General features: G+C 39.5%; 2 protein-coding genes across 5 annotated transcripts; both read left to right on the forward strand.

The window, feature by feature from the left end:
* Nucleotides 1-4,958: 4,958 nt before the first annotated feature.
* Nucleotides 4,959-41,710, forward strand: TBC1D15 (TBC1 domain family member 15). 2 transcript variants are annotated; one of them, XM_066183257.1, is made up of 17 exons: nt 4,959-5,044; nt 15,892-15,990; nt 16,230-16,304; nt 17,036-17,174; nt 18,833-19,043; nt 24,360-24,459; nt 25,521-25,718; nt 27,174-27,302; nt 28,767-28,870; nt 29,140-29,234; nt 30,642-30,758; nt 33,533-33,633; nt 34,319-34,418; nt 34,756-34,853; nt 38,887-39,003; nt 39,613-39,699; nt 40,350-41,710. In XM_066183257.1, exons 1-17 carry the CDS (start codon nt 5,021-5,023, stop codon nt 40,554-40,556), a joined length of 2,001 nt encoding a protein of 666 aa, XP_066039354.1. In that variant the 5' UTR covers nt 4,959-5,020; the 3' UTR covers nt 40,557-41,710. The 2 variants fall into 2 exon arrangements, with proteins under 2 accessions (XP_066039354.1, XP_066039353.1); XM_066183256.1 differs by lacking the exon at nt 4,959-5,044 and adding an exon at nt 5,407-5,608.
* Nucleotides 41,711-47,013: 5,303 nt separating this feature from the next.
* TPH2 (tryptophan hydroxylase 2) lies at nt 47,014-102,157 on the forward strand. Of its 3 annotated transcripts, XM_066183258.1 has the most exons (13): nt 47,014-47,068; nt 51,192-51,359; nt 51,825-52,009; nt 54,883-55,035; nt 57,327-57,510; nt 57,619-57,719; nt 60,537-60,604; nt 66,670-66,866; nt 68,654-68,789; nt 73,722-73,848; nt 93,260-93,355; nt 101,492-101,625; nt 101,728-102,157. In XM_066183258.1, the coding sequence occupies exons 2-13, from the start codon at nt 51,281-51,283 to the stop codon at nt 101,900-101,902; spliced, it is 1,635 nt and encodes a 544-aa protein (XP_066039355.1). In that variant the 5' UTR covers nt 47,014-47,068; nt 51,192-51,280; the 3' UTR covers nt 101,903-102,157. The 3 variants fall into 3 exon arrangements, with proteins under 3 accessions (XP_066039355.1, XP_066039357.1, XP_066039358.1); XM_066183260.1 differs by lacking the exon at nt 57,619-57,719 and having other exon boundaries at nt 57,327-57,563; XM_066183261.1 differs by lacking the exons at nt 93,260-93,355; nt 101,492-101,625; nt 101,728-102,157 and adding an exon at nt 74,249-74,730.
* The last annotated feature ends 42,022 nt before the right edge of the window (nt 102,158-144,179 follow it).

A 144,179-nucleotide genomic window follows, 5' to 3' on the forward strand; every position in this document is an offset into this window, starting at 1 on the left:
TTAGTGCATTTTTTATGTTTTCTTTGAGAAATAGGTTAGGAAGGCTATCATATCTTCATCTCTCAGTTTCTGCTTTGAGGTAGAAACAACTGGTAAGTAGAGAAGATCCTAACCGGTCCCAGAGGCTACATTTTTACTAGCAAATAAATTAGGCCGGAGTGCATAAGGAGCTCTGGCCTTGAGAGCAGATGGCACAATGCAGTTTTAATCCAGGTGTTCTAGTTCTCTCCTGCCCTTTAAATCGTGTTTACATGCTGCCTGCTTGCAGTGGCTGTGCTGTTCCCAACCCTATCTCTACGTATTAAATGGTATGGTCCATAATTACATAAAAGAGCAAACTAGTGGTAAAATGCAAATGCTGACTGTACCTTGGGCTTTCTTGGTTGACATGTATGGATGTAGCCAGAGCCTGATCTCCCTCCTACTCTCCTAATTGTGGAATAGGACGGGAGGATTTTTTAAAAATCTTTTCCTCTTGCATGGGGAAAATAAGAGCATTTCACAGCTAAATCCTTGGATATTTCCTTTATTGTCTACAATACAATTTATGCTGAGGGCTGGTACCTCTTAAAATACAGGGAACTTGAAAAGCCTAGTCTGCAGTTATCTCCTGGGTGTCTTGCTGCACCCAGAGTCCAGGACAGCACCCCATTTACTATCTCACTGTGGTCTGTGACAAACTGGAATAGCCTGGAAAAATTGTGGGTTGCATCTATCCATGCAAGGCTTGGAATACATCCATTTCCTATGAGGAGAAATAAAGATCAAAGGGAAAGATATTTTTGGCACTGTTTTTCTTTGTTCCTCAGCTGTGGGGTTGTTTGTACAAATTAAGCCTGTGATGGAAGGACTTGACAGAATCTGCCCTTGTCTCGTCTGGGCCAGGTTTTCATGTGGTTGAGCATGTGGGCAGCTGACACTTCTGAATACAGGAAAGTATCTTGGAACTCTGCTGAAATAGCTGTGTGAAACACAATAGCAGCTGCTGCAGCTTTTGGCACAGCAGTAGGAGCTATGCTTGCAGCTGTGACAGCAACAGAAGCCATGGGAAAGCCAGGAACACTCTGGCTGCACACTCGGTGCAGGCTGGTGTGCTGTGACTACCTTTTATGTGACAGAAGTATTAAAGCAGATGGTTAATTAAAATCCGACAAAGAGTGAGCCCCCAGGCTAACGATACTCTCCTCCTTAGATACCCATCTGTGTAGTGTGAGAAAGGTTGGCCTTTAGCATAGAGCTACAGACTGTCCCATTGTTTTCTTCAGGGCCTTATGGAGAAGGGAGAGGGACCTGCTAGCACTGTGTCAGCCTATGGAACTTGCTGTTGTGTATCATTCAGGTTTGTAAAGTGCAATGGTGTAATGCACCAATCATATAGGCTGGGAGGCAGCTTTGCACAAAGGTATCTGAGTGTCAAAAACAGTGCACAAGTCAGTCATGAGCCAGAAAATAAAGCCATCCTGGGCTCCCTCAGGAAGAGCACTGCCAGCAGGCTGAGGGGTGATGATACTTCCTCAGCTCTGGTGAGAGAGTCCTGCAGTGCTGTGTCTAATGCTGGATTCGCTGGTAAAATAGATACACTGGCATCCTGGAGTGAGACCTGTGAAGGGCAATCAAAGGCAATTGGGAGACTGGACCATCTGTCATACAAAGAGATGCTGACAGATGTGAGACTGTTCAGTCTCAAGACGGCTCAGAGGATCTTTCAATGTCTCAAAATAGATCATGAGAGAGAGTAAAGAAGGCAGAGCTGGTCTCTTTAGTGGTGTTCAATGAAGGAACATGACAAAATGGACCCAAACTGGAAAACAACAAATTCCATTTAAGCATAAGAAAAACCCTTGGCATTCGAAAAGCAACCAAATACTGATGAAACAGCTTAACTGAGGAGGTTGTGGTTATTCTTGAAGAGTCTCAAACCTCAAACTTTATAAAGCCCTGAGCAATCATTTGTGATCTGCTCTGGGCAGGAGGGTTGGATTAGATGATCTCTAAAGATTCCTGCCAACTTTAACCTTTCAGCAGTCCTTTGAAAGAGCAACCTGATAACAAAGAGTAATTTTGCCCCTCATCCTCTGTAACAATACACACACTATCATGCAATGATAATTTGCTAAAGAACAAGGGAGAAGGCTCAAGATGGATGTCTAGAAGATTAAGTGGCTAGAAGATGGTCATATATATCTCATAGAGTGAACTGGTCTGTGGGACTGAGAGTTCTCTGAAATATACCAACCTTCTTGACACCAAGGTAAATGGTGACTGGCACACTGAGAGCAGCACAAATGGGATGCTTGATCTTTCAATTTTTTACTTAGTTGACAGCTCCACGAAGGTCAGCTTGAGGAAAAAGCCTTTCACACAACTTGTGTGCAAACTTTACAAATACTAGGCAAAGTCTAGCACTGAGCTGACTTGATAGAGGCAGGACCTTTGGAAGTGAGAGTGGGCAGTAACTGTCCTCAAAATGAGTAATGGCATTTTATCTTGGGCCGTGTAGAAGGGTGAGAGTGGGTAGATGAACAGGAGGAGTTAGATGAGAGGCTTAAAATAATATGGGCTGGATGAATGACAAAAACATTCCACAGAAGTCTGGACATATCAAAATGGAATTGGTTACTGTCAGCAAACAGAATGTTACAAGAAAAAATATTTAGCTTTATGGATAGATGGGGAAAGCTATGATTTAGTGCTGTTGTACTAGAAAATGTCAGCAAGGGAGTAAGGTAAAACATGAATGACAGAGTCCAGAGAATTCTCTAAGACTAAGGCATCAACCAAGCTGTCGGCCCTGGAGACATATGGCTATTGATATTGATATTGAAGAGAGAGAGATGAGTGCCAAGAGAATCTGGAGGAAAGTAAAACCATTTTGTCTGTTAGCTGCCTGCAGTGATAAAAAGAGATTTTAATTTGGATCAGAATTAATGGCTATAGCAGAAATATAGCAATGACTCATGAGATAAATGTGTATTTTTTGACACAATTTCCTACAAAGAAACAGAGGCTTTGATTCAATATGCTAATGATCAAGTCCAAGAGGCAGGAGAACTAGAAGTTGGCAATTATGCTAGAATAGAGAGCAAACCTCAAGGGGTCCATTGTAGATTGTGGCTTGGCTAACAAAGTTGAGATGTGACTCAATTTTGAGCTTCTCCTAGGAAAGAAATCTTGACAAAGCAGTTTTGTTGAAGGGCCAGAATGAGGGGATGCAATGGAACTAATCAAAGTCCCCAGTGTTCATTGCAAATTTCAGGGAGGTTAGAGATGAAAAGGAAGTGCAGAGGGAACAGGATTACAGATGGGTGTGAAACTAATGTATGGTTATATTGCAAGGAGTAAGAAACAAAGGAAAAGGATAGCTAAAGGAAAAGATGAAAATGAACACATGGGAGACCAAATGAGATGAAACCTATGTGGATGTGAAAGATGGCTAAAACAATAGCACCCCTCAAAGCAATTAATTTATGGTGATGCATTTTTAATGTGTCCCTTGTATCCACCATGACACTATGTTGTGTTCTTATTAAATTTAAATAAAAGAACCACCTAAGTCAAGGTGTCCATTTTTTGCAACACTAATACAGATTTCCAGACCTAGATATTGCTACAAGAACTTGGGGTCTGACTGTGTTTTTATTTAATTTTCTCATCTTTATGCATGTTTATATACAGAGAGTCACAACAGGCTTTTCCAACTTTGAAGCAGATCAGTATTTGTCTTGAAAATTGCAAATCTGGTTTTCCATGGTAAGCATGGTATGGGTATTAATCTAACTAAATGGCTTTTTAATTTGAAAAGTCAGAAGGGAATTATAATGCCACTTTATGACAGAAATAAAAACCCCCAAGCAACCCATTCTAAAACCCAACAAATTACCTTTGCTGCTTCAGTGAAGCAAATCACTTCCCTGCAAGCATCTCTTGTTCGTTTTAAATAAACAGTATTTGGTGATATACTGTTTGCTCAAAATATTTTATGGTATTGTTGGGATATAACCAATGACTTAAAAACCATCTTTATTATGTTTCAGACATTGGGCGAAAGCCAATTTTTTAAAATACCCCACATGATATACTTTTCCAGATAAAGAAGACCAATCAAAATCCATTGACTTTTGCAGAATTCTTTCAGACTTTATAAATCTATACACATCTGAATGCTGAATATGTACTAACATGGATGAGATTGTAATGAAGATTTACCTTTGTCCCTTGATGTGTTGAATGCATTATGTGTTGAAAGTGGTGTATTTTTCACTAACATTAAAGATCTGGTATATGAGTATTGGGGCAGCTTAGTAGTGCCTGTGGGTACTGTGATACAGAGATCTTATAGCGCCTTCCAGTACCTAAAGAGGGTCTGCAAGAGAGGTGGAGAGAGACTTTTTAGAAGGGCATGGAATGGTAAGACAAGGGGGAACGGCTTCTAACAAGCAGAGGACAGGTTTAGAACAGGTACTGGAGAGAAATTCTTTCCTGTGTGGGCAGTGAGGCACTGGGGCGGGTTGCAAAGACGAGTGCTGGATGTCCATCCCTGGCAGTGTCCAAGGCCAGGTTGGATGGCGCTTTGAGCAACCCGGTCCAGTGGAAGATGTCCCTGGCCGTGGCTGGGGGCTTGGAATTAGATGATTTTTAAGGTCCCTTCCAACGCAAACTATTCTATGCTTCTACGACAGGAGTATGATGTGCGTTTTATATCAACTACAGAACATTGCTCAAATTATAATTGCAATCTCAGGGAGCTCTGAAAAAGCTTAAAGGGTGAGAAAAAAAAATAAGAATAAGAAGAGCGATCTCCTCGCCGCCGTACTGGCACGCTGCCGTGGGGCGGTCACCGCCGCTCCGGCCAACAGTGGCCAAGCCCCCCGGCACAACCAGGCCGCAGCCGCTGCCCGGCCCGGGCCCCCGCCCGCCCCGCGCAGTGCGCGTGCGCCGCCCGCGGCGGTGACGCCGTTGTTGTGGCGCGGCGGGGAAGCACGTGAGGAGTGCGACGTCACCATAAACACTCGTGGGCAACATGGCGGCGCCGCCGAGCGGCAAGGTAACGGGGGCGGGCGGCGGCGGCGGCGGGGCCGGCCTCTCCCGCCTTTCTCGCCTCTCCCGTCGCGGGACGCGCCGTGTCCGGTGCTGGATCGCCCCGGCCGGTGGGAGTCGCGGGGAGGGTGGGTCGGGCCGCTGAGTGGCCGGGCGGGTGTCTCCTCGCGGGACCGCCCCTCCGGGCAGGGGCCGTCCTGCCTCGGGCGGGCCGGGCGCCGGCAGCGGCCGCGGACCCTCTGCGCTCTGCGCCGGGGGCGGTCGCGGCCGGCGGGCGGGACTCGGGCCCTTCCCGCAACTGCCGCCGGGCAGCGCCCCGCGCCGCCGCGGCAGCTCGGCCCCGGCCCCGGCCCCGGGGTGGCAGGAGGCCGCTCTCCGCCGCGGGCGAGCGGCCCCGCCGCCGCGCTGGCTCTCAGCCCGAGGCCGAGGAGCGCGGCTTGTCCCGTCTACGTGGCTGAATGTGCCGGAGGTGCTCATGGACGGTAGTGGCCTTTCCGCCGGCCTGCGCGGTGGTGGCGTGCGGGAGCCTGCCCTCGGCGTGGGTACAAAGCCTTGCCAGTCCTATAGTTCGGTAATTTAAACATTTTTGTACGCCGCGGATTCTTGCCGAGCGTTCCCGAACGAAACATTATTGCTTGACAGAGACTGAGCTCGCAGGAGGGGGAGGTACAGGCAACACCCACTGCTTCCCTCCGCCCCCGCCAACAGACACGAGTTGTGTCCGTATTGGTTTTTTTAGAAATAGTTTTATTTCGTGACTGTCTTCAGAAAGCGTTGCTTTGCAATGCGATGTTCTCGAGCACGTGGATCCTTTTTTTAGTATTTAAAATCTCAGTGTCGTGTCCGATTGTATGTGGTAGCCACGGCGAGCGTGTGATAGTCTGCGGTTTCACTATTCCAGCACAGGGCAGAAGATGATAGTTTCAGCTCCTGCTGATCTCGGCGCAAGAGAACACACGCAATTAGCCACGTCTGCGCTTCTCCGAGGGTGCTGAGGAGTGCCCTTAGCTATAGCACGAGAATTATGTCAAGATCTTGCTTTGTGCCCCCTTACCATATCCTTTTCAACCCGAATTGTTGGAGCAGGCGATTTGTGCAGCTCGGGTTTTTGCAATTTTATCTTTATGTGCTTTACTGCTGTTAGGTGTGTAAATATAAAGATAGCCATACTGTCCTCCTAGCTGTTTCTAGCATAGTTTATTGGATGAAGGGAAATATTTTAATTTTTAGATAAATACTTTAATATTTATTATTTTAAATTTTCAGGTTGTTTTTTGTTTTCCACTTAGGCTTTTATCAAGATCTTCAGGATGTTTCTCGTGAAAGCAGCGGCGTTATGATGGTTTATATGAGATTGTAGATTAGTTGTTTGTAAATTTGCTCTGTATTCATTGTTCCTTTCAGAGAAGCCTGTTTGCTTGAGATTAAATCTCTAAGATGTTACAAAACTGTTTCAGTTATGCCACGTCTGCAATATTAATGCAATTTGTTAACGAATATTGTCATTCAGTAACATTCTTTGCCATGTCTCTTTTAATACAGAGGAAAAAAAAAAGACAGTTGTGTTTTCTCAAACTTTTTGAAGCGGCTGGGCTGGTTTAACGTTTCACTACTCTCAGGAGCAGTTCCATCCTTCTCTGTATTCCCCCACCTGTGTGTTGCAGTATTGCTTTCTTGGATACTGTACTCATTTGGACTGTCACTGATTAGATCCAGCAAGCTGAAATAATACATACAACTCTGCTTTCTTTTGTCTGGATTAGTTTTCAGTTAGGAGAACACTGGACCACAAACTGTTCCTTTGAGTGGCAGCAGGATTTTGGAAGGGCTCACAAAGTAATGAAATTTCACTCCAGGTGGAATAAATGCAGTGTAGGTTGGTACAGACCCAGCATTCTCACTTCAGGTCTTTTGCACTTCAGTGTCTTTACAAGGTGTGGATGTCCTACGTTAACTGCAGTGTTCCTTCTGGCTGTGCAGTGTTGCAATGGGGTGTTTCAGGTGGTAGCTTTCCAAAAGAGCAGTAGGCATTAGTTTGTGGGGTGCTTTAGTCTCACATGGCAGATCTTATGGCGTGGAAGTAATATATTTTAAAGTTTGTGCTCTTTTCTGCAGAATATTACACAAAGGGGTTCTCATGGAAAACATGTGGCAGTATATTACGCATCTGGGATAACCTGCACTGTTTCAGCCTTCACAAAATCTTGTTTTTGCAAACCAGATAAGATTGTGGTTTCTATTACATTTTTGCCTTGTTTGCCTTTCTCTTCTTTATTGCGGGTGTTTTTGGGGGTGGATGGGCCTTATTTGGGTTTTTTTTTTGTTTGTTTTTCTTTTAAATTTTATTTCCCAGACATTATTACTGTCAGTAGATTCAGAATGCAGCTATTTCATGTAGTCTCTGGTTTCTGTTCTATACGTTAATGGGATATAAATTACAGATTTGGTTACCTCATGTACTACTTTATTTGAACTTTTGTCCTGTCTTTTTTTTTTTTTTTTTTTTTTTTTTTTCTTTCTGGAACTCTCATGAGGTTCTTATCAGTGTTTTTCTCTATATGGATGGTTAACTCGGTTCAGGAAAAGTTAATGCCGTTGAATTGTGGAGTCGTGACTCATTCTTTATTAATGACCATCTGCCCTAGAACAGTGTTAGCTTCAGTTTTTTGCCCTTCCTTAGAGTTGCCAGTTTTTTCTGGAAGTAACTTGGTAATAAGGTCTTTTGTTTTCTGAGCTTTTCACTTTATGCAAACAGGTATATTTATATATTATACATATATTATACTTTATGAAAAATGTTACATTTTCTCTCATTTTGTTGCTTAGCAAATGGCAATTTGTTTACTGTATTCAGAGAACTTACTCTGGATTCACCCTTAGAACAGAAAACCATGTTAGAAAATGAGCTAAAAGGTTATGTATGGGAAGAATTTCAGTGTGTAAGTATACAGGTGATTATTGCAGCTGATCTAAAGGCAGTAATGATACTTTTTTAGCGTTCTTGGAGTTCAGAGTGTCTTCAGCACATGGGCTGTTATATCTTTCTCAAGTTACCAATTGATACATGGGCTGTCAGATAAGTTATTTTTCACTTGCTTGTGCTCTTGCTCTTGGAGTTAGTTTCAGAGTGTTAACTGGCCAAACATCTGAGCTTTATCTCTAAGCTCAGATGTCTGGCCAGTTCAGCAACTAGCAGTGTTCAAGGAGCACTGTAGCTATTACTAAATAGTAGTGATGATAGTGCTGTATTGTTTGGGAAGGGCATTTGTGTTTGCAGTGGAAGGGTGTTTTTCTGTTTGTTTTTTTTTTTGTTTGTTTTGTTTTGGTTTTTTTTTTTTTTAGTTTTTTTTTTGTTGTTGTTGTTGTTGTGTTTTTTTGTTTGTTTTGTTTTTTTTTTTTTATCACTAGGAACTAGCCAAGAGATTTTAAATATGGTATGTTAAAATCAGCTTTGCATCCTTCAGGTAGTTTGTTGGCATTGATATAGTGAATTATTTTAGGTGTATATCTATTCTGTGGGATAGTCATTGTCTTGCTCCACCTTCTACTAGTTAAACTTGAGTGCACAGAGGCTCCTGTACTATGCATTTTTGTGCCATTTTATTAAGCATTTGATTTAAAATATTTGTTATATCTTTTTCAGCCTTTATCTTTTACTGTGAACACAATCATGATTCTTTTTGATTATATTGTACCTTGTGGCTTTTCTTTGTAAGTAGAAGACTATCTCTCTTGAATTTACTTAAGGTTTTATTATGCTTGAATGTAAAGTAGTTCAGTGATAATTCTGAAATTTCTGTATTTTCTTTCTATTTTCTATTCATTAAGGATTTCTCTTTTCAGAAGTGCTTAGAATAGGCCCAGTGAGTTACTCCCTGAAGCTCTTGCTCTCAGTACCCTGAACAGACTTATACTTTCACTGATACCCTGCTATAGTTGTATAAGTAGCAGAAGTACCCCGTGGTTCAAGAAATCTTCAGACCACATGAGGCAGAGCTTGAAATATGTACTGTTGTCAAGTAGGAAACTTTTCTTTTGATATGTAGTTCCTGGTGTTGAGGGCTTTCTCATATTTGTCACAACATGAGCAACATTTGTGGGATTCTGCCCCTCTCCACCCCTACTTAGAAATTGAGTGTTTTTGAGACTAGCAGGGTGTGAAATGTTACTTTCTTGGGAAAAAAGTTGAGCCATAGGCTCAGCAAACAACAGGTTCAACAAGGCCAAGTGCAAGGTCCATGGGGCAATCCCAAGCACAGGTACAGGCTGGGTGGAGAATGGATTGAGATGAGTTCAGAGGAGAAAAACTTGAGGGTGTTTGAGGGTGAAAAGCTCAATATGACTCAAATATCCACCTGCAGGTCAGAAAGCCAGCTGTGTTTTGGGCCACATCAAAAGCAGTGTGGTCAGCAGATCAGGGGAGATGATTTCCCCCCTCCTGTGCCCTCATAGAACACCATGTGGAGTACTGTGTCTGTCTCTGCATCCCCATAGGCACAGATCTAATGGAGCAAAGAGGGCTATGAAGATGGTCAGAGAGCTGGAGCACCTCTCTTATGAAGGAAGGCTGAGAGAGTTGGGGTTTTTCAGTCTGGAGAAGAGAAGGCTCCAGGGACACCCTGGAGCACCTTCTAGTACCTAAGGAGGCTTACAAGGGAGCTGGAGAGGGATTTGTCCCAGAGGGTTGTAGTGACAGGATGGGGGGCAATAGCCTTCAGCTGAAGGGGGAGCATAGGTTTAGATTGGATATCAGGAAGAAATACTTTGCTCTGAGTGTGCTGAGACAGTGAAACAGATTGCCCAGAGAGGTTGTCTGCTCCCTGTCCCTGTAGGGGTTCAAGACCAGGCTAGATAGGGCTGAGTAACCTGGTCTAGTGGAATGTTCCCTGCCCATGGCAGGACACTTGCAGCCATATGATCTTTAAGGTCCCTTCCAACCCAAACCATTCTGTGATTTGTATTTTATTACAATTCAAATGTCAGATATTGTAGCATATCTTCTATGGAGCAGAATATCATGTTGGTCAAGTAATGTTAGCTTGATGCTTTGTGGAGCACTCAAATGCACTGGCACCTAGTCGTTGGAAACAGACTCTTGATGCAGTGGTACTTCCACGTGCCCAGTGACACTTCAGCAGTGGATGTGTGAGTAAGCTTTGGACAAACATCAGCTATTCCAAAGAGGAAGATGGAAATTCAAGCAGTATAATGTAGACTTTTATATTGAGTTATATTTCTTTTTAGTTATATGCATTGTTCTAAACTAAGATGCTTGCTTTTGTGGGTGTACGGTCACTTAGTCCAGCCGTTGTCTAAATTGAATTAATTTTATTGGCCTGTAACTGTTTCCTTACAGTGCTGCACCTTTTGGTCTGTTTCCTTTCCATCAGAATCTGAAAACAAGGTGCTGCACAGCTGCTGTATCTGTTGTTGATGTTTGTGGACAGAGGCACTTTTCCTTAATTTGAAGTTTGCAGATCATTCAGACTTTTTTACTCAGTCACTTTCTTATGGACATGCCTGCTTGCTGTTTCAGCTGTTGAATCCTTAGTGAGGTCCTTTACCTGATTCTCTAACATGAGGCAAAAAATGAAGTAACTGCTATTGAAAAGTTGTTAGTATCAGTATTTACACAGTGCCATGCTTACTGACTCCAGAGCAGTGGCCGATTCACTGTGTAAGTGCTTCAGGCTGTGTCTGTTCTGAGACACTGGATGGCATCTTGGCACAGCAGTGCTGGCCTTGAGCTGTACTGTCTGGCAGAAAAGGAGTGAGTGGAACGCACTCTCCAAGAGCACAGGGTGAGAGTATGAAGTGTCTGAAATGTGGGACAAGCTGGGAGAGTTGCAGTGCTTCTCCTTTCTCTCAAGTATTCTGTGTTTGGCAGGTTGTTGGTATGTGACAGATCCAGGAACAGGATTTAGAAGATAGGAACAATCAGGACACATGGTGACAGCTAACACTTACGTGCTCAGCACAGGCAGGCTGGAAAATACATGGGTATATACAGGTGGCAGGACCATACTGTTCTGTGGTAGCCCCAGATCTTAGCTCTCCTTTTATTTGTTGTCTTTATTTGTAGTACTTCATTGTCTTCGGGTGCAATGTTTTCATCTTTCACTAGCTGGTAGTACAGGGTTGTAAATTGCTATCAAATGGCAAGCCTTAAATCACAAGACTTTCCTTGTATTCTGGCATATATTGCTGGTGATGGTGTGGCATCCCAAAGGCCTTCTGCTCATAATGTCTTTGGTAATGAAAATGCTACAAATATTGCCTGTTTGCTGCTCACTGAAAGCAGTACAGTAGGAACATGGAGATATGTGTTGTCCATGCTGTATCCTTATGGTATTAAGAATGATACAATTTATTTCTCGGAAAATGTTACTGGGGCAATGGTGGGAAATCAGTAACCTATTTTTTGCTGGACACAGACTATAAATACGCGAAGAGTTTTCCAGAACCTTAACTAGCATATGCCATGACATGTAAACTGAGCCTACATCGTGCTGCTTCCTGTTTTTTTATAGTAAGTGGGTAGACAGCTATTGCTTTGTGCAGCTTTCCTGAATTTTCTGCTGTGGCTCCCTGTTTTTACAGACCCTCAGTCAGGGTACAGGTTGAAATAGCTGTTGTCTCTGTGTGGTACAGCGCTTTCAATGACAGATCAGAATGAATTGTGAATTTGCCTTTGACCTCTGTAGCACCCAGGGAAAAAAGAAACAGGTCAGAGTGGGTTGCTAGTGTTTGGAAACTTGCATAAATGTTTAGGTTTTGATGGGGCTCAGGAACAGACAGGCACTGGGTCTAGTTTTCATTCAATAGAACTGGACAGATAAATATGCTGTGAATTGTGCTTGCAGGGTGCCAGCATGCATTTCTTGACAAGCAGGAAGGACTTATGAGCATAAGCTTCTTAGGTACATCTTATTTCAAACTTGAAACTTCAGGATTATTAAAAAGTAATACTTAAATCATACGAACTTTTTTTTCTATTGTGTCTATCATTTTCTTAGAGAAAAAAAGTTGCTAACTGAATGCTTTTACAGTCTTAAGTTGCCTTAAGTAATGCTTATGATTTGAAGTATTCTAGGAACTTAAGGATACCATGGATGGATAAATTTGTTCTGCACAGAACTAGTTTTAAGCTACTAAAATGTCTGAAAATCTTTCAGTAATTCCAGTGTACAGCCTCAAGGAAAATTTGACAAAAAGTCATTGTCAAAGTTGTTCAGCTCCTGTTACATCTTCATTTCCTTTGGTTGTGTTGGTGTGTGCTTTTGATAAACACTCTTCTATTTTAATTTGTGCTTTTGTTGTGGAACCAGCAGAGTCTGGCTTTTATGTAGGCAATTACATCTAAACCTGTGACATATGCATCTCCGTGGGCAGTTCAGTAGATGTTTGCAAACAGGTATAGAAGAAAACAGAACAGTTGCTGTTTAAATCTGCAGTGAGGCCTGTCATTGCTGGACAGCTGTTTTTGGCCTCGAGCATCTGAGCCACACAAACGGCTTTTATTCCCCGAGGTTCTGTTTCAGAGGCCAGTGGATTGACTGTGCAGAACACAGAATTCTTAGTAACTGGATGGGTGGAAGGGCTGTAGCACTGGGGGCTGAGGGGTACTCTTGGGATTTTATTAAAATCCTAGGGATGTGTCAACTTATCTAGTGACCTGTGGTGTGCACTTATTAACATTAACTTGTCTTTTTGTCATGATGGGCTTATTGATTTTATGTAGATTTAGGGGAAGAGTGATGGCTCTAATCAAATGAAAAGAAAATGAAAGGTTGAGCTTGGCTCTACCTACTTCTCACCTTTGTAAAGGGGCCCATGATGAATATGTAAAATAATGAATGGAACAGAACCAAGGTGAGACAGTAGTGTGTTTTCCTGTCTTGTAATACAAAAAGCATAATGGACTAAGTGAACAGATAATATTCTTTAAAATTCTCTCACACAGTGGGTAATAAGGCTTTCCTAGTTCACTGAAGGCTAAAGGTTATCAAGATTTAAAGGAGGTTAGGTTGCTTTCCTATGCTGAGGGTGTTGACGGGTAGTACAGAAGCAGATTTGGGTTGGGTTTGGAGAGATTGGAGTTATTTCAACAGCTAATGAGGGGGCACCAGACTCATTATCTTGCCCTGCCCTTATCCAGTTCCTTTTACTGTCTCCATACGTAGCAGGGTCTCACTATATAGATGTTGCATGCAGACTTTACACAAGTCCATGGTACTTTACTGATGCTTCAGGTCATCCTCCAACATCTGCTGCCTTTTTGCATGTTCTGCAGTAACCTCCTTCTTAGGCAAGAGGCACTGTATGATGCCATTCCTTAGTTTTGAAATCTGTTTTCTTGAATGCTTAAGATATCCTAGTGTGCTGACTGATCATGCATTTCCCTCAGTGTTGGGCTGTGGAGGCACTGAGCAAAAACCTTTGTGGGCCACGTGGTGTGTGAGATTGAGCTCCTAAGTGTAGTAGCTGTTGTTTACTGATGAATGGGGTTTTATTCAAATCTAACTGTTGGTACACTGTCTTTCAACCTGAATATCTTGCCAGTGTTGCAGTACCAAAAAACAAAAATCTGTGTAACAAGCTACATTTTACTGTAAGGTACTATAAGAACACCTAATAGCATTTTTGAATTTTCAGCTTGCTAAGAACACTGTGAAATAGCCACCCATTGGAGCTAGTTTTCAGGTGCTACCACTATAGAATTACATTTCCAGACTCAGTTTGTTCAAATGCATTTAGGGAGTCATCTTACAAAGTACTGCCGGGTAGAGTGGCTCAGTATTTTGAAGAATTCAAGATGGTAACTTCCAAAATGTTATGCAGAGAGATTAACTGTGGAAAAACATCTAGATATTCTTTGTATGATCAGTGTAATCTCCTTCTTCAAATTAGTTACAGTTTCAGTTAACTGTTGGAAAAAGTAAATAAATAGATCACCCTTGTGATTGGAAAAGAAAAATCACAGCAGCTTGGCTTTCTGGCCTTTCAAACTTGGAGAAGATTTTCTCTTAAATAACAGTATGAGGGGAATAAGGTGCTTTGTGACAAGTCCTCTGTTTTACAAACACCTTCTGAAGTTCTGAGCACGTGCTTTGGTTTTATCACTTGTTTTGGTGGAGCATGGCACAGGGAGCTGAAGCTGTTACAAAGAGTGGTGTAGGATTTTTCAGTTGCATGATGACTGTGGGATCAGAAACACTTTTTTTTCCCCCATGAAAGGAAATGTTTGTCCTTCTGAGATGGACAGAAAATAATAAAAACGTTAGATCTTCTAGACTGAGAAGGTATACTTTATGATACTTACTAACATTTTTGGCAGAAGTGGGCTTCTACCAGTGTAACTCTGATACAAAAAGATTTTTTTTTTTTCTGGAGCAGTTGTCCCGGTGGTTGATAACTGGTTCATATTTCTGACTAGTTTTCATGATAGATCAGGTCCACATAGCTAGAAGGTAAAATTTAAATAAATGTCAAGGTTCCCTTGTTTGAACAGAGACTGAATTTGAAAACAGATAATTGGTAGAAATAGAGGGAGGATCTTTTTGGATAGAAAAGAGAAAAAAACTGTAATAGAGGAAAGGAAAGAAGACTTCCAATATTTGAAAGGCAATAATGTTAATAATCCTTCAAGAGGGAGATGTGCTAAGTGACCTTTAGAGATTTCTTCCAAGTGATATTTCTGTTTAAACAGGACACTCCTGAAATTTCTTGCTTGTGTAACAGGTAGAGAAATTGAAGTAAAACTAAAACAGAAGGGATGAGTTAAGTGCATTTTATTGCTCTTTTTAAGCTATGTTTTCTCATCTAACCTTTTAGTTTACTGGCCTGACTGCAAGTGTAACTATTTTAAAAAGCTGACAAATGAGAAAAATAGCCCCTGATATTTTAGAACCAAAGAAATACAATATCTGTCTCTGATTAGTTAAGAATTTCTAGGCTTTATATGAAAAAAAAATGTTTCTTAAGGCTGTGTTTGCAGCTTGATGTGAAAATGAAAATGCTTCTGAAACAATTACTGTTATTATTTGATTTATTTAACTTCTACAAAATCTAGGGGACTTCTCACTCTTAGTGCTGTGTAAAATAGGACCCATTGACAGCATTAATAGAGCTTTTAAGAGTATGTGTATGCAGCTTTGAAAAGCCTGCTAAATTTTGACAGCTAAGGGTTCTCTGATTTTATTTTTTAAGAGCATGATCAGAATACTTTGAAGAGTTTTGCAAATGCTTAAATGCAAAAGTTATGTGGGCACTTGTAGGAATGTGCACTCCTACAAGCCTTCCTTATTGAACTGTTACATATTCTGCCTTTCAGACGGAATCTTTGCCACTGGCCCTGAATGTAGGATTAGGCATTTGATTTCAGGGTGTAGGTTTTTTTTTTTTCTCTGGAGTTCATCTTTTTACACTGTTTGGTCCATTTTTAATTTAAATAAGTTTTATAATTTAAACATGCTTAATGGCAGGTGTCAGAAAGGCAGACTATATAAGGAAGCCTTTTAATGTTTTAAAAGCTGTATAGGATTTTCACTAACCTGTGCCTGCTGATATAAAAGACCTAGGTATTGAATGCATCTTCTTGTGCTGTTCTGACAAAGTAGTAGTCAGTATGTTGCTTAGAGGATAAGCTTGACAAGTTCCATTTTCTATTGTTTCTTGATTTAAGTAAGTGAAAGACTTGGACCTTGGACTCTTTGTAACAAAATTGCTGACAAGACAGAGGTGTTTATTTCAACTTCGGTAGGCGAGTCAAAATAGTGATTATGATGGGGGATAAACAATTTTAATGATTTTAAAACATTGGTTTTTAAAATTTCATTACTTATTTTGTTATAGGTTGTATATGAGCAAGAAGGAGTTTTCATTCACTCCTCCTGTGGAAAAAATGATGACCAGGACAGCTTGATAGCAGGAATACTGCGTGTCATAGAAAAGGTATTTGCATAATACAGTTACAGAAATTTTGTGTATTTGTTGGTAAAGCACATAACAAGTGTGGCAAATCTTAAATGCCCTTTTAAAGTGTAGGAATTTGTAAATGAACAGACATCTCGTTGTGTTTGCCATTGTCATAATTTATATGTATATGCAAGTTTTAACATAATCACACCATGACTATATTTGGCAATAGGTCCTTTGCTGTGTGGTTGAATTTTTTGTCATTTGTGTTGTAGGAAAATGAAGTGGTAGTAGACTGGAGACCACTGGATGAGACTTTGGATACTTCTAATATCCTCTATGCTGGAAAGGTTTGTTAGTTATCAGTGTTCTTCATTATGTTTCTCTAGAGATTTTATTTTGTGTTAACTAATGCCTAGGTGATCCCATAACTGGAAGCATATTATTGCTTATTATTGGTATTAATAGCTATATATAGGAATCTTATTTGCAGGCTGCAGCCCAGTTCAGGTTATTAGAATACATGTGTAGGTTGACTGTATTTAGTTTTTACTTGGTTCAGAAATAAAATAGTAGGGGTCTAACTATGAATAGTAAAGACGAAATGAGTGCAAATATATCGCAGTCACTAGTCCCTCTGCATCCACTGTGTTGTAGTTTGGTGATTCACTCTTCATAGTTAGACACAGAAGTGAGAGGTGCTGTTCTAATGCAAAATAAAAATAGAAGTCTGTGGGGGTTCCAAGATGCAGTGATATGTGGTATTTAAGCAGTATTAAGAGGATCTGACTAAATAAAAAAGATCCAAGTTTTACACTTAAATGAACAGTTTGTTGTGTTCATAGAGTCTGCAAGAGAGGCAAGGATATTTTAGGATGTTGGAATTTACTAAATAAAACCACATAGTCTTAGTCATAAGTCCAAGTTTCCTGTATTGAACTGTATCACGTTTCTGAGGATTTCAATACCTTTTCTTTTAGTCTGTGAAATAAAGGTGCTGATTCTTCATGTTGAATCTGAGAAACCAGGTCAATTTTCATGCCTTGTGTTTTTTGATAGTTGCTTTTATTGTTTTTCTCAGGATTCCAGTTCTGTTGTGGAGTGGACTCAAACTCCAAAAGAAAAATGTTCCCGAGGAACAGACCGTCCAAGCAGTTACGAAGCAGAGTGGGACATGGTCACCACAGTCTCTTTTAAGAAGAAACCTCATTCAAATGGAGGTACTTGAAAAGAAAATGTGGAGAGCTTTTTTGTGTGTAGGGTGTTTTGGTTTTCTTCCGTGATGGTAAATTGTAACTGAAGAATTGCCTTTTAGATACAGTAAAATGGAATTTATTAGGGCCTGAAAGGCTGGGATTCGTTTGTGGTAAGTGGTGAATCTCTAGGTGTGGGAAAAAGTTCACAAATGGAATAACTGTCATCTGCCTCTATTTTTTTCTTTAAATTGGTGGAGGGTTGTGTTGAAAATTAACATGAAATCTAACTTCCTGCTTCATCATTAGATGTAGTAGGAGTTTTATCTGCACTGGGCTTGCATTCTTTTAAACAAATAGAATTCAAACTAGGTGTCCTGTTAGAAATGAAAATGGAAAAATAAGTGGTTAACTACTCAAATGCCTTTCCATACTGCAGGAGCAGGGGGGGTGGAATGTTGAGTTACGACATACATGAGTCTTTTATATGGTGTTTTTTACTTGGGCAAATTAGATCTGTAGCTACACCGTTTTTGTTATAGTGTCTCAGTAGAGATGTTGAAAAACGAGTTGTGGCAAAAGGACAGTGATTATCAAGTAATCTTTTTTTCTCTCATTCTCATGTAATGTTTTTCCTTTAATAATACTTGTTTCCTATGGGTTCCTGTTATTTCACAGCCTGTAACTGGGGACTATTGTGCTTGTTTTACCATCTTTGTAATGGTTTTAACTGTCATGTCTGGTATGTATGACTACAGGGTTTGGATGTCAGGTTATGAATGTTTTAGAGTAAAGCAGTCTCTGCCTTTTACACACACACAGCAGCTCTGTTGGGTAAATATGGTATATCACATCACTGGTTTGCATTGAATTTTCATCTCCAGTCAGCAGAACATGTCTTCATCCATAGTGAGTGTTACTGAGCGCTACTGACTTGGATTATGCTCTTTGCCACTTCTTGCTTTTTTCTAATTGCTGTAATTTGATGAGGGTGTCCCAGATTCCTTCTGGGCATGCTGGCAATTTTGTATCCTCTGGTGAAGTACACTTTAATCCCTTCTCCTTGAATATATACAGTCTTGCACAGCATGTATAGAAGCCTGTGTGCTAGGGGAGGAAGGGGTGAGGGGGAGATTTCCAATTCCTTTGCCCTTAATTTGGTAGCAGCCTTACACAGCACTTGGCTAATAAGTGGACAATATCTAGGTTACAGGATTGTAGTGCAAATCATGTTTAGTTTGAGTAAGTAGCACTACCTGGTGGAAGTGCAGGTTGGATTTAGCTTGCTGCTGAAACTTGATACAGCAGATGTACAGTTAACTGCTAGATCACTTCTGTTGTAGGATCACAGAGTATCTTGAGTTGCAGGTGACCCACAGGGATCTTCAAAGTCCAACTTTTGGCCCTGCACAGGACAACCCCAAGAATCACACCATGTACCTGAGAGTGTTGTCCAGATGCTTCTTGAACTTTGTTAAGCTTTATGCCATGACCACTTAGAAGACAAGGAGGCTCAAAGGGAAATCCAAAAATAGCAGTTAGAAGTGCATTTTATTTATTAGAACCAATGCTGGTGTTTATGTTTTGAGGTTGTTTTTTAGGAGCAGCGACAGCTATAATGTATTTATAATTGCTAACACTGAAGGTCAAACTGAAATCATGTGATAATTTTTTTTTTTTTTAAGATGCCACAACTCATGCAAACGGAGAAAGCAAGTGGTCGTTCCTGTTCAGTTTGACAGATCTGAAATCAATCAAACAAAACAAAGAAGGCATGGGATGGTCTTATTTGGTGTTCTGTCTGAAGGATGATGTGAAGCTTCCAGCTCTTCACTTTCATCGTGGAGATAGCAAACCTTTGATTAAATGTCTTGAAAAGCACGTTGCACTGAATGAGTAAGTATCAGACTACTCTTAGTTCTGTAAAATACAGATTATTGGTTTACTTAAATCACATAATGCATTTCAGATTAATACTTCCTGATTGTTATTCCCTTCCTTTTTTATTAGTTGAAATATTTTTCAAAGTGACTGAAACTGTGGTTTCACACATGCATTTGGAATCTAAGCTGAACTTTAAAAATTGTTGGATTGATTCATGAAGTATTTTAGAATCTGAAGTGTTATTAGCTCTGAATGCCTCAGTTGCTCCCTCTAGTGGGTGCAGAAGCTTCTTGTGAACGTGCAATGTAAATGTGAAATCCTTCATGAGCTACTTCTGTAAAATGGGATAATTTGTGTTACAATTTGAGGTTGTCTCCTTTGTGCAAAATATGCACGAGTATTTACATGAGCGTGCAAGATAACTTACAATACTATCAACTAAATCAATTGATATATAAATGTTTTCCCGCACAATTCTGTTCCCCTGTAATTTCTTGCCTGTCAGTGTTTCACTTTTGATCTTTACTGCACAAATCAACTTTCTGAGTGCAAATATAGTTAAGACCTTATCATTCTGTTAAATACTTTGGGGTTGTTATGTAGTTATATTGTGTTACCTCCTGGCTTTTTACAAGTAAAAAGATTAAAGTAAAATTTTCTGCTCTCACCATGCAGGCATAAATATAATTTAAGAAGCCAACAGGTAAATAAGGTTAGATAGAATATTAAGAAATAAATGCAATGCGACATGTATACCTATAATAACTATAGTATCAGTGTAACATGTAATCTGTTTTCAAAAGTGTTTTGCTGTTGTCACTTGTAACATAACAGTCTGATGACAGATTTGAAGGTGGATAGTGAAGTGGCTGTGGGAATCCTTACAGAGGGCTCTTCTTACATTGGTAGATCACTGAGGTCAGAGATGCCTTTAACAAGTAGGGCAGGCTGATGCTGAGTAATACTGAGGAAAATTTTGTGGAGAACAAGTCAGTAGGATATGGGTGGTGTATATTTATTGGACTGATTTGTGAAAGACTTTGACAGGTTCAAGACATGGCGTTGGGATTAGTGATAATCAGAAATTTTCAGGTGCTTGGAGAAGCTGGTCAGTGTGTCCAGTTGTCCCGTTTTAGGGCAAATTTGTGAGGAAACTTTTGAATGGGGTTCTTCTGGAGAGCAAACCTAAACGGCCCCTCCCCCCAGCCCAGGACTTTTTCGGAGAAAAGTGGAAAAAACTATTTATTTAACAAACAAAATGTTCACAAGCATAAAGAATGAATAATTGGAAACAATAAAACCTCTCATTGCTCTGAAGAGAGATGGCAAAACTGAGGAAGTCTTTGTTGTGGGTGTAGCTCAGCTCACTCAGTCTCTGACTAGTGTCAGTCAGTCCGGAGGTCCAGGCCCCTCTGGGCTGCAGGTGCGAGCCCTCGGTGCTCCTCTGGGTTTTCAGTCCAGAGCAGATTTAAACAGTCTCAAGAAAAAGGAAAAAAAAAACAGTCTAGGGATCTTCTCTGCTTCAGTTAGCTAAAACTAACTAAAAGCACAGGAGATCTTTGTCCTACCACTGTCTGTGCCTCAGATGATCAACACTTTCTTGAGGAAAAAAAAAAACGCAGAGGAATGAAGGCTGTTTTTCAAAACAAACTGCATGCTGCTTCTTTCCCTGCCTCACTCTCAGAACCAGTCTTAAAGGTACAGAACACAACATCCAGCACACTCTGAACAGATGATTGGGGATACAAGCATCATAAAGTCACTCTAGGATACCGGCTGGTGGAATGGTACTGGCTGCAGCATTGTATGTGAGTTTTGTAAGGGGAAAAGTCAGGAAGACCAAAGGAGAGGCTAATAGGGGGACAAGATGAACTTGTAAATAGGAATATTCTCTGTACAAGTGTGGTTTAGAAAATCGTGAATGACAACTTCATCATAAATCCTGAGGGTTTTTTTTTTTTTTCTCTAGGTTCCCCTCCTTAAGCGTCTTTTCATTTAGTTTGGTAATTTCCCAGCCTCTGCAGGCATAGGGAAACATTGTTGTCCTGCCATCCCCCTTCCTCCTCTGTTCCTTTTTCCTGAGGAAACTGTTCCTTTCTGAGCATCCTGCTGTGTTTACTTATTTGTGGATACCTTTTGACTAGCTGCTGGTAAGGTGGGGCAGGTTTTGGGAGCAAGTGATGTAGCAAACACTGGAAAAAGACCTGTGTTATATGGTGGGTCACAGAAATCTTTGTGTAATCTGTTGCCTGTGGACTGCAGTAACATATTTGAAATTTTCTAACTAATTTCTAGGATAAGACAGCAAAACTTGAGGTGATGTTCAAGCTTGCAGGATGTGTTGTGCTGCTTGGTATTGCCACCTTGAACAGTTGTAAACATTAATGAATGCAAGAGCAGATACTTCAAGATCTTTAAAGCAAAAAGCAGTGACAGCTACGGAAATTCAATCTGAATGGCCTTAAGCATTCACCTGAGCAGAAACTTCCAGTTTCAGTTTTCTTATTCAGTTAAGGTCTCTTCTGTCACCAAATTCTCTTCTGTTGTCTAGTCTTATTTTTTTCTGAGGAAAGAGAAAAGAAAAAATAAGCCATTCAAGTTATGGAAATGACAGAGTCCTGTATGTTTCTGTTGTTTCCTAATGGTTATTCGTTCTTTAGTACATAATGTGTCTCAGCTCACAACCTCATTTAAGAAAAGATGTTTGCTCAGCTGTTTGGATGCCTGTCTTGGTTTAGGAAGACAGGTATCTGCTAGGTAAAATTACAATCAGAGGCTCTTTGGCAAATATTTGGGAAATAGGAATAGCAGTTCTTTACTAGTATGTAATACAAAGCAAACAAACACAAAAAAACCTCCCCCCCCCACCAAACAACTACAGCATTAATGACAAACGACAACAGTACCAAGAACCTTGAGGGCTTTGTTTCACAAAACCCAGGGCAGTTTGGTTTCGGTGTCCCTGCAGGATCCTCAGAGCACCAAGCTGGAACAGTGGAAAAGTCCCGGGCTGGTAGCTGGGATGGCAGGGTGTCCCGGCAGGCAGGGGCAGGATGTCCCGGCAGCGCAGGGAGTGCAGGGTCACGCTGCAGCAAGAGGAGCAGCGCCGAAGAAGCTCGAAGGCGAGGCAGAAAAGCGGCCCAGCTTCTGCTCGGCGTGCTTTGCGGCGGCTGAGATCCTCGAGGAGCGGCAGACACGCGCCTCCCCGAACGCCGGAAGCAGAAAAGCACGCAGCTGCCTCAAGCTGTGTCTTTTACCTGCGTTATCTCCCCCTTCCACCTTTTGTCCACCTCTTTGTTTCAGCCAAGCACTCTCAAGTATCCAACACCCGGTCCCCTTGGCAACCCGTGGGGAAAAAATTCCCCAGAGAAAGAAGGAACAAACCCAACCCCCAACAATGCCACAAGCAAATATTTGTCAGTGTAATTACTCATTATTCCAACGTGTATTTTATAAAACATGCGATATTGATATTAAGGCAGAAATTCTAGCTTATCTATATGTCATCTTTATGTTATAGGTATTTTCCTATATTCCTATTACCTCAAAAGATTTTGTCCTTCTCTAACACCATTCTTTATAAAATATCATGTCATTGCTGAAATCAGCATGAAGCAGCTAAACTCATACAAAATAATTGTAAGTTGCTGCCCTAAGGATTATGTGCCTTCTAGTTTGATTGCATCAGTCTAATATTGAGAAAATACCATATGCACAGATGACACTTTCTAAGTTGCAGGACTATGAGAAAGTTTACGGAAGTGTATAGCTCACAAATTTTTGAATGTTACCTATAGGTGTTAATGCCTGCCTTCCTGTCCAGAAAGTGTGTGTAATTAAAAGGGAGATATGGTATAAAGTTTTAGTTCTTTTAGTTAAGGAAAACATAATACATGACTCAGCCTTTGCCCCTGTGCTGCTCTTTAGAAAAAGCCAGTTGAGTTTCATTAACTGTTGCTGCCTCAGAACTATGACTGTGATGTCTGGCTGTCTCAAAAGAAGATCTCTTGTTGCAGTTCATATCCGTCAGTGTTTACAGTGTCCTGTCCTGTTGGAATGGGAAAAAGATAAGGCTTATTAAAGTTCTTATCTTTGACTTCAATAACATGATAGATGATGCAAGTGCTCATAAAAAGGAAAGTAATTTTTCTTTCAGATACTAGAAATAGCAGATTTAAACTTTGTGAGAGAGCAGTAGAGAGGTATTTTAAAATGTAAGTCTGTGCAGTGGGTTAGGGTCAGATGGCAAAGTGCTTGGCTTTCTCCTGCCTTGATACAGACTCTGAGGCTTGAATGCCAGCCTGCTTTCTGGGCTGTTCTCTATTCTGTCACCTACTGAGCAGTAAATTGGTGATTCAGCAGCTGCTTGAGGAAGTCATGGGGTACCTGTGCTGAAGAAGGGGACAAAATGGGGTGTTGCAGGGGGAGTAGGTGTGAGAGCAAAAGAACAGATTCATTATTAGGAGCAGCACGGTTTCACTGTCTTTGTTGTCACTATTTTCATCTGCCTATGGAACCCTGTTGAGTGGCAAAATGTATTGAGCAGGAGTGTACAAATGCAGTGAGTTAGGCCAAAGCAGGTTTGTGTTCGTTAAGCTTTTGGAGTGTACACAGAAATATATTTGCAGGGCTGTACTGAGATGGTTCTGTTTCACTGTACACTGGCTCTGGTGTCTTTTAAGCTCTATCAGGATGAATCTTAGAATTATTTTGACAGGATCTGTTGTAGTACTATTGGTTAGAAATTCGCTGATGTGCTTTTATATGTTGAAAAGCAGTCTGTATTTCTTAATGTCATGTTTTACAGGGTGCCATGATGTAGGATTTGCTAATGGGTAGAAAGAATTAACTGTATGGGTGACATAGGCTCTTTTCACTTCCTCTATTATGTTAAGGGAGCTTCATCATATATTGTGTTGAGGCTGACTTTGTCTCACTGCGTTTCCTGTGTCACATTTTTTTGTCCATTGTCAAAACCAGAAAACTGTACTTGAAGATAATTTTGTCACCTACATGTAAATGAAGTTATCTTCCAGAGTAATTCCTCAAAAAAATTCTGAAGCTTCATTTTTGAGGGAATGAAATATTACAGTTCAGAATTAATATGAAAATTACTAATCTTTCTAAAAATGAAAGTCCTGTTTTATATAGCATTGGTTGGTTAACTTGTTAACCAACATTCTAAGGACTAAGAATGATCTTGCATCAAATCTTTTATTTTTTGCACAAAGCTTGAAATGTGACTACAAAAAAACAATAAATGTTCTGAAAACTTTACGGAAAAAAACCTCAGTTGCACCCAGACACCCTTTTTTAATGTTATTGTAGATCTCCAGATGATGAACGGGTTCTTCTTGTGAAGACTCAGAAGTCACTGTCTCAGTCTTTTGAAAATCTCTTTGATGAACCATCATATGGCTTACTACAAGTATGTATTGTCTTTGAATTTTTTATTCTGAAGACATGTATTAAAAAAATGCACCCCCCCCATGTCACAGGAATATTGACTGAGTAATGATTTAATGGCATTGTAGAAGCAATAATGCCGTTTATGATATTGTTGTTAAGTATTCCAAGAATAATGCCATTATAGAAGCATTGACTGTATCTTAAACCAAATGCTTACTGTAGAAAGTACATTTAATTGTAATTTGTTTTCTATGATGTAATAACTTCTGTACTTTCCTGTGGTATTATTTCAAACCTATTCAAGTTAATGTTCTCTGTGATTCATACATTTGGGTACAGAAAGTCTTAGGAGGAAAAGGAAAAATTTTAGGAGTTACCAAAAGATATCAATTCTAATTTTCTATGTTTTCCTTGGTTAAGTATTCTGTTCATTGATACTTTCTGAGACTTTTGAAGGGATAAGGGAAATACAGCAGCAAAGAAGACAGTATTGGCTAAAAATATGGGGGTTCTTTAATACTACAACTGCTTATCATTTGGTGGGGCTTATGGACTTGTGAAAGTCAGCAGCAAAACTTGAATGACTTAAATGAGGCCAGAGGGTTGACCCACTGATGTCTTTAATTAAAGAAAATCTTCATGAATTAATTACATTAGTTTCTGGATTTAGTTGTCAAATGAAGATTTGTGTGAAATTCCTAGCAGAGTACATGATGGTTCAGACTGTTTTCTCTGTGAGGGTAGGGAAGCTGGGTGCAAGATCTGTTTTGTGCCCGGAAACACTGATAGCAAACTGAAGCTGATCTGCTTTTATGTGTAGCTCAGGCTTACTGACAACACTGCTATCCAATCTTTCAAATCAATTAGCAGTATTATCTTCATACTTAAGATATGTTTTTCAATCATGGGATGATTGTTCTGTGTTACTGCCAGTACATGAAACTGAAGTAAATTTGAGATCTGCAGTACCTTTCCTGATGCTTTGCTTTGAGTACAAGAATTACAAATAGATAGATACATATTACCAATATATTACAAACACAAATGTTTATGTTTTGCTTGTTTTCCTTGTTATAACAGAAGTGGAAGAAAGATCCGTACATAGTAACAATGGGAAAATTTTCCAAAGTCACAAACTATATTGTTGGTAGTTTACGTTCAAGTGATCCATTAAATCAGAGGAGACCACCATCAGAAATGGCAGACTTTTTCAATGATACCATTCCAGGGTTGAAGATAAATCAGCAGGAAGAACCAGGATTTGAAGTCATTACACGAGTGAGTCTATAAATTAATGATCCAGATGCATTGGTTGTTTTTATTCACTCCTTTAAAAGAATGGCAGGACTTGAAGCCTGATGAGTTATACTGTTTATGCAATTGTGGCATTTTACCATTTATTCTCAAGAGTTAAGATCATAATCAGTTACTTTTGAATATGTCATTTTTAAGCATGCAAATGCGAGTTTTCTTTGAAAGGAAGTTTGTAATTAATGAAATAGGGACTATAGTTGCGTTAGAGGCGCTACCTTAAAGGGTGACTGATTTTGTGTTCAGTGTTTCCTCTGAGGTCAATTAGAGTTACATTAAGTAAAATTGCAGAATGCAGGCTAATAACCAACTTTCTTGGCTAATCGCTCCTAACATTTCAGTTTCTTTTAAGATTTAAAAGAAATACTTAATTGGATGATTAATATTAGGGTGTATAAATTACAGATTTATGTATGATTTGAACCAAAGTTAGAATGAACTTAAAATTGGATCATGAATCACTATGGACTCCTGTTCGAGTATTTTACAGATATGTGGAAAAGGTTTATTTTTAAATGCTTGTGATTATTATTTAAGCAGCTTACATATTTTTAAAACATTAAACTGTTTTATATGGGGGATTTTTTGAGTTCAAGCTAGTGTTAATATCTTAACAGTAGCTGCATGAACTGTGTAATTCTAAGTTGCTGCCTAGCACTTAGTTAATTTATCAATGAGGAAAAGTATAACAAATGCTATATATGTAAAATAGCATTGACCTATATGTCTTCATCTGACAAATGCCTTGGACTTCTAAAGAGTTAAAACACAGTTTTGTGGGTTGCTATCATAAAAATATTTTTAGGAAGTAAGAATTTACTTTCTGCTGAATTCTCCTGTGCTTAGCCATGCAATTTGGGAACTGAGAGACTAAGCACAAACTGAAACTTTTGATGGGTGTTTTAAATTCTGAAAGTGCATACATCCTTGGGTTTTTTAAGAGGCTGTGTACCAAAACAGATCTTTCCAGTTACGTTGTGCAGTCTGTGTAGGTGTAGCATCTCCAAACTCAAGCTGGTTTTCAGTTCTTTTGTAAGAGGCACTCGTTTTACCAGGAATGTGCTTTTGAAGTGAAGCTCCTGATTGTCCTTGTGTTGCATTAGTTTATGGGAAGCTAGCTCAGAGCCGTTTGTGGAGTTGTTATTTAAAACACACATACATCCTCCAGAACCTAAAATATTAACATGTATAGCCACATCCTTCAGCACCAAGTGTCTTACTCTAAAGATCTGCTTGTGTTGGCCCACACTACTTGCTCATGTGGGTGCAACCTTAGATCCTTAGAGTGGCTAACTGAGGTATGTGCATGTGGAAATTGCACTGCATATAAGAAACTGGCAAGCTTAGTACCATTTGTGCAGTTGTTTGCAGCTACTGAAGCACCTTCTTGGGACTCATGTAATGCCTTCATGTGTGTTTCAGATCGACCTAGGGCAACAGCCTGAAGTTAGTAGAAGAGAGCCTGTGTCAGCTGAAGAATGGGCTAAGAATATGGACTCTGAAGGAAGAATTTTGGATGTTGACTACATAAAGCGATTGATATTCAAAGGGGTAACTAGTTTTTCTAAATTCAGCAAGACCTATGGCTTGATTCTGGCTTTTACTTTCCTTCCCAAACCGTGGCTGTGCTGCTTTCATTTCACTTGTAACGTTTCATGCAGAACTTCAAGCATGACTCAGTCGTTATTGAGAGACTTCATAAAGCAGGGTTTCATGCCAATCAAATACTTCAGCAGTCTTGCAGCTATATAAAGTGCTCTGCAAGGAGAGAGATCTTGTTGTGGTTGGCTAAAGGAAATGAGTTGAAAATACCAAAGCTTAAGTGATAAAACAAATGGAAGTGGTTCTCAGGAAAAAAACAGTGTTTCAGTGTTAGGATATTTGGTTTATTCTTTTCTCTTAAAAGGTTTTTTCTTATCCTTCTCCAGAAAAAAGCTTCTGGTTTTGCCCAGCAGTTTGGTGGGATTTGACCCTCATCAGAGAAGTACTAAACACTTTTGCTGATATTTTTAATTGAACGGAAGAATTTTGCAGTATGAATGTGAATTTAATCTCAGTGATGAAAATTTTGAAAACTTAAATGTGTCTTGTAGCTTTTTCATCTAATGTTACTTGGTTTTTCTATGTTTTGGTGGGAATTCAGCTGCCCTAAGGCATTCATTGTGTGCCTGCTGATGCATATTTGCAAGCAGAAGTAGAGAATAACACTGTTCCTTAATATTCATGTGCCCGATGTGCCCAATTAAGGACCCTTCCACAATCATGAGAATTACTGCAAACCTTTCTTCCTGTAGCCCACTTTCCTGTCATCTCTGCCCATTGCCAGGAAGAGTGAGTGCTTTTATGTATGACTCAAGATCCCCAAATTGGGGATAGCAAAAGTTCCTTATTCTTACGATTGTACTGTAGGAGTTGCAAGAAGCTCTCTTAATGAGAGCAGGTTATTCAGCTCTATACATTTTTGTCATGTAAAAATGTTGAGCATTACTTGGAAAGACTTCTGACAAGTAGGCTTCTTGAGTAATTTTGGCTGAAAGGTTCATTGAAGGTGGGCCATGTCTTGTGAGATGAAAATATTTGTTTAAAAAACCAAACAGATGGAAGACTAGTCCTTAAGATCACCTTGTGGCAAGACCAGAAGTTTGGCAACTGTAACCAGAAGCACCATTATATTTATATAGACACATTTTAAAGGTAGGGGTTTTTTTGCTTCCTAAAGTCTGTGATGCCTGTAAGGTTTTTATTTTTAGCAGTGAAGCAAAAATATAGGAAGAAAATGATTTTCTGAAGTTCCTTTTTTTACCTAAGTGTGGATCCAGTGCTTCTACAGTTTTCTGGTTAATTATACTCTTTTTCTCCTGTTTCCTCCCAGTGTCATACCTAGTTAGCATGAGACTTGTCTACAATGTAAAAAGAAACCAACTTGAAGTTGCTACTTTGAGAAGTGTCAATCTAGGAATGTTTCCTCACATTATGGAAATACTTTTTTGATGCTTCATACCCATTTTTCCCTAGGGTCTCTGCCATACTTTGAGAAAAGAGGCGTGGAAATTTCTTTTGGGGTATTTTCCTTGGAATAGCACTAAGGAAGAGAGAGCAAATCTGCAAAAAAGGAAAACGTGAGTACAAATTTATTTTACAAAATAAATTTAAAAGCTGCATCTTTTTTTAAGACATAGTGATGTAGAAAGCCTTTTGAAACACAGCTGCTAAAATTGGTGAATGCAAGAACATGTGACATTTTCTTGAAATATTTTTTATGGAAGAGTTTACATAAAGAGGGTGTTGTTATTCTGTTGATCTCAAAGAATTGATGGAATGAATGAGTGCTGAAATTAAAAAAAAAGAACTGTGAACGTTTGGTTTCAAAATTTTCTTTCTTCTTCAGGGATGAATATTTCAGGATGAAACTGCAGTGGAAGTCTGTCAGTGAGGAACAGGAAAAGCGAAATTCAAGATTAAGAGATTACCGCAGTCTTATAGGTAAGTTCACATTTAGAAACATACCTAACTGCACGCATACTTTTAAAAGCTAATATGAAACTGAAGAAAGTACCCTTTCAAAGAGCCTGCATGAAGAGGCACTATAAACAAAATGTTGCTCTTTTCAGAGGTGTCTGAACTTGGTTTTATACTTAATATTAAAACTTTCTCAACTAGAGTAACCCAGAGCTTTACATATTAGTGTTACATACTGGCTGGATTTTTAAGCTTCCTTTGTTTAATAACAAAAGACTCTTCATTTTGTGTTATGTCGTAATGCGTTTTTACTGGACATGTTAAAATAATGACATACAGTAAGAATGTAAAAATGTATCTGTCCATAGTTTATAATTTCTTATAGGGATTTCTGTATGTGCATTCTGACTTCTGGGGTTTTACACCTACTTCTAAAAATTTCATCAAATTTGCTGAGTATTAGCAGTTTGTATCCTCAGTTCTCTTTGGTAGTGAGATTAGGGCATCAGTGTTTAAGATTACCAAATATTTTTTCAGGAGACAGGCCAAGATTTCTTTTTTATTCTGAGAGAATGACTAAACTTATTTCAGGCAGTTATTCAACAGGCAAGCTGAAAGGGTTGAAGTAATCTAGTCTTGGATGATGAATAAACTACAGTTTTGGAGAATGATAACAGAAAAAAAAATATTCTGAGTTAAAAAAGGCAAGGTGTTTGTTTCTGTTGAGACAATTATTTTAATTTTTAAGCATTTGAAATGTATGTGGCAATATTAGGGTTATGTAGTAAAATAGATCCAAAACTATAAAATACTCCCTTTATCAAACAGCATTAAAAATTTTGCAGAATTTCAAAATACACTGGTCTTGAATTTCATCTTATTAAAGACTATACTGTGTGCTTGGTATGTTTCAGGCATCAAAACTGCCTGATGAAAGAGGCAGTTTCGTCTGCTGTGAGTTACAGGAGATTGTTACACGGTATTTATAAAATGCTGTTATGAACTTTCACAGTATCTTTGAGCTGATCATGTGGGAACTTTCCAGCTATGGCTTATGCTGCCTTGCATCAGTATTCATAAATGGCATTGTAGAGTTAACTCACATAAAATTTTTTTTAATCCTCTTAAGTGTAAAACATTTTTGCTGAGTTATAATCAGGATTTTTCCATAAAATGCATTATCAAAGAAAAGGCAGAAAGCTTTAAAATATGTTTATGAGCAAATCCTTTCATTGCAGATAGGAGGGATTTTCTTTATTTTAAAATATTCTTTATTTTGAAATGACATTCTGTTATGCAGTCGTCTTTAACACTTCAAAGCTTTGCAGCAGTGTTTGAGGAAGAAATCAGCTTTGACATTCTGAATTAATTTGAAACTGGCTTTGTAGGACTGGTTTTGAAAGTGTTTTTAAATCTGGACTGTTTTCTTAGAAAAAGATGTTAACAGGACAGATCGAACAAATAAGTTCTATGAAGGCGAAGATAATCCAGGACTGATTTTACTTCACGATATTTTGATGACCTATTGCATGTATGATTTTGACTTAGGTAAGTTGTGTCCCTCTGAATGTAAAAGCCTTCTTGGCTTCTGATATGCAGCTTTGCTTATGCTAAGTCCTGTTAATAGAATTCAATTTATGTTGAATACTGTGTAAATATTTTAAAAAAGATTTACTATTTTGTAGTATTTAATGATGTAGATAACTTGGTTCAGTTTTTCTTCCTCTCTTCAATTTGTGCCTGTCTTAGGCATCTGAACTCATCAATTATGGTGGGATTGGGAATTAAGTGGTAGTTTGTCTTCACCACAGACCTACTGCTGTGGAGTTCTTTTGTTGTTTTGGGGATTTTTGTGTGGTTTTTGTTAAGTTTTTGTGGTCTAGTTTTATTTGTGTTAATTTTTTTAATAGAATTGAAGCAGGCTTGCTTTTCAGAGTTTTAAATGGGTTTTGGTCTTTGGAGCTTGAGTGTTATATATATTTTTAAGACTGATAATATCAATAAAAATGATAAGCCAGCTGCCACTGCTGTAATTAAAGCTCAGCCTGCTGAACCAGCTGTTTGTAACGTGGTGTTCTTGTGAATATTTTAAAAGCTGGTTCTTGAGAAGTGCACTTAGCAATCTGTCAAAAATTACATTTTAGTGCACGCATCTGCTGCAGAGGGAAGAGCACATAACATCTTGCTTTAATCTCAGTCTTAATGTGATGGCTAAGTCTTGGCTTCTTGTTAATTGTCTTGAGAGGGAGGGAAAGATACTTGTAGTTGGTTCCCCCTCCATCCCTGTCTTGACATTTGGCTGTTGTATACTTAGGAGATTTTTGGGGTATTCTGTATGAGAAATGTTTTCGGATTCTAAAAGTACACTTCATGCCAGATTTTGAAAACAAAAAGTAAGATTAAATCTTTAATTGCTAGTAAACATGCTGCAGAGCTGTAGTTCTTGTCAGCTTTTGTTCTCTCTGAAAGAGAGTCTTGATCTTTGGCTTGAAAAGGAAGAAAACTAAAACTGATGGTTTAAACGTAGCTCTGTTTCACCTCTTTCCACATTTCAACATTCATTAATGCACAGTGGCATTATAGGTGAAAGTAAAGCAGATTCACCGCCCACTCCATTAAAAACACTGTTGAGGTGGCTTAAATGTGCATACAGGATAAGTCTTTTGTTTTATAAACAAGCAGGAATATTGGAAGTACAGTAAATTCGACATAGTAACTGTCCAAGGCTTCTACACATTTGTGCAGTGCTGCATTTAATCTTTTGACAGCAGCTTTAGAGGGGTCTGAATAATGCCCCAAACTGTCGGATAGGGGAGGGGACAGAACAGCTGTTAATAGAATATTTTTCTGAATTAATTCCTTAAGTCTGCATTAATGAGATTTGTTTTATTATTAACCAGACTTTTAAACTGTCTTGGACAGAATTTTCTCTGCATTTATTTTTAGTTAGCTGTAGTATTAAATATGTGGGGAACAAAACTATTTTTTCTTTTGACCTTTTAATTATTTACCTGTTTGCTGTTAGTTTTTCTATTTTTCTTCTCACAGCTGCTCCATATTTTCAGTTATTGACTCTTAATTCTCTTTTCAGTTACACAGTTACAATTACATCCTTAAGAAATAAAGTCAGCCAACTGAGAAATGTTATGTTGAACCAATCACTGATGATAGATAAACACATTAATTGTTTTTTCTTATTTAGGGAGGTCAGCAACAATTGGGCAATAGATAAGCTGACACTAGCATCAGTGTTAATTGGAAGAGTTGGGAGAAAGAGGAAAAAATGACCTGTAAAAATCATTATGCTCTACTTAAACGGACTATTAATTGCAAACAAGAAAGCTGGAAGAAGCATTTAAAAACCAAAAATTTAAAAATCTTCTTTTATACAACTAAAATTTTATAGCTATTCATAAAAATTATATGCTTTAGTGAGTATTTCCTTCTCCAGTTAAATGAAATCTTTTCTTGAAAGCGTGTGAGTACTTTTTAGGTGGTTTGAACTTTATTCACCAGTTCTAGGCACAAAAACTTAAAGCATGTCCTTGAATCAGATCTAGATATGCATTGCTTTTGTGCTTCTTGGAAGCAATACTTAACTATTAATTCCCTTTCTCACTTTGATAGGTTGAATTCTTCGTTGTTGTCTGCTTGGTTCAAAAAGAGTACTGTCCAAGCAGAGCAGTCCCAACTTCCTTAAATAAAAGAATCTTTAAAGCATGTTCAGTGACAGAAAAAAAAGTGCAAAAAGCAAAGTTTTCTTCATAAGAACTGTTGCACTGTGATTTTCTGGAGTTGCAACTCAACATCTCTTTACATGAATTTGAGAAAAAAAATCTTTGGGGGTGGGTGGGGGAGTGCAAAGATATTCAAAATTTTTCAGTGTCTAGAAGAAAGTAACCAAGTACAAATAGAAAGGAGACTATATACAGGTTTATTTTTGTGATGGTGCAAGGTATAGACCTAATTTTAAAAAATATCAATATATGCTCCTGAGTTCTAAATAGGAACATTTTTACTAAAAATCTATTGTGTCCAAACTCAATTTGTAGATATTTTAACAGCTACTAGAGCAATGTGTTTGCTTTACATTCTCTTTAGATTGGCAGAAATGGCTGATTAATCTTATTAGATCTGCTGGATGTTGGTGCCTATTAATACAAATTTGTCTTTACTGGTAGTTGAATTGGAGAATTATAGTATCTGTATGTGCTAACACTTGTTTCACTCAGTCATTCATCACACTTGAAAAATTACTGTTTAACTGCTGAGTTTAAATTCCTTTTTGCTTTTCCCCCCCTTCTGCTTTTTTCTCCATCAAGGTTACGTTCAGGGGATGAGCGACTTGCTGTCACCTGTCTTGTATGTTATGGAGAACGAAGTAGATGCCTTTTGGTGCTTTGTGTCATACATGGATCAAATGGTAAAATGAGGCTTTTTTTAGCTCCCATAAACAGATAAGCTACAGATAGTATTTGGAGTTAATTTTACTTTATAAATTTCACTGAGTTTTTTGAATTCTTTTAAAGCAGTCATTTTATGTTTGGAGTCAATATGCTTTTGTTGATTGAGATTGTTGTGGAATTGCAACAGTATTGCTGTACAATACAGGCATATTTGGCTCTTCAAGAATTCCAAAGTAACCGTCACAGACAAATTTGTGTTTATCATGAGTCCTCAAGCAGGATTTTCTTCAGTATAATGGTTTCATTGTATACCTACCTTTTGGGTTTTGTTAAATGCAGTTTAGACTTCCCACAAAATGAAGCTTTTATGACTTGTGCATGTGGCAAAAGAACGTGTGACTGATATGAAAGAAAAAGAAAATTTGGGTTCTTTGTTTGAGTGCAGTCATGCTGCTTGGAAGTACAGAGCTTAGGCAGATTTAAACTATCATTTGTTACATACAAAAAATGTCAGCAAAGAAATAGAGTTCACTGCTTTAGTTAAACTTCTCAGTAAAAGGCAGACATTTCATTAAATATTCATATGTTAAATACCTAAAGGGTGAGGAACACTGTTGCAGTAACAAAACCTCTTTTAAAATTGCTGCAAATCTCAAAATTGAATTAATAAAAATGACAGTGCCAATGTTTTATTCCATACAGCATCAGAATTTTGAAGAACAGATGCAAGGTATGAAGACACAACTAATTCAGCTGAGTCATTTGCTTCGTTTATTAGACAGTGGATTTTGCAGTTATTTAGGTACGTGTATTATTCATGCACAGTAACTGAAACAGCTCCCCATATTTTGTTCCTTACCAGTCAAAATATAATTCCAGTAGTAAATGAGTACAAGACTTGTAACTTTATAATGCCTAAAATATTTCAATAATTGCTCCATGCTTATTGAAAAACAGGGTCATTCTTTTACCAATTTTAAAAATATGCTCTACTTTGACAATTATCTTTGATTCAAAAAGGGGCTGCCATTTTAAAAATTACTGGTGTGAGCATGTACCTGTAAAGTGTGGGGTTTATTTTTTTTTCGCCCGTTTGAACCAAATTTAATGCTTCTGAAATGTCACACTCTTATTCCTAGAATCTCAAGACTCAGGCTACCTTTATTTTTGCTTCCGGTGGCTTCTTATCAGATTTAAAAGGGAATTTAGTTTTCAAGATATTCTTCGACTCTGGGAGGTAAGGAAATACTTCATCACACAAATTCCCACAGTTTTTGGACTTTAGAACAAAAAGCATGGGTCATTTTGCAAAGTGTTTAATACTCTGATAAATTAAAAAAAAAAAAAAGGATTTAGTACAATGATCTGAGGACAAGTAAGTATTTCTTATGTCTTTTTAGCATAAAGAACAACTTGTGAAGTTAATGAAAAAATACTTACTAGAGCTGGTTTGGATAAACTGGCTTTTGCAAAAAGATTTGGACAGTTGCCTTCAACTGAGACTCTTAAGTGAAAATAGTAAGTTAACTGTTAATGGAAAACAGCTTATGATAAAAGAAAGAGCATTTGTTTGATTAATTCCTTGGTATTGGTGATTCTTTACAGATTGACTTGAAGCACTGTCAGTGTAGTTTGTGTTAGCTAAAACCATGAGGAGGATGATGTCAGAAGATTGTTAATCTTGATGATAAGGTCTTGTGATGCCAAATAACATGATGTAAAACATCAAAATGTTGAAGTTCTGATAATTCTGGGTAAATGAGATCTTTTTTTTGATTTAGGTGATCTCGGGATCAGATGGAATAATTAAGATGAACTAATATTTTGGTCTTTCATCTTCTGTTCTGAGAAAATTGAGAAGTGTGTCAACAGTACAGTTTTATTGTCTAAGATGCATTTAAGAGGGGCACAATATTCAGTGAAAACTCAGAAGAGAATAAGTGTTCAGATGAATGGAGGGAGTATTTTCTAGGACATAACATCGTGTGTTGGAGAGCAGAAGGGTAATGAAAAGAACAGGGCTGAGATGCACAAAGTTTGTACTATAATGAAAAATAATGTTGTTTCTGGTGTGATGAAAAATAATGTTGATGCTTTTATTTACTTTTTTTCACTAATAAAAAAGGAGTCACATAAAGAGGAGGACCAGTATTTAAAACTGTCTAAAGTAAATATTTTTTAGCTTTTTTTTCATCACATGGTGGAATTTACTATCACACGGTATTGAGGTGGTATTTCAACAAGAGGACAAAAAAGTTTATGGATAACATCGATAAATAAGGAAACCAATATGTACAAAACCAGAAGAGTTCTCTTATTCCAAGGTGTAAATGATAATGATTTGGGAGGGGAGATGCACTCATCTCTTCTCCCACATATGATGTTGTCTTCTCAATATTTTTTTAAAGACTAATTTTTCTTTTTAAGTTGATGACAACAGTATTTTTATTTATAGTTTATAGTCCCAGGCTAGCACGTTTTTATCACCTCTGCTTTAATGCATATATATGTGTACATACCGAAAAGAAACACTATATTTCTCTCCCAAGTTTTTTTTTTTTCCTCTCTTAGGGAGACGATGGAAACCTATTGATATATGATAGTCTTGTAGGTTTCTTATAGCACATCATATTGTATGTTTACTACAAGTATTCAATTTCTTTGCTAGGAGATATGGAGTGGAAAAGGGAGTATCTTGTTTTCCTTTTTCAAACAAAGTAATTAAGGCATTATGTTGATGTTTTTATGCGAAGGCCAGTGTCACCTTGATCAGTCCAGCTTACAGTGGGCTGTTTTTTTCTTCTCTGAATAGCCGTGCAGCTCCACTGGTATCAGTGAAGTAAGCGGGATTTACAAAGCCTTTTAAATTAACTACTTTTTTGGGTATTTGGCTGAGCAAACCTCATGTCCAGTTTTGTAACAGCACATGAATTGAGGGAATCCATTTGAAGGCTCTATTACACTGTGACATACTCACAGAGTGTAGAATGGCATGAAGGAGAGGTAGGTACCATCTGAGATTTCAGTCCCTGGTTCTAGGACTTCTGGGGCTTTTTCTGTCTAATGTGTTAATTTCAGGATTCTGGTGGATCTCTATTTCTGTCCTCTGACTTGTATGAACCACTAAGTTAGCATCAGATACTTTTTCCCTGAACCCACTGGCTTGATGACTTCCAGTGTTTTATCACAAAAAAAGGAATGAGAAAGATGCTTCCCTAGTCTGGTTTCTCCCATCTCCATTCACCTTGGGAGATACCAGTTCTCATCATCTGGAGTAGAGGCTAACTCCCAGCCTTTGCAGTTCCTGAGCAAGAGCCATGATCAGACTGTGGTAGAAAACGTTAGTGGTTGTTTCACTGCTCTGTGACAGAGTTGCATGTGATAGAGAAGTGACATTCCACCTTGTGTGGATGAGCTGAGACATGTTTATGTGAGTGCAGTTATTTGTGATGTTACATGCAATGCCTTTTGTGTGTGGGTTAAACTTCTCTGGCTGCGGAAGGGTTTACTTATAGCTCATTTTAGCAGTGTCTCTCAAACACAGTCCAGACACCCTACTGACTCACTTCTTGGCTGTCCCAAAATTGAGAGTAGTTCAGTCCCTCCTTGACCCTGGAGAGACAGGCAATATCATCTGGTAATTCCAACCACTTCTTAATCTTCTGTTTGCACAGTGGGCAGCTTAGAAGAAACCCAGAACAAAAATTCTGTGACAAAATTACAACTAACTCACGCCTAGCTCCAGTGTTATTCTAGGACCACTTGCATAATGAAAAGCCAGAATGACTTGGGAATCAGTTACTTTACATACACTGGTTACAGTATTCATGGCTGCTGAGGCAGCCCTAGAACAAAGGAGTTCTTACTTTTTATTGCTCCTTATTTTTGTATTACTTTCACAGTTATAATTTAAATGCTGCTTTTCCTTCCATCCTTCCAGCATGTTGTGATGCTGCTGTTATGCATTTACATACATAACCTTAAGTTCCTGCTCTACTCCAGACTTCAAAAGGTTTATCAAAAATGGTAGCAATGGGGGTTTTTTTTCAGCAACTTGATGTTGAACCAAATCAATGCAAGCTGTCAATATGTCCTTCTTATGAATTAGGAGTAGAAGAACACAATAGTGTGTAGACAGACTGTGTTTGGTAGATTATAGGCATTTTCATTAAATTGTTAATTGTTATCAGCCTACTTGCATTGCAGTCTTTCTCCTGGAGTGAGAGAATGCTTTAAGATAATATTGGTTGTCTGAAAAAGATGCAAAATTTAGTTTCTGAACTGCATCTTAATTGAAGCATTCAAGATGAATTGCACCTTATTTTGGGTGAACCTGGTTTGGATGTCTTTGGGATTTATGCAATTCTTTTTACAGGTTACATGTACTAGTGATGAAAGTTCAAGTACAAGCTCTTACTCAGCTATGAGACTTTATTCCATCAATAATGATGAAAAAAGTTTTTTGCTAATGAAGTAACTAAATTTCATCAGTCTGATTTCTTACCTGCCTTTTTTGAGAGTAAATCCATTGTCTTAAATCCCTTTACCTGTCAGAGCAATTTGTGCTTCTTTCTGGTTTTGTTGGCAAAATTGTTTTTCAGCTTTCTGCCCACCACACATGTTCTTTTCGAATACTTTTTTCTTTTTTTTAAGGTTTTTCTGAATGTACTGAAATAGGGTATTAGTACTGAGGTTGCACTTTTCTGTCCCAGTGAACTCAAGAGTGATTAATTGTGTCCTCCATGGGACCAAAAGCCAATGTGTCTTCAGTCAGAAAGGAATACCTACCAACCCCCAGTGCCTGCATGTACATGTCTTTGGGTTCTCATAGTGGCGGGATTGGGAACAACTTTTGCACCTTACTTATAAACCTTAGAGCCTTTTTGACTGTTGCTGGGCATGACACACTCCTGCCAATTCACACTTAATGCTGATACTCTAAGCCACACAAATAATTTGTTAGCTTCAGTTATTTCTGTTTCACATGAGCTGAGGCAGAGCCCACACTTACAAGACCACAAGCTCAAGCAGTTTAGTAGCATTACAGTGGACAATGTCTTAAGAAGCAGATAAGCGTTTGGTGACTCACACTTCCGGTTGTCTCTAAAGGGCTAAAAGTAAAATTCCAAATAATTTTACAAATACTTAGTTGCTTTCAAAACCAGCTTATTGTTAGTTAAGTGATTTGGCTGGAGGACTTATTTTCTAAGAACTACTTTTCAGAAGAAAAGTATAAACATTTCAAATGTGGGGTTTTTATATTTCAACAGGTCATGTGGACAGAACTGCCTTGTCAGAATTTTCATCTTCTCCTTTGTTGTGCTATCCTAGAATCTGAAAAACAGCAAATAATGGACAAGCACTATGGCTTTAATGAAATACTAAAGGTATCAAATTCTTATGCATTATTGTGCTTTTGTGTGTTTTGGCTGCAGTAGAGTCGTCTTTCTAGTGGCTAGGATGGGGCTAAATTAAAATACTAGTTAACTTTTTGGAGTTAATGCAATATGATTGTGGTTTATGTTGGGGGAGGGAAAGGTGCACACCTTCTTCTGAAGGGTTAGATGACAAATGTATGTCTATCCTGCAGGCTTTCAAAAGGATACTGGATGTCTGCGTTTAGTGATAAGATCATTAATAAATGAAAAATGGTTCTCCCCTCAGATGACTGCTTATTACATTTAATACTAACTTCTGCTTTATCTTCTATGATCCAGTTTATCACCTCTGAAAATGTGAGCTGCTGGGGGAAGTATGTAGGTGGGCCAGATAGTTTGTCATGTTTAGAGGTACTATGGATTCCTCTTGCGGACCTTGGATGCTGGTGAAAGGCAGCTGTTCCATACTGTATCTTTGAGTAGCCTTAAAGCTTATAGACTATGTCTAGCATTTCATAGCTTAAGGGGCAGGCTAGTAAGGTGCAGTTCAGTATTAGTGTATTTTGGGTAGAACATAGTTATTATTTATCTCACTATGCCGTGTGAATCTATTTTTAGCATATCAATGAACTGTCTATGAAAATCGATGTGGAATATATACTCTGCAAAGCAGAAGCAATTTCTATGCAGATGATGAATTGCAAGGTAAAGATATCTATCTACTGTGAATGTTTATGGACAGTAAAAGTATGTAGTTAGCTGTAGGTGTTCATGTATGACTTGTGAAATAACTGAATGCCTGGGTACAGTAAAGCATGTTGTGTAGCTATGCAATGCCTGTGTTCAAGAAGTCTATAAGCAAGAGTGATTTTATAGAGTAATACTGTTCACTGGGGGAAAGCTGAATTGTGCTTTTTGGTTGTGATTTCTCAACTCTAGGTAAGATCAAGAAATTTGATGTTTGGTGTGCTTGAGAAAAACTAGTTGAAAGGTGCATTGCATTGAAAGCACGCCTGACTTATTTGGCAAAAACTAGTGGGTCGCTCAAAAATAATTTTAATAACATGAAGTATAATTGTAATAATTGATTAGACTTTTGTAATGAAGATTATATTGTTAATCAGGAATTGATTCCTGAGTGTGTTCCCTTTGCTGTCTTTTTGAAAAGCAGCTACAGAACATGGTAACTGTGAGTATTGCTGAAAGAGATGCTTTCAGTACAGTTAAGTTCAGATGAATGATTGCTCAGATGAATGAGTACTGGGAATGCAGGATGGACAGAGGGGACTTAGTTGTTAACTTTTTGCATTTAATTACGGTGATTTTTAATATTTCCCCTGCTGCCTCTTTTCTAGGAATTGCCTCAAACAGTGAGTGAGATCCTGGGGATAGAGAACAGTTCAGTAACACCGGATTCAGATACTGGAGAGGATGAAGGTGGAGCTGAGTTGAATTGTCCAACGTCACTCTATCAGAGTATCTCTACCCCTGTGGTCGCTGCCAATGGGACAAGGGACAGCGCTCCACAGACAGCTGAGACCCCGAGCCTGACACCTGCATAATTACACTCGCTCACGGTGGAGAAAGACTTTTACTGAGCACGTTTTGTCCAAGCACTTGAGAGATGGATATTTAAATTTGGTGTTGATTAAGCTTTAAGGTTGTAAAGAAAATCTGTACTGTAATGCTTTTGCATTAAAGCTTTACAACATGACTCAACTATTTTTGTAGTTTCTTCTACCAAAATAGCCTTTTGTTTTCAATAACATTCCTTAATATTTTTGTAGCCAAGTGCATTTTCTTTTTGCTGGTAAACTGGAAATGGATGGTGATTAAGAATGAAAGAAATTTTTGCATTTTCTGAGCTTTCACACATATTGATCTAAGACAGTGTGAGCTCTTTGATTTGAGCAGATTCACAATATGCCAGCTGAAGCTGCTGTACAAAATTTTCAAGCTGAAGTGATGCTGATGTGCTAAAGGAGGATTCTTTTGTAAATGGATTTTCCCTATCTCAAATGTTTACAAAAATACTTCTAAGTATTTGTTGCTGGTTGAATGTAGATTTGAAATGGACATTCATACTTGCACAGTTTAATGTCCAAATACTGAATTTTGTGTAATTGGGAGTGGATGAACAGTATATTTTTACATTAACATATCTTCACTTTATATATACATATATATATTTACACACATACACACACTATATACACAAATGTTTGTGAATACTAAAAAGGATATTCATATTTTCAATATTGAATAAACTTGACTGTTCATTCATATGAATCAGTTTGACCAAATTAATGCACAGCTCCAACCTGGGCTCTTTTTCAAAACTTTTCTAACTGAAGGTACCTTTCATGTGAATACATTCAGTATGACACTTGATGTAATTTTGCAATTGATATCTTGCAACCTTTACAAATGTTCATATTTGCTAATATATTAACTAATCAATTAACTACTTACACTGTTTTTATGGCAACATTATTTGGAGAATTAATAAGCAGGTTATAAAAATCAACCAACAAACCACACACCAAAATAGTGATCACAATTAACATTAATGCATTTTTTGTATCTGCAAAAGGCAGTGAGTTTATTCCATGCCATGCTGATGTCCTTTGACGTTATGTGAAATTTAACATAACTGATTAAGTGTATTCATTATTTGGTAATTATTGTACATATATAAAATAAAAGTCAAAGCTGATTTAGTGTTTTTAATTAAATAATATTTAGAGAAAAAAATCTAGTTGTCTGGTTGTTAATGTAAGAACACGAGACAGAGGGGAGAGCTAGTGGTTAGTCAATGGATATGACATATTTTGTGGGCAATGAAGGGTTGTGGGAGTTTCTGTGTGTTACTACAGAGTTGAACATGCCTTTCCTCTCTAGGTAGTTGAAGTGTGGAATATGGCAGAGCTTTCTTTTCTTTTGGAGTAGTTTACTTTTGTAAATGTTATTTATGCCATCTTAAGCAAATACAAGTAATACAAAAGGCTTTAATAGATAAATCAAGTTACAATAATTTGGGAGTCAATTCAGCTTCTCTTACCAGTTGTGTGCAAACACTGGACAGTTGAATCAGTACAAATTTTGGTTTTAATATCGTCAATGTGCTATCTCTCATCAGTTAATAAGAACTTGAGTTCTATGCCATGAAAGTCAAGGATTCACAGCTCAGCGTTATCTGTAGCCTTTCATTTCCTGCCCAGGAAATTACTGTGAAGCGTCATGCCTTTGTTCCCTGGTGAACATTGTACTTCTTGGCAGTTAATTTAATGTGACAGAATACAGAAAGGCATTAGAACTTAGGTATTCAACACTTTGCTTCAAAGATGTTAAGCAAGTTAGTTTCAGTATTTTTTGGAGCACCTAGTTCACTTTGAAGTGAAAAATATTTTTCACTTGCAAACTATTTTTCATCAAAAATTATGTTCAATGAAACTAAGGAGGGAGGAGGGAAATGTCTGCAACAGAAATGCAGCAGGCAAGCTGTCAGTTAACTGTGCGTGGTTCTTAGTTATTCAGGATGTGCAGCCACAAAAACTCTATTTGAGATCTTAGTATCTTCAAGAAGGCCATAACTGACAACATGGATATTCAAATGTTTGGGAAAGGCATATTTAAGTGGAATTCTGTAATTTTTTAGAATTATAGCTGTGGCTGCTAAGAGTAAAATTTGCCTTTCCTTTTTGGGTATAATTGTTCATCTTTTCCCTTTGTATTCAGCACTTGGATGTCAAGGATGAGAAGGTTGCTTGTGAGCTAACAGTGAGGAGCCGCTGTGGAGGGTTCGGGGTAGGTAGGCTTGCTCAGCTCCCCAACAATAAGATGAAAGGCCCCTTGCAGCATTCATTATCTGTAGTTTCCTTCCTGCTGACAGGCAGCCTGGCAGAGTTGCAAGGGGAACCTCATCCTCCACCAAACTATTCCTGATTGTTAGGGATGGATTTAGTCTCAGTGGAGACTACAAAAACACTGTGAGAAGCCTTAATCAGGATCATGATGACTAAAATGCCTTGAAATGCATTGGGTTGACTGTTCAGGATGCTTAAATTTCTTTTGTATTTGAATGACTTCGATTGCTTAGAATTAATAAATGTGAACTAAACCAGAACACAGTTTGGTCATAGTTTTCAGGCCATAAAAGAGGCAATACTGATTTAATTCCTGCAAACCTGTTTTGGTTTCAAGATAATTATCTTGTGTGAATGAGGTTTAAAGCTTCATATTTTTCAGTCATAGCAGTTTTCCAGTATTAAGTGCTCCAAGGTAAAAATTACATTGATGTGGTTCCTTCAAAGACATTTTTTTCTCATTTTGCCTGTTTGGAAAAATTTGTTTTGAAATTACATTCTTGAAGTTATTTTCTTCTGTTTGTGAGCAAGATGATAGCTTACAAAACAGAGAAATGGAAATAGCTTACAAAATGGAGGTGGAACTTTCTTGGAAGTTTGGACTAATGTGAATGTTTATGAAATGGTTTTGATACTGGGAAGTTAAAAACTATAAAAACATGATCCTAAGTTACCCGTCACATAGAGCTTCAGTTGCATTGAGTAGTGCCTGCCCTATTCAGTTACAATGCCTGTGTTTGCACCCAGTGAATGTCGTAGCCAGTGGCCTTCAAACCTGTGTTGGGTTTGGAGGTTTTGTTTTGGCTGTTGCAGGTAATCTTCATAAGGGATTTAAGGTTATATATACATGTTACAACAGGTCCTGATTGCTTTGAGAATGAGATGTAGAAATAGTGTGATAACTGAACTGCAGATCAAAATAAAAGCATCACTAATATATATGTAGATGTATATGCTTATATATGTACATAGTATTAGCAATGTTTTTGTGTAGTTTAATTCAAAGTAAGGTGTTAATGTTCAACAGAGCCCGGTTTTGTTGCTAACAAGGTTTTTCTTAAAGCCTTTAAATTTTTCTAGTGGACAGTTTTAAAATGCTGATGGTGCCTCATGAATTATTCTGTTTTGTTTTTCCTCACACATTATTTGACAAAATCCCTTGGTCCCAATCAGCCAAACAGCAAGGAACTGGTTTCCTCATTACTTTAAAATATATTCCTGAGCACCAAATTAAAGCTCCATTGATGAAACTTTTCAGTAACTTGTAAGAAGTGTTCTTCTAGCTTCAACTTTTTGAGATAATATTTTAGTTCCAAATATGTGAGGCACTTATTCCTCACTTGTCTAAATCATTTTCTATTACAAGACAGTTGCCTAAATTGAAGGTTTTATTTCAAAAAATTTAGCTTTCAGAATTTGGACTATGAACTCGTTTTGGTATCGCTGGCGTGATTTGTGCATACTGCTGTGACGCAAATGAAGCCTGGGGTTGAATTTCTGTAGGTGGAAGCTATGTTTCCCTCAAACCGTTCCCTGTTGGACAACAGAGATGACAACGCTGAGGAGATTAGCGACATTTTAAAAGTGCATCTGTGAACTGATTCATGTTACAAATAGGATTGGGGAAAAGCAATTAAGTGGGCTGAGTGGAGGATTAATAATTTGCTCATGTGTTAATTGTTCCTTAGACTCAATTTTAGTCATTGCATTGATGCAACTTAAAACTGAAGTTCGGTCTGTTGGCTGCAGAAGAGTGACTGGTAAAAGTTTTACCTGTGGTTGGCTGAATATCTTAAAATATATTTTTCAAATCGGTTGCATGTTTTTTTCTGAGTATTTGGTCTGTGGCTGATGCCATCTCTGTGAAAGAACCATGGTGGGAGAAGTCAGTGCTTATTCTTACAAGAAAAATTTCATGAGCTGCTCTATGGTGGCTGGATTTAAAGCCAGAAATCCTAACCCTTAGTTCTGTCTTTGCAATTATGTCTAGCTCAGTAGTTGGCATGACCATGAGCTTTGTATCTGAGTATTGATAAGGTGATGAGACACAGATACTTAAATGAGCACTTGACAGACAGATTTCATACATATCTGATATTATATTTAATTTGAAGATTCTTTCAAATGGTTGGGGTTTTTTTTTTAATGGTGTTAAAAGATAAGTTGTGCTTCGCATTTAGTATGCTTCGCATTTAGCAAATGTGCTATTCAATTAAGTGATACTATTTCAGTGAAGGCCTTATATAAACTAAGCTTGAATTTAATTTTTTATTCAAATAAGGGTTTTATTCTTAAACATTTTTTAGAGAATGTGTGCTATTTTTTCACATTAAATCACAATATCTTTGGCACAAATTGAATTTTTCTGATAAATTGCAAACAAAACGATATATTTTAGGATATCAATTTTTACCTCATCCAAAATGAATTTCACAGTTGAATCAAATATCTATTTCAAACTTTCTATGTAATTCAAATAGATGAATTCTATTCATTTCATTCTTTTCTTCCTTTCTTCTAGATGGGGTTTGTTTTGTAAGAATTCAATTATAGTAGACATTTTGATTATACAGGCCTCATACTGTACCTTAACATTAGCTTTGTTTCTACAGGTCTATCTTGTTAACCAACCATTGCAGAGCCTGGTGTGCAGAGCTGAAACTGCTGCCCAGGCTACAGCAGTTCAGCAAAAGTTGGTCACTTGTGTCCTCCTGGAGTGTTGTAATTGACCCTGGCCAGCAGCCATGCATCCACCCAGCCCCTTGCCTATTCCCCTCTTCCGTGGAATGGGGAGAAAATAGAAGGAAGGCAGGAAGGCTCATGGACTGAGGCAATGACAGTTTAACAGGAAAAGCAAGTGCTGCTCCCACAAGGAAAGCACAAAGAGGATTCATGCATTACTGCCCATCAGCAGGCAGGTGTTGATGGACCTCCTGGAAAGCAAGATCTCCCCACAGGTTCCTTGGAAAGATAAATGCCATGATCATGAATGAAGTGCCGTGACCTGCTTCCTTCTTCTTTCCCTGAGGTTTTATTACAGAGCACAATGGCACGTGGTGTGGAATGTGCCTTTGGTCAGTTTGGGTGAGCTGTCCTGGCTGTGACTGCTCTCAGGCTTATGCCCACCCCCAGGAAGCAGCCAGAGAACCTCCATGCTGTGCAGTGTTCAGCAGCAGCTGAAACCCTGCTATGTTACTGACACTGACCCAGGCACAAGCCCAAACACATCACCATACAGGCTGCCATGAGGAAAGTGAGCTCCATCCCAGCCTGACCCCTTTGGTGCGATGATTCTTGATGATGAATGAGATCATGTTAAGAAAAAATCCTTGCTATATTGAAGAGGACACTTTTAAAGCAACCATCTAGATCTGGTGCGAAAAATGGTTGTATTACATACAACTGTTGTGCAGATGTTCTGTTTTGCGTGCCAAAACTCAATGAGATGCAACACCAGATTTTTTCCAACGCGCTCTTAGGTGTATGAATTGGTCCAGATGACCTTTAGGTTCTGTCAGTACCTGCCACCTTTTGGCATTGGTCTTGGAGAGCTTCCACACACTCCTCTGGTTTTACTGCTCCAGTAAGTGAGGCAGGAGGACAAGGAAGTCTTTAAAGTACAAACCTTTGGGTTCAGGGACTTGATAATTACTCAAGCAACAAACAGTGACCAAAACCAAACTGTGACCAAAAGTGGCAATCCCAGTTCTTTGTACTCTGCCCTGGGCTGCTACACCTGTTATGCTGTTATGATTAACTTGTGCAGCATACGGTGAACAACATAAAGGAGCTGATAAATTTCAGACCTAAATTATCTTAGCCAGATCAATCACATTTTTTCATCATGTGGTGAATGCCTGCATATATGCATACAACAAGTTTGTTAAAATTCCAGATTTGCAATATAGGAAGGCACTTCTAAAAACTTCTCAATAATTGATTAGCTACAGTAGCTCCTGTTGGAAGGCATGTCTTGTGCTAGATGCCTGTCTAGTCTATTTGCAGGATACTTTTGGAGATCCTGCACTGTATTATGCAATCAAGTTTCAGGTGTTTCTGGATTTCCAGGGTAGATGGAGTGATTGCATGCAGCTGAAGACTTTCTGTAACTTCTGACTTCCCTGGTGATTGTGCAGCTGATTATCTGTAAGCAGCCCTCTCTGCCCCAGCATCTGTTTAAATTTTGTAACCATTACAGCATTTTTGAGGTAGGTACAGTCTGGGAATTTACAGCTGGGCTCTAGGGGCTCATGTAAGGCTTCTACTAAATAGTATAGGTATGAGGGTAGGTACTTGAGGCTCTCCTGTTCTCTGCACCCTTCCATTTAACTGAGCCCATCCCTTTGTGCGATCTGTTACTTTCATCTGTACCTGTTTTCCGTATCTCTCTTGTGAGAATGTTATGAGAGACTATGCCAAATGCTGCACTACCATCAAGATGAATGATGTGCATTGTTTTGCTTTGGTCCACAGGACTGTCATAAGAGGAAATGAAATTTGCTTGACTCAATTTGTTCTCAGCAAATCTGTCTTGACTGTTTAATCATCTGTTATCTTCTGGATCCTGACAAATAATTTTGGTACTTCTCTTTTCTCAAACAAATGAAATTAGACTGGTCTGTAATTCTTCAGCCCTTCTTCCTCCCCATTATCTTCTTGGAGACTGACATGACTTTGGCATTTTCCCAGCCTTTTGTCACTTGTCCCTTCCCCATAGTTCTTAAAACAGTTATTGATGGCAAAGGTTTAATGAGCCTCCTCTGTAAGTAGTTTCTGTGCTCTCATTTGCTATGATCAGACTCATTACGAGTATTCTCCAACGTTGTTTCATCTCATTAAAAACAAAGAGCTTATCTCCCTGCCCTTGCTATTAGTTATGATAGACATCTGGTCACAGTTGATTCTTTAACAAATACTGATGTAAAAAAAGTGCATTAAATACCTAGCTAATTTTAAGGGATTTTTTTATTTTGTCCTTTCCTTGTGTTCAGTGCTTTGATAGTTCACTTCTATCTGCTGCTGTAGTAATTTTTGGACAAGTTGCTTTTGATGTCCTATAGTAATGACTTTGAATTTTGTACCACAGCCTTCATCTAGGTGCTATTCTGCCTGTATTTGCGTGGCCCTAGTTTGCGTCTCCTACAAGCTCCTCTTTTGAATTGAAGGTAACGATGAACTAATAACTTATGCTACTACTAGTAAAGGTGTAGTAGAAGACCACACTTCCTCTGTAATTAAATAGTTTCCCGATTAAACCATGTTTTCCCTGGAGCGGAGAAAGAACTGACTGCTCTAGGTTCCCTCTTCTTGGCTCTTGTAATGACTGAATTTATCAGTTTTCTTTTTTTTCTGAAATTGTCAATTTCTGCTTTTTTCTCAGAACCTTTCTTTTGCTGAAGATTTCAGTGAATTCGTTTTATGTTCATGATATCATCTGTGTTCCCAGATCTTCCTAGCCAGTCTATCTTTTGGTAGATATCCTTGCCCAAAGGCTGATAGTTGGTTAAAATCCCCTTAGGGTTATAAGAGCTTGGGATGGTTTTGCTGGTTGCTTGAACACCCATGCTTCCCATATCTTCATGACTTAAAAATTAAGTGTACGTTGTCAGCATAGATTTTTCAGCAGACCTACATTGCTCAGAGAATTGGTCTTAGGAATTTGTGTGTGTATCTCTGGTAAACAGGAACAGATTGTACATCTTTCTTTCTTTGTTGAAAAAGCTCCTTTGGTTAGTCCACCTGTCAATTGTTTCACAAAGTCATTGTTTTACCAAGAAAACTGGGATTTGAAAACATATTGGGAGTTCTATTTCCTGCTCATGTCAACATCTCTTACATGAATAATTAGCACATCTGTTCTCTGCCCTGCCTTTTTGACCTGACTTGAATAATGGTGGTGTTTACATTTTAGATCCTTGTGGAGGCCATCTTTCTTTATGCTGTTTTCAAACCTTTCCATAGCTTAATTTCTTTCTCTGTTCTGCCACGTGATGACTTGAGAGTTCTTCCTGCTGTGGCATGCCTTGAGACAAAGACATGGTGATCTGGGACAGCCAGGGGTAAATTGAGATAGGTTCTTGGTCAATACTAGCTGCTCTGCCCTGTGAATTTCATCCTCCAGTTAAATCAAGCTATGGTAAATGGTACAAATATTTTTAAGGAAAATATGCTGAAACTGGCAGTTGATATCTCTAGCCTCATAATATAATATAATATAATATAATATAATATAATATAATATAATATAATATAATATAATATAATATAATATAATATAATATAATATAATATAATATAATATAATATAATATAATATAATATAATATAATATAATATAATATAATATAATATAATGACTCAAACATTGAAAACATCTAACAGATTTGGTTTAGGTTTCAATTTTCACTTGAGAATTTTGCAAATTTTTAAGCTTAAAAAGTGCGTAACTGAGGATTTCAGGCAACAGTGACTCTGCTGTCACATGAGAGAAAAAAAAAGAGTGTATCAAGTAAAGAGGACCTTGACATTTCTGAATTCTGATTATAGGCAATGAGGTACCTTTTAGTAACAGGAGTAAGCTTATCCATTTCTTACTGTCAACATTAACTCTATTTCCCAAGATGAAATAGCATTATTGAGTGACACCCTGACATTCTCTAGATCAGGTACTTTTGAATAGTTGTTTTGATGAACTTCTAATTTTTTGATCAGTGATTTTAAGAATTTACTTGGTCTAAATATACAGCACTGTGAACTATAGAAAAATAAGTAGAGCTCTCAACAAAATTTCTAGTTTAGCAATATTCCCAGAGCCGTATACCTGCTCTGTTGTACAGTAGCTAGAACAAAGAAGAAATAAACATTTTTAGTCCAGAAGTGTCTTTTGATCTGGTGCTGGTATGGCAAAGTCAACCTACAAAAATACAAGTTGCAGAAGAAGAACTTCCTTTCTAGGGAGAAGCAATCGCTCTGTGGGACACATGGGCAGACAGCATGATTAAAACAGTTGAAGCACTTGAGTACACCTACCTGTTATTTATACCTGCTGACACAATGCACCTTCGTTTGTTTTGCATTCAGGAGTCATGCTGAAGAGGTTATGAGAGACAAAACTTTACTGTGCTCTGGTTACTGCACAGAAGGCAACAATAACAAGGCTCTGGAGCAGTAGGGTCATTGTTTTGTGCGATGTTCCAGCTGCAGAGCCAGGATCTGACAGTAGATAAAATCATGCTCTGTCACACCTGTAGGTGGACAGGCAGCTCAGTTGTGCTCAGTTTTGTCACTGGAGCATTCAGAAAGTGCTAAGCAACCTCACTCCTAAATTGTTCAACTGCAGGAACTGTGTCTATGTATCTCATGCACAGCAGATAGGAATATCAAAGTCCAAAGATGCCAGCTTGATTTCCTATCATCAAAAGTAATGAGAAAACAGGACACAGAACATCTCTGCATAACTGAGGATATGAGACTGAGCTAATAATATGTGTAGACATGCTTTTCTTTGACTGGGAAAATGAAGTAAAACTTCGTGGGCTAGCATAACAAAAATGATTGATTTGCATTAAAGGAGCAGGTAGAGGAACCAAATATTACAAACTTACTGCAGCAAGAAGAAAGGATCTTTATTACATGTTACTCCTGGGAAACTTTGGACAAGTGAGTCTAAAAGAGTTTAATTCTGGCCTCTCGTGTGTTCTGAGGCAGCTGTGAACCTGTTCTGATCCTGAACATCAAGCATGACCGTCCATTTCAAGAAGGGGAGCATCTGATTGACAGCAGCCAGTTTAGACTGGAAACTTTTGCTGGTTTTTCTTCAATGTGATAAAATATAATTCCATGATATTCAGTGTGAGAAAAAACCTCAAATCTTCTGTTGTGCTTCCATATTGCTCTTGTAGAAGAGCAAGATGATTTCCCTGGTGATGCTGATATGTAAATGATTTTATAAGCTGCAGAGTCTTTCAGGGGGTGAAGGCTTTGAGGCTGTGAAGGGAGGCAGTCTGCAGCTGAGGTAGATGTGACATGAGCTTAGTACTGTCAGAGATACTTTCTGCTACTTGCCTTGTGCAGCTTCTTGCTCAACGTCCCACCTTCAGTTGATCTGATGTCAAATTTTTTCTCAATCCATGTAATCTGTGTGTATACCAAGCTAAGGCCATGTGCAGCCAGCTGTTGCATTCAGCTAGTTTGCCGCTCCTTTGGGAAGCTCAGGGCAAGTCACCCATGGTGCTTTCCAGAGGGAAGTAGTAAGTTTCCGTGCCTGGCGTGTTGGAATAGAGAAAACTGAGTCTGTGTTTGAAGGAAACTGACTTAGTTCTCTCAATTCAGATGTGCTGTTCAGAGCTACATGCTGTAAGGGTGACCTATTCAAAGGATGTCGCAGAGAAGTTTTGGAAGATGAAAGAATTGAGGAGGAGATGGGATGGCAAGTGACGGTGGCAAGTCACAAAATGAATGTCACAATGAAAGAAAAGTTAGAAATCCTAAATTTCGCCGGTAAGTTTGGGAGACAGAGTTCCTTCAACCCTGCAGTCAACTGTTTCAACAGTTGCCTTCTGCTCACTTAACCTGAGCGAGATGAATTTCTACACCGAAGCATTTCTCGCTATCTCTGCACAACTGCCCTGTGCCGAAGCCCAGCTGCAGTTCTCTCCCGTGCCGTCCCCACGCTTCCGAGCCCGTTGCTCCCGGGGCTCCGAGGCCCGCCGTGCCGTGGCGCCGCGGGGGAGGCAGAGGCCGGGCGGGCGGGCGGGTGTGAGGGGAGGGCGAAGGAGCGGCCCCAGGGCGGCCGGGGGCAGCGGGACCTGCGCGGCTGCTGCCGGCGTGAGGCGGCGGGAGCGCTGCCCGTGCCGCGCTGTCCCGTCCCGCCCCGGCTGCTGAGGTGAGCGGGCACCGTGAGCGTCGCCCGCCCGCGGCTCTCGTCACCTGGAGACGGGTGTCCCCTAATCGTGTTTCCATCAGCCCCGGCGGGGGCGTATAAAGGCGGCGGGCGCGGCGAGGCGGGCAGAGAGCGGCGCTGCCCCCCGCCCGCCGCCGGCCCCATGCAGCCCGCCATGATGATGTTCTCCAGCAAGTACTGGGCGCGCCGGGGCTTCTCGCTGGACTCGGCCCTGCCGGAGGAGCGCCCCGCCGCCGGCAGCCTCACCGTAAGTGCCGGGGCCGGGGCGGGCAGGGCGAGACGCCGCGGGGTCGGGGTCCGCCGGGGCCCGGGGCCGGGCAGCCGTGCGTTCCTCTTGCTCCTCGCTTCGTGGTCAAGTCAGCAGTTTCTCAGCAGCTGCAGGGGCCGGTGAAGTTAACTTCGCTGTCGAAGCGGTCCCCGTTCAAAACGCTGCCTTAAAAGTGTCATAAATAACAGGAAAAGTTTCATTAGCATTACAAGCCTTGCTGCAGAAATGAACTGTATTGCTACTGGAATAATCGAAAAGCATGGGGTCTAGCTCAGATGGTTTTAAATGCTTGAATTTTGGGAGTCCTGGGTTAGTCCAGCGGGCTATATGCGTCAGCAGAGACTGCCTTTTCAGGGCAGTCGTAAGCCTCACAGCGCGATCTGTAAAGCATTCTTGGCAAGATACAAATGCCGTGCCCCCACTCTGTGCTGGTCCCGGTGAATTTGCTGCTGTGTTCCCGGCTTCTGCCGAGGGGCAGGGGTGGAAGGACACGTGGGAACACTGTGCTAGGGGACTGTTGGAAAACACTGTCAGGAGCTGGAAATGGCTCTCTGTAAGGTGATGATGTGGGTGCAACAGGTGCTCGGCTGGTTTTCAAGCAAGGGATAAACTTCTGTATGCTGACAGGTAAATTAATGTATGTGTGACTAAATAAGGCAACCTGCTCTGAATACATGAAGTATTTAGGATTATGAAGACTGTGAGTCCTATAAAATTTTGTAACAGATGAAGATTTTTATCAGTTGGGTAAAACCAACAGAATATACGTGCTTGTAGCAGTTTTGAATTGGCCTACTGTCTTCACAGTAAAATGTGGAATATCTCTGTTTCTACATGCTCAGCCTCTATTGAAAGCGTTGAATTAAATGGAATTAATTTGTTTTCCTCTCTTTATATTTGAGTTACTTTCTTCTCTGAGTTCTGCTGTAAATGACTTCTTTTCCTGAGGACTTGCACTTGCTCCAGATAATTAATTTTCATTAGGAAAGTTAGTCTGTTAGTCGTTGTTTAATTATGAAATGTACTAATGAACGTGGCTGATAAAATTCAAGTTCATCCTCTTCTCATAACAAATAGGTATTCATTGTAGTTTTCAAATGCTTGAGAGGGTCTTTCAGTCATCACTTTGGGTAATGCTCTCTTGAGAGTATTAAGGAACTTGTGACAGGCTTGGAAGGTGCCGAGTGCCCTCGTTTTCCTCTGTTTTTGACAGTATTGAGATTCTCAGACGCTCGGTTGACTCCACGATCATGTGTGTACAAAACTTCTAGAAAGCAGCACACACGGAAAAACCACAGATGCTCTAAAAGCAGCACCTTTGTCACTTCATGTGCAGGTTGTGCGCTTGATGTATCTGAAACAGACTTAGCCAAATCCCAGATATTGCAGAAGTTTAAACAAAAGTGACCTTCCCCATAACTCTCCCTGGGCAAACCTCCTACCATGTCAGGTAGGAGCGGAATCATGTAAGCTCAATTCCTTAAAAATAAATGTGTGAAGCTGTTCATATATATCATTCTGCAAACAAATTGCTTTTCCAGATTGTTTCCTTGTATTCTAGTAAATGATGAGAAAAGACCTCAGAGACTTCTTAGCATGTCCCATACCAGGTTTAAACGTGGCTGGTTTCACCTGTGCCATTTAAAGAGTGTTAAAAGATCTGTTTAAAAAGCTGAGTTTTCAGGTTATTTTCTGTAAGCTGCTTTAGAAATTACTGAAGGACAATTTAATGCATTTGAAACATTGAAATAGTGTATTTTTTAATGTCTACATATTTTTATGGATTATAACAAAGCAGTTTACATCTCACTGGAGACTGAATTTCTCCAGGAGTAACAGCCTCGGTATCAGAAAATGCAGGCTGCTTTTTGAAAATTGTGGTCAATGTTATAAAAATTGTCTATAAAGGCTTAAATCAGCAAGATTTAAGCTGATAAAATGACATTTTTGGAAAATGCTGGCTGAAATTTTGTCTTGGACTCACAAATAGCGAGAAGAATGTAAGAGTGGCAAGGATGGTGTAATTTTCTGTATTTTTTGAGTTCCTCAGCTGGCTCAGCTTCTGTGGGTATAAAGTTTTTCCACAGTGAGAACAATCAGCCATTGCAAAAATCTCCTGAGAATCAGTGGATTCCCCAACACTGGACAATTTTACAATTCGGCTGGACAGGCTGCTGGGTCATCTTGGCTAGACCATGCTTTTGCCAAGAAAAGTTGGACCAGATGATCCTTGAGGTCTCTTCCAACTTGATATTCTGTGTTGCAGTCTAAGTATTTCTGTTCTTGTCTGTATAATCAACAGAAGTTTTGTTTTCTCAGGAAGAATTGCATTACGTGATAACATTAATTGTACTACAACAGGGAATATAAAGTTTTTGCTTTAAATGTAAGAGTGGTTAATACAAAAATACAGACCAGTGCACATCTTCATAAATTGGCTGGTACAGGTTAGAATAGCATCCCTGTGATTTTGCAGCAACATTCAGGTTACAGTAGCTGACCTGCAGGCTTTACCGGTAATTCAGACTATCTCCATTTGCTTCACATTTGCTTCTAATGATAACTTTGCCCAAATAATGCCATCATATTCGTATCCCATATATGCTTTTCCTTACTTTGTGGTGGTTTTTTGTTTGTTTTGGTTCGTTTTATATGGACTGGTCTCTTACACATCACCTCTCGCAGCTGCCTTTAATCTGTGATTCTGATTTCAAGCAAACACATGACCTTTTCTTTCTAATTAAATCAGGATGAGTTCTGTTCAGCTATTTTAGGTATTTTCAAACAAACATTTCTCTTGTGGGAATTTCCCATTTTCATCTGAAATGATCATGTTTTTTGTCCGTTTGTAGCTAAACAGGTCGGGTTCTGGGAAAAATGAGGAGAAGAAAGGGAATAAGGGAAATGGGAAAAGTGAATCTGCTTCTGAAGGTGGAAAGACAGCTGTGGTGTTTTCCTTGAAGAATGAAGTTGGTGGATTGGTGAAAGCTCTCAGGCTCTTCCAGGTAACGCTTACAAATCATTTCTGCTGGCTGGACTGAGGACGGCTATGGAGGCCAGGCTCTTTGTTGATATCAATCTAATGGACCGTGACAGGAGGAGTAGAGTGCAGCTACACTTGCTCTGCAGAACTGAATAAAAGTAACTTAAAATTCCATGGACCATTGAACAAATAATTTTGGGCTTGTGAAGAGTTTTCTGGAATAAAGTTTGACAGTGATGCTGATGTTCACATGATTCACTTTAGGTTTCTGACGTGATTCTCAACCCTGTAAATTAGATTTGAAGTTGTCTGTGCAGGCCACAATGAAAGGAGGCACTTTCAGAGAGCAGTTTGGAATCTAAGTCACATACAATCAGGTGATGCTGGTGGCAGCCTTGCTTGGTTTTGAAATTAGAGACACCTTTAACTGTTTGCAGGGTCAGGGTTTTATGTGTCTAACTGGAATGTAAATTGTGAGGCGTTGGTTCCCACACAGATCCCCGTGTAATCAATGCTTGTTGGTCAGACTCCTGGTCAGAATGCTTGGAGGTGTGGCTGAGAATCATTAAAGCAGTATGATAAAAGTCTTAGGCTGTTCAGTCTGTGCAGTGAAGAGTAAGTTAGGAGGTGGCTTGGAGCCTGCCTCTCAGGCCAAACCATCAGAGGGATGTAAGTGTGGGATCACTGGGCTTTACCAGACCTCACTCAGTAGCTGGCTCTGGGAACAGATTCCCAAGGCTGATGTGGTTTAGACATGTAGGTTCTCCAGCCAAGTAAAAGAGGTGAGTTTGACCTACAGGAGTGAGTCTGCCAGGAAGCAGCGCGTTTGACGCAAAGAGGAGAAACCTAAGGGAGTGAACAGAAGTTGCAGTAGGAGCTGTGTTTTCAATGCAGCTCTTCTCCAAGGGTTAAGGGTCTAACTGCAGCTCTGGCTGAAATGCTGGTGTGGTTCATACCTGAAATTCTGGATTTAAACATTGGCTACCCCTTCTTGGGAGTAGGCAGAGTACTCACTCTGGTCTTGTAAAATGCGTCTGGAAGATGTGGCAGGGATATCCACCCCCATCCATGTAGTCATTGTACGATTTGAGTACTGCAGAGGAGAGTGCAGGGTTTTATTCTCAACCTAGGGAAGACAAAATTGAATTTGTTACGTGATTGCGTTGCTACACTGTATACACAGTTATGGAGCATGCCAGTGAAAGAACTGTATATCCCAACTGCTGGTTGGCTCTACCAGAGGAAACCTCCACCTAAAATTTATGTAAAATACAGTGGGCAAGTAGAAATACAGACACGAATTTCTTCCCATTAGGAAGTCAACAAATGTTTTATTGGCTACGCTGAGTAAGTGCAAGAATAGTTGTGAAAAGTAACAGATAGTTTCTGTCTAGCAAGAAAAAGGAAAAATCGGAGTCCGTAGGAGGTAAGTCATGTTGAGAACAGCCATCTAATCCAACCTTCTGTTTCGAAGCAAGGCTGTCACACTAGATCAGGTCAGCCATAGCATGTTATTGTTAGCTGTCTTTGTATGATAACCTTGGCACACCAGTAGTTGTGGTGGGAGAGAGACCCCATAGGAAAGTTTCAGGCTAGAAGTATTTACACTGTGATGTTTGTTGCATGATTTGTGATTGATGGGGACATTGCAAGAGAGAATGAATGGAGTTAGATTTAATTATAGTGTTGTATTATGTTATTGATAATTGCACAGTAGATAGGTGAGGATTGATGCACATTTATTCTCATAAAAATATTTTCTTTTCTAGTAAGGTACATCAACTAGTATGTTTACTAGTATAACATCTGTTTAAGAAACACACTCAAATATATTTAAATTATTATGCAAATTTCCAACTAAAATCGCATTAGAATTTAATATTTATAGCAAAGATAAATATAAAATTACATTAAATAAAAAAAATGTGTTGTACTGTCCTCTGTAAGAGAGTGTTTTGGTAAATAAAATGAAATCATTACATGGTTTTCTTCATTAAAAATAGAGAATAATTATAAAAACGGTAAGCTTTTTTATTATAATAATTATATAAATAGAATAATGTATAATTATGTAAAATAGAATAGAGAATAATTATATAAAAGTAATCATTTTATTTTTACTTTTCATGTAAGATTTTTTTTTTGTCATCAGTACTTAACTAATGCTACAAATAGAAAGAGGGAATACTTTCAATAAAAAGGCCTTTTAAAAACTGGAAAAACTTTCCTGAGGAATATGCCACCAATATTGCTCTTCTGGAATTGCTCTTCTAGGTTTGTTTGTATTTCATCTGTTATTTCATCTTTCCACAGGAAAAACACGTGAGTATGGTTCATATTGAATCACGAAAATCAAAGAGAAGGAATTCAGAGGTGGAAATTTTTGTGGACTGTGACTGCAGTAAGAAAGAATTTAATGAACTAATCCAATTGCTCAAGTTTCAAACTAATATAGTATCTCTCAATCCACCGGAAAACATCTGGACTGATGAAGAAGGCAAGGCTGGCTTTGTATCACTTGGGTTGGACATTGACAGATGTTTTGCACAGGTATCTCCATGATCTTACACTCCAGTACATTCAATTTGCATTCTGTCTTCTACAGACCTCGACTGTGTCCCTTGGTTCCCCAGGAAGATCTCTGAGTTAGACAAATGCTCTCAAAGAGTTTTGATGTATGGATCAGAGCTGGATGCTGATCACCCCGTAAGTGTAACACAGAATTGTCCGGTAGATGATTTGTCAGGTTATTTGCCAGGTTATTGTCTAATAAAAAGCCTGTTGACTGCTGATTGTTTTCAGAAGGTGAGGACTGGTTTCTCTTTGGTAGCTTCAATGAATTAATTTTCCTTTTCTGTAGAAAGATACACAGGATGCAAGTCCTCCACAAAACTTATTCATTGTTTAGCAAGCATATCCCCTTTTGTACTGCTTGCATTTCAAAAATAATTAATTGGTTGATAGAAAAGTTTCAAACTCTAGAATTTAGATCAATATGGTCTTCAGTTCAGCCAGAAGTAGCTCCTGGGTAAGTATTGCTATTGTCAATAGGTGCCAGAGAAGAAAGAATTATGAAGAATTATTTGGCGCTCAGGAGGAAATTACATGTTTGTGTTTTTGATGAATGCAGCAGATGGGAAGTTGTCTCTCACTGTTTCCTGACTTTGGTGGCAGGAGTCAAGCCTGCATGCACAAGTTATATCTGTAGTAGTGTCAAATGCTCAATGCAAAAGACAGAAACAAAGGGGTTTTTATTGTTTTATTTCTTTTGGCTAATGGTTATAAATGCGTAACCTCTGAGTCTTTAGATGGCAGATGATGGCAAGCATTTGTGTTAAAATATTATCCCTTTCTGTAAATCCAAGTTTCTATACCTCTGAATGACTTGACTGAAAGATACTGGTGGTAGATAGTTATATTAATTCTTAAAATAGGCTGGATTAAACTGGTATTGCCAGAAGTTTCCACCTGAAAGGAAGTAGGTAGTGAACTAAGATATCTGACCATAAGAATGTCTTGTAATAGAATCAGATTAAAGTCTAGCTGTAGATGGTAGTTCCTTTGATTTTTGTTGCACATATTTTGTGCTGTGTTGGAGCTCAGGCACAGAATTCTCACCCCTGTGCAGACAAGCCAAATGGACACCGTCACAAAGCTCCATGGCAGCCCCACTGTCTCTGGTGTTACCTGTCTCTGGTGTCACCCGCACTCATACCAGCCACAATCATCACCATCATCACCTTCCTTGGTTCTCAGCCTCCTATATCACGTGGAAGCCCTTCCCATACTGAGAGCCCATAGTCAGGGAGCACGTTTCTGAGTCCTGGTTTCTGCCTTGTACTTTTTGATGACAAACTAGGATTTAATTCACATTTTCTCCAAAAGGAAAAGCCTGTTGATTATCTTCAACAATATGGCATAATTTGGTTCAAACAGAAGTTGTAGAGACAGCTCATTCCAGCTTTGAGTTTATGACTGTGACAGGCCATTAGATGCTGTTTTATGTTCTGAGCTGGTACCTTCATTAAATACTTGAGCGCTCTGCTGAAGATTTGCCTTCAGTTTTACAGAAAACAAAAAAGGACATTTGCATTATATGAATATATATTTCACACTTGGGAAGACTCTTACAAAAACAATTTACACACCATTTGTTCGCCTATGCAGCATGCTAGATGTTAGAAATGGGGTAAGAATCCTGAAATCTGTGACTGGTCTTTGAAAGGCCACTGCAGGTACCTGCCCTGTTCCTTAGCAGTGGCATGTGTGTGCCAGAGGACCAAATTGAATTATCCTATTGCAGAACCTGTAAGGATAGCACCATTTCACCAGCTTAGCCTTAGCCCACTCCATAATGGCTAATGATTTCAGTCTCACTTCCATTAGACTTGACAGGCTTTTAAGTCCCCTATGCTGTCTTCCATCACTTTCCAGGTCTCCTGAATGGAGTTCTAACATACTTTAGCTGAGTAGTTCAACATTTACCCCAAAGGGTATTGAGGAGACAAGGAGGCTCCCCCAGATTACAGCCGCTTTTTGCCAGTCAAAGAAGCTTTGTGTAGGAGTGGATGTTTGAAAGCTTTCTGGAGTCCTGTGAAATCCTCCCATACTCTGCCCCACCAGCACAGCTTTGGTCATGGAGCAGTAAAATGTCTTCTGCGTTTTATGGAAGCTCATACAAGTGTTTCAAATCAAGCAATGCCGTTTTTTGTTTCAGTGTTTTGCATTTGTCTATGTGATCAGTAAGGAAAAAAGATATTTTAATTTTCAGCTTTGACTGGGGGAAACTTAAATGCACTTTCTGGGCTACTAACTGGGTAGCTTAGATAACTCTTTACCCTTTTATATATTCAAGAGGTTGGCAGTTCTACTTTGAAAATAGTTTACTCTTCTTGTAGTCCAAACCTGAAGTGTCTTTATATTTTATAGATATAGAAGAGATCTTGTTCTAATTTTGAATAGCTCGAAGAGCTGTAACTGGCCAGCATGTATGTATTATACAACTCTTTTGCTCTTAATATGGAAAAGGTGTGAGCCTACTGTAGCCCACGAGGTAGAGCCCTTCCTTTGTAACTCAAACTGGTACTGGAGGCTGATGGTTCAGTTCCCAGTGTGATGGCAACTGCTGAAATAAGAATCTTCAAAATGAGTTGCAAATGGTCTTAAGATGCTTGATTATAGTGAAAAAAGGTGTATTAAGAATAGATAGATTATGTGCTATGTACCTGTCTGTAGATCTCAGTTCAGACCAAGGAAAACATGAGCGAGATAAAATGACAGGAAAGAAGTTTCTCTTTTCAACTGGGCTGTACCTTTGCACAAAGCTCTCCTGAAAGAACTCCTGTGGAACTCTGGTGAAGAAAAAAAAGAAAAAAAATCCTTTTCTCTTGCTGTCCAGTAGACAGTGTTAATCAAAATACAATGCAACTAAGTACTAAATAAACACTTCAATGATTTATTTTGTAATTCTTACAGCTAATTTTATGTCCTTATTGTAAATTACTCTCTTCTTCCTTGCTTAAGGGATTTAAAGACAATGTCTATCGACAGAGAAGAAAGTACTTTGTGGATGTTGCCATGAGCTATAAATAGTAAGTACTGGCATAATTCTTCCCTGTGCTGCTGACGAGTTAGAATTCATGCTCTACTTAATTCTGTAGGATGAAGTTTAACAGTAGACAAAGTCATCCTTTAAACTTTGACTAGTTTAGTGTAGGCTATAAATTACGAACCTGATGCTTGGAGTCCCGTTACATTTTTGATATAGCTGCAGGCAAGTAAAGCATTTGAAAGGCAAGCACTCTTTCTTTTAGCATTTTATTCACAGCTGCTTAAACTTTGGAAAATATTTTACAGGTATTTGCATGTCTTACTGACAGACTGATGCACTGCTCAATCACACACAGTTGGAGGAGCTCACTAAACCGCAAAATTATTATTTTCTTTTGATGCATGTACTATACTGAGCTGAGGCCAATGGCATGAGGTTCAACAAACCAGGTGCCAGGTCCTGCATTTGGGTCTCAACAACCTGCAGTGCTGCAGGCTGGGAGAAACTCAGCTGGAAAGCTGCTCAGTGGAAAAGGATCTGGAAGTGCTGGTCGGCAGCATCTGACCATGAGCCAGCAGTGTGCCCAGGTGGCCAAGAAGGCAGTGGCATCCTGGCCTTTATCAGCAATGGTGTATCCAGCAGGACCAGAGCAGTGATTCTCCCCATGTACTCAGCACTGGTGAGGCCACACCTCGAGTCCTGTGTCCAGTTTTGGACCCCTCACTGTAAAAAGGACATTTGGACCCCTCACTGTAAAAAGGACATTGAGGTGCTGGAGCATGTCCAGAGAATGGCAATAGAAATGCTGAAGGGCCTGGAGCACAAATCTTATGAGGAGTGGCTGAGGAAGGTGGGGTTGTTTAGCCTGGAGAAAAGGAGGCTCAGGGAAGACCTTATCCCTCTCTACAACTGCCTGCAAAGAGGTTGTGTGAAGTGGGGGTTGGCCCCTTCTGCCAAATAACAAGTGATAGGATGAGAGGAAATGGCAACAAGCTGCACAAGGGTTTAGACTCTGTATTAGGAAACGTTTTATTGAAAGGGTGGTCGGGTGTTGGAGTAGGCTGCCCAGGGAAGTGGTGAGGTCACCACCCTGGAAGTGTTCAAAAGATGTTTGGATGTGGCACTTTGGGACAAGGTTTAGTGGTGAACATAGCAGTGCTGAGTTGACAGTTGGACTTGATAATCTTAGAGGTCTTTTCCAACGTTAACAATTGTACGATTCTATGATTCTGCTGGATGCTGCAAAATGGCATTTATCAGTTTTGCCAGTACAGCTCCAAATTTCTAGAATTTAATCAGTGCATTTCTGTGTAGTTAGATTAGCTGGTGGTTGCACACAAGTACACTGCAAGTGTTTTCTCATTCTGATTTTTTTTCCCCATTTCAAGTCAGTATTTTCAATTTACTACAGTCCCTGGAAGTTAGGAAACTTGCTGTTCTACCTACAAACACCTACTGTGTTGCAATTTTCTTGTCGCAGAAGCACTCAACTAGTTCTAATCCTACTCTCGGTTTTATTTGCAACAGGTTTAAGCCCTCATTCTCAAGGGAAAGAACATACTAATTTCATCTTCTTTTCCATTTTCTTCTCTACACTTCTTCAGGTTTTTCATTTTTTTCTCCTTTGAGATTTCTACCAATGTGGTTTGAGAATATGAAATGTGCAAATTTTTCTCCCCACTTATAGGAGGCACATCCTGTCAGGAATCAAGTCAAAACTGAATTTTTGGAGGTTTTTTTAGTGTAAGGGTATTACACAGGCTGCAGAAGGCTGGGGGCACAGAAGGTTTGACTCTGCTTTGTGACCATATATAATTCTGATTATATTTTTCCTTTACTTTTGTCTCATGCCAGTCATTAAGCTGTAACTGGTCTTACACATGTGTAGGTGCTAGTGTTCTTTTCCCCTTTCTGCCCACAGTGGTATTTGTTTAGCTGGATGCTCATGACATCCTTCCAGCACACCGAGCTGCTGCCTGCTGGGGCAGGTATTTATTAGTAGAGAATAGAGTAGGGAGGCTCTCTAGGCTGCCCAACTAAGCCCAGTGTTTAGTCAGCTTCCAAATGTAAATTGAGGTAGCTTTTTTGTTAGAATATTTGTTTAAAGCTGATTGATTTATTATCTTTCTCTGAGTCTAATGCTTGCAGTGAAGTTAGGCCTTCTTGCGTAGCATTTACTGCAGTGTGAAATGTCAAGTGGATACCTGTGGATGAGGGCAGGCTGTGTGTGCTCTTAGGCTCTTTCAGTAAGTGGGATAGTTCTCCATTTATCCATGATCGTAGCAGTAGTGCCATGCATTTCACAGCTCTAACTTGCTGGTAAAATCTTCCTTCCTTCTCCCTCTCAGATGCCTAAGTGCTAGAAAGGCAATGCAGCTGACTTACAAAGCGTAGTTGGTCTTTTTCTTCCAAGTGTGGCATTTTTTCCACCCTGAAACCAGAAGAGAAACACCTTTTTGCAAAATAACATAAAGTAATCCTGCATATTTCCAGAAAATAAAACAAATAAAGGAAAGGAAAACCTTTTCCTTCTTTAGATTTTGAAGGCTTAAGAGCATTTTTGGGGGGCGTATTACAAAAATTGCACAGTCCAAACTACAGGTTATTTGAGGACCAGATCTTGTACTTCAGCAAAACTGCTCAGATGTACTCCTGCATTCGAATCATCTTTTCAAACCATTAAAAGATTTCAAACTTGTCCTGCTATTACAAGCAGAATGAAAAGAAGGGGCTCCCAATACTCTTAGCCAGGGACTAGAAAAACTGGAAGACCAGTGCTTAGGGCAGTTGCCTAACTTGTGTCAAAAATCTCATTAATTCTTCAGGTCTCCTGCACTGGTTACCCTTACCCCCAGGGACTTGCTCTGTCTACCGGTCTGTACAGTCAGTCTGCCTCTGGGTATCATGGACAAACAGCCCAGGGAGGCAACCTTAGTATCCTGCTGCAGCACTGCCCAAGCCATGCTGAGGAAGGCAAATCAGCTCAGGGAAGACTGTGCTGCTGCAGCTGGGCTGTTTCTGCTACCCTTGTTGTGGAACTCAGAGTTACTGCAGGTGTCTTGACACTACATCACAGTCTCATCACACTCTCTCCTGTTGTCTAATGACTATTTACTTATTTCTACAATAAGAACAGCTCTTTTACAAGGGCTGCTCTCCTTGGGGATAAACATCTCTCAGTGTCTTCCAGGCAAGTGACCTTCCTAGTCACTTACTGAGGCTTGATGTGTTTCTAATTCTAATTTTCTATTGTGAAAAAACCCAACAACCCACATTTGTTTCCTTAAAAAAACCAAGAGATTTGCCTGCAAAGAATTGGCTCCATAAAAAGTTGAATTGAAAATCCCAGATCAGCATTTCCTTTAGGAATTGCTGCTGTTCTATGGTGGTAGGTGCTTTGCTTTGCTTGAACATAAAGTGGTGTCTATAATGAAGAGGGAGAGAGAAAAAACATTACTAAGTGAAGGTGGAGGAGCAGGTATTTGCTAGAGCTGGCAGTTAAAGGAAAAGGCATGTGAATAGCACACAGCAGTGAAGATAAGCTGTATGAAATAAATGGACCAGAAAAGCCATAAAAAACCATATTCCTCCCTTCCTTCACTTAGCTTCTATCCTAAAGATGGTGAAAATGCGTTAATCTTGTTAATTAGTCCTTTGAGACTGATTAGGGTTTGGAAAAGTGTTGCGAAAATTAAATCTGTAGGAAACATATGATGTTTAAGAGGGAATTAATAATATGAGTTGATAGCTCATGACCATGGCAAAATGGAAAGACCCTATTTTAGTAAGGAGAAATAAAAATTCAGATTAGGTTAGCTTGTAGAGTCATCTTAACCACAAGGAAACTGGCTATGCAGATTGGCCATTTCCATGATTTATTGAGATGTTTGAGTGCAAGGTGGGTCTTGCATGTTGAAATAAGAAGGTAAGAAATACGAGGTTTGCAGAGCTGAAGGAAAAAGGCATAGATCCTCCTGCAAGTCTGGCTGCTTTGAATCTCTCTATGAAGAAAGCAGTACCATTATCAGCTCTCTCTCTCTGGAAGGTCAGCGATCAGCTCTCCTAGGCATAGGGCCTGTTAAGGAATTAATAGTCAGTGAACCTTACTTCAGTACTAATGAATTAATTGAAACAATAACTAAGTTATAAACTTTTTAGTGAGCAGTGAACAAGCTTCAGATCCTTGACTGTGTTTATGCCTTTCTAGTGACAGGCTAAATAGAAATGTGAGCTTTTCCACTGGTAAAACATATCTTCCTCCCTGATGTGCCAGTGCTGATAGTATCCATAGTAGAGGTCAGGCCTAAGGAGAAGTGATGAGGCTGGGTATTCTGGCAAATGCAAGTGCATGGTGTAGCAACCTGTTTATATCTGTTGTGTATAGTACAGTTCAGAATAGCTGTGCTATGCTTTCCATGAGCTGGCAGGCAGCTTAAGGCTGATGAAATGTTAAGGGGGAGGACAGATGCCTGAAGGACTGTCTCCCACTGCAGGATGGCCGCAGACCCAGTGCAGCTTCTGTGGATGAGAAATACTCCACTAAATGTGTTGCGATTCTTGTCATGTCTGCAAAAGAGGCTGACAGGGAACTAGTGCATGTATTGGATATTCAGCAGTCCCTACCAAGTACGAGCACCTCATACAAAGTTGCCTTTGACTGACAGATAACTGCCATGGATCAAAATCCTTTGATATCATGAAAGGCAAGGGGATTAAATGGTAAGTTTTCAATAAAGATGAGGGGACAACCACAATGAATGTAGGGCAGATGATCCTCTCTTGTGCATGTAGGGACTGCATAGCAGCAATCAAATGTGACATGAGGGCTTATTCCTTGTTACCTCGTACAGTGGAGACAGGATTATGAATTGAGCAACGGCCCAGCACTGCGGTTTTCCTGCTGCAGTGGAGTTGCCTGTGCCTGATACGCCCGTTCAGCTGCTGTCTGTGGTACTGGGGAAGCTGCAGCACTGGGCTGGCTGTGCCCACGTTGCCAGCCCCGTGGCAGGAGAGTGAGGGGTAAGGACTGATGGAGTGGAGGTGGATGCTGTGAATCCCTTTGCCTATCTGTACATCATTACAGTGCTGCGGAAGAAGATGCCTGGGGAGAAGGCAGATTGCAGAGATTACATATTCTAGATTGTGAATATTAAATCCAGAGGAACATTATAACATTTCTAGGGGGAATTAATGACATGAAATGATGGCCCATGACCATGTAATGGGAAATTCCTTATAGCCAGATGCAAGGCAGTGCAAGTTGGAAGGACCTCTTTGCAATGTTCACACTGTCAGTCAGTTTTGAATTAACTGTAACTACTCAAGGCAAATCTTGGATGTCAGAAACAGATTTGCAGGTATCCTGGAAGGTTCCTTCTTTCCAATGTCTGTACATCCATGCAAGCAGGAGGGGGCAGAGGAATAGGACAATTAAAAACAAAAGGAGAAATGTGTTTAAAGGCTTAGTTTCCTCTAGGCTGAGCTGCTGGCTCTGAGATGACCTTCCTCATAATGTAGTCCTGCATGAATTCAGGGGTCCAAACGTATCTGCATATGTAAGCAACTGTTCAAGCAATAAATGCACATTTTTTAAAATTGGATCCATACATTTTTAAGCATCTATTTAATTGCCTAATCTTCACCCTGCATTTGATGCTGTGTGAATATTATGTATTTTAAAGAATGAATAGAGAATGCAGCCTACTGAAGGTCTTACTCAATCTACATGTTAGACTGAATCAGGATCTTCAGCCATCCACTTGCAAAGGTACCAGTGTCAGTAAGTGGGGAAATATTAGTCTGGTATAGGAACATGGTATATAAGAATTCCATCTTTCTACTATGATATGTACAAAGATTAAGAATTAATGAGATTGCTTAGTAAGAAACACAGTTCGTAAGGAAATGATAGAATATGTACATCATAACATCAAGAAACAATTCTAAGGAAGAAACATCAAGCTGTTAATTAAAAATAGTTAAAATAGTTTTAATAGTCTCATTTGCCTTTATTTAAATAATACTTTTTGTGGAAATGTTGCTGTCTACAATCTGTCTACAGTCTGGTTGTATTCAGATACATTTTGTACTTTTTTTTCCCAATAGTGGTCAACCCATTCCCAGAGTGGAGTACACAGCTGAAGAAGTTAAAACTTGGGGGGTGGTATTTAGGGAACTCAGTAAACTCTACCCCACCCATGCTTGTCGTGAATACTTAAAAAACTTTCCTCTGCTGAGCAAGTACTGCGGATACAGAGAAGATAACGTGCCTCAGTTGGAAGATGTTTCTATTTTTCTTAAAGGTAAGATTTGTATTTGGTTTATCAATAGATATGGGTTAATGAAAACACTCTTTTTTGTTAGTATGGAGTGCAAAGCACGGTGAATGAAAAGACTTGCAGAGCATTGTCAGTCGCCTTTGGTTTAGCCTGAAGTATCATTCTGGTTTTGGTGTTCTCTGTGGCAGAGAGTTTTTTGTGCCAAGACAGTTTTATGTAGGTATTTGCAAGTATGAAATGGAGAAAATGTATCAGCTGAACATATAAAGCATGATGTTATCTTGTACAGAGAGAAAATCCTTCAGTACGGTGAAAAGGAAGAGCTGAGGTAGCACTGCTCTCTCATTGCCACAGATGGGGACTTCTGGTAACCTCACTGGGCATCCCCCAAATATCCAGGCAGGAAAAAGAGGGAATCAAATGCCAAGATAACTGAATTAAAAGAGGAGAGCAGGTTTGGCACACTGTTGTGTGGCCTGATGAATATGAGTGCTTGAGTGAGTGGGTGCTGAAACTAGTCCTTACATTTGTATGTTGAAAGAGATGTGTTGGACACCATAGGTGATGCGGTGCTTCTCTTTCATTTTGTTTTTTAAACGATCAATGTGTTACACATTTAAGTTTGAAAATAAATTCTTACTTTTCATTTGTAATGTAAATATATCCCATGTGGACAGCATGGAAGACATGGAGCTGTAGTTTTTGGCTCTAGAAGAAACGCCACCAAAGAGTTAATTTAAGAGTTTAATTTCTCCTCAAATGTCCCTTCAGATACATATATTTGTTTCTTAAACCTCTTACTCAGGAACTAAAATGTTATAAAGGTGGGTTTTTGAAAAAGCCCAACATGTTCTGGTAAGAGAATAATTAGCAAAGCATATTATCCAAATATATATATGGACTAGCTAAAGGAAATACAGAATTTGTAATAACGAGCTTACTTTCTTCTGCCCATGCTTCATCCATAATTCTTGTTTGTGAAAACCTGCATTTGCTAGTAGCTAACTCATCATTCTTTGAATTTGATTGTGGCCTTCTGGGTCTCTCGTGTTGTGTTACGGTCTCTAAGGAATGATGCCAAATCATACAGATTTTTTCTCCCTAGACAGAAATTCAAAATCTCACACTTCTTTCAGAGATACGCTTTCAGACTACATAGAGCAGGTAGTAGTACCTGTTGCAGAAAAACTTGAAACACTGTCCTGTAAAAACTTTGAAAGAATAAAGAATTAATTTTTGAGAGAAACATGCTTTTCGAAGTCACTGAGTCTGAAACTGTTTCACTCTGGGACTAATCTGAAAAAGGAACACTACTAAGTATTTTAATATTAATATTTTTATACTATTAATATTTTAAATATTTAATAAATATTTTGCTCACCTATAAAAATCAGTATTTTATTGTCACAAGCAATATTTTATCTGTAAAAATAAGGACAGATTTGTTTTAATTCTATTCTGTTCTGTTAGTTTTTTAACATATTTTGCATTTTCCAGTGTGGAAACTTTGCTCCCATTTGGTACCAGAGATAAAAATTTTAAGAACATCACTTTTGGGACCTTAGTGGGTTTTTTTTTTTTTTTTGTGTCAAAGATATTAAGACCAACTTTGAAATACCTCAAGCTGTTTTCATCATACATATATTAGCAATGCAAAATACTTCTTGTGCGTAATAATTGAAAATGATGTGTGATGATCGTCAAGATTCTTTGTGTCGTGCTTCTGGTAGAATAATCAACAACAGATCTGTCACCAGAAAGTGGTACAGTCAAATATCTAATGTGGTGTTTTATTATCTCCTTCACTTCAGAAAGGTCTGGCTTCACAGTGAGACCAGTTGCTGGGTACCTGTCTCCCCGTGACTTCTTAGCTGGCTTAGCATACAGAGTCTTCCACTGCACTCAGTACATTCGGCACGGCTCAGATCCCCTCTACACACCCGAACCGTAAGTCGTTGCCTTTGCTTTAATACCGAAAAGATATGCTCACCAGTTCTTTAAAAGAAACAAGTGAATTTGGCCTGATTGGAAAGAGGAACCTTTCTACAAAATGTGAAATTCTTCCACGGTTGATGACAAAATCCTTCACATTGGTGTGCCAGAATTTAATTCAGAGTTTTTTGTTACTTTTTACAAGGGTCAGAAATGCTATTTAAATTATATTTCAGTGGAAAATGAATTTTCACCTAAAAATTTTGAAAAAGTGTCTACAATTTTATTTTCTGCTGGACAACTAGAAAGAAGTGGTGAAAAAAAAATCCCCCTGAATATCTTGAAAAAGCCCTGCGTTCAGAATTTTAATTTGGTCTTCTGTGTTGCCATTTTTATTTTTTTGGACCAGGTTCCATTGCTGAACTTCATTTCTCTTCTATAATACAACACAAGCAAGACATCGGGCACTATTCTCTTACCAAGAGAGAATATTAAATATGAAGCCTGTTACAGGGAAATCATGACAGAAATAAGAAGCACTTTAATTATGACTTTTATGGAACTGCATTGCAGCTTTTCCAAAACAGAATATTGTGACTTAGTATGAAATATTTTGACATATGGTCTTTTGATATAAAGAGGGGAAAAAGAAGATCAAAGAGATTGTAGTTCTTGTCCTGTGTTATATATGTTGCATTCTGTGCAGTAACAGCAGAACAGCACATGCCATTTAGATAATATGGAGGTAGTTTTACCAAAGGTATCTGCTGATCACAGGAATGACATTTTTGCAGTTAATCAGTCATCAGGCAGTTAGCATGAAATTTGTAGCTGTGGTTTAATCAGCTTGGACTACTTGAGTGTGTTTGATTTTTTTCCAAATTTACACAAAGGATTTGTACATATATATTCAGCTTCAGTCCTGTAAACATTTCGATTCATGCCTAAGTTTGATTTCATGAACTGACTGCCAAAACCGTGGAGTAATATTTTTGAGTATAAAAGGTTTAATGGTATGGCATACTAAGCTGTATCCGAAAATGAAGTAGCTTTATTCTGGCAGGAGTCACCAGGTGGTGCTGTTAGACACTTAGCTGCCTTTTCCTCAAGGTCTGGACTGGGGGAAGTACTTGGTGAAATGCTCTGAGGCTCGCTTTGTGTGTTTCTTTTGGAAAGGAGGTGGTGACCCCGAAGGAATTCAGTCACTTCTGTAACCTGTAGTTGGAACTTAAATCTATTACATTTGTAGGCATATTGATGGAATGGAAAATCTTGAAAGAAGAGCTTGGATGGAAGGAAGGAAGGACTGAACCTCTTCTGGTCTATTTAAAAATATCTGTAGATATTTCAAAAAAGTAAATTATATAAGGGAAGTATTAGGCTTTCCATCAATGATTTCCCCTCCTGTGGGAAGCCAGTGTTTCAGGCTGCAGCACGTACCAGTGTTCAGCAAAAGAATGATGACGTTTATTAACTTAGTACAAACTAGAAGAACATTTTCATCTACTGATAAGAGATATAGGTACATAACTCCAACAGAATAAAGGCAATAACATCTTTCAGGAAGCAATTAAGTGTGTCTGTGCATTTCCTGATGTTCTTTGGTTCATAGATTTGTGTATCTGAGATCCCTGCAATTTTCAGGGTGCTGCTTACATTCAGAATTATGCAGTGGATCACAGCTGATCCTTAGTAATAATGGCAGCTGCTTTCTTGGTAACATTTCTGGTCATGCTGGAAAGTAGCTGAGAGTAATAACAGTTGAGTTAGAATGAGGGCTTTTATTCCTTATTTGGGCTGAACTTAAAAATACAGGTTATAGTCTTAACACCTCTAAATATGACTAACAGAGGATTTAAGCTGTCATTTTCTAATGATGTTATACCCTCTTGCAGGCCTACTGGTTCACATTAGTTGAGTATTGTGTACTGACTATCAGGAACTCCATTGGAAAATTTTGAAACTCCCTTTTAAAATGTGTTTAGGTTTTTTTTTTTCCATAGTACAGAACACACAGTAAGTGTTACCCCAAGTGTGGAGTGAAAGCCTGGTGCTTTTTTTAAATCAGTGGCAAAACTAAATTGACTTGGGTTGGGGCAGCTCTTCATCTTCTGCAGTACCTGCAATGCCCTGAGATCTCCTGGTTGATATATGGGGCCATAATGAGGTTTGCTGCAGGTCCCTGGCTGGTGAATGTTGCATTTCAATGAAATAAACCTGGTAAAAAGGCTCTCTTTGACTTCAGTGGGCTTTCTGTCAGATTTAACACCCAGGCTACAGAGCTAGTTACAAATTAGAGAGTTCATTTGTTTTGATCTGTATCACTACCATATGCATTTTAAAAGATATTTCTTCCTGATTTTAATTATGTTTCCACTACATTCACAGAGCTATGTAGATTTCTTCTGCTTTACTAACTAATTTACTCCAAGAAAAATCTTTTGCTGTGAAAAGTGCATTACAAAAATCTTATTTTCTCTGAGCAATGTGTGTGAATAAATTAAAGAAACTTAATTATTTTCAGAATAAGACAAAACAAAAGAATCAAGCCTTGGTAGTTAAGCGAAGAATTATATTGTTTAGACTATCTATAAAGGGCCAGACTGGCAGGGAAGTCTAAAAGACTCCAATGACAATCCCAAATGCTGGTTCATGTTTCTGCCTGAAAGATTTTGTGGGTTTGGGGATTTTTTTTTGTTCATGTGCTTTTTGCTTTAAGCTTGCCTCTTTGTAACTGCACATTCAAAATACTTCTTTGCATAGCTTTAATGGAAGAATCTACAGGCTAAATGCATGAGAGAAATATCTTCTGCTTCCTCATTATTTTCCCCTTGCCAAGAGAGACAAGTTAATGGGATTAGGCTTTGTCTGTTCTGATTTTGTCTGCAAGAATGGACATAACAAAGACCATGTGACCCAGTGCCGAACTGGGAATAAATCATCTTTGCTTATTTGTTTCTGGGGGTTGTGGGTTCAGCACAGGAAAACAGAGATGTAGGCACTTGCTCAGGTGTCAGTAGAAGTGGTGCTGCTGTAGAAGCCTTCCTGCTGATCAGTGTACTTACCTGGAGCCAAGAACTTGGAGCCAGTTTCACCGTTTGCTTCTGCTTGAACTACTGATACAAAACTGAATATATCTGGTCTGATGGGATGTAGCACAGATGCTGAGCCATTAGTGTTGGTTTGCCTGGTGCAGGTAAGAATTGGTGTACTGGGCTTCCAGGGAATGGGCTTTGTGGCCCGTTTTTATGTTGGAACTTTATGGTTGGAGAAGTCAGGTTCTTCCAGTGAATTGCTTGGTACTTTGCTTGGGAAGTGGTGGTGTGTCTGTCAGACTGCAAACTCTATTTCCCAGCTGTCCTTTACATTGTTAGTGAGCTAAATCTTGAAGGAGATCATAGAAGAAATTGTTGTGATTGGAACTGAATTAATTAAAGAAGGGCCATTAGCTTTGATGATTATCCAGTCAAATGATGCAAACCACCTCCTGAACAAAGAAATAAAGGCATGCAGAACTAAGCAATTTTTCCAGTCTGAGTTCCAGTGAGAAAGGGACTCCCATCTAGACTGTGGGTCCTGTTGAATGAATTACTCACACGTGAAGTTGGCTTAAACTTGTCACACACAGCTTCAGAGAGGTGCTTGTCTCACTAAAAATTGTGACTGTAACACAAGCAAAAGTTGCTCTGCACCTGTCAGTGAGACCATTTGGTCTGGGAAGGAAGACTTGTATGAGTCCCTCCAGTATTGGAACTGTATTTGATACACTTTTGGCCAGGCAAACTAGGAATACCAAAAACTTTAATCTTCATTTGTATACTCAGAAACTTCTATTTACTACTGTCTACCTACACATTATTGGTTCAGACTCCTTGGTGAGGATACTGAGTAAGAAGACTTTAAATTACACAGAGGGTTGTTTTTCTGTTCATGATTTATCTGAAATGTCATGTTCTGTGACTTTTCAAACAAGAATAGTTTGTAAAAGACAAATTGGATGATTTTGGGTAGAAGGCAGAAAACTTGATGTTTTCTCCCTGCCTTTAAAACATTTGTTTACAGCTTAGGATGAAAAAGAAAAAAAAAAAAAGAGAAATGTCTTTGAAGAGACAAAAGCAAAGGAAATGTCAGATTGGATTTTTAAAGTGAACTTTACTACCAAGTCCATTATTTCCTGTGTACAAATGCAGCAAAACTTTCAGAATTGTTTGAAAGCTTTTGTAGATGATGCATGTGCACTTCTGTTAGCAGTTTTTTGTACACTTATGTCTGCACTTTGTCATGACTAACAATGCACTTACAGATGTGAACAGCTGTTCTTTTTGAAATGATTTGGATTCTCTGCTTTTTCTGAAATCTGCTTGCTGAAAAGTAGACTACATAACAAAAGTACCCAGTAATTGCAGTAGTATTTTGTGACTAAACGAGAAATTAGGCACACAGAAACCTCTGTAAATATTGCCCCATATTCCTGGGGGCAAGTAGCAAAATGTTTTGATGTGGAGTGCTACCCAGGTACAGAAAGAGAAATGGACAAGATGGAGAGGGAATGTCTTGGACTTTGATTTATGTCAAGAGAAAAGCTGAAGACTGTACTTGTGGGACATCTGGCTTTCCCCTGGGCACTTCAGTCTTCATGTCACCAAGTCTGAAAGACTCTAGTGATCAGGCTCTTCCACTCAATCTGGAGATGATGAGCAAATCACAGAACAGCTGGGGTTAAATGATGTATGACCTATTTAACAGAAGCTAATGTGTGTGTTTCTACATGCATGTAGAAACCATATACATAGGGAAGAACTACAGTTCATGGTAAAAACCATGTTCCATTGCAAGACTTCTAAGGTAGGGGTCAGACCCGTGTAAAATGGCTTATGTTAAATTAATTATGGAATTATTATGGTATTAATTTCTGTAATGACTCTCTTTTTGTTTCCATTCCCTTAGGGATACATGCCATGAACTCTTGGGACATGTGCCTCTACTTGCTGATCCCAAATTTGCACAGTTTTCACAAGAGATAGGACTTGCTTCACTGGGAGCATCTGATGAAGATGTTCAGAAATTAGCCACTGTGAGTCAAAATCTTTTTGTGGCATGCTCTCATCTCTCCTCCTTTTTAGCTGATGAACTGATGTGCTTTATCTTATTAGAGCTGGCTACATTTTCAGATTCCAGGTGACTATGATGTGACTACCGAACTTTAGGTGCTTTTCACTGTTTTTAGGAAGACCAAAGGTGGTCACACTAAATAATCAATTTTGATTTTATTTTCAATAATCACCAATTTCCAGGGCTAACTGAGATGAATTTTGTCTGCTTTAAGGTGCTGGAAATGAGTAAGAAAGGTAAATTTGGGAATAGAAAACAACCCATAAAACATTTTGATGTGTGCTCTCATCTCTAGACTGTTAGCTCCTCCACAGGTGGCCACTTTGGTTCTTAGCACTGATATTTCTGTACTCACTGTTCAGTTTTGCAGCTCTTAATTGTATTCCAGTGTGTGATGGAATATAAGATGACATTGCATCCTTGCCTGGTGCTCCCTTTGAAGAATATGTGGTTACTAAGCCAAGGCTGTGCAGCAGTAGATCTAGATCAACACCAAGTGCCTCAGTCAACAGCTGGGAGATGGATTCTCTGTTGCATCTAGTGAAGCAGAAGTCAGCATCAGTGTGAATTGTCTGTGTTTTAAAGCTGTTAGATGCTGCTGAGACTTCATGGCCTTTGTGTGAGGGACCCTGTCAAACTGTCATTAGCCTCTGCTCCTGAGCACCTGTCAGTCCTGCTCTGTTGCCATGTTCCAGTAACTGGGATGCAACCCTTTGCATCATGATGTAAATTAGTGACCACTGGTCTTTATCAGTTGTTTTGTTCAGTTGTTCTGACTTGCTGTACATTGCCTTTGGTGGATCCTGTTAAAATTAAAGTGGCAAGTGATTTAAGAAACTATATTGGATTAAAAAACTCCGTATTTATAAAGCTCCACATTTAAATATTTTATCTTTTGAAAAATTCTGTGGGATTGAGTGGGGGAATTGGTTACTTTAAAACTTTCACAGCATACTGCTGCTCTTCTACACAAAAAGTGCTGTGCGGATTTAAAGGCTTGGAAATGAGTGTTGGATGTGGAGTCAAATTAGGTTCAGTTAAGCTGCAGAAGTTTTGATGGGCTGGCGTAGCAGAGGCTTAGAGTCCTATCTTCCAAAAAAGCTGTTTTTACCCCTTTGTTTGATTTGAATCCTGTTTGATTTGAATCTTCTGGCTCCTTCCAGAAGAAGCCGTTAAATTTAATCAGTCTTCACTCCTTAGTTAGACAGGCTCGATGCCTTTCCTGTGGCCAACTCCTCTCACATGATTCCGGGTGCATTCCCTGTTTTTCTAATGGATGTCTGTGGAGAAGAAACCTTTGTATGCAGGAATCGTGACAGTTGAGTGGGTATTGCCACATTTGCTTGGGAGGGACTTAGTAGGAAACAGACCTACCTTGCCATAACATGCAGTCTCAGGAGAAACTACCTAACTGGCTGTCCCTGTAAGTACTTTGAGGAAAATGGTATGTCCAAATATTTCACCCCAAAATAACCTTGGATGACATGGGCCTGTTGCAGAGGATGAAGTTGGTACTGGGCTGTTCGGGTAGAGATATTAATATAAAATAATCTCTGAATATTATATAAATGCTTGTACTCATCCCCCTCACAGAAGTTCCCAGTTATGACTGACTGTGTCATCTGAACAATGAGCTGCTCCTGAATCATAAAGCAAAAAATAAAAGAAGACAGATGAATCACTTTCCCTTATCACACTGAGAATCTGATATCTGAGTCAAAGTTGATTTCTCCTCCCATCCTGGAAATAGCTCTTTCAGGTGGAAGAGACATTCAGAAAGAGTCAGCTGGTGTTATTTTTTGTTGGAGCACAATAAGGAGCTGTGCTCCCCTGGGGTAGATGCTTGACAAATACAGAGATGTTACTTGCCCTAAAATGTGCACTGTAAACAGCCAACTTGAGAGCAAGTAGAAAGAATACCTCGCAGTGGTGAGGGTGAGGAGGCCAAGAAATTCATTCAGCTGGGCACCAAATGTCACCTGAGGTGCCATTGACTAACATTTGCAGCATTCAGTCCCATTTCCATCCTAGATAAAAAACAGACGCAGCAAGCTGAGAAATGCCAGCCAAGAGTCTTAACACAGAAAAGAATTGCAGGTTCCAGCTAGGCAACTTCAAAGTAAATAGAGAAATAATGGAGAGAGAGTATGCATATTAATGAGCTTGAATCAATATGCCCAAAGCAAGCTTGCCATTAGCCTGACCTGTTTCAAAAGATAGTGACATTAAGTGCTGAGCCATTACAGGGAGGACAATGGCGTTAGGAAGAGAGGAAAACACCTCCTAGGAATGAATTCAGACCAGAAAGAGAAGACTTATTACAAGTGATTTCATAATCTTTTGCTGCATTCTGCTCTCGAGAAGACCCTGTGTATCAGCTTTGATAGATCTGCGCTTTGTGCCCTGCCCTGAGCTGCAAAGGAAATGTCTGATGTTTTTCTCCCTGCAGGGCTGACACATTGGATGTAGAGCAAGCTGGAGCCTGGTGCCTGGGCAGACTAGAAGTGTTTTGTAAATTGCAATTAGTCACGTTTATGCAGCCCCATCAAGAGCAGGAATTGAATGGGAGAGCATTGCGGGGGCCCTGTTGCTGGCCAGCTGGAGGGAGAAGAGTGGCTGCAGGGGAAGAGAGCTGAAAAGACAGTATGCAAGTTCCGTTCATTCTCTAGGGGTCTTGTAGTCGGATGGGGGAAAGAAGAAGGGAATTGCTTCTGCTTAGTCATGAGAGCGGAATACAGAAGGAGCCAAAAGACTGTCTTTGTAGTGGTTTGTTGAGAGATTCCATTTTCATGTACAATCTTTTATGAGAGTAAGAAAGAGGAAAGACACACAAAAAAAAGGTGACAGAGTCTGTGTTACTGAAACACAGCAAAATTTTACATCATCCACTTATTTTTGTGCAGTGTGGTGTAATGCAGTTACTGGTTGAGGAGATACAATATTGACCATGCATGTCTGGGTTCTAATTATTATCGTCATCATTACTCATGTCTTGTCCTGTTCTGATTGATTTTCTAAAACTGCTTTTGAGATGATTTTTCAGTATGTCTGGTTTTTCTATTTTCACATAGTACAGAAATAAAAAAGGCTGTATTTTCTGTTTACCTATCAAACCATAAACTGTAGAGAGAACTTGACACGAGGTGTTTCAACTAATTTATATAGTATATCATTTACAACATTTAACAGCACATAACATAAGGTTTTGTCAGAAAAATTGTACCAAAAAATACATCTCAATTTACATTTCAGTGTTAACTTGTAATTTGTGGACTTGGGAGCTGTCTTTGTAAGCTGCAAGTTGCTAAGCAGGAAGCTGCCTATCTTGCTAATGGCAGAAATGACTCCTGACTCCTGTTTCATCGTAGCTCAGGTTTCCCCCTCAGGATGCAGTATATCTATAGGATGTGTTTGTGTAGGTGAAATTCAGTGGGTGGCAGTTCAGAAAAGGCATCAGCAGAGTGTCCTTTTCATGCCATTCATCATCAGATCTTTCCTCCCAAAAATTTGGTCGTTAGGCCCTAATTAGTTTCACTAAGTTTTTTCCCTGTCATTACTCACTGCAAGTTATGTTTAAACATTAAGTTCTTTAGAGCTGTAAAACTTTCACCTTTTCATCTTTCTTGATAATATTTGTTCTTAAATTTTAACAGCACGAGAGAGTACAAATCAAGAAATTTCTTTAGTTCTGGCTGTCCTTTAAGTAGAAGACCACAAAAATTGCCTCTAAATTTGAAAGAATTGTGTGTGATGAGATCTTGTAAATGCATTACCACTTCTTATGAATCTACAAGTTTTACTGTGCCTGGATGGTGATTGAGGCCAATAGTTCATTTCTAAAGCTAGCTTCAATGTATCTGAGTATGTATCATAAACAAAATATTTTTGAATTATATACTGAGTTAAAAACACCATTCAGAACTGCCTGTCTCTGGGTTGTGGCAGTTCTTGTGACTTTACTTGCCTGCCTTACTTCAGAATCTGTATTTTCCGCTCTGAGGAGGTAACCAGAATGGAAGAAATGGGACCATTTTGGATAAGGACTGAGTAGCATTTGGTAACTTAGGGAGTACTCAGCGTTCATGGTCTCATGAGATAGGATAGCCTCTCACCTTCACAAATAACAGATTAGATTTCCCATAGGGGCTATTTAGTTACTGCTAGGCTGTAAGTGCAGTTTGTGAACTGGCTTACTGTCTTCCTCCATGTATGAGCAAATGGAGCTGAGAAGAAAATCTGAAATGTTGAACATTTCTACTGTATATCTAAAAAATCAAGACCACCTGTGTGTTTCTCATTTATAGTTGTGAAATGATTGATAGGGAGCTAACCATCATTACAAGTCTGTGACCAATTCCCCTGCTGAAGCTATTCTGACATATAAAAATAATTATGTATTGGCCAACTGAAACCCGGTATTACAGCCCAAGAGCTATGGCAGTCACAGAAGATATTGAAATTTGACATTCAAATCTCTGCTTAGTCTTTTTTCTGCATGCCATGTATGTGTGACAGATGCCAAGAGTGAGCACAGTGAGTACCTTAAATCCAGTGGTGACATAATGGAGTTTTGTGCAAAAGTGTTACTTCTGGGTACACCCGTAGTTAGTGAATAAAGGAGCAGCACCATGAAGAACTGAGAGTGAATATGACTTAAAACTGCTTGAGTAAAATTTGATGGGCTTACAGGAGACGTATGAAATTACTCTGATTTGGGCTATATGTCACTTCAGGGAGAGGAATCAATTCCCAGGGTAAAAGCTAGGACGATAAAGCTGAACTCAGGTATGATGGATCCCTATAGGCTGACACTGTCCTGCTGTACTGTGATTGTATTGTTGATGAGTGGATGGCCTGGGCAATGTTTCTGTTCCTGACTTTGACCAGGCAAAACCACCCATATGAAGATGTATTTGGAAATCGCCCAAGTATGAAAACTGAAACTTTAATGAGGAGCAGAAGTGGAAGCAGATGAAATTTTGTGGCTTTCTTGACCGTTACAAAGTCACAGAGGTATATTTGAATCGGGAGAAAAGGATTATTTACTAATGGATTACTTTGGTGAGGTGTTGCTGGGCTCAGTGACTGCTGCTCTAAAACCATTCTGTAATTTGTGGGCTTGCTCTGAAAAATGTTATAAAGGAATTAATAAAAAGTAAGGGTCTCCATTTTTAAGGGTTTGTTTCAGCAATACCTTTTGATAAAGTAGCTGAAGCACTGATGTGAAGTCCTTCCTACATTATGCATAATCAAAAAGGTGGGCAGAAAAGATAGTATATATGTCACAAAACAGGACTAAGGAGGAAAAAAACAACTGTAGGTTCCAGGGATCAATATTTAATATTTTAGAATACTGCAGTGGTCTCCTGAAGTCCATTTTTACAGTCATTCTGTCAGATATCTGTGGCAGAAGAAGAAAAATAGCAGAGATACTTAACCAGCTTCAAACTAGCCCTGCAGGATGAAGAGTTCCATTACTGGAATTGGAAGCTAATGCTCGGTATTTTCTGTGGGAGTTGTGGCAGTCTGCTGAGGCCTTTTTTTTGGGTATGGAGAGTCTGTTTCCAGGTTTGGATCTGTAAGAATTGCTGTGCTGGTCAGGGCTATGGCTGGTGACTTGTGCCCTTCCTAAATAGCTGCTTAAGGGAGATAAAAGAACAGGATGACCATATCTGATTATTTTCAAATATTTTCCAAGCTTCTCACCAATCAGGAACTTGGGGAACTCTTGTTCCCACAAATATAGCTTCTATGTATCTAATTATCCTGAAAGGATTTCTGTCCAGAGACAGAAGTTTATGTCTGAAGACACATAAATTTTTAGTACCTGCAGTAACTTTGTCAATGACCTCTAGGGCTCAACTGTTCACTGTCTGGTAAACTGTCTCATTTTGTTGCTTTCAACCTGCTTTTTTTTTCTCTACTAGGTTTTTTGTATGTGAAAAGAGAATGATGAAATCATCCCTGGAGGCTTTCTGTATGCCATCGTGACTACAGAACACATTTTCTTGCTTAGTTGTCTCTTTTCCTGGGTAGGAAACCAATCATTTGTTTAGTCACTCCTCATGCCATTGAGGATATTATTCCTCCCCTGAATCCTTTCTACCTTTCCAGCTAGAACTGGAAAAGAGAGAGGATATATTAGTCACCAGGCTATGGAACATAGTAAATCAGCAGCTTGAATGGTAACCTGAGTTTTGATTAAGAGTAGCACTGTGGAGTCAAGTCAGTTTTGGATGTACTTGCTATAGAATTAGAATCTTTTGTATGGTAGGAAGACTGGACCTGGTGTTGGAGAGCTGACACAAGTTGTTGCTTAAGAATGAAAGAAATAGGCTGGTTGCAGAAGGAAAGTAGGATTCAGTGGATCCATCTTGCATCAGCATACAAGGATGTGAGTCCCTCCAGTTTGTCATCAGAAAGGGGTAGGTCAACATAGGATGTGTTAATCTTGAAAAGAAACATCTTGTGCCTTATACTGGGTCCCTCAAAACTAAGAACGTGAAAGAGGGCTCACCTGTTGCTACAAGAGTGCCCAGCTGGTCATGTCAGTAACCTGCTTCTTGAAAGGATCTCACATTGCCCTAAAAGACAAAATTTTGTGCTCACAAGTAGCTAGAAGCAGTGTTGTTCTATAAGGTACTTATAAGTATGTATCCTTGTGCCCAGGCCTGTAATGAGGAAGCTAGATGAAAAAGAGAGCTAATTTGACTTAATTTGGAGCAGGGAAGAAATTAGAAACTTTACTGTAGAAATAATACAGTTCATTTTAGACAAGATGTGATTTGTGAAGGTCAAACCCAAAGCAGTTAGGAACACTAAAGAAAAAGGCTCTATTAAAATAACAAATTGCAGCCAGAGACTGAGTTTGCTTCTATTTCTTGTAGCATTTTGTTTCCAAAAGTGGTTAGATCATAATCTGTGAGGTTACTGAACTGCAAATGCAAATTTTCATGCACACAAGTAATACATTCTGACATTCAGGTTAACAAGAGAATGGTGCAAATTTCACACAGCACTGGCTTGCTAATTACATTTGTTTATTTTCAGAAGCAACTTCATTTTCATTAAGAAATTGCAGATTCTACAATAGTAATCTTTGCCAGTAGTTCAATAGCTCACACTCTGAACATTTGCTCTGCTGCAGTAGTAGTGAAAGTGAGCCTGAAAAATAGCTTAGAAAAAAAATTGTGGAATTTAGGAGTGCATGCAAGTGGCAAGCATCTTCCAATTCAGTGTTGGATGCAGTTCAGAAAGGCTGAGGAATGGGTGAAAGGAGTCTATGAATTTTGATAGGATTTTTTGCATATTTGTTTTCTTTTTTGACCTAGAGTTGATAATGTACTAGCAAAAAGACATAAGGTGTCTTTTATAGAACATATGTAACCAGGAAAAAATAAAGTATCCAGCATAAGCTTCCAGGGAGCAACAATAAGACAAACATTTTGGGTAACAACTACTAACAAATCACTCATAAGTTACTGGAATAAAGGTTTAAATATCAGGGGAGGAAAGAGCAATAAAGGAAAGGTTTGGAATAAATTGCTGCTGCTGTTCCCGACTGCTCCTGTGCTTTCACCAATATGTGAAGGAAAGCGAGAATTCTGGGCTCTGTGTGGGTATTGTTCACACTGTAACATATTATTTAGGTAATTTGTACAAGATGTGGCCATCCTCCAGCAGCAGCACACAGGTATATGGGGTAGTGAAGGAGTTTAGTGTGTGGCAGCTCATTTCAGCCATGTCTAGGTCTTGCTTAGGACTGAGGGAATGTCTGTGCTGTGGGTGCACAGGTGGAGGAGTTGGAGCCATGGAGCCAGAGCAGCTGAGGAGTGCTGTACAAAAATAGTTTTGGTGACTGCAGGGAGGGTTCTCTTTGGAGCAGCTCCCCAAATGCAGCTGTCTGGTGACCTGGCTGGGACCCACAGTGGTGTTGGGATGGGCCAGTTTCAGGCTCCCTTTGCTCAGTGATCTGAGCATCCTCCTGCATTGTGCTGTGCAACCATGGCTGCTACCTTGCATACCCAACCCTCTTTTCAGGGGTCAGTGACTCCATCAGGAGGAAGAAGCCAGGAGATTCTGCACTCAGGCAGAAACCAAAACTGTTATGTGTAATCACGGAGTCAAAGTATCACAGAATGGGTGAGGCTGGGAGGGACCACAATCTGGTCCAACCTCCCTGCTCAAGAAGGGTCATCCTGGATCACATTGCACAGAATTGTTCCAGATGGTTTTTGAATGTCTCCAGTGAGGGAGACTCCATGACCTCTCTGGGCAATGTGTTTCAGTGCACAGTTATCCCTACAGTAAAGTTCTTCCTCAAGTTCAGGGGGAACTTGCTGTGCATCAGTTTCTGCCTGTTGTCTTGTCCTATTTCTTGGCACTACTGAGAAGAGCCAGGCTCCCTCCTCTTGACACTGTGCCTTCAGATACTGATAGACATTGATGAAATACCCTCTCAGTCATCTCCTTTCAAGGCTGAGCAGGCCCAGCTATCTCAGTCTCTCCTCATAATGCTCGAGTCCCTTAGTCATCTTCATAACCTTTTGCTGAACTTGATCCAGGACTTCCATGTCTCTTATACTGGGGATCCCAAAACTGGACACAGCACTCCAGGTGTGGCCTCACTGATGTCCTCAAACTGTTCACTATTCTTTTTATTTTCTGGGATAGTTCAGTAAATAATTTTGCTTCCAAAAGGACATTCATTCATGTAGCTATTATGCATAACCCAAATAGTATCATTTGGAAAGAGTCTTAAAATACATACCTGTACAGAGGTGAACAGATGCCAACTCAATGTTCACAACCACAGGACTGGACATATCTCATGTGTTCAGTCTAATTATCTCACCCAGCATGTTTGAGTGCTTTCTTTGTATGTACAGATTAAAGTATGGAAGTAAGACAAAATACTTCTGGCATCCATAACTATGCTGAGGGCTTACTTCCTTAATGCTGCAACTTTGGAGGTGGTTCTTATGCCTGTTGTCTCTTTCTATCAAATGGCATCAAAGTGCTGGATGGAATATGGTCCCATAAATTTTTAATTGAGATTTTTTGGGAGACCCACCATAATAATTTTTCAAATATATCTTAATTATATGATGCTACAGAGGGCCAGGGGGCAGTTTGCCATTCTTCCAATAAGCTAGGTCTGTGGGCTAAATACTAATCTCATTTCCATGTGTACCATCTCCTAAAAGATGTAGAATTGTACACACGCAAATGAAAGTAAGATTGTTGCTGTAAAATTAATTTTATCATTTATTTTCCAAAACATCTTATTTGGAGATAATGGTTTCTGTGGGGATTGAATTGATTCTGGAGGACACGTGATTTTGCAGTTGTCTCTTCCTTTGTCCAAACTTGTGTGATAGAGCATGCAACATTAGCTATTAATGTTAGCTATTTCTTAGAGCTTGGAGGCCTTCTGAAGTTATTGCATAAAGGTTTTTGTTTTATTTTTTGATGATTTTAGAAAGTTAAAGCAGGTACTCTAAACCTGAAAGCATTGTTGAAGCCGAAGACATGGTTACAGAGAAGGGCCTTGTGGCTGTTTATTTTGATTGTTTTGGTTTGATTCCAGCTGTGGCTAAAATTGTTGCAGTTCAAGGTCAACAGATCTTCAACATGGTGGTGCCCTTTCAGGCATACTTTGAACAACCCCTCCACTCTCTTATTCTCTTAGTTTGCTTTTGCATCAGATGTAGCATTAGTTCAGACTGAAGAACCTGTTTTCAGTTATCAGCTGTAAGTTTTATATATTCTGTACCTTACAGAGAACTTTCTATAGACATTCACAAAGATGGCATCTACTAATAGTGCTAGATAAAGCAGTTTGAGCTCAGAGATTTTTCAAGACATGTTGGAAAGAGTGGGTACTCACAGATTATTATTATTTTTCCCTGTAAAGCATATTGCTCTTTTTTTTCCCTAGAGATTTTTGTTCCCTACCTTGAATCAGTAAGCTGTAATTGTGATAATTATATAGTTTGACTACATAAAAGTAGCTAAAATTATAGTTTAACAAGACATTTTACATGTCTCAAATGTAAACACCTTATAGGATTAATTTTTCATCTTTGAATTAGCATATTAGCTTATATACAGATCTATGCTATATATCTGCAATGAATTTAAGATCTATACAAGCAAAGAATTCTTGCATATCCATGGGACTCTGATCACTAGTGACAATTTTGGAGTGATCTTCACATTTGATAAGTCACTTGCAGACCACAGGCACTGTGAATTCCTTTGACTTTGTTACACTGAATAGCCATGATCTCTCTGATCACAGGTATTTGCTTGGTATATTTTTCCACCTTGCTGAATACATGTTCATGTGATTTGCTTTGTGTTTACACACTGCTGGCAAGTAAGTCAGTGGTGACTCAGTTCACTACTCTATGGTTATGATAGATTCATTTTACATGCCCCCACTGCTGAAAACCAGGGTGCTGCAAGAAGGTGCTCAACTATACTTGGAAAAGATTTTGTTTGGGGCTGTGAAAAACATCTTCAATTTGGGTATATTTTTAGTAGCAAAATTAATAGATATTTAAAATTCCCTGAGCTACTTTTCTTCTTTGATCTGTCTGCCAGCTTGACATGAATAGAACTTACACTTTTGTGCTTATGCCTACTATCTTTTTTACTTCTTTTTTTGCAAAGCAGGTTGAGTTAATGCATTAAGAGTCACTAAAGCTTTTGGGAGTCCCTTGGCATTTATGTGATTAAAAGAACGTTGGGTTTAAATACAGTGTTGCTGTTAGAAACTGTGATGTTTTGAAACAAGTCTTAGCTATTAAATCCCTTTTCAGTAAATAGATACAAGAACTTAGTTTTCTTTTTAAAATGTTTAGAAAATCAGTGTGGATGTTGGTAATTTTGGAATGAAGTCCTAACTCTTTTTTGCTCTTCAGAATTAAATTTGAAATGAATATGAGTGTAAAGAAATAGTGCATTTTTTTTTTCCTTGAGGTTACAATTTTAAAACTTCACTGACCAATTTCCTTGTCTCTTCTCTCAATGTGTTTTTGCCCCCACAGTTAGATATAGCCTCCCCTCATTAGTAGATACATTAGGAGTTTTGCAGCTGATCGTGTACACAAGAAGCTCATACCCTCCTTGGCTAAAATGACATGGGAGGCTCAGTGGCTCTCCTGCATCACTCCCTGCAGTACAACTGTCATAGGCAGTGACTGGCCTGGCAGTTAGTGGGGACACAGCCTGCTTCAGGGAATGGCATCAGGAGAAGCACCACACGAGCCTGGTGCCTTGCCCAGGGGAATGCCTGTTAGGGAGGACACTGGGGGTCCACTCTGGGCTGGCTGAGGGAAGTTTCTAAAATGGCCTCACAGCTCACAGTAATTAATTCTGACAGTGGACGAGCACAGGGCAGTGGTTCAGTAAACTCCCTGCTTATAAAAGTAAGGGTTGCCTGTACTGTGATTAGTTGCTTCACCTTTGTGACTGGATAATCTGTGGATTTACTTAGCCAGTCTGTCAAAAGCTTCTCCCAGGATAAGTGGAGGAGGATCCTGTGCCAGTTTTCCCCTTTTCCAGTTTCCTTGGAGCATTGCAGCATTTTAAAAAGGATGAACTCTGCCTCCCCAGCCTGAAGAGTATTTCATGGAGTGCTGCAAGTTTATGCTTTCACTTCTGACTCACCTTCTTAGCATGCTTGCCGTGGAGTGGAAGATGGCCTTTTTGGAAAACGACAAAAAATGTTGGACTGGTGCTGAGGTCTACAGGTAAATGTGTCCTGAGGACTGAGCTAGGCTTCTGTAGAGATTCTGGCTCTGGATGCTGGGGGAAGAAAAGTCTCTGAGGTCGTTCTTGTCTGTTGTCTAGATATTCTTCTAAACAAAGCAGTTCACAATTTGGGGTAACAGTCCTAGGGTCAAAGACCCATAAAATGAGTATGCTGTCAGGGAAAGGACAGAAAAATGATCTCTTTATGTGTGTGTTTGTTTCAAATTTTCCCTCACTTGTGTGATGCCTCCTGTCATTGTTGAAGTCCCTGACTCTTTGCTGGAGGAACCATACTCTCCAAGCTGTAGCACAAGGCTGAGGAGAACACTGTGGGGTGCTAGCCCTTGCCCCGTAGCCTAGCAAATCAGGACAAATTTGATAGATTGTGTTAATGCCAAGCCCTTATATGTAAGAGTAGCGGGACAAAGAGGTGTAAAATAGGAATGGAAAAGCCATAAAGACAGTCCTTGCTTGCAACCTGTGAATTTTGAAGGATCTTAACAAACCAAGTGTGTCATATGAGGCAGCATAGACTGAAGAGTGTGGTTGGACAGCAGTGATGTTTGCGCTGCTTTTTTTTTTTATTTGACTTTCCCTTATAGTCCCAGCTAACATGTCAAAAAACCTCACTGTCCCCTCACTGTCACTGTTGAAATTTGAACCATCAACTTGAAAAAGAAATGAGGTAATACTTGCTCCAGCTAAAATAGGGAGCACTGAACGTGAATTCGAGTTATATGTTGTAAAATAAAGTGGAAAGGGAACGGCTCATTATTGCACATCATTTTTTCTTAATAACTCCACATGAAATTAATAAACCTTAAACCCCCAGGTTTTTGAAGTTGTTCTAGATAAAAGTCAAATGACAGGGAAGGGGAAATAGGAAGGGCAAAGCATTAGGGCTTCAATGACTTATGTATAACAATTATCTAAGCAGCAGTTTCTAGTTTCAGCGATCTCATCTTTTTAGCTGTATATTAAGCTTCAGCACTGTTAGTTAATTATGTTGAAAAAGCTAGGAGTTCTTTTTCTGGCACTGTTGAGCAAGTGTGCTTTTTGGGGCATTGATTTTTTGCACCATCTCTGTGACCACTAGCTTTGGTGGAAGGGAATTTCTGCCTTGACAGGAAATACCAGACTTTCTGCATAAGTATTGAGGTTCCTGATTCTTCACCTCCAAGTTGCTCCAGGGTTTTCAACCGAGATAAGATGAGTGGGCTGGACAGACATCATCTTTGCACAGAGCAAACCTAAGTTCAGATTACTTTGAAGTAATTCAGACAGGGAGTGGGATATTATGTGACTTCAGCTATGTGGGAACTAACATTTTTTGCAACAGCAGAAAAATCCCAGAAGTGCTTCATCCTCCTCTCTCTCTGCTTGCTCTTTAGAGTAGCAAGAGGGCCTCCTTCATGTGAGAGTGAACAACAGAAATATTCTCTCAAGAGACACAAAATTGTTAGTAGGAGTGTTTTCCAGGTCTTATTCTGGAAGTCATATTGCACCTGCAAGGTTGGCAGCTGCAAAACACATTGTCTTGTCTTGGCTGGGACCCCCAAAGTTGGAGGTATAGTGTTACCTCTTTTCTTGTGCTGCTTGAGGTACATTTTCTGCTCCCTAAAAAATGTATGATGATAATTTTGTTTTGGTTACCATTATGAGTTTTTCTGCAGAAACTCCTGAAAAAAGCAGGCATAATTTCAAAATATGCACAAGAGGTTAAACCTCCCTGAGCTCACTGTAGTCCATGCTTTCTCTGAGTATGTCAAGCCTTGCATTAGAGGAATTTGCACGTAGTGGTACTGTGCGCTGTGCCTGTAAACAGAAATGTGAAGGCTGGTGTGTGTCTATCCCGGAGTGCTCTAATGAGCAGCACCACATCTACTCAAACTATTGTTTATAAAGAGAGAGTTCCAAGCATTCACCCTTAGTGAATGGTCTGAATGCAAAGAAGTGAGATGAGGGGGAAAAGGAGGCTATTGTTAAATATATTCACTTTGAAATCCGTGAAGGAAACCTCATTTCACTGAGCCTAAATGCTTTTCAAAGTGCCAGACTAAACAAAATTCTTCAAGAGGGTAAATCTGAAGAATTAAACTTTTTTTTTTTTTTTAATTTAGAAATGCTATTGGCTGTGAATAGGGTCACTGCCTTTGTTGGAGGTAGGTGAATCATCTGTAATGAGACTTGGCTATCGAATTTTACTCCTTCTCTGCTTTTGATCTATTTAGAAGCTCATCATAAGATTTATTTGTTGTTCAAAAATCTCCCTGCATTTCTACTCAATAATGTTCCCGCATGAATAGCTGTCAAATAGCTGGTATTGCTTGAGGTCTGGATTCCAACACTGGGCTGTGTTGGCTAGTTGCCTGGGTTACCTGTGTTAACGTCTATCTGTTTCTTGTAGTGGAGCATCCCTGATACTACTCAACAGACTGTGAATTTTGAATAATTCAGTCAAATGTGAAACGCCAGCTGGGTTTTGGGTTTTTTTGTGACTATTGATGTTTTTGACACAGGAAAAATAGGCAAGTATTCAAAAATTTATTTGCACCAGCTCTGAATGAAGAAAGAAAGCACAAATGAGAGTCACATACATTTCTGAGTTGAGAGTTGCTTGCAATTTGAGCACCTTTTACAGGGGGAGTGAAAACACTTTTATTTCATTATTTCTTAGGATTAATTTCTAACAATGGGATTTTTAAAAGTCTTTCAGTGGTATATAATTATTTATTTATGAGATAATTACAACTATATGAGAGATTTAATCTCTAGGTGAATATTTTTTGAGCTAAAATACCAAAGGACTCCTAAAGAAAAAGGAATTAATCTCTGCATATTGTGAACATATCACATGCATTTGAATTGAGTGGTCCATTCAAATATCCTTTGAAATCTGAAATCCAGTAGAAACAAGGTAAATATATTTTCTTAGCATATTTATTTGGCACTGATCTTTCAAGTACTTACATGTATTAATAGTTACATTGTCTTCATGGCAACTAATTTTATATGCATATAAAGTGATTGTTTGTGCTACTACACATCAGCTTGGGCCATGGAGGCCCATGACATTGGCAGTTCACGTAGTGGTGAGTCTTCTGCCCATGTACCAGGATTGCAGGCATGCGGTTACAGAGTCTCTCGTTCTTCCTCCCTTGTGGCAGGGAGCACAAGTGAATCAGCTCTTGATATGCTTCGTGTTCATGCTGACAACATTTTCATAAGGTGCTTTCAGAGAACAGATAAAATCTCATGCTATACATCGTGCTGAAAATTGCTAAGTGAACACAAGTATTGGACATAAGAAAATTAAGCAAAGTGGTATGGCTTGAAAGGCCTTTTGATGAACAAGTCAGGTTTTCTACTACTGACTCTGTGACACTAGGACTCAATACCATGCACAAGTTCTTTGCACAGGTCCCAGGAGGGAGATTCTCAAATGTAAAATGATGTGGTGTGAGAAGGGATTTTCAAAGGCTTAGAAACCAGACAGGTGAGGAGAATTGAGCCTATCAGACCTTTTTTCCTGCCTTTGAAAATATCTAAGCACCCTCAAATAACGATTTTTTCTGTTAGCTGTCATAGCTGTCACTGATTCTTTCTTTTTGCTATGGTAGTCCAGTTTATAATGCAGGGCAGTATCTGAATGCAAACAAGAAACACTGTATTTACCCTGGAGACCAGGTCTGGAGTTTGCCAGGGCTTGGTGTTCTCTCTATCTTTCCTATCAATAGCAGGACAACTGATCTGACTCCTAAAATCACACATACACTTGGCCAGACAAGCTACCCCAGTATCTTGTAACTGACACAGCAATTGCAGACATATGCAGGACAGTGTATGTCAAACACCATACAGTGGTATTTTCCTGATGTACTGCTTTACTTGCCAATTACTTCTGATTCAAGGGCTCTGAAAGAAGAAATCTGCTATATTAGTATTTTATAGCCTTTAATTGGATTTTCTTCCATGCGTCTGTTGAATAATTTTTGAACCCATTAGATAATGTTTCATGAGCATAACTGTAAAATATCTTTCATATTTTTGAATAAATAAGAGAAATAGAATAAAATGATACTGAAGACAGTCTTGTGGTCCTGGCACAGCCTTGACTGATGTCACTTGGCATAAAAATTATTTCTAATCCATCATTTGGCATTTTGATTCTTCATCTCATTTTGCAGATTTGACTAACAGAGCCGTGTTTTATTGTAAGGCTATTTGAGAACTTCAGAATTTATAGAACATGGAAAGCTGCCTTTCCTATTTCAACAGCCTGTCTATAGGTTGTAGCAAATACACACCTCACCCCAAAGATGAGGAAATGAAAGGAAAGGCAGATAACCAGATACTGCTGTAGTTTATAGAGGAACCAAATCTCTGGGGCCACAGTCCAGGGAGTATGCCAGAGGCGTGTCCAAGATTTTAAATCAGAGCAGGAGAGCCTGGATGCCCCTGTTTGTGCCTGCATTCACCAGCCTATATGTAACAACAGTGTAATAATAAACTTTGTCTTCAGGTGAGGCTTCAAAAATGTATTCATCTCAACAGCCACTGCTTTGTTCAGTCATTCCCACTCCAGTGCACTTACCGTGTGTGTAATATAGAGTATCACAACTGTAGTTTACCATACAAAGAGATGCATTTACTGGGCTATCTATGTGTCTGGTCTATAAAAAGTGTCGCTAAATAGTTAATATTTAAACTCCTTATCAGTATGCCTCGATGTTTGTAGGCTTGGGAACACAACTTACCTAAGCCTGCAAACTCCAGTGCACTGAGCCACCTTTGTGTGCCTGAGTAGACTGGTGGGGGGAGCCGTGTGCTGCTGACTGACGATCTGAAGATGGCAGCATTGGGCGAGCTTTGCACTTTCTTGGCTAAGCAGGGCTCTCCTAAATACAAAACTGTAGTTGATGCATATGGCAAATCTATAAATCAGCTTTTAATTCGAAAGGCTTTTTTTAATGCTGTAGTTTGATCCCACAAGTTAGTAGTAGGCAAACATATTGCCATTTATGTGTTTTATTTTAGTTATACTGAGAGTACAAGTCTTACAAATACTAAAGATTGGCTCTCACCAGCAGGCATTAGCTCATAAATATGACTCCCTTTTATAACAGTAACAATTATAATAATTTTTGAACTAATGTAAAAGACGTTCCCTCTTTATGTGCTGTCCATCCATTAAGGAGGAAGTGGAATCACGTCCTTACCTGTCCTGTGGGCAGGACACTGTTCACCCTGGACAGAAGGGATTGCTCTCTCCAGTGCCTGTGTTAGCTCTCTGCCTTCTGCACTTTCCAGCTCCTTGGAGTGCACATCCTCAGAGCAGTGGAGAACTCTTCTCCTCCTTTCCTCTGCTGGCCCTATAGGTTGCTAAGTGGGCATTTGACTTTCTCCTGGGAGCAGCATGACATTGGTTTGGTCTTCTTCAGCCTAAGAAAGGTCAACAGTGAAGCTGTCTCACATACGGGGACAAAGTGCTGCTCTTACAGATCTAAAACATACAAACACCAAACTCCTTTTAAGCTGCTGTTGGTTTTAAGAATGAAAATTAGCATGATCACTGTGTTTTATCAGGAGTCAAATCCTGCTGTACGTCTGTCAGAATGTTAATGTTCACAGCATAAGAACTACTACCTGATAGATTCCTTTAAGGAACCTTGAGGAAGAGAGGAAAAAATTCAAAGATGTTAGGATTTAAGTGTTAAGCTGAGTAGTTGGTTTCTGACAGTGTCAGCATGTATACAACCAGGACTGTGGCCTACTGATAGCTCTTCTGGCAAAATATTAGGGCAGGGAAGTGAAGTTTGTACTTTTTGTGATAGGTCTCTCAGCTTCACTCATTACTTCTGTGATGCCTTTTTCATTTTGTGTACCTGGCTATTTGTCTCCAAGACAGCATTTTTAGAAACCAGTTGTCTTGCCTGTATTGAAAAATTTATGCCAGCTTGATTTACCTGAGACAATAGCAAAGCCCGAGGTGGAAATTTGAATTTTTTGGGTTTGCTTCTTTGTTTTGTTTTGTTTGATGATTTTGTGCTTTCACCTCCCTTTATGGATATCTGTGCATTTGGCTACTGTGATTGAATCTGACTTGAGACATTTGAAATCTCTGCCACTGTTCCTTCTCTCAGCTGACGAAGCAGGTTTGTATCAGACACGAGGCTCATGGTTTTTTTCTTTTTTATTAAACACTTCAACATTGTGCTATGCTGTACGAATCACTAGCTCTAGAAAAACTATTATGAGGCTAAGCAGTTAATATTATTTGAATTTCTAAAGATTTGTTGAACTTAAAAGAGCTGTTAATTTCTGGTCCTCTACCTTTAATATGATACCCAGTCTGAAAAGTTGGAAGTTAAGGAGAAAGTGAATGGAAAAAAACCCAAAACATTGTATTAGGATGTATTCTGAAGTTACTTAAAAAATTAAAATTTAGTACAAAATATTGGGTTATATTCATATCCCTTGCTAAGACATGTAAATCATCTAGGTTCAATGGAGTTATGCCCCTTTGCACAAAAACTGAAACTGTCAGATAATGTAATAAATACAAACATATGTAGGGATATATGTATGTGTATGTGCAATATTCTTATCTAACTTAGAACTCAACTTCCTAAAACCTTCATATATAGAAAAAGTTACTATCTTAATCTCAACTGTTTGATCTAAAATCAAAAAGCATATGATGTGTCATAACAAAACCAAAGTAAAATAGTACTATAGGAGCAGAAGTGACTGCGATCTTTTGCATTTAGTGGACAGTGGGCTGTCAGTGCTTGTGATCTTCCTAACATTTTACTTTGTTAGGGGGGTACAGCAAAGTTACATACAGTACTGGTCTGTTGATTTAACGCATCTCTTTTCACGGCTTGTCCTCAGTTTTACAGGTCAGGTGTGTTACCTGATTAAATGTAGACCTAAAAAACAATTGTTATTCAAGTGAATTCATTGGTCAAGTGAATTCATTTGACTGAATATATTTTTTTTCTGCAATTTAAGAAGCCATGTGCCGTATTCATTCTTTATTTATGACAGAGTAAAATCTAGTGGAGACTAATGCCTCAACTCAAAAAGGCTCTTAAGCACATACATATAAGTAAATTCATTTTAACTCAAGACAGCTCTTAAGCATGTTGTAGACTTCAAAGTGATATCAGCTTGACCTTAAAACTGAGTGCTCTGAACTACAGCTTAGAGATCTTCAGATGTTCCCAGACAATCAGACCAACTACCTTGCAGGATTTTATTATAAGGCATCTCGTTTATTTCTGAAGTTCTCAAAAATCTCTGTAGGTTACTATCAGCACCTTTGATACCTAAAAATGATCTTTCTTGCCTGCTCCTAACCGGCCATTCCTGTGAACTGCTTGGGTACCCAGATAAAGAACAAAATCCTAAATTTTTGTGCAAAGCTTCCTTACTGCTGAACATGACATTTAAATTACTTAGCAGCAGTAATTTACTTTATCTGAGATTATATTCAAATTAGGTAATTCCAAAGAAGTGGGACAGCCAAGTGAATATGGTACTGATTGTTATTGCTGAAGTGCCTGTTTGCAGCTATACTATTTGTATCTGAATATCTGTATATTTTACAGTGCTATTTCTTTACGATTGAATTTGGCCTTTGCAAGCAAGAAGGACAACTGCGTGCTTATGGGGCAGGACTTCTGTCTTCTATTGGAGAGTTAAAGGTATGTACCCTTAAAGCATAGCAAACTTTTAATCTTAAAAAAAATAATAGTTGCATATAAATATATTGACTGTCAAATAACAGTTAAAATTCTCAAGATAAAAAGCTTGTATTTAAAATACGGTATTGACCTAAAAGCTTTGTTTGAAATATCAGCTGGCACTTGAAGCATGAAATGGACTTGTAAAGCCCAAAGTGCCAAAGCAACTATAAACTAAAAAACTGATTTCTGTTTGAATTTTCATTTCTTGTCAAAGGAGGCTCAAGGGTTCTAGCAGGTAAGAGTGCCTTAGGCTCTAAAAGCTTTGTTTGGATGAGGAGCACGTATTTTTAATGCCCACCAAAAAGTGTTAGAAATCAGACATGATTCTGTTCTGAGTAGTCCAGTGTACTTGAGTGGATTCATTATTGATATGAAAAGAACAACATTCATTAAGGTCCTGACTAAGTAGATTAATCATATTTAAAATTAAGGAATGCTTATAAACTCACATTGAACTTGCCTGTGTCACAATACATAGAGCCTTGTTCTTTTAAGGGTGAAAGTGTTCAACCTTGTATGGTGTGAGTAGTTGAAGTGGATAATTTATTGCCTCTTTTAATGCATAGAAATCATGGAGAACAGGCAAAAGGTGTTTCGTCACAGCTGTAGTATTTTGGGACATAATACATCTCTCCGTTAGGAGGATGGGAGGGAAGGGTAAAGTAAGGGAGGAGTACTATTTTCAGAGACCCAAATGAACACTTGGTGGCTTTGCTGGTAAACATTTGGATTTAGAAAGCATATACAGAAGAGTATTGAAAACTATTTTGCTATATATCTGTTGTTTGTTTGTATTTAAGCCTCTTCCCACCCTCCTGGGCTGGCTTTCAGTGAGCTACCTGGCAATTTAATATAAGTATCTCAGTCCCTTTTGCTATTTGTTTTACCTGTAACTGTGAATATTTGTGGTGAAACTCATTAGTAAAACTGCTGTTCTTCCAGTATTTGAAAAAGTTGAAGAAAATTACTTTCTTCAGTCTTTTTTCTTTGATTTAATTAGAGTTGCTCTCAGTTCTGTGCATACTTCAGCCACAGAAGCATTCTGTATCTGTCTGGCAATATTTTATACTCACAGTGCAAAGATGGTTAAATGAAAAGAGATGGAGATGTCCCACTTGTTTTCCTTTGGCTCAGCAACATTCAGTGCTAAGCCCCAAACTCTGCAGGATTTTGTAAAGAATCAGGCCTTTTATTTAAACTAACAATTAAGGTCGCTAGGTGATGACCCTGAAAATACCTACCATATCATTTACAACATCTAAGCTCATAAAAAAGAGGAAATGGATAGTTCAGAACATAATAAATCTTCTACCATCAATGTCCTAAACAAATGCATTATTCTTGTCAAGTCTGCATATTTGGTAGCACACATTTGTGACCCCAGATCTGTGTTCTTTGCTCAGCAGTAAACTCAGAGTATAAATGCAAAGAATAATCCTTTTGAAAAGCAACACTTAAAGCTAAATAATCTGCACAAAAATGGACTATATTGATCTGCTACAGTGTTATGGCCAGATATATATCATAATAATTTTGCTATAAGTCAATAATACTATATGCTTTTCTATTACACTACACATATATTTTGTAGATATGATGCCAGAAGGGACTACTGGATCATCTGATTTGACCTCTTGTGTATCATAAGATACTAAATTTCACCAGATCTTGCTTATACTGAACTTAAGTTACAAATTTCAGTTACTGAGAAACTGAACACTTGTGTGCTGTGGGAACAGAACAGCACCATATCACAAGTAGGCATAGTCTCCATGAAGGGACTGATAAAGTGAAAAATATTCAAAAAGTCTGTGTAAGTGTGCTCCAGGGTAGAAAAGAAGGTAAATGTTAAGGAAAAAAATGCAAGAAACTACTTAGTTTTCTGATAAAATCACCATGGGAGAAGCCATTTCTAGACCACAGTCCTGGCATGAATGTGCGTCTTGTCAGTGAGGTGTTATCAGGGAGGTGCTTAGGAAGGAGAATGTCTGGGCACCCATGACTTCGGTGCACAGCCCTCCATCAAGCCACTGCTACTCTCTACTGTTTCTTGGGGAAGCAATCTGCCTCCTAGCACCTACTGGGAGGGCAAATTTCTTCCCGGACCTGAAGGAAGGTCATACTAATAGACTGTTGTTGAGATCCTGTTTGTAACTGAAATCCTTATTGGTGGCAGCAATTGTTCTGAAAATGATGAGAACAATGCTGGCTATTTCAGTGGTGAGTGGGGATGAACAGGAGACTCAGATTGCATGGCCATGACATGTTCCTGTCATGTGTGCAACAGGTGTCAGAGTCAGGACATCCTTTCAGAAATAATTTCTGCCATACTTTAGATGGGGATGGCTGTGGCCCATAGAAGTTCAAATACTTATGTATCCCTGCCACTAGGAAGGCAGATCTTGGAATGTTGAGTTTTGCTGCCTTGACTTTAGAGTCATAGAATAGTTTAGGTTGGAAAAGTTCGCTAAGGTGATCAAGTCTAGTTGTTAACCAAGCACTGCCAAATATGCCACTAGGTCATGTCTTCAAGTGGCTTATCTGCACGTGATTTCAATACCTCCAGGGATGGTAACTCAGCCACTTTCCTGTGCAGCCTACTCCAATGTTGGGCCACCATTTCAGTGAAGAAATTTTTCCTAATCACCAATCTAAACCTCCCCTGTCACAACTTGAAGCCATTTTCACTTCTCCTGTCAGTTGTCACTTGGGAGAAGAGACCAACTCCCACCTGACTACAATCTCCTTGTAGTGACTGTAGAGAGTGAAAAGGTCTCTCTTGAGTTCCCTTTTCTCCTGGCTAAACAACCCTAGTTCCCTCAAGCTGCTCCTCATTGTGCTCCAGACCCTTCCCCAGCTCCACTGCCCTTCTCTGGACACCCTCCAGAACCTCAATATCTTTCTTCTAGTGAAGAATTGAATTGTCCAAAACTGGACAAGGACTTGAGGTGTGGCCTCACCAGTGCTGAAGGACAATCACTGCCCTGCTCCTGCTGGCCACACTATTGCTGATACAGGCCAGGATGCCACTTGCCATGTTGGCCATTTGGGCACACTTCTGGCTCCTGATCAGCTGCTGTTGACCAGCACCCCCAGGTCCTTTTCTGATGTGCCACTTTCCAGCCACTCTTCCCCCAGCCTGTAGAGCTGCTTGGGGTTGATGGCACCCAAGCGGAGAACCTAGCACTTGGCCTTGTTGAACCTCAACAACTGGCCTCAGTCCATCAATCCATCCTGTCCGGATCCCTCTGCTGGGCTTTCCTGTTCTCCCTCAGAACAATGCTCCTGCCCAAATTGGTGTTCTCTGTAAATTTACTGAAGGTGCCCCTGAGACTGCACAGGCATTTTTTATTCATATGCTTCTGTGAGCAAGAAGAAATGCCTTTCTCCAACTTCTGTCCCTATCAACTCTCTTTTGAATGCAGTGGTATGCACAGGAAATAAAATGGTGGCCAATTTTATGTATAATTTGTATAAATTTCTAGAAATACATGAGTCTATTTTCAGGGTAGAAATGGCGAGCAGTATTTGGGCTGTTTGGAGGAGCGAATGTCTTGTTCAGTCATCCCTGTTTCTGTATTACACTGCTCCACTTCACAAATCTGGTCAACAGCTCTAGTAACAAATAACTGTAAAAGCCAGAGAAATGTGTGCACCAGCCTGTCAATATAGGATTCCCTTGAAATCTTTTCCCCCACTTAGTATTTAGACCTAAAATTTCAGATAATGAAAAATGCATCTCCTTATGAGCATGCTATGAAAGCATCAAGTAAAAAAAAATTTAAAAGCACAACAAAATAAGGAGAAGGAGAAGATTAAAAATGAAGCCTGGGGGGAAACGAATAATACAGTAAGTAGTTATAAAATGTTCTGCCTGATATAGTCAGGTTAACTCTAGCTAACACTATTACACAGTATGTATTTGGGGCTTAGAGATAAGGCGGAAATAATGTACATTTCAATTATTAAAACTGTTTCTAAAAAGCAGTTCAAATGTCTTTGGAAACTTTAATCCATTTAATTTGTGTGATGCTCTCTTGAACTCTTTCATTAAAGGAGTCTCCTATCAACCTCAGTTGGCTGTAGATCAAGTCACACATCCCTGTTGTATGCTATTTATATATCTATATTGAGCAGAGAGGTAGACTTAAAATCTCTCTATATAAATTTTTGAAGTCAAATACAGTATCCAGTTGTATTACTTTGTTTTAATGATAATTTAAGAATTGCCAGTATTAGACTTTATAACCAAAATGATTCAGATGCAATTTTTGGCTCTGTTTTTTGAAAAGGATGAAGGAAACAACTCCTGGATCCCAGATGCTCATTTTAAGAAACTTTAAATAGAGAGATTTTCTGTATTTTTCTAGACAATATATAAAATTGCACTGTTGAACAAAATCTTCTGGTAATACCAGGACATTGTCAGATTCGCAACTTATTTTGTAGATAAGCAGGAAAACATTTAAGAGTAGTTTTTTCAAGACTCTGTTCTCCCTCTGGGAAAACTAGGGGATAAAATCAGTACTGGCACACACAAAACTTCTCACCTGTGCTCCTATTCTGCCCTCCTGTACTTCTCACACAGTGCAGTATTTATAACTCATCTCAAGTTTTCCCCTTGCTTGCTGAAGATTTTACTTTTTGGGTTTTGTTTCATTTATTTTCTTTCTCAAAAGTGAAAAGCTGTGAGTTGTATTATTGCAATCCATTTTTATACTCAAAGGAGGAATTACAAGACCAAACTCTTTTTTTATATGTCAGTGATAGTGGTCACTTAGGAAGTGATTCACAGTTGTGCAGTTTAAATGCTTGGTGCCATCTGACATGCCCTAGTATTTCTGACCAGCTGCCACTACAAAAACATGTAAAAGTTTTCTTTAGATCCTGTGCTGTATCTTCCATTCTCTGTACAATATATCAGACAGCCTAGGCCTTAGAGATCTGTGGTTTGGTACCTCAATCACTCTTCTAACCTTTCATCTGGCAGGGAGTGGAGGCATTTCTTTTTTGTTATGGTTATTTTCAGTTCGAATGGTTGTCTAATACTTAAGCTGTCTGATACTGCTGCTTTTCCTGATAATCAGTGATAATTCATGTCAAAGTTTCACTCCAAATTGTTATTTCTTGAACTGAAGAAGACTCACTAATAATTTTATTAGCATTACCAGTAAAGTCAGTATGAATGGGCCATTAGACACAGTTATCACAGATCCACAAGATGGTAAGATGCTCTATTTTACCAAAAGCTGTTTTGCATATGAGTGTTAGCCCTAACATCTCATTGGTGGTGGATAACATAGAGGTTTCTCATGGAGAAATACATATTGGATACTTACTCATTTGAGTTCACTAAAGAACTGAATGTGCAGCCAAACCATAAGTGAATAACATGTATTCAAAAAGTACAGGCCTGAAGCTGAAAACTTTGGCACTCACCAGACCTTTTTTTTTTTGGTTGAGATTATGTACTTCATAATGTTGAGGATGCCAAAGACCAGCATTTTACAGCACTGTAGAGTTTCTGATAAATGCTCAGATCATCTTTGAGTCAGTGTCTTGACCATTCAAGTTCACACTAGATGGTTTATGGTCTCTCTGAAGGTTTGTCTGCAGGCTCAGTTCAGTTGCTGAACTCTGGCATTGTTGGTAGCAGCATATCAACTCAATAGCAGATGTTACAGATGTCAGGCTGTGGAATTTGAAAACACCATCCAGACTTGAAAAGATGAAAACATTGCTTTGGTAGCCATGACAATTTCTACTTGATCTAAGAGCCAGAAGAACTTATCCTGGAGGGGAGACAGGTATCTTGGATGGGAATTCACCAGAATTTACACCTTTTGCTTCCATACTGCAATCCTAAGAATAACTGATCTGTTGTCAGCTAATTTTGAAGGCATGTCTGAATACTTTACTCTTGGTTTCCAAGGGTGCACATGTGCTGCTGTCTTCATGTTCCACTCCCTGCAGAGTTGCTTTGTGAAGCAGCAGCTCTGTTCATGTGTAACGAAACTGGGATCCAGAAAGAATGAGACATTTCATATGGATAATCTGAGGAGAATAACTAGAAAGGCTTTCTCAGAGGACATCCCCCGTGGTAGAGTCAGCCTTTCCTTCTCTTTAAACTCTCTCCTTTTATAAAATTAGGGCTCAGTGAATAGAGCAGTTGTTCACAATGTAGGAGCCACAGGCTAGATCCCTTCTTGATACTGGTAATTTCCATCCCAAGGACTAGGCCTGGCTCATCAGAGGCCATTAGTAAGAAGTTAACAGCGTCTCCCTTTTCTGTTGAACCTTTCACAGTACAGGAAGGAGTCCGTAAGCCAGAAGTAGTCAGTTCCTGTGAAATCATGACCTGTCTCATAATCTTGATTCCCTGCAAGGAATCAACCTCACTCCGCCCACTCAGAGTTTTGGAACTTTGTGCTTTAGACATTCGAGGCATCAAGTCTCACCTGGAAGTACAAAGGCACCTTAAGAGGAGATTTTTATCTACAGTTGCCCTCCCAGGGAATCTTTATAATTCCAAGTGAAAAAAGGCAAATTCATTTTGATAGAAGGAGGTAAATGCCTTAATTTATAAGCTTTCAACCACACCATGGTTCTGCAAAGAGAAAGTGACAACAGGAATATAGGCAGGGGCCTAATAAGGTGAGCCTGTTTCTGCAGTCCATTTAGAAGAGCATGATGGTTGAGAGACCATTTTTTATATTTGCTTTCAAACCTGTTTAACTGATGGCTGGCTAGAAACAGCAAACCTTGTGAGAAGGAAAAGATGTGTGTACTAAAGAAGGTTAGTTAGAATTTCCTGACATTTTAAGATTCCATACATTAATTTTTCATGTATTTATTTTTGGAGAGAGAGAAGGTGGGAGGAAGAGGCTCTTGTTCCAGTTTTCTGTTCTTTTATTTGGAGACTTCAGGTTGAGAGCTAGTATGATATTTTCAGAGCCTTACACAGGGATTTAGGAATGAGCATAAGCAAGAGCAAGGATAAAAGTTGTGGTGAATACCTTAAGGTTAATACTTTACTCCACTATAAAGCATGTTCATGCAGATAGAAAGTAAAGAAATCAGAGGCACCTTCAAACCTCAGGGATCTACTTTCTCCCTGTCATTTCTTTATGCTTTTCATTCACATCTTCACTCTATATAGAAATCAGGGGACTAAAGAAGGTTGAAAGGTGACCTAAATATGCTCTGCTTCCTTACCTTATACTTCTGTAACGCTGAGAATGGAAGTATGTGTGCTCTAGAAGATAAGGTAGATCCAAAAGCCAACACAGTATTCAAGTTGAAAGGGGAGCTAGAAAATACTGTCCTGGAAAATGTCTCAGTATCTGATTTTCAGTTCTGAACCTGTCTTTTCTAGTGACTTGTGTAAGTCATGTGAAGAGAAAGGCTAATCAGAAATCTCTGCTCTGTGTAGCAGCATTTTCCGTATCTGCCCAATGTCTCTTCTGTACTTATTTATATCTGTTTCGTTATTTTTCTTTGCAGTACTATATGAAGCATTGTTGTTTAGGTTGTGTGGGAAAAGAGTAATGCATTTCAATGTCTTGCAATGCATTGCCATTATTTAATGGGTTTTCAGATGTCTGTTTCACTTTCACTGTCAGGAAAATAGTATATGATTTTGACCTGAAAATGTAAAGTACAGATTACATGAATGGTTTAGTCAGACCCAATTTACCCACCAAGATGAAGATGAATTCTGCTAGTTAAATGAGATTTTGGGGACATACATATTTGTAAATGTACAGATTTTTTTTTCAAGGATGGTTATTTGATGATTTTCTTTTTTCCATCTGAACATTTATGTCTGTATGTGTTCATGGCTGATACATTTCTAATATCCTCTTTATTATTTTATTATTATGGGGAAAAACATCTCTCATAGTGAGAGCTTTTAAAATAACAAATTCTGTTCACTGTTCAAACTGAAAAAACACTGTATGTAAAACAAGACGGGCACCCAATTAGTGGGGAACATACAGGACAGCAGTATAAAAGCTGTGTATATGAACAGCTGATGTAGATACGGAGCAATGTCAGAATCCAGTTTAACAGATCCTGTGGTGTATTTTGCAGCATGCTCTCTCTGACAAGGCCAATGTGAAGACATTTGATCCAAAGACAACCTGTTTGCAAGAATGCCTTATCACTACTTTTCAGGAAGTTTACTTTGTTTCAGAGAGTTTTGAAGAGGCCAAAGAAAAGATGAGGTAAATTATTTTCCCTGACTCAAAAATGTAATTTTCTCTTCTTTAGTGATTGGGGGTGGAAAAAAAAAAAAAAGGAGGTTAATTTTCTTTTTTTCCTTTCAGGGACTTCGCCAAATCAATCAATCGTCCCTTCTCTGTGTATTTCAATCCATATACACAAAGCATTGAGATTCTGAAGGATACCAGGAGTATAGAAAATGTTGTCCAGGACCTCCGCAGCGATCTAAACACTGTATGTGATGCTTTAAGTAAAATGAACAGATATTTAGGGATTTGATATGTTTGGCACTGTGGTTTGCTGTCAGTTGCTCTTTCTGTAGCCAGTTACATCACATAAGATGGTTAATTTGTCAGAGCCATCAGTTTTCCCTTTGCAGCTTGGCCTGTGGCTTGCATCATTGTGTAGCTCTCTCTAACTGTAATTTGCAGAGAAACCAAGGCAATGCTAATTTGTAAATGAAACATGGAATGTGGCAGAATATAATCATCAATTCTTCAGCACGTCATGTACAAATATACCATTAAAAACTTTCCTGGCAACAGTTTGGTTTCCATAAAATGATTCACTTCAATGTTTAAAAAATGGTGTTGCTAATTTCATTAGGCCTGAGTTTATTTCTTCATTATCCCTTCCCTTCCATAAGAATCCAGAAAAAAATTGTTTGCAACATTTTAATTTTCTTTGTAAGAAAATATTCTTTCTTTCTCTAGTGGTAAAGACACTGTCTTGTCCATATATCTGTTACAGAACTTAGAGCCTCTGTTCAATACAATTTTTATACCAGCAGGTATCAGAGATTAGGAGGGATACGTATTGGTACTCAAAGGTCTGTAAGACCCCATAGCTGACAAATGTCCAGTGTGGCTGAGCAATTGCAACACAGTAAAAAAACAAGAAACCTCTGACAGTTTATGTAGAAAAGTAGTTGTAGCTCCCATGTGTTACCTCTGACAGTCCTGAGAGTGCTTCCTCTGAGAGTGCTATCTGGAAATAAGAGAGGAAACACTTGTTTTAATTTCATTGTTACATGTGAATCCAAAGCCTTTCTACATCCTTCTATGTCTTCTGCATTCCCTTGTGTCTTGAACTTACTTCTGTTGTGTTTCAGGCACAGTTTGCCTTTCCTCATTATCCCACATTCAACCTTGACTTGGCAATGCTTGACTGGGTCTACACTGTACCACTATCAGAACATATGAAAGGGTGAATATGGAAGTTGTTATTTAATTATAGCTGATATGTTTTTCAGTTACTAGAATATTTGTAGAGTGATTAAATCACAGAAACACCCAAGCTGCTTTGCTTGTATCAGATAGATGCAGGTAATGCCTGACTTAATAACTCTAAGCTGGCAAGCTCTGACAGAAGTACATGCTCTGTCTGGGGAGCACAGTGCAGAAATATTTGAGCTGGCTCTTATCTGGAAGTAATAATTATGCATGTCTTTCCTTTATCTGGGTTATTCTATTCTCCTATTAGCCAAGGTAATGGGGAGTTGACTATATTGTGTGGACCCTTCTTAATGGAAACCACATGGCTTATGCAGATCATGTCAATAAGGGTGAAAGTGTCACAGCTTGTCTACATAAATGGAAAATAGGTGTCTATTGAAGCTGCTCTCCCAGCTGAAAGAGTCGTGCAGAGACTCTTTAAGTATTGCTAGCAATTTCAGCATAAAAAAACACCACTTGATAGTACCAGCATATCCTTAAATAAAAGGCAATTTATAAGGATGATTTTCACAGGGATATCTGCCACCTCCTCAAAGATAACTGTGAGATAACAGAAAAGGCTTTTTTTCTGTGGATAGTCTCTGCTGCATTCTAATGCTGCTGTTAATAGGTTGTGGAAAAATCTAGTTTTAGATTCAACTGTGACTGCCGTTGGTACAAATGAAGAGCTGTTGAGTTATCCCATGGGGATCAGTATGCCGGAGGAGTTTTTAACCTCCTAACATTATTGCTGACTGTTAGCTAGCACTTACCACAGAGAAATCACTGGCAACCTTAGCAGGAAAGTTTCTCCCTCTTTCTTTCCATGGAATCTGATGAACACCTTGTAGCCCTTTTTGGAGAAAATGGACTGTACTGAGATTTGCTTTAACCAGTCTGAAAAAATTTTTGTGCAAGAAATAGTAGCTCTTACTTGGTTCAAGAACTGGCAAGGTATTGATGCTTGCTTAAGTAAAGTAAGGCCACAATAAGCAACTAAGATTCAAAGCTTACAAAGTTACCAAGGCTTTCCCTTGAATCAGAATTATGCAGGAAAACTTTAAATATTTAAAATACCTGGATTTATACTTGACTTTTCTGAATAGCTTAAAATAAGAATTCCATAGCAGTAAAACAATAGAAGCATATCTTTGTTTTGTTTTGTGCTGTTGGCAAGTAAATCTCATTATGGATTAGGGAGAAACCCTTGAAATCCAATAGTCATTCTAGGACTAATGATGGCAAGGAAACTGTCTACAGTGAAGATATAATGTCAATGACACAGAACATTGTCAAAGGATAATGGGCTCCCGCTGCTAGATATATGCTTAATCCAATGATTTTATTTCTATTATACAACATGATTAAAAATAAATTAACTGTAATGGGCTAAGGAATAATAGTGATTTAGAGAGACAATCACTCATTGTTCTTACATAGCAAAGCTGCTGTCTTACAGGCTGCATAGCAAACTGGCTTTGGGCTTCAGCCAGTCAGGAGCCACGACTGGGAAGGAATGCTTTAAAAAGTGCACTGTTGCACTTTTATGAATCACACAGTTTCAGCTTAGCTGAAATTCTTCTCTGTGGTTTTTATTAGCAAATTAAGATCAGCCATGCAGCAATCTCCTTGGATGACAAGCTCATTTAGGCATAATGAGGGAATTATTGACAGTTATCAAATTACACTAACGTTTTATTTGGAATAGGCCATATTTATATATGGTGCTTGTTTAGCTTTAGTGAGCTGGACTCTGGAAATTGAACTTCTGGCTTAGTCTCATTTATTTCCTGTGTAATTCTGAACTGATGCTTTATGGGTCTGAGATATATGCACTTGCTTTGCCTGCACAGAGTAAATGGGCCCGAGCTTAATGAATGTAAAGCATTGCAGTGTTTACTACCATGCAAAACCTAAAATGAAAAACAACGCTCTGAGACATGGCAGCAAATACAAATACCAAGTTTCATTTCCAAACCTTGACATGGTTCATGCATTTCATTTAATTTGCTTGGTAGAGGGGGTGGAATGAGGAAGGTGTTAACATAATATATTGCGTTTTCCCTCTCCGCTTTTCAAGACCTGTTGAGAATCCTGTTTTAAGTTTGGCCCTAAAATGCACTTCCGTGAAATAAGGTGTCTTTTCTCTTGTTAGGAAATCCTAATGTGATCGAGAAAATTCCAGAAATTTACTGTACTGTAACATGTATTTACTGGTGTTCTGTAATGGATTATGGAAAAAGTTTCTCACCTCTGAAAGGACAGCCTGTCTCAGAGCTAAAGATGCTGAAGGCTTTCACCTACAGGCTGCTGGTACAAATCCAGTCCAGTCAGCAGTTACTGAAAGCTATCACCAGCCAGCAGCAGCTTGGCTTCTGTGTGATGAACTGAGAGGCTGTGATTGCATAGTTTGGAATAGAGGAGACTGAGGGGAGATGCAATAGCCTTTTTCAAACACATAGAAATAGCTGCAAAATGGAAGGGACAAGCTGTTCTCCAGCTTCAAGAACTAATGGACTTAAATTGCAGGAAAGGAGCATTAAGTTATGTAACAGAGAATCGTGGGGGATAGATTGCCTGGGGAGACTGCAGAGCCTCCATATTTTTTCAAGAGAACAGTTTACGCTGCTTTCTCTCAGGAGAGAGTGAGGCAGAGTCAGTCCCATCTTGAGACCGGAGGAGAGGCTACCCAGCATCTTGAAGTTCCAGCCTGCAAAAGGTTTCAGACAGCTCATAAGACCAGTAATGGTTAACAGCCACCACTGTGGAGCATTTATATGTTACCTGCACTTCTGCCTCCTCCTTCAGTCTTTGACCAACCCCAAGGAGTGGTTCTTCATCCTTCTGTCTTTTCTTAGGGAATGAATAGGATCCATGGTCAGAGTGGAACTCTATATGCTGACTGTGGTGCTCTATTTCGAGTTTATCAGCCATTTGGGAGAGCTCTGTGTGTGACTCACCTACTAGTTACATCTGCCCAGAGGCAGAAGACCAGGAGTGAGAAACCAGCATTTGTAGTTTTTACAAACGAGGTTTAAAGCTGCTCAACTTTATAAGCAAAATAAAAATTTGTGTTTCACTCTGTCTGCGCCTGCATTTTAGTTGTCAGGAAGACTGTGCTCCCTTGAACACTCTAGAGAACTTGGAGCTCTTCCAAGCTGCTGAACTTCAGTGCTCCAGCCATACATCAGCCTTGTGTCTTGGTGAAATCTGGGCACAGAGCATTCTGTTCTCCCTAACTCCCCTGATTTCCAAGGAAAAGAAACCCATTGGTGTAGTCCAGAAGGGAACTTCGTGGCTGTAGCTTCCCAGGGAACTTGGAGACTGCACCTGCTGTCCAGCCTAGTGTCACATTAATAGGATCAGTGCAATGCTCTTCTACTCAGGAAATCAGCTTTCCCAAGATGGAAACTTTTCTTCCAGTTTTATCAGAACAGTCTATGTCTTTTTAGAAATAGGACAGCTTCCTTTCTATCTCAGTAGTACTCATGATCATATTTCCAAATCACTTGTGAAGGGAGTAATTCTGCTATATTTATATAAAGGTTATGCTCTGTGGTATCAGTCACTCCAGCTCTGGAGATGTTTCACGGACTAATTCTTGCCTTCTCAGTGAAGAGTTGGACAACAATGACAGATTCCTCTTTTGGGCTTCAAAGTGTGTTTGAGACAGGACTCTAAGAGAAAAGTTTTGGTTATACTAGAAATTATTGGCTATTAAAATATATGTCTCAGGAAATAAGTTATTAGAAATGAGTACCTTCAGTTGTCATACCAAAGGCTGTAGAGATGCCTTTGGCATTCTTATTGGTAATTTCCTTAAATGAGCTTGAAGGCTAAGCAATGTTCTCCTCAATTGAAATGCTGTATGAAACCTCTGTTGTACTTTGTATGTGGTCCTTGAGAAATGGTAAGTAGGCACAAAATAATCAGAATTTAGTAATGTCTATTCAAAACAACTAAATTTAAAAAGGCCCTCCAACACTGTAGAGTAAGAATTAATATTTCTTTGCCAACAGCAGAGATACTAAGGTAGGACTGAAAATGTGTGCTGGCATCTACTTGGCCCAGAGGGTGAAATGTGTGCAATGGGTGATATAGTCCCATACTTAGAGATGCAAGTGGGTGATGGATATTCTGGTGGTCATTTTTTCACATGTAGTCAGAAATCTCAAATGTTCAGAAAAAATGGAGAAGCTGCCGTTGCATTCATCTTTGGAGGTAAAGAGCTGAGTTTGTGAAGCAGCAGGAGGTAGATTTCAGTCCATGTTAAACTGGCACATGACCTGTAACACAACCCAAATATGCCTCCATCACTGGCTTCTGTGTGAGCTCCTGTGTGAATACAATCCTGAAAACAGAGCAGCAATAACACGCACTAGAGCCAAACAGCCCTGTTTTCCCACAGCGGAAAACGTGGGTGATTTGAGACCAGCATGACACAAATAAAATTACTTTTATTTCCTAGAAAACCTTTTAAAATATGGTATTTTTAAATAAGAATTATAAAGAGAGATGTTAATTATGGAATGGTTGATGCTCTTAGCATTTTCTGCCTTGAGCTTTTCTAGTTGTCACCAAACTCCCTACCCAGTCTTGCTGCTTTACATAAAAGTAGAGTAATGATGAAGGTGTCATGCTGCCATTTCCCAGGGCTCTACAGTTGATGGGTATGCCTAGTGCTACCGTCCCTCACCACCCTCCTTGCAGTGAATTGTGAACTTCAGAGATGTGAGTAAGGTCAGTTAATGGTAAATGAGTTTAAGGTTATACACACAGTGGATTTGCCACTCTAGCAGAATTTCTCAGGAGGATCTATTTGGTTGAGTTCCCTTTTAATGATTACCCCTGTAAATCACTTGAAGGTGGAATTATGAAAAAGCAAGCGTCTCTCATCAGATGGGAACCAGGGAGTCAAAATCTCAACTGCTGCAAAGCCAGAACATGTTCCAAGAGAGGTTTTAGTGCCAGCGCCAGTCAGTTCAATTGGAATTAGCTCAAAATAGATTTTATAGTTGCTGGATTGAAAGGCTACATTTTACCTGCAGATCTCAATCTATCCACTGTTTTCTGAGACGGATCCATGTCTGCTGGAACAGGAGCTAGAGCTGCAAGTCAAGCATATAAAGCCTTACTTCATTTGCAGACATTTTTAAAAAGAAAATGTCATCTCCAGAATAAAAATGCAGTGTGCAGAAGGTGAAGAGGCAAAACGGTCTGCTGTTTTCTGAGATTTCATTTGCTGCTCTTTCCCAGTGCTGGTCAGCACAGTTCATGCATTCAAGGGAAGACTTGGTCTGTGCTAATTGACAGGGGCAGAAGCTACGAAGCTGTCTGAATCCCAGAGAAGAGTTCCTCCTCTGAGCTGCTCCTGAGGTCTCAGAAGGCCACTCTTTGTCTTCTGTGACTTGTTTGTACAGAGTAACTCCTCAGGCTTTGTCTGTGGGTGTTTCTGTAGAGGGATCATTTAACACACACTGTCATATGTACAGGGAGGGTAGTAGAGAGAGGTTAGGAAGTACCAAGAATTTTATTCCATAGCTCTCCTTTTCAAATCATCTCATACCTGGCTGATGCTTTAAAAAAAAAGCAAAATAGAGGCCCACCAGCACCATCCGTCCATGCCTCCCTCCCACTGCTGTCCTTGGGCAGGTGCTCTGTAGGGCAGCATTCTCGTCTGTCCCTTCTCTTCTCTGAGGCCAGTAGTAGCACACCGTGGATCTGAAGGACTGGGTGAGCTGTCCCTGCTGTGACCTGCAGGACATTTTCCCGGTGGGACATTGCAGTGTGGAGGTGGGCGGCTTCGCGGGGGAGTACAGTGAGTAAAGTGTGGTAGTGCACTGCTCTGAGATGGAAAGTCCAGCCTCGCTGCTGGAGTGAAGCCCACCAGGCTACTCAGAGTACTCAGTGGTGCCAATACAACCTCCTTTTCCCCATTTCAGAGGTAGAATTGCTTTAAATAAGCAATTGCTGAGGAAGCCTAACACTTGGGACTGTTAAAAAAGTCAGTGGCGTCCACAGACTTATAAAGAAAGGGCATGGGCAACTGTGTGGTACCTATAGGCAAGTATTGATTTTCTCATCACAATGTCAGCACAAAATCTGGCATACAGATGATGTGGGGTTCATGTGGTTTTGTTACACCAACTCTCAAAAAGCTCAGGAGAAACAAAAGATGGTCTGTTTGCAGCTGGACAGGCATAGGAACCTCTATTTAATTCTCTGTTTTCTTGCCATTACCTTATTTCCAGTGAGGAGGAAGAGCACTGTACTTACGAATGCTGTGTAAAAGCTGGTGCATTTTCACTGAGTGATAGTTTGGTCTGTCAAAGTTAGGAATGAAAACATGGTTAGAGGCAGTGAATTAAACCTCAAATGTAATGCCTCTGATTTGTAGAAGGGAAAGGGGAAGTGCTAAGTGAATATGGGAAATTGCAGCATTATGCGTTGTGAGAGCAATTCTTTCCATCCTTGTAGCTAATGGACTGAACAGAAAGTGAACAATTTATTTCATACAATGATTCACCAACACTTTGACAGGGTTTCCAATTCTGAGCTCAGTTTCATGTTCAGCTCCCTGTTTACTAGTGAAATAGTACAATTATCTGTCTACCTCTAACACTTTATAAGCAGGCAAGGCTGCAGGATCTGAAAAGAATAAAAATAACTGTATAAATCCTGAATGTTTAAGGCTGGAGGGAAGGGAAATGGAGCGAGTGTTATCTTTCCCGCGGTCTATTGGAACATTCCTCTAAAAATAAAGTTAAATTCCCTGGGAAAATAGGTCCAAAAAGAAAAATGCCAATGGAACTCGGTTTTCAATTTCTATTTAATGTTTCCCCCATCTAAGTTTGTGAAAGGAAATCACAAAACATTTCTCGTTTGAGTCCACTTGTCAAATTGTCGATAGTAAAGTAGCCAGAACTGTTACAGCTGAATTGGTCACATAAAACTCTGGTGAAAAAGGGATGCTTCTCCCAGAGGCATTTAGTAAATGTGCTAAGCTGCTTTACAAGACAGGATGACATTTTTCTGCCTTTAACCCCAGTTTTATTGAGAATAGAAATCACTTGGACTATGAGGAGTTTAGTTTTTAATCTCAAAATGTTTGTGAGCCAGCCCTGACTGCACGCATCTCTTGCTCATGGGATCACTGTGTTTGAATGGAACAGCCTCCCAGAAGAGCATAATTAGCTACTTGTTAAGTTTGATTATTTTTGATATATCAGTGTTTATCAAGGCTATTTGGAAGGAGATTCTGGATGAATATATTTTAGAAGTCTCAAAGTACAAATTCAGTAGAGCTTTTAAAATCCAGTGAGTGTCAATGGGTTGGTGAAAAAAAATAATGGCTATAAAAATGGATATGAAAGCTATTAATAAGGATTACAAGATGAACATTTGAGGATTTAGGAGTCATGTTTCAAATTGCGTAGGTAAACTAGAAAAAAATTAGAAGTCAGTAGCAGCAATTACCTGTTGCAGCCCCTTCTGCCAGATGGGATGAGACTGTGACTTCATGGAAGTACCTGAGTCTGGCTTTTGCTTAGCAAAAAATATGAGTAGAAAGTTGGTGCTAAAACTGCTGTTAGTCTGAGAGACCCTTAAATTGATGGCAGCAGCAGCAGTCAACGTGGGTGCTGAAGTCTGGGATCTGGCTGAGGAGGTAGGGTGGGTAGCAGTGGGCAGCTGCCTTTGCTGGGAATGGCATCTACCAGTGGCTTCAGAGCCCCTAAAGAGCAGGAATTTCATACTGATGTTTTGCGTATTGTTCCTGCAGTCTTGGGAGGGAACTCTGCATAGCAGGGAGAAAGTATCTGCTTTTTGGGTACAATGGAAAAGGGATAGACAGTCCTGCATGACTTCGGTATGGCAGAGGAATTTAAGATTATCAATAGCAAAAGAGTTCCCTAATCCTAGCCTATTAAGGGAAAAAAAAAATCCTCATTAAAAAATCCTTGTAAGTTCTTAAAAATTTCTTGCAAGTCCTAAGCTATGAGTACCAGTGTTTATGCACAAGAAGAGTATCCTCAGTTCCAGGGCTCCCTCAGTGACACTGGGGGAGAGGGGAGAGAGGTGCCAGGTTAAATGTCTGCTGAGTCTCTGTGTGAGTTTTCTGTTGCCCTTTCTGGAAGCACTGCTCTGGGCCTGTGTTTGCTGGGCAAGCCAGCAGTGCTGGCCTCGTGGATGAGATTTGCACTGGTACAATTAATCTGCTCCCTGTAAAACAGAGAAATGCAGCACTCTCACTGAATTATAGGAGTGAATATGGGGCAACAGGGACAAATTTAAATTAGGTGTTTACTACAGGGTGAAAATGAATGTAACCTGTGAGTGCTTTTCTCTGTAAAATCAGTCCTGGGTATAGTTCCCGCAAGTGTAACATTACTTCATGCCTCCATTCAGTTGATTGGCTCTCACTCTGTATCTTTCTGACTTTATCAAGTTCCAGACAAACCTTGGCGGTTGTCCGAATTTAAGTGAAATCAGCCATTTTGTTAGCTCTGAAATAAATCACGTATCTGGAGGAGCAGGAGAAATCTGCCTGAAGAAATCTGTGGTAGTCGTTGGCAGTAACTCTTTGAGCTAAGAAGCATACATTATGGTTGCTCTGAAGCTGTCTGGGCAGAATTTGCACAAAACCATTGCTGTGACTTAGGAACGGCGGCAGATTTCTCTGGATTCCCCTATATTCCTGAGTTTCAGCTTTCTACTGGGTGTGGTATGAAGGACAGAAATCATGAACTGGGAAAAAAATGCTTTCCCTCTCTTGGTAAGCGACTGGTGCAAACAGAAAACTTCCCTTTTCAGCATCAGCAAGTTCAAGAGAGTGACTGTTCCACTTCCAGCCTCCCTGGCACTCTCACCTCAGAGGATGGTGTAGACAGCACTTGTTTCCTGTGATTCCCTCTAGCAGCCTTATTTTCAGTTGCCTGGAGCATGGTGCAAGGTGACTTGTGTTTCTTTTTCAAAAAATTCCTTCATCTCTGGTACTGCAGAAAGGGCCTTTCTTTCTTACTGATTTGTGAAAATGTTGTTTGGTAAGATATCAATACATCTACTTTCACACTTTTGCTTAACTGCTTTACTGTTGGATGTTTCACAGTTCTGGGCCATGTAAAATCCTGAACAAAAACTAATCTGTTTTGGTCTCTTTAGAAGATTAAAGCAAACAAGCAAGCTGATATTTCACTGCCCTCTTTCCCTCCAATGTTTAACTGGCCATTTGCCCTAATTAATCTTGCATGTGGCTCCTTAGCTAGGCAATATATTTTTTCAGTGTGTGTATGTATGTATGTACATGTAAAATAAAAAGAAGCCAGATTATTTTCTGAGCAGATTTTTCCATGGTCTCCTATGTCTCAATTGGTATGCTGGGTTCTAAGAAGCTGCATTTATAGTTCTCATGCAGAAAACAGAGCAAACATAATGTAACTAACCCATATTGACTGCCAGATGCCTCAAAGTGTTCGGGACTTGTAGTAAACTACTGTTTTCTTTGGTCTGCCTCCACTCTGCCTTCTGATGCTTTTCCCTTTGATGCCCTGTGACCTCACTGCAAATGCGATGCCTTCTGCTCAGTGCTCTTGGACAGATGGACAGTGGTGCCAACAAGGAATCTCAAGAGCCGGCCCACTAGACTCTCGCTTGTCATTCCTTAGAAGGATGGTAACTGTTCAGCTAAAGCTAATAGTTTCTGACAAGTGGTAAGCTAGACTTAAAGAAATACTGTCTCTGTGAAACCAGAATCTTCACACAGATATTTAAAACTACTCTTCTCTGTCAGATGCCAGTGTTGGTAACCATACTTTGCCAGCTGGTCACGTGATAATTACAATTACTATCCTAGCCCAGAGAAAAGGCTCAGTTCATTGGCCCAAGTATTGATTAACTAGAGCAGTCAAGATTACTTTACTTCACAGAGGAGCAATAACCATTAATAGTGTTACAATTACAGCCCAGAAAGTACGGTGATGAGAGGCTAGATTGGAACTTCAATAGATAAGAAGTGAGGCATTGTTTATATAATCCTGACAATCTTAGAGCTGCTATGTTAGAGGAGGTAATTAACTTGAGGGAGCCACTGATGACAGGGAGGGGTTCATGTCCTTAGGTTGTGTGCAGGGAGCTCTCCCCATGGGAATCCTCAGAGGAAAATATTTAGCTGACTGGGCTGATGCATGTGTGTAGGTGTGAGAAGGCTGTATTTTGTTACTGTGAAACCATTAAATACAGCCATACCTGCACAGGGTGGCCTTTTAGTTCCTGTTCTCTGTCTGGTCTGCTCGGGCTGGAGTGGGAAGGAGAGGCCATAGCACAAGGTGGCACCAGGACATCCTTCCTCTTTCCTCCTTCTTATGTGGATGCAGGAAAACTTTTTTTTTTTGAAACAAAGTTTTGTGTGGAGCAATAAAATTTTGCAGAAGAAAACAGCAAGTTAGAGCTCATTAAGTTTATAGGGCTGGTGCTGGTTTATTCCTAAGACTGAGGTGCAGATTAGAGTTAAGAGTCTAACAGCCCCTTCAGCTCAGCAAGGAAATCCTGTGAAGATTCTCCCACAGTGGAAAAAGATCAAAAGAATTTTCTAAGTGCTTTGTGTGTCAAAGCCCAAAGTCCAAAGGCCAGATCACTTTGTCCTGCTCTGAGAGTGTTCAAATCTCTTGGATTAGCAGAGCTTCCAGAAAGCCACAGATGGAACCTCATTCTTCTGAACTTCGGGAGGTGGTGAAGCAGGACATACAGCAAGGATATGGCTTTATTGATGAAAAAAATTATTATCTGAAGTCAGTAAGTTCATATCCTCAATCTCTTTGACCCCATTATATAGACTTCAGCTAATTTCAAAAGTCAGTCTGTTCCAAAACACAGCCAGTTCCTCTGCTGTTCATGGATCACATGGCAGGAATGTGACTGTTCCTGCTGAATAGCAATTGCCCGTGGGCAGTGTGTGTGTGCTTACATTCCCTCATACAGCCCACACTTCCACACTGGGCCGTATTGGTTTATGTAAATTCATGCTAATCTCAATCTCTATACATGTGGGCATATGTCACCCATCTGATAAGGATCAAGGGACACACCCCTTGCTATATACTTTATATTCAAACAATCTGGGGTTAATTTGATGCCAGGAGAAGAGCTTTTAATTCCCCTTCTCAAGGCATTAAACTACCAACATTAACTTTCTGTGCTCAGCTCTTGGGGTCTGCAAGGAAATGGTGTGAGCAAATTTGATAGCAGGTATATTGGCATGTGAATGTAAATTAGGTAGAGAGCTGTAGGCAAAATGAGGATCAGGCTAAGATGTGTGGTGATTTACAAAGGAAAAAATTGAACCAAATTAAACTCAAGCTAATTTTTTTTTCTTATTGTGTTGATAGTTTGAGTGTTTGATCTGTATGCTGTGGGCCGATTGTTTGGAAATAGGAGATGATGAGTTCTTTTGTCAGTGAAGATGTGGAGGGCTCTTGTGTGCCACTCTTAAATGTAAAATCTCTTTGCCAGAGCAAGTCTTACTATAAATTGGAATTATTTCTGTCAATGCTCACTTTTTTCTTCCTTACCTACTCTCCCTCAAATTCTACAAAAAGATTCAGGCCTTCAGTTTCACCAATTTGGGTGCATAATCCAGTGGTGTTCTTTTAATTTACAGACTAGGTAATGACTAGAGAAATGTAGCTGAACAATAATCTGCCCAACTCACAGATACTGTTTGCATGACTCCTCTTTACCACTGCTGCTTTTTACCACTTCACGACAAAAGTTTTGTTAGATTTTATGGGGTATTTGTAAAAGTCAAGAGATTACAGAGAATTCCACCTTTCTATCTGAGCTAAGGTAAAATATATCAAAACTTACAGCCCTTTTTAGTAAAATCATTGCAAGCAGGTCCTGCCCTTTCTTAAACTGGTAAGGCGACAGCTTGAGCTCATCCTCTGCGTGCCACTGTGACAGTCTGATCACCTAGGGAGAGTAGTGTCTTACAGACAGGCAGATCCCAAGCCATTTTAGTAATTACAGGTGAAAACTAACAGCTTGCCAGTGCAGATTCTTGAGTGCCCAAGGTGTGTGCTTGCAGTAGGAGCCTTCTCAGTACAATTGCTGCATTCAGTGGTTCTGCAGCAGCTTGTCCAGGGGGCCCCTGGAGAGAGCATCTTGTAAATAGAATAATCAGGAGATAAAAAGTGTAATGGACAGTAGTTTTGCAAGCTCCTGACCAGCTGGAGTTGAGAGACCCCATGCTAGCTAATGCAGCTACATGATTGTCAGGTGCTGGGTGAGCAGCTAACCAGGCCTTTCAGTTGCAAACCAAAGTAATGTTCCTTCTACTCAAAGATTGTGTATAATATTTCTTGATTGCTTCTACCAATAAATTTTCATCTTCCACCAGCCTAATTTTACCTGTTCACTGCTTCAGTGAGGCAGTGAAGTTCCAATCTCATTATGGAACAGGGAAGCACATACTGTCAACCTTAATATCAACAGCATGGACGTCAGGCTGTCAATTTTCTGTTCATGTAGGAGTTAAAATAGCAGCCCACTGGTAGGAGAACAGCTGTTTCTTCAACAGGACTTTTCCTGAACTTAGGCATCAGTGTCAAAAACAGAGAGTGTAAAAGTGTAGTTTAGGCAAAGTGTAGACACCTAGGTCAAAATGCATGGAAAATGCCACCTCCTTTACTACTGACACACTGTAGGTGTTTGAATTCCCAAAGGGTCCCAGGGCTTGACTCTGGCACTTTCCAATGCCTAAATCCCTGGAAAAATCCAGAAGTGCCATTATTAGGACTAGTAAATTACTTAGATTCAAATGGGATTTCCAGTCAGGCATCTCCCTTAGCAAGTGTACTGAAAGTCATGAACAACTTAATTAGAACCAGAAGTACTAATTTCACAAAATCAGGAATGTGTGATCCTTCCTGTTTAAAACTCAGGCAGGGAAAATCTCCCTCCTCCCTCAAATACAGTAGCAGTCTGGAAGCAGACTTGGCCAAAGACATAAGAGGTTTTCTGCCTAAAGGAAGAGTACCCAGCTCTGCTTTTCTGGGCTGGAGATCCCAGCCACCAATGCATAGTCCATCTCTGCCCTGAACTTGGGCTCTGTGGATTAAGAACTGGAGGGAACAAGGTGAAGTCTGATGTTAGGACAGAGTTACTTGTGTTTTACTTCTCCTTTACCTCAACTATCACTGTTTGGAGTGAATATTCCTCTTAGAGGTACGGTAGGAATTTGAATTAGAATGGACACTATCTTTCCCTGATTTAAAAAAAAAAAAAAAAAAATCTGGATGTTGTTCTAACTGCAATGTGTCCATCGGCCATTTGACAAGTTAACATGGCAAACATGACTGCATCACAGAGCCCCAAACCTAGGATTCTGTTAAAACCATTTTGTTTGCCATGATAATTTTCCCACACTCTAACTAACATAATGTTGTCTGTTTGAGTCTGCAGACAGCCTTATCAGAAAAGGGTGAACCTTTCCAGACCATTCATGTGACCATTCAGTGAAGTACCAACCTCTCACTCAGCTGGTTTCACTCAATGTTAGTGGCACTTGTACTGCTGGGTGTTTTATCTGAAGGTTTGGAGGGGCATGCAGGGTAGGAAAGCACAGGAAAGAAGAGCAGTGCCATAGAAAGGAAGAAGGCCATCCATGCAGCCATCCTCTGCATGTGGTTGATGGATTAAGCCCCCTGGTGACAGCAGAACAAACGAGGGCTGAAGCTCCGATCAGCTCATCCATTACAATCTCCTCTGAGAGCAGCCCCTTCACATATTCCACTGTTGTTAGAGGTAGAAATCTTTTCCCAACACCAGCTGAGATTATCCTTCCTGCAATCTGGGCTGGTTGTCTCTTGTCCTTCTGCCTTGTCCCACTCTTTCTGCTGCTGTAATTCGAGCCATTGCAGAGACTGATGTGAGTCGGTATTTTGAATACCCTGAGTGCTGCTAACCAGAGGTGTTGGTGTTGGTAGTGACACCCCAGCAGCTCCCTGGAGGCTCAAGTCTTCTCTCTTCCCTGTATCCAAAGTCTGCATTTGCCCATGTCTCCATCACAGTGGGTCCTTCCCTGCCCAGGTTCTTCTACAGAAAACTTCCCAGCTCTTCTCTGGGTTTTCCCCACTCTTCACTGGGTTTTTCCTCACCTTTTCCTTGAGGGTTTTCAATACGCTGCAGTAAGACAGCCTTCTCTATGTCACTTGAATGGGACTCTTTTGTAGTAATGCAATCCCTACACCTCTAGCAAGTGTTTCCAAATAGGGAAAGGGTTTCGTATTACCTTTTGACACATGAAGAGGTTAGCTGTAAAGTTCTGTGGATTTCTCTTTGCAATTGCCTCGGAGCCAGCCTAGAAGTGTAGATTGGACCCTGGAAATGTTACTCAAGGACTGTTGTTTTTCTCATTGGGCCAAGGGTCTAAAAGCCCACCCAAGCTGTTAGGTACAAAAGAGAGAGAACGAAGGAGCTCCACGCTTTTCGCTTTTTGCTTCTCGCGTTTCGAGGTGCAGTAGCAGCAAGGAGTTTGTCGCTGTGCTGTGCTTGGCTTTGTTGTTTTGCTCTTTTGTATTATTTTCCATTATTATTAAAACACTTTTTATTTTTCAAGGCACCTGCGATCAGCCTCTTGCTCATTTTTGCAGCCATGTTTCTGCCAGGCTGGACCCTCAGGAGTGTGGGTAAAACCCACACTCTTTGCTTTTGGTTTCCACATTTTTCTAAGCTGTTCACTTGGTCTATACCCAGAATTATAAAAGTGGCCACTTATAGGGATTAGGACTATTACAACATTGCTTCTCTAATGCTTCAGGTGTGAATATTGTAACTTGTGTTCTCCAGTTTTGGTACCTTTGTTCTGGATGCATGACAGAGAAAAATTCAAGGCTATGCTGCAAAACGTTTGTCTTTCTCCTTTTAAGAGTAACAACCAAACCCCATGATATTTTCCTCCTCTCACGCTGTGCTGTAGCTTTTTCACACCTCTCCACTGAAGAACTCCTTCAGAGGCACTAAAAGGACTCCCTACTTCTTTGGATAAGAGGCGGTTAAAAAGGCACAGGGCTTTGAGGGGAAGATGGGGCTATGGAGCTGAGTCAAGGCAGAGGAAAAGGCAGCATTAGCTGAAGTCAAGGAGAGGTAAGGCCTGGAGGAATAGGGGAGGGAGGGCTGTCAGAGCCTGTCCTTCATTGACTCAATAAATAACCCACATGGCAATAACAATAAATAATTTTATGAGGAGCTAGATAAGCTTTTAAGGGGAAAAATGGTAGGGGGTGGAATTGCAAAATTGAGGGGGAAAGCAGCTGAGATAGGTTTCCCTGTTGCCGTCTGTCCTTTATTTGGCAGCAGCTCATTTGTGAAAAAAGCAGTCAAGAGTAGTTTATGATGCTAAGGCATTTCAGTGACTTACACTCAGTGAAAATCCTTGATGTTTCTCCTTTATCTAGGTTTTGCTGCTCAGAGTTGAAAGCATTTCCCTGTCTTAAATCCTATTTTGTTAAACCTGGCAATGAGTAAAATCACAAGTTCCTTAAGAAAATCCTCTGGGCTTGAAAAGGGATGTGTTCATTACCCTTGTAATTAGCAGGAAAACTTCATCTTGACAGGGCACTCAGTCCCCTTTACTTACCGTCCTCACAGCTGCTTAATCACTAGGTGCCATTCAGATTGTAGATTGCCACTATTTAATATGTGTTGTAGAAAACTCTGATTAGTTTCACTGTGAAACGCTTAAAGAGCTGGGCCATAAATATTTCCATCAACCTGTGTCTCTCCCACCCCCAGGACTCCACTTCCTGCAATACAGTTAATCTCTCAAAATGCAGTTTGGGTTTTGCTTTCTGTGGAGCTGATCCTTATGCGAAGGAAAGGTTACCTTGGGAACAAGGTTAAATGATAGCCTTGTGGACCTACTCTCTTTTTTCCCCTTTATGATGGAAATGTAAGATGTTGTGAATGGTTCATCATAACATATGCCAGCAGAAGCATGCCAAAAATAGCAATCTGAAGCAGCACACGGTATGTAATGCTTGCATACTTCTCCGAGAGTTAGGGAGATCATTGGAACAACACATGTCAGATGCTATTACTGTCATATTGCTGGGGCCATCTGTTAGAGGCCAAGATCAAGACCTGCTGCTTTCCCGGGAACAGCAGCTCCACAAAGGACTGTGGCAAATTAAACTAAATCTGCTCAGGCCCAGGGAGTTCATCTAAGGGATTTTCTTGTTTTGTTTTGAGATTTCACCAGGGATAAACCCAGCAGTATATTTTGGATATTACTCCAGGGGAAGTCTGAGGAAAGGCTTTTAAATTCCTTTTTGTTTGCTTGTGATAGGGTTTTTTTGAGGGACTGAATTGCAGGTCCAAGATAAGGACTGAATTGTGAGGACAGGATGTGCACATTTGCACTCACAGCTGTGCTTCTTGGGAAAACATGTTCATAAGTAAAGTTCATACAAATGTGCACATGAAATTTTTTGCAGCTACTGAACAATAATTTGACAGCAACCTGGAGTTGAATATGACAACTGATTTACGCAGTTGACTACACAGACACAAATTTTTAAAGGAAAGCAAAGATTTTTGAAATTCCATATGGAATTTGGATGCCATTTCCTCCTAGTGGTCCTCAGTCTCAGCTAGGATACCTGTAAATGTATTTATTAAAAATAAGATGAAGTTCTGTGTTATTTGGATCCACAGGGAACTTTGCTACTGGAAGCAGTAGGCTGGATTTCACACGTACACTTGCTGTATCAATATAGCTACTCACACATCCATATCTATTCATATACATATAGATAGATGTTTTCAATAGTATTAGCATAATGGCACAGTTTTATTTCCACTGCATTCATAGAATTTTATGTAATAGGCATATGTTTTACTGACGTGTTTTGTAACAGTTCTAAACAATGTCCTTGCTGACTCCAGAACACTAAACAATTAAATGTATTTATATGGAAGATTGGAAGCCTCTGTTATGAAGACAGACATGGTTCAAATGCCATGAAGTGGGAGCAGTTTGCCAGTGTAGGAAAATGACATCATAGATTTGGAATATTTTTGCAGAGGTTTTGTTTTTCTGCATGTTGGTGAAAGACTTGGACCCAGCTCCTACCCATTCTGCACTTTCCACTTAGTAGAGGAACTTGCACCACAAAAAGCCCCCAATGCTTTGCTTTAACTCTGTTGCAGAAGAAGGTTCTGTTTTGAAATCTCAGGCTGTGCTACAGCAAAAGAATGCTTTTCCTGTGGACTCAGGATAGTCACAGTGAGTGGGAGTGATATTCACTCGTTCTACTCCTGGAGGAGCCCAGCACAACAGGGTGGAGTAACAGGAGAGACCTTTCAAGAGTGGAGGAGCCTACAGTCTGGTACTGAAATAAGGAGAGAGCAGTGGGGGCTCTGCGGGGCAGGAGGGAGATGCACGAGGAAGAGAGAGGACTTCTGGGGATTCCTGACTGGCAGCACTTTGACATTCTGCTTGTTGGTTATTTCCACATTATACCCAATGACTGTTTAAGGCAAAATCTGTGGATCGTCCTTGGAGGAGGATCCAAGTCTCCATTTCCAGGACAGCATTCTCACTGGCAGGATAGAGGTCTGAGGTTTATTAACTACACCTTCAGGACCTTTTGCTTGTGGAGGGCAGACTCTGGAGAGGGGACAATAACTTTATGCTCACAGCAATTTTATAATCTACTGCTGTTCTGTCCTCTGGGTCTCTTGCAGGAAACTGGTGTCAGAAAGATGCTGCTGCAGCTTTTGCCTGCAGTGAGGAGTAATGATCCCAACCGCAGCACCCTCTGTACACATATCACTGTCTGGGGATGCTAACAGTGCAAACTGATTATGCAGTGCAAAAGTACCTAACAACCTTCTATTTATTTCCTTTGCAGGAGAAATTCCCCAAGTAGATCTCTGTTAGTCCTCCTGACCATTTCTACTCATTGTATTGCTCAATCAGAAGTGTAAAAATACATTTTTGGAAATTTTGTTTGATTGAAATTCATTGTGTCCAAATTAATTCGGATGAGTTGGAAAGCTATTAGTTTCTTTGGAGGAGGGAATCAGAGTGGAACTGAAAGATGGCATGGCAGTTTTGGAGCCAAGTAAAGGGTGTGTTTGCAAACCACAGGTACTGTGGAGATATCTGTGACCCCTGAGAAGTGCTAAGCTAAAAGAGAAGCTTCCGTAATAGGATATAACCTCCCTTTTCCTCCCTCTCTGGGTTTAATCTGAGTACTATTTGGGGTAGAAGCAATTTTCTGATTTTGAAACTTGAGCCAAATAACAAGGTCCCAGGACAGGGCATTTCAGCTCACTGAGACTGATGTTCTTGTCACTTTTACTGCCGCCTCCAGCACAAATGGGCAGCAATGCCAATTTCCCCGAGCAGCTGCTGGCATCTGCCATCAGAAGGGACTCTGGGGGAATCCACCAGCAGACTGACTCCAGCTGAGGGACTGCACAGCTTCCAGCATCTCCATTCTGGGGCAGGTGTGCCAGTAGTCAGGATGACTGATCTCAGAGGACTGTCTTGGATTAGGAAAAGCTTGAAATGCATTGTCTGGCACATTTTGGGCTGCAGAGGATGGTATTTTTGACTAATAATGTGTTTTGACAATGTGTTTGAACAATTCTGAAGGTTTTCCACAATCTAAGAGCTCATGTAACCTCGCTGGCACTTTGGAGTATTCTCCAATTTCATTTAATATCTTGCCTGTTTGTGACCAGAAAAGCTCCCAAAAATGGTTCCACTTTTAAATTCATGAAAAAAAGAAAGGTCAAGTCTTAAATGATCTGACCAGCACTGAGGCAATTTCTACATATTTCATAGTGAATGGTAATCGAGAACTTTAATAAAGCAAACCCTAAACTATCCCAAACTATGCTTTCCCGTGAATGAATTCCATGAGAAAAACTGCCTGTATGTGGACTGCAGGAGCTCAGACACAAGATGTGTTTACATGAAGGCCATGTCCAATCGCAGTCGTGACACAGAGAGAGAGTATTGCTAATCCCACTGCCAGACACTAAGTCATTTCTTGCAGCAAGTGGTTTGTTCAGTCCCAGCAGAGAAAGAGGCAGTTCCACCATAGGGGCTATCCAATTATGTGTAATTTTTCAGGAAAAGCTGTAAAAATATTTTCCTTCGTGGGCCTGAGCTTGAGCTGTTTATCTCTAGTGGCACAGTATTTTCGTTCTGCTTGGCTTTTTGTAGTGTTTCATGATGTGACAGGTTTCAAGTATTTAGTGATTGTAAGATTAAAATAAGGTGGCAGCAGTATGATGTGTTTGTTTGCTGCTTTCTTGCTTGATTTTCCTTAGGTTAGAAGAGGCCAGAAGAATTCAGATAAATCAGAGCTAAAATGTGTTTTTTTTCAATATTGAGGAAATACAGACTTACTTGTTTACACTTGGAATATTCTTTAATGAAGGCAATCCTTGGAGCAATGGTATATATGGGAGAGGCTGAGGCTGAAACTATTTCTCCTAAGGGAATTGTGAATTAATATGTGTTCCTCTCTTTTCCTCTGATTTCTTTCTGCTGGTAGGAAAAATTATATCCATAACGTAGCTTCAGTCTGTGTCATTTAATATCCTAGACGGGTTCCCCCTTGGGATGTAGGGGAAATGGGAAGAAGAAGTATATTTAGAAAAGGAGACAGTTTGTTAAGATTTTAAGAGCATTTTGGTCAAAACAAGACCCCTAAAATGCACTGGATTCAATACAGATTATTTTAAAAAAGTTTTCTGGCAATTCTGTGCTGCTTTTGCCATGTCTTATGGTTTCTGGATTCAGGGATAGAAAAATTACAATTTGCCTTACCAAGCCACGGTCTTGTGAGAAATGAAGAGTGCCAAATAGACTGTCCCTGCTGCTGGCTGTCAGTGGGACCTCAGGAGAGAATAAGAGAAACCAGGCAAATTCCTGGGGAGCCTTGCCAGCACCCAGTGCCGGTCACTCAGCTCCTGGTGCTCTGCCTCTGTGGTAGGGAGCGCCTCTTCTCCCTGGGGAGCTGATCTGGTGGTGCATGTTGGCCTTTTGGGTCCTCTGTCTCTCACCATCCCCTCTTTCCTCTGCCCGAGTGGAGCTCCTCTACCCAGGAGCTCCTTGTTCCTTTGAAAATGAGCTGTTGTGCTTCCCCCTTGAAGAGCAGCCACACAGGGAAGAGGCAGGTATTAAGCCCCTTTTTTGGCCTGAATATTACCTGTTTTATTTCAGAAGATGTTGTTGCCTTCCACTATGCCAAAAGCCTGTTCCTAGAAAGCACACAGTCACAAAGCCGTGGAACACACTCTCACATTACTAGGGGGAAGCCGTTTATTAATTTTATCTGCTTTTTCCCCTGGGAAAGTAGTCCAAATGAAAGTAGTCCAAATGCCTGAAGTGTCATTAGGAAAAGCAAGAGGAATACTGACAGTTCTTGTTTTGTAAATTGTCAAATGAACCCATTTCCCACCGTTGCTAGTGATGTCTTTCATTATGGCTTTAATGAAATTGCATTGACATATTTATGGTCTAATAAAAGGAAAAAAAAGATACCCTGTAAAAGAAGTTTTCAGAAGCTGAAATGTTTCAATAATGGTTTCATAAATTACTTTGATTTTTTTTTAGTCATAAACTTTGGCAAAAATGGGTGTCATATTATTCAAAACCGCTAATGAAATGGTCTCTGAACTGTGCCATTTAAATCCTGTAAGATGTATTCTCTCCTGCCTCTCCTTTAAATTCAATGCCCTTCATTTTTAATGTCAATGGGAAACTGGCTACAATGTATTGCATCTTCTTCCCACACAGACCATTTATCCACTATTATATTTTCCTACTCTCTTATCACTGGGAAAAGAGTGCTTTGAAACACCATTTTATGATTTATACTTTTAAATACCCACCTGATCCAGTTTTATTATGTCCTCAGTTTTTGAATTCAGCTTGAGTTAAAGTAGGGACTTAAGCATCTGTTTTGAAATTGTTAGGGATTAGGCAGAAAATTTTGTAATGATTCTGATGAGCATCTGTCAGGTTTTTTTGTGGGGCAGTGGTGAGAGGTTCCAGACAGATTGTCATGTCTGGTGCATCTAGATCTGGACTCTTCTTAAACCTAGGATCCAATCTGTTAATTGTACTCATTTTCATGAGTGCAGTTCTGGTTTCAGTAAGAGATGTGTATAATTTTTCAGGTTTTTTTTTCTTTTGTAAACTCATAAAATGAGTCTGACTGAGAGCTTTGTATGTTCACTTCACTTACATGAATCAGCCAATTGCTGTATCCAGCTCAATTAACATCTGAATTGGCTTTTATGGAAAAAAAGGCTATTGGTTCTATCCCAGAGGTTGCAGCAGACTAAGAAAATAAAGGTCGTGTTATATTTTGAATTCAGGATACACAGATGTTATAGAAAGATAAAATCTGAAATTCAGAAGGAAAAGGAAGACTTATCTGCAGCTATGCTATGTACATATAAATAGTAACAGATGATTTACTGGTAGTATATTTTTTTTTCTTCTTTTAACAACAAAATGTCATAAAAATAGGCAAAAGAAAAAACCTAAAATGGACCAATGAAAAACAATACATACTCAATCTCTCTTAAATATGCAACTGGGGGAATGAATATACGCTAGTTTCTTAGGATATGGCTAGTAAATATGTAGAGGCTTAGTGGCAAATCTGCCTTCTTGGAACAATAGTTCCTATATCACAGATGAAAATAAGGATGAATACATCAAAAATGAAGAAGAGAAACAATACATATACTCCTGAGACCTCTGTACAATTCAAATCAGTTGTCTGCAAGAGAGTTAGAAACTACTTCATACATTCAAGGAATGCAGCCTTCCATCAGAGAAATAAAATAGATCTATCTAGGATGTATCAGCATTGGTCTCATATTTCTTATCTCTGGGGTTTACTCTGATGTCATTTCATAGTAGCCATGCTTTTCCCTTTGAAACTCACCATTGTTAGCTCAGATGCAGCGACAAGGAACACTTCAGAGGCAGAGCTCTTGGCACAATTTTTGCTCATGTTGTATTTTTATCCTGTTTCCCATTTTCAGTCTCCTCCTCTACCTGCTGTGACTTCTGGCTGAGCAACTGCAGAGTTCACCACGTTTGAGACACATCAAGTGCTAAGCAAACATATAATTTCATCCTCCATGAGGTGGTGGTGGGGTACATGGTGGCACAGAGTACAAGGAGTTTGGCCCATTTTTTCAACAAAGATGTGTGTGATAGTTTTCAAAGTTTTTTGAAGGGGTTGTTGTTTTAAGCTGTTTGTGGCTCTTACAAGTGTATTTATTTATCTGCCAGTTCAGATGCACTTGTTCTATGTGCCTGTTGTCTACCTGCCTGTTTATGATCAGCAAACCTCAGGAGTGTGGCTGCAATGGCTTACGTATTTATCTAAGTGTCATGCGTAGATTTAGACAAGTTGTCATGCTGAAATCTACCCATTCCCTGTTTCCCGATTATACTTATAATATATACAGCATGTGAGTGAGTGTAATCTCCAGGCATCTGGGTGGGATGTTTTGTTCAGTCTCACAAAAGACCACGATAGCTGAGATGGAGCAAATGAGTTCCCTAAAGCCACATGTGGTGTTTCACTAGAAACAGGAGTTGCAGTGAATTTCTTTGGTAGATCTTTAGATATACAACTGTGATTGCCAGCAACCGATAAGAACAAAATATGAAGGTACTTGTGGTTTTGCGTATGTGTGTTGGAACTCGTTTACAATATAATAATCCAATGCATTTATGGAAACCATTAATGAGTTTCCAAGGATCATAATAATATAAGAGAGTATGGATATATAAAAATAAATCTAAATATAGATTTGCAGTCCTGTGTCCTGTCTTTTGTGCCTTAAAAGCAGGTGAAGCAATTCTGCAGCAAACGTGTAGGACCTGGCTTCCATGTGATGTCTCATCTGAGTCTCAAATAGAAATCTGCATAATCTTAAAGCAACACCCTTACAAACTCATAGAGAAATAAGTTTTGAATTGTGATATATGCTTAGCCTCAATTACAGGTTGAGATGCTGATTTTCCCTGGTCTTTATTCTATAAAATGGCTTCCATTTCTTGTGACACAGAAATACCTAAAACATAAACCAAGGCACCAATATAATTTAGCAGCATACGTTAGAAGCCCATACAAACTAGGTAGGTCACTTGATACCTCTAAAAGGCCTGGAATTGATTTGTTTGTCAGAATGGTATAAATGTTCTTAGAGGTGTTCTAAGGATGATTTCAAATGAGACATTCATAAACTAACAAACTTTGTAATATATGCACAAAAATATACTGAGTATGTAGTGTATTTCTTACTAATTTGCAGAGGCTGCTCTATGTCTTCAGGAAACACAGAGGTTTGAACTTTGCTGTTTGCTAAAATTTTAGTGCAAAATTTAGAACTGACCTGTTTTAATGTCTACTAAATTCTATATTCTTTAATATTTTGTCTAAGTAATTACTGACCTGATAGTACTTCTGGTGCATTTTAATGGTGAGGTAAATGTGCCTCAGGCTGTATGAAAAGACAGTATACTTTTCATTTAATGTGAAACTTCAATAGTAACCCTTCCTGGGTTTTTACAGGATTGATCATTATGTTGGAGAAAAAAAAAGTATCTTTTGCTGGCATGCTATGTAGTTTTAAGAGATAATAGCACACAAGAAAAAGAAGATATTTTTTCTTGCACAGAAGTAAATAGCAACCATTCGATGAATCATAGCTGCAAGTGTAGCAATTAAATTTTATTCCTCAGGCAGTTTTTTTTTTTTTGTATAAAAATGTTGCAGAGTTCTGTACCAGTGTTTCCCATATAGCTTTGGCTTTTGTAGGGAATATTGGAGAGTTGAAAACACAGGCCTGTTTGTTCTCCAGATTTGTAAAAGAGGAATTGTACTGTGAGGCAATTTGGAAAACAAGGGTGTCTGTGCAAGGAAGTCAAATTTGAATCTATGCCTGACTTTATATAAAGATCACCTTTATTCTTCATTAGCCACCACAGAAAGTGAAATGTTTTTGTGTTTGTTAAATCCTTGGTCTTGGTCTTATTATTGCCATTCAGGGTCTGCAGCCATGACATTGCGTCTGTCTGTGAAGCTGAATTTAAAACACCCTCACTCTGGCTCAGAAAGCAAATGAAAGGCTTGGGTCAACTGATGACAGCGTTTAGAAAAAGAATTTAACTGGTTGCTTGAGGGTAAAGGGGTTTGCATTTGCTTATTGATCCCCTGATCCCTTCAGGCTGAGACATGTCTCATTGTGACGGCTAAACTTTGCTATGGATCTGAATTGATGTAGCTAATGGAGCTGGACCTCATGCCTCTGACCTTTCCTGGTCCTCCCTGTCAGACTGGACTGCTATTCTCCAAACTGCACCTGGGGCTGCCTTTTCTGAAACCCATGAGCCAGTGCTTACTGCATAGATCCTTTTTAGGTGTCTCTGCTCTAGATCCCACTGTTTACATTTATAGCAGTGATATTACAAGTATGAATTCTCAAATAACAAACTCTTTTACCTGTAGATAGATACTAACAACCTTAGGATGCTGTTGCATCTATAAACATCTGCTCACCCCTGGTAGTCCAGAGTCCACTGTAAAGGTCAGCTCAGGGCAGGAATTACCAGAATTCCCTACTCACATTATGAGATCTCTCCTGGTTTTGTTGTTGTTTTAGTGGAGCATGTAATTTCTTCTAAAGGAGTGCCTGGTCCTCACAGCTCCTCTAAAAATCTCCCTGAGGTTTTCTACATGATAAATTGCCTCTAAAATAATTCCATGAGTAGAGCTGGTACAGTATTTCTGATACGTTCCTGCAGAGAGAGTAGGACAATTGCAGGAAGGGGGTTGCCTGGATCTGCTGTCTAATAACTCTTTATCTGTGATAGAACTTAGCATAGCTACAACAGGATGAATAAATTGTTCTCAGTCACCTACCAGTGGAAATTTTTCTTCACAGCATCACTTTAAAAAGGAAGCAGTTCCCCAAAAATTTTAAATTGATGTTCCAGCTGAGAAAAATAACAGTAACTTTTGAAAGAGGATTTGATTTTTATACTCTTCTGGTTCAATACCCAGTAGCCTTAGGTATCTGCAAATATATCCTGAATACATAATCAGCCTATGCTGAAACCAGCACAGGTTTCATATCTCTCTTGTAAATACAATTCCTACAAAGGCTGGTTGCCCTACCACGAATCACTGCACGAACTTACAAAATGCTCTGAAACCCTTTAAAATGTAGTTCTTTGAGTAAACGACATTCTCCAGTTTTGTAATATCATGTGGATAAATGCCTCTTTCACTAACTCTGAGGGGAATACAAAGGTCTGTTTGTAAAAGTTTGATTTTCCAATTCTTGGAATTGGAAAATAGAATAGAGACTTGTCCTAGCCTTCTGGCAGAATGGACAAATCATTAATTCCATTGATTTCCACAGTAGGGAAATTTATCAAACAGAAGTCCATTTGTATAAGCGAAAAAGGTTACCTGCCATAGCATTGAAAGGTGTCTTCTCATGCTCTTGCTTTTATACCTTCGCCTTTATTTACTTGTTCTTTTTAATGCTCTGTTACATACTGTCATGTGCATAGAAGCTTCAGTCAAAGATTATCAGTGAGAATCTCCTGTTGGGTCACGAGGTGCAGAAAGGACCCCCTGGCTTTCTGAGCTCCTTCTCAGAGAGGAGTCTACGTGTGGCTGGATCCAATCCCAGTCCCAGACTTGGTCAATGATTTATGTCTAAAGGATTATATAGGTGTAATTGAGCCTTTATACAACTTCATCCTGCAAGATTAAGGATGGCAAACCAATGAATTTTTTATTTAAATTGCTGCTAATAATGATTTGACTAAAGGACTTTAGTCTGAATAAATTATTACACAGTATAGATAGTAAAAGCTACCAGTATCGTAGACTATTTATTAAATCAATAATTTCACAGCTAGCAAAAAAAAATTATTAAGAGAGATTGATGTAACCGCTACCAATGATTGTGGCCAAATATCTTTCACTCAGCCTCAAAGTGTATCCTTTTGGGGCATCCCCTCTCAAGGGAGGAATCTCCACACACACTCCTACCAGGAGTATGCTAGAAGTCCCTGCTGTTATAAAGTGGGACTGTGCCTTTATAATATGAAGTGATTGACTGTCAGTCGTGTTTCTAGGCCAGTTGTATTAGCTCAGCAGCTTAAGATAAGTTATCAGTACTATCACTTGTTGGTTCCTTTATCTGAAACTTTTTCTGCCACATCCTCACCAGTGAAAGTTCCTGTCAGGATACATCGTTTTTCACATTCTCAGAGTGTTTAACTTTGGGATTGTTATCAGTCTGGTCTCAGCATTCTTTAACAGCGAAAGCAGCATGACCTTCCTTCTGTGTCCACTGATGCAAATAGGGTAAACTTTGAGCTGTTTTACCCCACTTAGGCAGAGAAGCCTGCTTTGTGTATCTTGTAAAGAACCTAGAGTCGTTTACTGTGAAGCCTTCTGCTCATTCTTGTCCATTGCACTCAATGCACTTTATGTCAAAATTGCAAATACATTAGTGCTGGATGAACGTCTGCCAGTCTTCAGAAGGATTGGAGAGGAACAAAGGACTGCATGGAGCAGGCAAGCCCACTGCACTTCTACCCCCACACAGCCTGCAAACTTCAGTGATGAAAAGGTCATTTGAAGGTGTTTGACTAGGAGTAAATTTCCTTTTTTCTTGATTTTAGGTAGAAAACACTCCATTTCCTGCTTGGTGGGCTTGCCCCATTCCAGCAGATGTTGGTGCTGGCTGGTGTGTGTGAACACAGCTGCAGCTGGAGCGCTAGTGGTTCACAGCACTGGTGATGGTTTGCCAGGAGTGCTCTGCTGCTGGAGGCTGTGCTGTGCTTCCACTGGAGATCGGCCTGTGGATGCCACAGAGGGGCACAAGAGGAAGAGGGTTAAGGGTGATCTCTGATTAAAGTTTCATTTGCTGATGCTCTTCACTGATTTATATCCAAGCGCTACTTTGCTAATTAATGACTGCTCATGAAATGCCATGTGTCAGCAATGAATCACTTATTTTTGTTGCACTTCAGTAGTATATGGCTAATGAGCAAGGACAACTCATATAATTAAAGCCTAAAATAGCCCTGTTGGTAGGACACAATCAAGTGTTTATATCTTGCTGCAGTGTGTGGATCACAGTATATCACTTTCCTGTCTTTGCCTTTGGTAGTTTTACAAGACAAAAAAATAGAAAGTTGAAAAAATTTGGGATAGCAAATGTTTTTTCAATGTTAGTAGTATGAGGAATTGAATTTCATTTTAAAAGAACTAAAAGCCTGCCAACTACCTGTATCTAGCATAACCCTAAAAAAGACTGTCTTAATTATTGCCTCTAATAGGCATCACCAACTCAAAACTAATTAAAAAAAAATAAAAGGGAGAAACTGCCTGGATGAAATGGGGAAGGCTAGTGCAAAGTTACCGAAAAATCTGTAGTTTGTGTCTGCCTCCACAGATGCATGCAGGTAGGAAAAATGAGAAACAGGGACAAGCCTGCTGTGAATGTGTGTAGACAGCTGTTTATACTTTAAGCAATACCTTGAAAAATTTGCCACTGAACCAGTAAACCTGCAAATAGCATTTCTCCTGTTTGACCTGGTCAGTGCTAGCACAGCTGGGATTTTTTATTTTCATTCATGAGAGGTAAGATCAAGCCTCTGGAGAGCATTCGGTCCATCCATGCATACTGCATCCCTTTCCCCATAGTGTTATGTACATCGTAGTCTGAACCACTGATCTAGCCCACTAGTTTTCCTCACAGATGGGGAAAAAATCATATTCCGGAGAGAACAAGTAGAATCTACTAGCCAAAGAACCCCATGTTATTAGTGACATGCACAAAAGACATTTGCAAATGGTTTCTTAGGTGTAGCAATGGAAAAAACTGCATTCCATCTTCTCTGTCAAGGAATAAATCAGTCTCTTGTGTACCCACTTATTCTGTTGAGCATATAAGGGAAGGGGAGGAATATATGTAGTCTACTTTGAAAAGATAATGCAGAAAAGGGACATTATGAAAGGCATAAGAAGTAGAACAGACCTTCTATTTATTAGTTTTGGATACAAAATATTTCAATGTTTAGGATTTTAACTTCATAATAAAAAACAGTTTTATGACACATTTCTTCCCACAAAAGCCCCTAACATTTCCCTCCCCCTCCCTTTTGAACACACCTATGTGGGAACGCAAGTTTCTATAAAGGAACAAAAACCTCAGCTGCCAGATGTGACCACTACTATGTAAAAGAGCAAAAAAAGTGAACATCTGTTTTCCTCAGAATAGGTTCTGGGTAGTTTCTCAGTGTGACCAGATCTTATATTAGTGCTCAGCAGTAAGAATAGCTACAGCCCTCCCATTAATGCACTGGGTAGAGTCTTTGAATTGGCCACATGCAGCAGTTCGAAAAGATCCTGTGAAAGAGGGTCTTTTCTGAAATGACTTGTACAAATTCTCAGAAAGCTTTGTGAGTGCTTGACAAAAGCTCTCACTCTGAGGTATAAAGCACAGTGGGATTTTAATCTCTTTGTTTTCACAGACTTGTTTAGGGAAAATATTCAACTCAGGTTGAGTGGTGAAGACCTTAATCTCCTTATTGAAAACATTATAGCCATTCCCACCTGGACTTGCTTGAGTGTTAAGCTATGAAGGCAGATATTCTGCCTGCATCTTATTCCTTTCATGGCTCTGCTGTGATCTCCATTGACATACTGACACTGGAGAACTCCTCAGTGATAAATTGGGAGACAATTCCTCCTGTTGACATCTGCTCTTCCACGTTTGTTGAGCTCTTTGAATGCTGCTTGCTTGCACCAATGAGGCTGTGGATAACCACCATCTGAGCAGTGAGATTGTGAGAGATCTTGGATGGAATTAATTTAGATATTTCTGATCTTTTGACATCCCCATTGGTTAAGTCAAGGTTCTTTATGACTGCAGAGTGGAGGCAGGGATAAAATTATGAAACTGTAAGAGCATCTGCAAAGTGGGAGCTTCTTGTTTTTAAAAAAACATGCACTGCTGTGGAACAGAAGTGTAATATATGCCATTAATATTATTGTCATTGATATGAAAACAAGAGAAAATGAAAACTGTAATAAGCAATCTCCATGAGAAGGATAATCTGCAGTTGAATATAAAGGCTGAACTGAAACAATGTGAAGAATGAGATACATTTCCAATTTTAGAGCTAAGACTGAATCTCTGTCTCTAACCCCCAAATCTGTGACAAAAACTTAATGGTGTGAAGCAGAGACACCATGTCAGACTTCACTCTGCATTCCTGGGTCTAGATAATTTATCACTTGCAGTCATTCTGTTTGCTATTAATTAAGTGCAATAGTTATTTTAGTAAGTTAGCTTGACTGTGCTCTGTCCCCTGTTGAGCTTAGTTGAAAGGGAAAACAAAAAGTCTTTTTTGCAGCTGCTGTAAATTTGGGTCTCAAATGTGTTTCTTTGTATTTGCACACTCATAGAATGAAAGCAAGCAGCCTCAGTTCTCTGCTATAGGTGGTCCAACACTTGTGTATAGACCTGGTTATAAAAACTGATTACTTCTTAAGAAATAACTTGCATGTATTGCAACACAGCCATGAGGACAGATGTGATCTGGGTGGTATTATGAGAGAATTCTGTCATTTTTTCACCCCGACAGCAGACGTATGGGTTTCTCTTTATGCTTTGGAGAAGAATGAACTATTGACTACCAAATGATGGGACAGTGATGTTGGATGTTGTGAAGGCCCTGCTGGAAGTCACCTCTGGGAGACCGTGCTCAGCTAAAAGGTATTTTTTGGAACTAGAACTGACTGCCAGCCAGGCTGTATCTGTAGTTCTGACTGCTTTGGAAATGTCAGTAATGTCAGCCAAAATGGGAGGTTTGTGAGAGAGGAAGACGGAGCATCTTGCTGAGCTACAGCAATAACAAACATTACGCTGAATGTGAGCTACTGCTACCTACATGGACAGGTTTCAGAGAATGCACCCCTTGACACAACTTTCCTGGTAACATGTCCCTGCTCTGCTGGGAATTCAGATAGACACTTACCTATGGCAAGGAGCTTTTTTCTTTTTCAGCTCTGTTGAGCATTATTTCCTGTTCCTCTTATTGTGTCAGAAGAGTCTTGGTCACCTTCTGGTTTATTCCTTTTTTCCTTCTACCCACAGAATATGCGAATATTCTCCCATTTTCTTTTTCTTAATGGCAGGTAGAAAGAGTGAAAGATAAACCCCACTAAAGAGTCTCTGGGCAGCTGGCTGTCTCACAATTTGAAATATGGTGAAATACAAGATACAGAACTGATGAGGCTTTTTATTCTCCAGTCAGCTGATTATGAGGTAAATGCTTCCTTCTTTCTTGTACAATAATGATAAATTGAAGACAAGCTGTGTTTGGGTGATGCAGGGGAGCAGACACTGTTCAAACACAGGGTGCAAAGAATTCTGTCCATTCAGATGTCTGAAAGTCCCACCAAGCCCTTCTGTTAGAGAGCCCCCCCATGAATGGAGATGTGCAGTGTGGGTGAGCTGAGAAGGGATGCCAGGGGCCCAAGAGATGGTGGGAGTTAGAAAACACAAGTGCTTTCAAGTCTTTTTGTCTGGGCTGCAAATATACATCTTGTGTCTGTTCTTTTCTATGAGACTCTCAAGGGTTCTGCTGCAACCTTGCTCCAGTGCAGTGATGCTGCATGATGGAGATATCTAGTTTATATTCAGGATAGAGATTTAAGCATTCTTATATAATTTAATGCTAAATGGCTGGCTGTCAGATTCTTCTGCTGAAGTTCTGAGAAGCCAGTCCATACAAGGTTCTTTGACTAGCCACTTTACTCCTCAAGTCATCCCTAAAATTTAAATTACCAAGGCAATCCTTCAACTCCCATTTCAGCTTTTTAGGAAGTGAGAGTCCCTGGGAACAGCAAACACAGCACAGGATATCTTGCATGCAGTGCTATATTTGTATGCCGATTTTAACAGTTTTCTGAAAAAGAGGTTCAATTACAGTTTGCCTGGGAAGAGGCTTTTTTCTGAGCTGCTGAACCCTCTCAAGCACTGTTTACAGGCCAGTGCCTGCCAGGTTTTGATGTTTGCTGGAGGAAGTCCAGCCCGTGGGCAAGGCACCAGCTCCGGCTCCTGCTGAAGGGGCCAAGCAGCAGCAGACGTGCCATGAGTGTGAAGAAGCACCTGGGGGCTTCAGAAAGACTGCACCCCACCCAGAGAGATAATCTTAATGTCTAAGAGTATTTCCCAGGGCCAGAATTTCTTGCTTTAATGAAAGTAAGAATTTTAGCTGGTTGAAATGAGGATACATGATGGGGAAAATTTAGTCTTGATGGAATATTGTTATAAACATTTTATTATCACTTTTTGCACTGAAGTGGCTCATCGTGTCTCAAGAGAATCATCATTAGGCATTTTGACATACTTTCTATTCAATTCAGCAATTAACACTGTGGTTTTAATGGAGTTCAAATAAACCCAGTACGAATACTGAGATACAAAACCATTATTTTGTTCAAAAATAAGGAAGAAAATCAAGCAAAAGTATATCTGAAGATTAAAAAAAATAATTTAAAAGATAATAGAAAGATAAATGAATGAGCACAGCTCTCATTCCTCTGAATATAATGAAATGTGTTTTACGACTTTTGGCTGTAATCACAATTAGCAATACTCAGGGCTATTTACTTGGCTATGTGTGCAAATCAGAATTTGTGTGTATGAGAGAGTAATAGCGGCTGTACAAATTAATTTCTTGTGAAGAGCTGATTGCTCCACCTGTTATAGTCTGTCTACATCCTATATTCCATCAACTGTTGCCGATTAGTTCACAGAATGTAATTGAAGAATGAAAATAGAGAGCAAAATGTCTGATTTATAGTCTGAATTGGTTATGCCCAGTGATTTTTTTTTTAATGGTGTTTCAAATATTCTGTTATTAAATTGATTAAATAATTAAATGCTGCTATAAACATGTCAGATGGTATCGCACATCAATTTTCTACTGCTGAGTGGGACTCTCATTTACTTCTCAGTACAGTGAGTATTACTAAAGTTGCTGCTAGTCTTGGACAAGACTGCTAAAGAACACTAACGAAAGAAGGGAGGGATGAAAATACCCTCAGTGAAAAACATAGCATGGGCAGATCATGCTGTTTGCATGTGATTTATTTGTCTTAAATAAAAGGGCTTTCTTTGCTGGGATGAGCAGAGCTGAAAGAATAACTGGTTCTAAAGGGAAAAGATGATTTTCAATGACACGTTGTTTTCTTTAAAAATAGTTTTGTGACAACACAATCACCAGACCACAAGCTGCACTGTTTATATATTTATTCAGTTGGAGAACTGAATCTTTATTTGAGGAAGCATGAAAAGTTAAGACTTAAGAAATCCCTAGACTGAAACAAAGCCACTTGCTGTAAATCACAATGTTAGTAAAGCTGATAAAATAAAAACTGTTGTTTGGCCAAATATATAAGCTGATAAAATCCAGGTGGACCTGCGGGAAATTAGCATAGCAAACTGTTATACATATTGTCAGAGAAAAGCAGATCCAGCTGCTGTGTCTCACTCCCCACTCAGAGCTGAGTCACTGCAGGAGCGGTGCTCCCTTTGGAGCATCGTATCTGATCTCCCTTTCTTCATATCTGATGGCAGCTGAATTCCTGTGTTTGTATTCAACCCTTTAATCTTTGTTTACACTGAACTTGCTTGGAGTCTGTTTAAGCTGTGCTAATGGCTGTAGTCTGATTTCATGAAAAATCTCCTGGAGATGCACAGTCAACGGGTTTACAAATTTCTGAAGGAAGAGAAAAACCTGTATCTGCCTTTTTGTTGGTTTTCTGACATGTTATTTGGTCCACTTGCTATTCTCCACCCATGTGCAGAGAAGAGAGGGTAGCAGTTTGTATATTATGCTGTGCTGGTTTTGGCTGGGGTAGAGTTAATTTTCTTCACAGTGAATAGTATGGGGCTCTGTTTTGGATTTATGCTGAACTCAGTGATCATAATACAGAAAAGCTTTTACTGAGCCAAGGCCTTTCCAGCTTTTCACACTGCCATGCTGGTGAGGAGACTGAGGGTGTATGGGAGGTTGGGAGGAGACACAGCCAGGGCAGGTGACCCCAGCTGACCTAAGGGAGACTCCAGACCATCTGACATCATGCTCAGTGTATAAAGTGGGGGGAAGAAGGAGAAAAGGGATGACATTTGGAGTGGTGGCTTTTGTCTTCCCAAGTAATTGTCACAGGGGATGGAGTCCTGCTCTCCTGGAGATGGCTGAACACCTACCTGCCCGTGGGAAATGATGAATTCATTCTTTGCTTGCATGTGTGGCTTTTGCTTTCCCAGACACTAAATATTAATCTGTGTATAAAAAATGTTAAAAGGAAGTTGAGAAAGTTAAATTCTTTGATACACTGTTATCAAGAATAGAGCTGCCTGGCCAAAAGATGGTTCCTCCGCTGACACAAATCCCCTCTCAAGAGGGTGTATTTCTTGGAAAGATATACTGTGGCCAATAAAGTCTTCAAAATGAGTTGAGAGTTTTTTTGTTGCTGTCCTTTGCTGTGATTTTGGATTTTTTATATCTCAGTTTTTAAAGGCGTTCTGAATGCGGTGTATATATTCTGCCCCTAAGACTCTACTTCTTTTTCTCTTTATACATTCCATTAATTTATAAGAAAACCAAGGCAGAGGCTGAAGATCTATTTTTTGTATTTGGCAAATAACAATTTCCATGCACAGGTTTGCCTTACAGAAAATGTAAGCCTCTCATTTTAAAACATTCATATGGACCCCAAGTGTCAGGGCCACAGTGACTGCTTCCATTTTCTCATCCTTTTTCTTGTTCACTGAGGATTTTGAGGATTTCAGTGCTCAGTGATTTATAACTTGCTTGTAAAGGCAGGTATTCTTGATGCTGCAGTGATGGCCAGATGCCTGGACACCTCCGTACTTGCTGTCATTTTGCAGATGCAAAGCAGAGGCCTTTTAGCAACTTATCATTAATCATGAACTGTCGGACTCAGGTATAAAGATTGGAAACTGCTTAATGTGCTTCAAGTTCCCTTTTCAGACCAGTTCTGAGCTGAGTGAATGCACACTATTCTCTGAATATGTGTCAGAGTGAATTGCATTAAAGTTCTTTTTTCACTTTCTGTTGAAGAGATTAATTAAGAACTTATGGTTCAATGTGCCATGAAAACTTGGGAATTTGACTTACTCAGTCTGAAAGCATGTACCCAGCTGAAAGGATGCTAAAGGAGATAAAATTGGCATTGTGATTTTGAGGCAAAGGTTCCTTCAGATTTATTTAGGAGAACAAGTTAAATAATATTGTGAACAAAAGCAGAAAGCTTATAAAAGGAAGAGCTTAAATATCAAAAAATAAAATTATTTTTCAGCAGTAAAGAAACTGGAGAAGGCCATTAGATTTTGATGACAAATCAACAATGACCACTACAGAAAATATACCTGGAATGGACATCTCCACAATTTAAGTGACTGGCTTTACTCCAAGTCTTAAAAATGGTAACAGCCTATATAGCTGCAGTGGTTTGTGGGCTTTTTTTTTTTTGGTAGAAATTGCTGTAACTAACAACAGATATGATTGGTATGTGGAAGGCAACATTTGTCACTACTAAACATGTTTGTTTATATTTACAGTTCTAGACGAAGTAGCCAGCAAGGAAGGTTTCAACTTGAAACAAATCTGCAGTGTTGTTAGAAGGCATGAGAGTAACTCCTCTGAGATGCTCTCTTTCTGTCTTGTAAATACACTTTGGCAATTTTATGTAGGGCACGGAGAGCCAGACATAAGTGTCTGTACATCTCAGTTCACTCAGCACTATTCAATCTGAGAATTGGACTTTGGTGTACATTTATTAAATGCAAAACTGGGAAACAGAGAAAGTTTCTAAGCCCTGTGTCAGTGAACCACGAAGTAAAAGCACAATTATAAAACTATAATAAATATTTATGCGGTTAGTACATATGAGATATTCTATGATTCCATATTGCAAAATGTGCATGCATCGAATAACAAAAGACTTAATACTGAGGCATTTTCTGCTTTGTAGATTACTTTAGGCTACCACAGCCTACCTGCTTTGGAAGCAAGATTATTTTCTTTCACTAAAAGTGAATGTTTTAAGATTTTCATGTGCATGAAGAAGTAAGCACTTACTTGTGTCTGACAAGGAGATGTATATGACATGGTGTATCCAGAGTCAATTTATTCATGTGGCGTATAATTGTCACTTTTTAGCAAGTGGAACCTTCTCTCCTTCTATGAACAAAACCCAAGGCTCTTTTGTACTGCTTACTAGGCTCACCCTGATTCTTATTCTGTCAAAACAAACTCTGAGATATAACTCTACTCCTCTGCAGAAAATAAAACCTCTACACTTTTAAAAATTATTTTTGTTGTGAATGGATATAAAGAAGGTTCAGAGATAAGTCTGGGAGCTATAATCATAGAAATGTATTAATGAAACTGTCAAATAATTCCTTTGAAGACACTTTTAAGCGTGTATTTCCTACAAGGATGATGCCAACCATCATTAATTGAAATTTCTGTGCCTCTGCTTTAATAAATTTGCTTCAGTTACTTGATCCTTTAAACTCTTCGATTAAGTGGCTGCATTTCTTAAGGGAATGGTGTGAAGCCTATGGTCTGTGCTGAATTCTGTCTAAAAGCTGGGTCCATTGATGAGAAGAGGTGTCCATCGACTGATAGTGCAAATATGCATCCTCCTTTCTGTGGAGAATGGGGTGGAGAAAGAAGGCTGGAAAGGGTAGCTTGGGCATTTATTTCTGCAGGGTTTGGTCATTCTGCTCTCTTAACAACTTGATCTCGTTCACACAATGACTTGAGCATGTGCTTGATTCTCATGTGACTAAACAAGGATTTTAGCATAAAAATGGGCTTTTGAGCACAGGATCAAGCCCCCAAAGACACACTAAGTATGTGATAAGCAGTGGCTTGCAAAGACTTGACAGAAGAATAAAAAATGCATCAGGATGTGCATCATTGGCAGGAATCTCTCATCTGGAACGGTTGGATAAGGTTTCCTAGGGCAATAGTCCAACCCCTTGTCATCATAGGCCAGGATATGTTTCCATCGTGTGGGCAGATTGATCATCATTCCCTATGTGACAGGGAGGTCCCCAAACCTCAGCCATAAGTTTTGTGTTTCCAGCCAGAGGAGAGAGGGACACCACCACCACCACATAGTACTGGCCACAGAGAGCAGCACAGACCTGGCACCTGCCAGCCAGCCTTGGTGTTTTGGTTACTTAGTGAAGGTGCTTCCTTTTGGCTTTGTGAAGACATGGCATGGGGCCGTGGGGAAAGAGGGCAGCAGGGCTGGCAAAGCAATTCCGTATCCCAAGGTGTGAAAAACGAGGTTCATTTTCTTAGAAGAATTTATAAGTTTAATAAAAAATAGACTATTAGGAGACAGAAAAGCAAAAGTTTCCAGCTGGGGTGTGTCACCAGAAAGCACACTCACTCCTTCAAAATGCTTGCTTTTAAGGATTAACCTTTTACGTAGGCATTTTTCAAACATTCCTTTGAGTCCAGATGTTCCCTTGGTTTTTAGCCCCCCTTCCTTTGAAACTTGCCCCATTGTACCAAATTAACATTTTATTAGATAAAGTCCTTGTTGGTGCCTGGTAGTCTTTCCGATACCAGATCAATGAATTTTTTCTTGTAGCTTTTGTTCCACCGCTGCCTCAATCTAATCAATCCAGGAATGTAGGAGGATTCTCTCTCCGGATCTTCTGGTGAGGGTTTGATTCAGTTTTGCTCAGCTGGTTTGACTGGTTTAAAATTTTACAAAAAGTTTTACAACTCAAAAGAAAACATCCATCCATCACATTTCAAAGACAGTTAGTAATAAAAGAAAATACAGTAAAATTTTCTACATTATACATATAGCATTCATTTTAATATTTGCAAAAAGCCAACTATATAGTATGCATTTATAACAAAGAGAAGGGATGGAATCAGGTCGTGGGTCAGATTCAGTTTTTGTGGTAAAACAGATCGTTCATAGGGCGTGGAGGTTGCTATCTCCAACATATAGTGAGATGTACCTGTGAGGGGCAGTCTGCCTTTTCCTGTGATAAACATAATAGAAAAACTTTACACATGGAGAATCTTAGTTGGCATGTGTTGCAGATTTCTAACAACATGGTAGTACACAGGGCGAGTAAATTGGTGTAGGGGGACACAAGCAAATCTACTCATTAATGACATCAAAAATGTCCTGCATATCACACCTTCAGGTAGGCACAGGCTACAGCCAAAACCCATTTGGTGTAGAAATGGGTGTCTAGATATGGGGATAAGTGAGAGCCACCCATCCCCTGCACAAAACTTCTCGCTGCTTAGCTGCAGCTTTGCTTACCTGGCTTGTCCCATCCTGAGCACGCAGAAGAGCCTCTTTGACCCCTAGGCCAGGAGGTGAAGCAGCAGTCTCCCAGGTGGCAGTTTCATTCATCTTTTAGATGCCCAGGTCCCCAGGCATGCTGTGCCTGAAGAAACACGGGCTATGTCCATTGTGTCCATCATCACAGCTTCTTTCTGTAGGTATCAGTGCAGCATTATGTCTTGGGACATAATTGCCACAAAAACCCCAAACAAACAAAAAAACCAACCAACCCCCCTGGTCCCCCAAAAAACCCAACAAACCCCAAAAAACTCCCCCCAAAAACCCAGCAAAAAACCCCACAAAACCCAAAAAACCACCAAACAAAAAACGAAACAAACAGAGAAAAACAAAACAACAAAACCTCAACCCCCCCCTCCCCCGCCCCAAAAAACCCCAAAAAGCAAAAAAAACAAAAAACCAAAAACTCCAAAGAAAAATGCTAGTAGGGCTGTAGTCTAAGGGATCTGTCAAAATAGTGGGCCTTTAGGAGTCATTTCAGCTATAAACTGAAGCTCTCTCATTGGAAACTTGAGGGAGAGAGTTCACACTGGGTATCAGGACTTTTGATGTGAGTCATTGTTGGATACCTAGAAAGTATGGTCTCTTCTACAAACATATAATGCATGTACAATTTTACACTACATATAACTCCTATAATTGTATGTCACCTTTTTAAGTGCAATAACAGGTAAAACTGTTCCTGGGAATAATTTTTAATGTTTTTTCTCTGAAAACCACAATTACTGTTGAAATTCTGTGCCCAGTTATGAAATTGGAGTACCTGCCATCCACAGTAATACATGTCAGAAGAAGAAGAAGAATTAGTGTTTCATGCCAACCTGATTCAGTAAATGAACTCAAGTTATCTAAATCACATGAAATCCTAGGGTAGCTCATATGCTTTAAGCCAAGATGTCCAAATACCTTGCTGGGCTGATAGGCTTAGGCTTAAAGAATTCCTAAAAGAATCTGAAATAATTTCTGTTTCATATAGTGACTGCTGACATGAATTAGTTATATCCTTACCTTACACTGAGAAATAGAAGAGTCTCACCTTCAGATTTGTCATCTGCATATTAGACAAGAAGATGACATAAATTGCATCAGGGGTTCTCCCTGAGATAGTGAAATATCTCAAGAATAACCACTGGTTGATGGAGGCTTCTGGTGTGCAGAAGAAATGGCAAATGGGCTCCCTGAAGACAAAAAAACCCCCTAGAAAACCTACCATCATCTTGTCAAAATTAGGTAGATTAAGAATTTATTTCAGCTGGATTTTCACATTCAAACACATTCTGTTTGATTATCTATTAATTCATAAGCAAATACTTTTCTCCCATACTTTTCCTTTCCACAATCATTTTTTGTCTTCTCAGAAAAAAAAAAAAATCACAGCATTTGAACTCCCCAGTGCCAAATTAGGATCCTTATGTTTTAGGGACAGAATTCACTGGGAGGATATAAATTTGTTGCCAGCAGTGGACATGACCAGTAAAGAGTCACTTGCTGAGATGCAGCTTTTTGGGTATCTGATTACCAGCTCCTGAAATGAAGTCCTTAACTCTCCTATGCACTGTGCTGCATAGTGGTAAATGAAGATCCCTCCACTGAAGTGGAAAACCAAGCAGAGTTAGTCAAAGGAACCAGTTCAGAATTACTCAAGAGGAACCCATTCAAAATTGTTTTTTCAACATCAGTCTGGAGTTCCAGTGCTGAACTCAAGGTGATAGAAAGGCACCACCATTCTAATCCTAAATTTGTCTCTCTGACACCCATTTGATCAAAGAATGGGACTAACAACTCTCTCTTTCCTTGAAATTTGGAATTAACAAGAGGCATTTGTGTAAAAGAGAAAGTCACAGGATCAGGAGTCCAGCTAATGGCATCTGCATACTGAAGGTCCCAAGCACAGAGCTATAGGCTGGGCAGAGCTGCACCACCATAAAGATCCTTGGACTGCCATTCCCTGCTGTTCTTTCCATTTGCTCCGTGACAGACCTGCATGAGAAGAGCAGCAGAATATCCACTGATAACAACACTTATTTTCCTCCTTTTTAAGTGAAATTGTCCCAGTTTTACTACATTTTGTCAACCTCCTTGGAAAACTGTTGGTTTGGACACGTGCAGCAAATGTGGACACAAGTTGCTGCTGGGCAAGAAGGTCCTAAGTTGATAAGGATTTTGCAGAAGAGGGTAACAAGTGTCTCTTTATCTTTTTGTTAGAAGTGAACAGAAGGAAGAGCCCCATTTGACATTTTATTAAGCAGGCACTGGAGGGTGCCCTCTGTATTTGCTTTCTTTTCTGTGCAGAATTCACTGGGAATTTTGCAGTCTGTTTTCGGAGGCAGAGTCTTATTCACCTGCTTTTGAACACCTCTGTACTTCAACAATTCCTCTTTCCTTCTCCTAGACAGATAGAGTACAGCATTTCAGAGGTTTATTTCTGTCTGTATTTATCTACTGTACCTTTTGCATCATTTGCATCATTTGAGGCTGTTCATAGAAAATGTACTTGCATTACTTTTGGGAACTGAAGCATGGAAGGAAAGAAAATTACATGTTTATCTTTATTTGATTTCTTAATTTGAGATGTGGGGATAAGTTAATTAATTGACAAAGGTTTTAGATTTATCCCATTAGAAGTTGAGGCTGGGACTGCTGAGCAGTTAACTATTTTTGACATGTCAAGAACCTGAGAAGATTGCTTTTTGTTATGTATTGGGTTTTTTTCTCACTTCAGGCCAAGGTACTTTTATATTTCTTTCAATATTTTTGCAAAGTAGAAGGAATGCTAATGGTACGAAGAGGAAGGGATCTCTGCTTCCAATGGCTTACATTGAATTATCACTTTGCTAAGGAAGAACAGAGATGATTTTATAGTTCACTTACATAGCTCTGTTTCCATGCCTTCTCGATGACGTGGAGATTCAGAACTCTTGCTAGATTCTGGTAAAAGACAGCCAAAATTCAGAAGATAAGAAACAACAGTAGCATTGTAGGATGCTAATAATGCAAGATAATTATTAATAGTTAATAGCTGTATAAAAAACCTCTTTTTGTCTGGTCTGAAATTCTCAGGCTAAAAATCCAAGTCAGCCAGATAATACTTATAATGTATTATATCAATGTCCTCTCTGCTCTTTATGTTTGGAAGAGACATTTAGTCATAGGCAGATCACTAAGCGAAAGCATCTATGAGATACTCTGAGGTTTCACTACAGCCAAACTCTTGCTCTGATACAATTCTCCTTGTGTCTTTGAATTTCTAATCCCTTTTCCAGGCCATCAGGGCATTAGCTATTTGAAAAGCTCAAAAGTATGTTCATATTCCATTCAGGTATCAAGTTATTTAATCAAAACCCTAAAGAGTTACATCCAGACTTAGTTTGGTTCTTTATATTTAGCATAACCTAATACCAGGGCTTTATTTCCTCTAAACTATCTGATTGAATCCTGCTGCAAATTATTCTGGTTTTAGCAATGCATTAGTTCCTCCTGTTCTCATGTTTCATAACTCTCAGAATAAAAAAAAAAAAAAAAAAGGAAGAATTTTTTCAGCTTATTTCCAAGACTTGCTTAGGTAAGCTTTATGACATGACTGCACAATTTGAAACAATACATGTCATGAGGGGGAGGAACATCAGTGACATTTCATATTGCCCTAATCGCAAAGGGAATATACTGCATAGCTTGATTCCTCTCTGGCCCATGTTGGATTACAGGGTAATTTGGACTGCAAGAGGCCTCAGGAGGCCTCGAGTCCAACCCCATGCTCAAAGAACAGATTTCTCTGGACTGTACCCAGAGTGTGCACTTCAAAACCTCCAGGGAGAGAGA

Source organism: Chamaea fasciata, unplaced genomic scaffold, assembly GCF_029207755.1.
Source record: "Chamaea fasciata isolate MVZ Bird 193981 ecotype frontalis unplaced genomic scaffold, bChaFas1.0.hap1 SCAF_5, whole genome shotgun sequence".
NCBI classification, from domain to species: domain Eukaryota; kingdom Metazoa; phylum Chordata; class Aves; order Passeriformes; family Sylviidae; genus Chamaea; species Chamaea fasciata.

Excerpts from the sequence above, each read along its gene's own strand:
- TPH2 (XM_066183258.1), top strand. The coding sequence starts at position 51,281 with ATGGGATGGCAAGTGACGGTGGCAAGTCACAAAATGAATGTCACAATG. Across the intron at positions 55,036-57,326 it reads AAGCTCTCAGGCTCTTCCAG|GAAAAACACGTGAGTATGGT; the intron begins GTAACGCTTACA and ends ATCTTTCCACAG. Across the intron at positions 60,605-66,669 it reads GTTGCCATGAGCTATAAATA|TGGTCAACCCATTCCCAGAG; the intron begins GTAAGTACTGGC and ends TTTTCCCAATAG.
- TBC1D15 (XM_066183256.1), top strand. The coding sequence starts at position 5,513 with ATGGACGGTAGTGGCCTTTCCGCCGGCCTGCGCGGTGGTGGCGTGCGG. Across the intron at positions 16,305-17,035 it reads ATATCCTCTATGCTGGAAAG|GATTCCAGTTCTGTTGTGGA; the intron begins GTTTGTTAGTTA and ends TGTTTTTCTCAG. Across the intron at positions 34,419-34,755 it reads TGGATTTTGCAGTTATTTAG|AATCTCAAGACTCAGGCTAC; the intron begins GTACGTGTATTA and ends TCTTATTCCTAG.